This window comes from Carcharhinus amblyrhynchos, chromosome 4, assembly GCF_965287045.1.
Source record: "Carcharhinus amblyrhynchos chromosome 4, sCarAmb.v2.hapA, whole genome shotgun sequence".
Taxonomy (NCBI): domain Eukaryota; kingdom Metazoa; phylum Chordata; class Chondrichthyes; order Carcharhiniformes; family Carcharhinidae; genus Carcharhinus; species Carcharhinus amblyrhynchos.
Window position 1 is genome coordinate 56,903,275 of NC_137327.1, and position 144,179 is coordinate 57,047,453.

Sequence of the window (144,179 nt, forward strand, 5' to 3'; positions counted from 1 at the left end):
TGTCATGGGTACATATGTCATTTTGTTATTCCATTATTCATCTGCCTGTATCTGGGATCTATTGACTGTCAGTGGCAAGTCGTCAAGAGGAATTTCAGTTGTGCTTAGCATTTGCTGATCACCATCTCTTTAAACCCTGCACTCTTGCATTTAGATACGAATTTTAGGATCGTAATTGTAGTGCTCACTACAGTTAGAATGTACTTCTGACTTACCTGCTGCTTTGGACCTCGTTGTCACAACAGTATCCTCTTTCCCTCTGCTTTTGGGAAAGTAATCTGCAAGCTACTCTAGAGTCACTTGACCATAAATATATACGGTGTGTGATTATTTATTCAGTCTGCCTTCTTTCTTAGGTTGCAGATAGCAAATTGTGCTTCAAAGAAGAAAATAAGAAAAATGTCTCTCTCTGTAGAAGCAATGTTGCGAGGCCCTTTGAAACGCTTGAGACAGCAGCTCTCTGTGAACAATGATGAAAACAGCTGCGGTGAGTTGGAAGGTTAAATTGCAAGCAGTTCTTTCCTGAAAATGCTACTGAGCTGTAAAAAGTGGATGGAGAGAATCTTGCATTGAAGTTTGCTTGGAATGTGAACTGGTAGCCTGGTGTTTTTTTAATCCCCTCTTCTGAGATAGCTGCAACAGTTGTTTGAAAAGCATCAAAATGTTTGTGGAATTCCTCTGGGTCGCTTTGAAGTGATTGAGTTGAATGCAGTAGTTTGTATTCTGTTCTAAATTCCATTACTATCACTATTATTCTAAATTCTTGCTTCATACACTAGGAATTACCAGCCTGTGGAAATGCCCATTCCTTCAGAACCATTGTCAAATACCCTTGAAATCCTAAACTTGCATCCTTTTGTTATTTGTCAAGTCCCATTTTGTGCATGAACATATGAAAAGATAGATTCAAACTGACAAGTGTTTTCATTAACACTGAGTCACATTGCAACTAAATGACCTAGTTAATTTCAAAGGAAGTAGAACTTGGGAATTTTTTTCCCAACTGTCAAATGTGGTGAAAAAGATGTTTCAGGGATGTGTAGTAGTAAAGTATATTTTGTACACAAGGACATCAACTTCTTTCAGAAACCTCTTCATGCTCCCTTTTGAATGCTAGCATTGCATGAGCTGACACCTTATTCCAAAAGTCTGCAATCTTTGACAGTCAAGTAGGAAAACCTCTCAACATTTATCCTAGTTTTGAGTATCTATGTTCCCTGTTCTACGTTTGTCAAATAATAAGACATGGTCTAGTTTTTTCATTAACATTTCTAATCAAATAGTGCAGAAGTCCCTGATTTCCTAGTGTAAACTTGGCAAGACATCCAATCCCTTCAACAATCTAATCCCAACTTTTCAGTTTTTGCTGATGGTTATCAACGGTCAAGAGGCAATCACGCACCAATGATCTGCTGACAAACGTGGGTACATTGTAGCTGGAGACAGGAGAATTTATTGTGTGTATGCATGTGCGCTGAGAGGCAAGAAAAAAGGTATCTGTTTTGAACGGGGTGCTGCCTATGAAGTGAATATCTGTTGTTGTTTGTGAATAGTTAATGGAATTCCCTGATTTGCAGAACTGCCAGTAGATTCGCTAAAGAAACAGAAGTGTTCTTTCTTGGATGAAGAAAGGGAAAATGTTAATCCTGTAGAATCTGTTTTAACATCCTCCAAGAAGTTTCGAGCCCTTGAGCATGAGATCAAACCAGATACTCCTGTGGTTCCATCAGTGAAATCAAGGCTTCATAGACTGGCTGAACAACGGAAAGCTTGGGATTCAGATGGTATGACTTCTGCCATGCTTTTTTTTTAAACTTTCTTTCTTTCCAAGTTTATAATATTTTACAGTATATTGTAATATTTTAAATCATTGGCCTCCTTCTGCAATGCAAGGAGTCTTTCAGCCCATCAAGCCTGCACTGACGACGATCCCACCCAGGCTCTATCCCCATGCATTTACCCTGCTAATCCCCTGACACCAAGGGGAAATTTAGTATGGCCAATCAAATTGACCCGCACATCTTTGGACTGTGGGCAGAAACCAGAACTTCCAGAGGAAACCCATGCTGACATGGGGAGGGTCACTGAGGCCAGAATTGAACCCAGGTGTCTGACACAGAGACAGCAGTGCTAACCACTGTGCCATCCTGCCGTCCTAGAATGACATTCATTTACAATTTTTTCCTCAGTGCAGCCAGTTATATGTACAGCTGTGTAGGCATTGGTAGCCCTCTGTTACTTCACTTACCTAATCGTGGTGGTAGGAAATCTAGTTGTCTGTCGTGCCCTGCAGAAGCCAAAATTCAGATGGACTGATTGTTTTGAAATTAAGAATGTGGTGCCATACTGAATCTGCTGCAGGAGCCACCTGACCTGGGCAGCACAGTGGTTCACACTGCTGCTTCACAGCTCCAGGGACCTGGGTTCGATTTCTAGCTTAGGTCACTGTCTGTGCGGAGTTTGCACATTCTACTCGTGTGCGGGTTAGGTTGTTTGGCCATGCTTAAATTGACCCTTAGTGTTCTGAGATGTGTAGGTTAGAGGGATTAGTGGGTGAAATATGTAGGGATATGAGGGTAGGATTGTGGTCGGTGCAGTCTCGATGGGCCAAATGGTCTCTTTCTGTACTGTAGGGTTTCTATGATCATTGTTTAATTGACACGAACTTGCCTCTGACTGTTGCTTCTTAGCAATTGCCATGCTGTTCCATTGTACGTTGTTGTGAAGTTGAGTAGAGTAATTGTAGATAGGGAAAAAGCATTGCATGGTCCCTTTTTAAAAAGATGGTGCTTTTTCTGTGCTTAGAAAGTTTAAAAAACTGCAAGTACATAGTGCCCAAAATGAAACATCCAAATTGAAAATTTGTATCGTAAGGCTGAGCGGCAGGCTTTCAGATATTTGAATTCAGCCTATCAATTTGAATTAGGCATCTAGATGCCAAGACTCTATTAAATTTTTAAACCTGATGGTTTTGGAAACCTAGACCAATTCTGTTATGGGGGATGTTCGTGTGTCATCACAGATATAAAGGGAAAGAGGCAGTGTGACAGAGGAGGCGAGCACCTGCCACAGTTCATAGCTTTTAGCTCAAAGCCTCATCCAGATAGCAGAGAAGGCCTAGAATATTCCAGAAGAGAGACAACCTTGTTGAAATTGAGTGATTTAAGATTTTTTTGTTAATAAGTGGGATTTGTATTTATTTGAACAGTATTCCATTAAAATCGTTTTATTTGGTTTGCTAAGTTTAGTTGACTTGTTCACTGTTAATTAGACAAATTGTTGTTTGTTGACTTTAGAGAGTGAGGGAGTTATTTTGATTTAACCACAAAGTTGCTGAAGAGCAGATTGTACCACTTCACACTCGCTCTTACAGATTGTGAGGCAAGGTACTCCCCTTTGAGTGGTTAGGTGTTAGTTCTGAGGGGCATCCCACCTCTGCTTCATAACAACATGATAGTTTTGTTCACACATACTTAATTGAGACTATGTAAACATAAATTCAAATGCTTAGCAGCAATCTGTTTAGTGAGGCATTCAGTATCTATCTACAATTTAAAATAGCCTGGCAGTTATAGGCAAAAGCTAAAATTCTGAGGTTATCATACACAACCTTGCAAAGAAACTTATTTTGATGCTTTGGAGATGGCTTGTTTACATGATGTAAGTGGTGAGCTGATAGCCAATAACTAATGAGAGAGCTTCCAATAACTATTGTTTTAACTCTCAGGATTTTCTTGTGATGAACCAGTATCTTTGGGAGTAAAACATGAACAAGTCTTTCCAGAAGAAGCAACCAACTCCTGGAAAGATGATCTAACTAGACCTGCAATTAAGAAGGTACCTAAATCTGCTCACGATTTGAGTCCTGAAAAGAATGTGGTCATCTTATTATCTGAACTGTGGGGAGGGAATATATGAACTCATTTAAAGTGCCTTTTGATATTATCTGGGATGTATTCACCTTCTCTTCCACTCCTCCTCTAAACGGAACCTTAAGGATATAGTCATAATGCATTATCTTTTCTTAATGGCATGGTCTTGTGATGTGTAAGCTATTGAATGCTAGTACACCATAAGCAATGGACTAAGTGATAAAGTCTGGTCTTGTTTTAATAGGTCAGTAAAAAAAAAAGTTGTCACCATTGGCCCAGTTGATCATAGGCTGCTTCTCTCATGAGGGAGTGGGCTGACTGGTGATTTAATCTAAAGCAAGTTTGAGAAGTCAGGCCTTCATGAATAACTTCAGTTGGTATGGAAAATTGAACCCATGCTATTGGTGTCACTCTGCAACACGAACCAGAGCTAAACCAACTCTCCAAATTATGCTGGGTGTGAACTATTTGAATTTTAATGATTCCTAGTTTAGTAATTTTTCTTCTATTAAAGACAAAACTAGATTTGCAAAAATCAATTGTTACTCCTCCTGCACATTTAACTTCAACTAATGCTCAATTTGCTCCTTTATTTTTGCTCACTCATGTCAGTCAACAAATGAATGGGAGCAGGAAGATGTGCTGCAGTGATAAATGTGAAGATCATCCAATCATGAAGCTACAGCTAGATTTTTACATACATCTGTATGGGAATGTTATTGCTACTTCCAGAATGTAAAGTATCTGTACATCTTTACAGTCTGCCCCTTCCAGCCAAATGTCACACTGCTGAAAACCGAAAACTTTGTTCTGTCAAAATTGTTATCATGCTCCAGATTCGTACAGTTGGGTACTTATTGAGATCAGCACATCTTTTCACCACCTGTGTTCAGAGCAGACTGCTGAATTTGCTATAAAGATGGGACCGTAACTGGGCATATTGATCATGTAACTGTATACAATAAATTGAATCTTGATAGAAAATGAATATTTTTATTAACAATTTTTTAATCTTAATCCCTACAGACCAACCCCCGCCCTCTCCACATTACAATGTTTAAATTAAATCACCTGAATTTTTATTTAAAAAAAAAATTGGTAAGATTGACATGTATTGCCCACCTTGGCCTTTTTTTTTGCATTGCTTCTATTTGCTGCTGAAAGTAACTTCCTAGGCCATTTTCAGAGTGATTAACTGTTCAACATTAGTGATGTGAATGGAACCATGTAAAGACCACATCAGGCAGAGGTGGTGCATTTCATACTCAAAGATTGGTGAACAAGGGTTTTCTCTTTGGCTATATTGAGGGTTTTTAATTTGTGATCTCTGGATTATTAATCCAGGCATCTAGATTTTTCCTCTACCATCAGAATGGGATACGAGGCCAGGTAGCTAGGTGGATTGAGAACTGGCTGGGAAATAGGAGACAGAGGGTAGTTGTGGAGGGTACCTTGTTGGGCTGGAGGCCAGTGACCAGTGGTGTGCCGCAGGGCTCGGTACTGGGACCTCTCCTCTTTGTAGTCTACATAAATGACTTGGAAGAGGGCGTAGGTGGTGTGATCAGCAAGTTTGCTGATGACACCAAGATGGCAGGGTTGGCGGGTACGGAACTGGATTGTCAGGTGATACAACAGGATATAGATAGGTTGGTGCAGTGGGCAGATAGGTGGCAGATGGCATTTAATCCTGACAAATGCGAGGTGATGCATTTTGGACGGAATAATGCAGAGAGGAGCTATGTGATAAAAGGTAGGCCGATTAGGAGTATAGACGTACAGAGGGACCTGGGAGTGCAGGTTCACAAATCCATGAAGGTTGCGTCACAAGTGGAGAACGTTGTTAGGAAGGCTTATGGGATGTTAGCCTTTATAGGAAGGGGCTTAGAGTATAAAAGCTGCCGTCTAATGCTTCAGTTATACAGAACGTTGGTTAGACCGCATTTGGAGTACTGCGTCCAGTTCTGGTCACCTTACTACCGGAAGGACGTGGAGTCTCTGGAAAGGGTGCAGAGGAGGTTTACCAGGATGTTGCCTGGCATGGGGGGACTGGGTTACGAGGAGAGATTGAAGAGACTGGGGCTATTCTCCTTGGAAAGACGGAGATTGAGAGGGGACATGATAGAGGTATATAAGATACTGAAGGGAATAGATAGAGTTAATAGTGAGAGACTGCTCCCTAGACTGGGTACGAACACGAGAGGTCATCACTTAAGGGTGAGGGGGGGAGGTATAATTTGGAGGTAAGAAGAAGGTTCTTTACGCAGAGAGTTGTGGGGGTCTGGAATGCGCTACCGAGTAGGGTGGTGGAGGCAGGAACGTTGGACTCGTTTTAAGATGCAGTTAGATAGGCACGTGAGTGAAACGAGAATGGAGGGATATGGTAGGGGCTATTAAATTAGGGTTAAACCTCGGGAGACACCGGAAGGGCAGGCTGTATGATTAATATTTTTTGTCTTTATTCCACAGGTGGAGGTCCACCTCGTGTCAAGCGAGGGGCATGCACACGGCGGGTCGTGCGTGGGCTGCTCTTGGAAGTCCAGGAGTGGCCTAGTACTTCATGTCGGTGTGTGTGCTTGATCCTGGACCGATAGACGGGCGCCGCAACAGCTCAGTGACTAGCACTGCTAGCTGTGCAGATACATGGATTTGGGCCTGTGTCTGTGGGAGTTTGCGCATTCTCCCTGTGGTTGCGTGGGTTTCCTCCGGGCGCTCCGGTTTCCTCCCACACCCCAAAGATGTGCTCTTAGGCTAATCGGTTTCTACCAAATTGACACTATTTCTTCCCTGAATCTGACTGAGTAGGGTCCCATTCGTAGACATGCAGGGTAGAATAGGTGTAGGGTGATGCGGCGGCGCGGGCTCGTTGGGCCGAAGGGCCTGTTTCCCGTGCTGGGTTGTTCTTTGTTTGTTAATAGCTACACTGCTCTATCCATATGGTACAGTTGTATCTCTAGGCACCAGTTGGAAAGCTGAGTGTCTATTAAGCTCAGTTGGAGTTGCAAACCACTGCTGTTGAATTTTTTTATGCCCTAATCTGTTTGCTATTACTCACCAGCAAGTCATCAGTGAATTGATCTTCATTCATTCCCAAATCCACATCCCACATTCTCCCACTGCAGTAAAGTCAAATCAGAGGAACTTATTTTAGCCCATAATACCAAATTCCCGCAGCAACACTTCAATGTGGTAGTGTGAGCTGCAGCTATGTACACCACCAAGATTGCAAATCAATCATTGATCTGTAAATGGTGGGGGTACTAATGTCTTTTTTTTGGGAGGTTGAATAAAGAGAATAATAACTTAAAGTTCTAACTCCCAATTGGCTAGTATCTACTAAAAAATCTTATGGGATTAAGATCAGGTTAAAATCAGTATCTATTTAACTAGTTTGCCCTTTGAGATACCATTATGACTGTCAACAACTTGTAAGATGTGGGGTGCTCTATCTAAAGAAAATTAATCATTCTATAGCCCAAGAAGAAAGGGCTGATCTCATTAGGATCTGTTACTAAGTTAAATTCTTTCCTAGTGATGATTTTGTGTAAAACATTCTTTTGGCAAAAATGTGATGAGGTTAACTGGAGGAAAATTGTAGTTCTATTTTGTTTTTATAACTTGAGCTAATCTGTCCTCAGCAGCTGATTTCCCTGCCACTTGAATTTCTTATTGACATTATCTAAGTTAGATCTCCTAATGAACAATTTAACTGTTGAAACAGGCCAGAAAGGAGACTGAAGAGAAAGCCATCTTCACTTACACAAAAGAGAAAACTACAAAGATCTCATGTGAGTGTAATTTGTCTTTGAATCCTATGTACCTATAATTGCTAACTATAACAAAAGTTCTCTGACTAGGTTACTTCCTAAAATTATTGCACTTCAGTTTTGGCATGTGAATGTGAAGATGCATCTTGAAGGCCAGCAGTTGCACCAGTGTTTTGGTGGTGGTGGTGGAATCCCTACAGGGAGCCATTCGACCCTGCACCCAACAACAATCCCACCCAGTCCCTACCTCTGCAACCCCATTTATTACCCCCTGCCAGTCCCTGACAAGGGTCACTTTACCATGGTCAATCAACCTAACCTGCACATCTTGAGTGTAGGAGAAAACCAGAGCACCTGGCAGAAATGCTCATTGACACGGGGAGAATGTGCAAACTCCAATGACCCAAGGCTGGAATTGAACCCAGGTCCCTAGCACTGAGGTACTGGTAACCACTGTGCCACCATGCTGCTCATGAGATATGTCCAACTTTTATAATTAACTTGACTTCTTGTTGTACTGTTGAGTATCTTCTTGCCTTGCACACATAGAACATAGAAAAACTACAGCGCAAACAGACCCTCCAGCCCACAAGTTGCACCGAACATGTCTCTACCTACTAGGCTTACCTATAACCCTCAACCTTACTAAGTCCCATGTACTCATCCAGAAGTCTCTTTAAAGACCCTATCAAATCTGCCTCCACCACTGCCAGCAGCCGATTCCATGCACCCACCACCCTGTGAGTGAAAAACGTACCCCTGTCATCTCCTCTGTACCTACTCCCCAGCACCCCTAAAACTGCGTCCTCTTGTGGCAGCCATTTCAGCCCTGAGAAAAAGCCTCTGAGAATCCACCTGATCAATACCCCTCAGCATCTTATACACCTCTATCAGGTCACCTCTCATCCTTTGTCTCCCCAAGGAGAAAAGACTGAGATCTCTCAACTTAGCCTTATAAGGCATGCCACCCAATACAAGCAACATCCTCGAAAATCTTCTCTGCACCCTTTCAATGGCTTCCACATCCTTCCTGTAATGAGGTGACCAGAACTGAGCCCAGTACTCCAAGTGGGGTCTGAACAGGATCTTAATACAGCTGCAGCATTATCTCCCAATTCCTAAACTCAATTCCTTGATTGAAAGCCAGTACGCCGCACGCCGCCTTAACCACATCCTCTACCTGCGAAGCCGACTTGAGTCCTATGAACCAGGACCCCAAGATCCTTCTGATCTTCCACACTGCTAAGAGTCTTATCCTTTATTATATTCCTTCATCCCATTTGACCTGCCAAAATGAACCAGCACACACTTATCTGGGCTGAAGTCCATCTGCCACTTCTCCACCCAGTCTTGCATCCTATCTAATGTTTTGCTGCAATTTCTGACATCCCTCCAAACTATCCACAACACTGCCAACCTTTGTACCATTGGCAGACTTACCAACCCATCCCTCCACTTCCTCATCCAGGTCATTTTATAAAAATCACAAAGAGCAAGGGTCCCAGAACAGATCCCTGAGGCACTCCACTGGTGACCGATCTCCATGCAGAAAAAGACCCATCTACAATCACTCTTTGCCTTTTTGGGCGAGCCAGTTCTGGATCCACAAAGCAATGTCCCCTTGGATCCCATGCCCCCTCACTTTCTCAATAAGCCTTGCATGGGGTACCTTATTGAACGCCTTGCTGAAGTCCATATAAACCACATCTACCACTCTTCGTCAATGTGTTTAGTCACGTCTTCAAAAAACTCAACCAGGCTCATAAGGCATGTTCTGCCTTTGTCTAAGGCATGTTCTGCCTTTGACAAAGCCATGCTGACTATTTTTGATCATACTACACTTCTCCAAATGTTCATAAATCCTGTCTCTCAGGATCTTCATCAACTTGCCAACCACTGAGGTTAGACTCACTGGTCGATTATAATTTCCTGGACTTTCCCTACTCCTTCTTGAATAGAGGAACTATATCCGCAATCCTCCAGAACCTCTCCTGTCTCCATCGATGACCCAAAGATCATCGCCAGAAGCTCTGCAATCTTTTCTCTCGCCTCCCACAGTAACCTGAGGTACATCCCATCCTCTTGATGCTTTTTCAAAAGCTCCAAAACATCCTATTTCTTAATGTCCACATACTCGAGCTTTTCAGTCAGCTGCAAGCCTGCACTACAACCACCAAGATCCTTTTCCACCATGAATACTGAAGTAAAGTATCCATTGAGCACCTCTGCTATTTCTACTGGTTCTATACAATCTTTCCCACCGTCACATTTGATAGGTCCTATTCGTTCACATCTCATCCTTTTGCCCTTCACATATTTGTAGAACGCCTTGGGGTTTTCCTTAATCTTACCTGTCAAGGCCTTCTTATGACCCCTTCTGGCTCTCCTAATTTCCTCCTTAAGTTCCTTCCTACAAGTCATACACTTCTCTGGATCCCTAACATTACCTAGCTCCCTGAACCTTTTGTACCCTTTTTCTTTTTGATGAGATTCATTACAACTTTCGTGCACCATGGTTCCTGTAACCTATCAAAACTTCCCTGTCTCATCAGAATGTTGTCGTGCAGAACTCCAGACAAACGTTCCTTAAATCTGCCACATTACTTCTGTACATTTCCCCAAGGAAAACCTCCTTCCAATTTATGCCTCTAATTTTCTGCCTGATGGCTTCATAATTCCCCTTACTCTAGATGAACACTTTCCTAGCTTGTCTGATCCTATCTCTCGCCAATCCTAGTGTAAAGGAGATAAAGTTATGATCACTATCCCCAAAATGCTCCCCCACTGAGATCTGACTCCTGTCCAGGTTTGTTACCCAATACTAAATCAAGTACAGCCTCTCCTCTTGTAGGCATATCCACATACTGTGTCAGGAAACCCTCCTGAACACACCTAACAAACTCCTCCCCATCTAGACCCCTTACCCTAGGGAGATTCCAATCAATATTTGGGAAATTAAAGTCTCCCATCACAACTCATTATTACATTTCTTCAGGATCTGTTTCACTATCTGCTCCTCAACATCCCTGTTAGTATTCGACGGCTTATAGAAAACGCCAAGTAAAGTTATCAAGCCCTTCCTGATCCAAACTTTTCTACCCACAGAGACTCCGTAGACAATCCCTCCATGGCATCCACCTTCTCTACAGCCATGACACTATCTCTAATCAACAGTGCCAACTCCCCACCTCTCTTGCCTCCCTCCCTGTCCCTTCTGAAACCCGGCACTTGAAGTATCCAGTCCTGTCTGTGAGTCATCCAAGTCTTTAATGGCCACCACGTAACATTTCCAAGCAGCGATCCACACTCTAAGCTCATACACTTTGTTCACGACACACCTAGTGTTAAAATAGACACATCTCAAACCATCGGCCTGAGCACTCCCCTTCTCCATCACCTGCCTATCCTCCCTCTTACACTGTCAACACTCTCCCTATTTGCGAGCTAACCTCCTCTCTCCCAGTCACTTCATTTCGATTCCCTCTCCCCAACCATTCTAGTTTAAAGTCTCCCCAGTAGCCTTAGCAAACCTTCCCGCTAGGATACTGATCCCCCTGGAATTCAAGTGACGCCTGTCCTTTTTGTACAGGTCACACCTGCCCCTAAAGAGGTCCCAATGATCCAGGAACCTGAATCCCTGCCCCTGCTCCAAACCCTCAGCCACGCATTTATTCTCCACCTCATTCCATTCCTGCCCTCACTTTCTTGTGGCACAGGCAGCAATCCTGAGATTACTACCTTTGTGTTCCTCCTTCTCAACTTTCTACCTAACTCCGTATATATTTTCTTTTCATGACCCCTTCCCTTTTCCTACCAATATGTACCACGACCTCGGGCTCCTCTCCCTCCCACTTTAGGATTTCTTGGACATGACCTGACCACAAACATCCCGGATCCCAGCACCAGGGAGGCAAACTATCATCCGAGTTTCCCATCTGCCTCCACAAAATCGCCTGAGCTACAGGGCCGGACTGTGTGCTGAAGACACAGCCACTGCTGCTTCCACTTGGTGGGCTGTCCACCATCTCCTCCACACACACACACACACACACACACACACACACACACACACACACACACACACACACACACACACACACACACCCCAAACAAGAGTACTTATTGTGAAGGCGCACATCCACCTGGGTGCTCTGTAGCACCTGAGCTTTCCCCTTCCTCACTTGCCTTCCTCCTGTGGCCCTGGTGTGACCACCTGCCTGTAACTCCTATCTATCACCTCCTTGTTCTCCCTGACCAGGTGAAGGTCCTCAAGCTGAAGCTCCAGTTCCCTAACACAGTCCCTTAGGAGCTGCAGCTTGACGCACCCGGCATGGATATGGATGTCTGGGAGGCTAGGAGATTCCAGGACCTCCCACATCCGACACTGAGAACAACAAACTGGCCTCGCCCTCATAATTCCCTTTTCTTCAAAGAAACTAAGAATTAAACCTACCTTGCCTTGCCCATTGAGCCAAAGCCCTTTAGCTCTCACTCTGCTACCTGCTCACTCCGCTGCCTGCTGGTTAGTGCTGCCTGCTGGTTAGTGCAGCCTGCCTTTTAAACCTCATGCACTTAAAAACCCTTCCCAGGTCACCCTGCGGCCCACTTCTGCTTTTCAGTTAAAGTAACTTGTAAAAGGAAAAAACTTTTAAAAAATAGTCAATCGCTTACCTTTGCACTCCAGCCACAAATTGATCCTCCTCTCTCAGCTTGCTCCAACAAACAATCACACATTGTGATTGACAAACGTGATAGAATCTTTGTCATGACTCTTTCCCTTCGTCTCCTCTCTCCTATTTTCTCCATTGTGTACCTTTTTCCTTTTGTCTTATTATTTTCAAATTTGTTTCTTAATTTTTGTACATCAAATTTGAAGGTACTTTGCAATGAAGACTTGCATCATTTTTGTATGCATGATTAGCTCCTGCATCTTTAGTTGAGTAAATAATAAGTGTTGAGCTTTAAAATTTAGCAAATTTTAAACTTTGAAAAGCTGAGCATAGAAATTAATAGATGAAAAGGACTCACCTGAATTGGGTGCAATTATTCCTAATTTGTAATTTTCATTGTATCAATTTCCAAATAATTTTGAAAGTAATTTCACTAGAAGTCATTCTGGCACAATGCTTTTATGGTTATTAATATAGTCACAAACAGTGGAAGCAATTCTAAGCGCAGGTTGTTCTGAATGCCACAAATTGCGAACTATGTAATGTTACTAAAATAATTTGAAATGTTGTAGTTGACATTAGGATACATTTTTTTTTATTTTGAAAGCAATTGCAGAAACATTGCCTACCTGTCTGTTGCTTACTCTTTATTTCTCAGAAAACCTCATGCTGTAGAAGCAGCAATAAGGTAGGTTGAAAATGGTGAAACTGCAATCTGGTTCTTCAGGCAAGTGGTTCATGTTTTAAGCACAAAAATTGGTCTTGAGTTTACCAAAGCAATAATAAATGTGGTATGAGGAGTAATGTTTTCATGCAATGTGTGATTATGGTCCAGGGTGTGATGGAGTCAGGATCAATCTAAACATTCAAAAGCAAATTAGATTGTAATGTGCAAGGTTACGGAGTAAAAGCAGGGAATGGCGCTGGTTCAGACACAATGGGCTTAACAATTATGATCGTTACAGCAGTGGAAATGGTGATCAGTCAGTTCACTGAGACATGCATCGTTATAATGTAGGCAGAATAAACAACTGGGTGAATTCTGGGAAGATATGTCAATTAAACCACTTTGTATATCTTGATGTTATTGCTTATCTGGGAATGAACTCTTGAAAATGTCAACATGCACCAGTTCAGATATGTCCTTGCCATCTATTAATTTCCATTCCAGTATTTTCGGGTTTAAAAATCTAAATTTTCAACTTTTAACATTTATTACAATTTACCCAACTGTGATGCTAGACATGATCGTATGCAGAAATAATCATATAAACATTTAAAGATAGAGGCAGAGCATATTTTTAGAAACATTGAGGGAAACGCAAAGCACAAGGGGGAACGTGAGAAGACAGAGGAAAGGAGATAGCGAGGAAGAAGAGAAGTCTGAGACACAGGTTGATGGTTGCATGAGATAAGCAGCGACTGTTATGAGAAATGTATCATCCACTCGCGCACTGCTTTTGTCTGAAGTTTAGCATCTCAATTAGGGTTTAAGATTCCCATCTGATTTTATATAGACTTGTTACTGTGCCAAGCCAATAGATCATTGGAATCAGCCAATGTGGACTGTTAACTGGCTTGGCTTGACATGATGACCAAGTTAACTTTTTGCTGAAAATTGGCTGGACTTATCAATGATCCCAGAACAGCTGGAAATCCCATAACTTTATTTATAAAAATATAATGCCATGAATTGGTGCAAACCAGTAGCCTCGGTATTATTGCAGAAAGAGGTCTGGGTCAACGTGTTGCTAAATGTGCCTTGAGCGCAACTTGATTTATTTTGGAAGATGAACACTGACAGCAAGTCTTTGAATTGTATGTGCCTTGACAAAGTTGGTCTAATTTACCTCCTGTCTGTGCTCCCCCACTCCCAGAGCAAATAAACACATCATTCCTCCTCTCACTGAAGTGACTTGGGATGAGGGTAAAGAAGGGGGGGTGGGGGGGTGGTGGCGTTGGTGTGGAAAAGATATGTTTCTGGTTCTGAAGTGGTTGCCTGATTAGTCGACCAACAGCCTAGCATAGCTGTACTTGCCAATTCATAATTTGTGGCCAGTGTCCCAGATGCCTCCGGCACTATCCCTAGATTATATAATGTCCCACAAGCAGGACAGTAGTATACAGTTACAAGGGAGTGGCTCTGTCATAAAGCATAAAGTCAAATTAAGAAAAGAAACCTGCCTCTGATTTAACACCAGCTGTCATCCCTTGCATGATGAATCAATGCTTCCCCCATGCCGAACATTACTTGGAACCACTGAAGGTAGTAAAAATGTACAGTTGGTTGGGTTTTTGTCCGTGTCTCAGCAGGATTACTGACCAAGTTGGCCATGGCCTGAAGGACATAACTGCCAAAATGTGTCTGTGACAAGTGGTGAGAGAAGCAATGTGATGGAAAAACCTATTTGATCTTGTCCTGACCTATCAATCTACATGAGAAGCATTTATCTCTGACTGGCAGAGATGGGACAGTTCATTGTGTGGCACTACTGCCATCTTAAATTAAGACAAATCCAGCAGTACAGAACTGAGCACCTATGACATGAAGCAACGTGGGCTATCTGCAGCAAGAGAATTGTATTCAACCACAATTTGTAATCTAATGACAGATCCCTTGCTCTACGATTAAGGCATAGGATCCAGCTCTGATTCAATAAAAAAAGTAACTGAGCATACTTGGCGTTGACCTCACATGTCAAAAAGTGCCAACCTGGCACTTGCTGTGCAGATACACAGATTTGGGCCAGCGTCTGCGGGAGTTTGCACATTCTCCCTGTGATTGTGTGGGTTTTCTCAGGTTTCCTCCCACATCCCAAAAAACATGCTCTTAGGCTGATTGGTGTATCAAATTGTCCCTAAATTAGTCTTCCCTCAATCTTCCCCAATAGATATAGACAAAGGTCATGGGTAGAGGAAGGCACTCATAATGTTAAAATGGTGGCGTGGGCTCGTTGAGCCGAAGGGCCTGTTTCCTGTGCTGTGTTGTTCTTTGGTGAAGCTATGACAGGACAGCATGCACATATAAATACGTTATTCAATTTCCTGTGCTAAGAATTAGATCAAAGCTCTACAGTCCTGCCACATCCAATCTGGAATAATGATGGGCAATTGAACAAAATGGGAATGGGGGCTCCATCCTTGGTGATAGATCCCAGGCTGTGAGTGAAACGGCAAACCTGAATGATTTGCAGACTTATTGAGCTAAATGCGCAATATGGATTATCATTCTTCTGCATCATGTAGTGACCACATCTCAACAGTGTGCTCCATCTACAAGATACACTACTGGAATATACTCTGGGGCTTTAAACAGCACCTTCTAAACCCAGAAGATCAAGAACTGCAGGTGCATGGGAATACCACCATCTGGCCACACAGTCCTTACTTGGAAATATATTGCCATTCCTTTACTGTTGCTGGATCAAAAATCCTGGACTCCACACTGTATCTACGCTACATAGACTGCAGCTGTTTAAAAAGGCAGCTCGCCAGACATTTGAGGGCTTGAGAATTGCAGCTACATGATGAGGTTGATAAGGCTAAGGTTGTTTTCCTTGCTCTGAAGAGGCTGAGTGACCTAATTGAGGAGCTGAGACAGGAAAGATGAGTTTCTCCTAGCTGATGGGTCAATTACCAGGGCGGATAGATTTAAGATGATTGGTAGAAGGGACATAAGGAAAACCTTTTTCATCCAGCGGTTGGTGGGTGTATGGAATTCACTGCCTAAGTGGTGGTTGAGGTGAAAGCACTCAACTCATTGAAAAGGTATCTGCATCTGAAATACTGTAACCTGGAAGACTACAGACCAGGTGCTGGACAGTGAAATTAGTGAGTGACTAGTTTCTTTTCCTTTTGGCTGGTATGAACACGGGCTGAATATCCTTAGTGCACTAACATTTCTATATTTCTGATTGGAGCTAGGCAATAAATGCTGGTCTCACTAGCAACACCTACATCCCACGAATGAATAAAGGTGCAAGTCTTGATTCACTCCTCCATATATACCAAGAAACAGCTGACCACACTGATCCCAGCAAAGACTATGGGCCTCAATTCTGGTGCTGAAGACTTGAGTACCAGGAAGAGCTCCACACCTGACCAAGTTGATCCAATAAGCTTCAACATTGGAAAACTAATCTGGGTTATGTCCTGTCCACAAAGCATGACAAATGCCATCCAGCCAATTATCATCACATCTGCCTACTCTCACATTATCAGAGTAATGAACGGAGCTGTGAGTTGCTAGCCACTACCAATTACTTCCATTTGGGATTAGCCGGGACCTGCTCTGCTTCAAACCCCATTTACAGGCTTTCCCAAACATGGACAAGAAAGTTGAATTTCAGAGGTAAGGTAAGATGACTGCGCTTGACATCAGCTGATATTTTAATTGAGTTTATCATCAGGGTGCCCTCGTGAAATTGGAGGTGGAGAAACCCATCATTGGTTGAAGTCATACCCAGCATCTCTGTCTCAGGACATGGCTGCAGGAATTTCTCAGGGCAGAACCTTTTTTTACTCACCAGCTTTCAGCTGTTTCCTCAGGTAGCCAATGATGTTCAGTTTTGTTCATGACCTTGTAATGTCCAAATGAACATGACCATTCAAACTTGAGCTTGAAAAGTGACATGATGATATTCGCAACCCAAATACTGGGAATGATCATTTTCAATAGATAATAACCATATCCCCATAATATTAAATGGCATGACCATCACTGAAATCCATACCACAAAAGTGCTAGCAATTATCATTTAAGAATCAAGCAGCCTGTTTGATTTAATGCCCCACACACCATCTTAAATTTTCTTGTCACTGCTATGGGCATACATTCAACAGCACCTATGACCTCTGCCAGTAGGCTCTTGAGAATGTATTTGAGATATCTCATTGCCACCATCTGCAGAGGACAGTTCCTATTCTGGGAATTATGGAGGCCTTGAATCATTTGCTCTTGTACAACAGCTCTACTGCAATTGGTGTCATTGTTCATGTGCATTTGCCCACATGAGATTTGACTTATTAAAAAATTAATTAAAAACGTGTGCTACCTCTGTCCTGGTTGGCAGGTATTCTCCACTGTGAAACATTTTAACAAATGACAAAATGAAAACTTCCCAGATCAAGGCACTCGTGGCCAACAAGAAATGGAAACTTAGCCCAGTTGGTAGTATTCTGACTCGTCAGTCATGATTTGTGGACTGAAAACAACCTAGGCAGATTCTTGACTGGATTACAGAATCTCTTGTCACGGTAGTGGTCAGATGAGAATCTGCTGCTTTGGATGGACCCTAAAGTATCTATCTGCACGAGGGCAAGGAATTTGAAGCCCTGGCCAGTTTCTTTCTATCAATAGTAGAAATTTAAACTGCTATGTGTACAGACATATTAGTGACTCGCTTTCTTCAGGTACTATTCCCTAAGAGGGCATTGAGAACCGCAGACTTCTGCGGTTGGTCCATGGCGATACATTACAAGCCACTGTCGTGGCTTGCAGTTGCCTTCTGTGGATTCTAGCCAACCAGACAACTCTTCTCCTACTTACCACATGCCATCAGTATTTTGGAAGGGTTTACAGGTTCATAATTGACCTGTTATGAATGCACCCTCCATGGCCACCTGAGTTTTATGGCATGGGATTTGAACCTGGGGTTTGTGGCTCAGGGATACTACCTCCTGAGCATCAAAGCAACCTTGTTAGGAATTACAACTGGGGGAAAAAAGACTCTTGTGTGAAGTGCTTTTGAGCTTGTGTGCTAAGGCATCCAAAGTTACTTTTGCAGTACTGATTTTTGGATGTTCACTTAACAGAAGTTGCTGTTATGGACTGGGATGTGGCTAGGCCTTTTCATCGCAGAGAAATTTTTCTGCGGTTGCTGATTTTTGACAAGCTTGTCTTGAGGATGGTTATTAATATCACAATTGACTTTTTTTTTTTAAAAACTAGGTGTTGCTGTGAAGTCAGTTCGAGAGAGATTTGAAGAGATGAATCATGAGAAACAGAACCAGGAAGGAATAACATGCTGCTCTAAGATTACTGCAATAACTCCAAGTACAAAAGCCATTCAGGAAATGTTGCTTCAGGAATCTACTCCCAGTACATCTAATGTCATCCGGATGAAAAAGGTAAACTGCAGTCCACATTCATTTGATTTAGGATGTAGAGGCAAACAGATCACCATTTTAAATATAACATTAGTTCCAGCGCACTTTTTTTCACACTTTGGGGTCTGATTCATGCAGGAATGTAGCTGGAGTTGGGGGAAAGAAGTGTTTGAAGGCACGGTCAAATATATTTATTTTAGCAAGGATGTTGAAGGTTATGAGAAATAAAGCAAAGCAGATTGTGATGACGTGAAGTATGGCTGAGTAACTGAAGGATGTACTATCAATGGTTAAGTTTAGGAAGGAAGAAAGAAAGCATGTTACAGAATTTAAGATGGGGAGTTTTTTTGTGAAGAATTTTGATCTAATGCAGGTCAGCAAGAGTAGGGATGATAGCTGGATGATACTTTGCATTGGGATCTTTTTGGTGAGGTAAGAAATGGTTCAGGATAAGCATTTTGAAGTTAAAAGAACAAGGCATTGGTAAAAGCTTGATCTGGATGTGAGAAAAGATCAAAAGGTTTCAGTTTAGCAAGCGACAAGAGTTTTAGAAATTTTATGTACATAGGTGCCCTTGGTGATAATCTAAATGACATTAAAGATAAGCTTGGGGTCAAACAAAGGAATTTGGAGCTTGGATGAAATGAGGAGTTGACCTGAGTTGTTGGCAAGAGTCACATGAATAACAGTGATGGATTTAAGTGTCGTCTCAAAGGCAAAGTTGGGTAATTTTGCCAAGAGGAATATTGGTGACTTTGACCAGAGTGGTCCAAATGCTGTGGGTGAAATGGATTCTTAACTGCAGGGATCAGCGAGCATGGAGTGGGTGATGCATTCTAGAATTTGAGGTTGGGGTTGGTTGGAAAAGAAGGTTACCAAAGGTATACTTTTTTAAGAAATGGCTTTTTGATGTGGTCCCAAGTAGCAGACTGATCACAAAAGTAAAAACCCATAGAATCCAAAATAAAGTGGCAAGTTCGATCCAAAATTGGCTTGGAGGCAAGAAACAATGGATAATGGTTGGTGGATATTCTTATGACTAGAAAGCTGTTTCCAGTGGAATATAACAGCTCAGAACAAGGTATCTCTGGTCAGTTGGGCAGAACAGTGGCAATTAGAGTTCAATCTGGTGATGCATTTGAAGGATGGCAAAGAAATGCACAATAAATGATAGGATACTGTAGAGAACCAGAGGAACCTTGCCTGTCCACAGACCCATGAAGGTAGATGAAATAAGATCAAGGTGGCATACAGGATACTTGTCTTTACTGGCTGAGACAATTGAAAGTGCGTAAGAGTTTTCCCGCAGCTGGAATACTTTTATGCAGTTCTGATCACTGAACTATTGGAAATTTTATGTTTGAATTAGAAAGGGTATAAAGAAAATTTAAAGTTTATTTATTAGTGTCACAAGCTTATGTTAACAGTGCATTGAAGTTACTGTGAAATCTCCTAGTTCCCACACTCCGGCACCTATTCCAGTACACAGAAGGAGAATCTAGCATGACCAATTGGCCAATGCAGCTAACCAGCTCATTTTTTTTTTTGGACTGTGGGAGGAAAGCATGCAGACGCCCCACAGTGACTAAAGCTGGGAATCGAATCTGGGTCCCTGTCGCTGTGAGGCAGCAGTGCAAACCACTGCCACCGTGGTGCACCATTTGTGAGGCTGCTGTGAGCTGGAGAATGTTTTTAGTTATGAGGAAAGATTGGATTGGCTAGGATTCATTTCTATGCAATAGAAGAAGCTGATATCTTTTAAGTGCATAAAATGATATGGTCTGAATACTGAATTGGAAGGAAGACCCTATTGCTATTTGTTCTGGGGCCCATAACCAGAGGCATAGATTTGGTATGAGGTTGGAGGTTTAGAACAGATTCGGGGAGAAATCTTATCAACAAAATGGTATTGGAGACTTGCTGCCTGAAAGAGTAGTACAGTTAGAAATCCACATAACCTTTGTAGATTAGTGCTTTTCTGGTGCTTCTCAAACATTCTTCAATGGTAAGGACTTGCATGGATGTGATGGATCGAATGGCCTTTCCCTCACTGGAGATTTCAAGGATTTGTTTGAATGGTTAAGCCATGTCACAAGAAGGAGCATTGTTAATGGCCTTTGCAGAGTTAAATAACTGAAAGAATGACGCATCAAAATTTTACACTTTAGCATTTTACTGTATCAAATGATTAAAAATATTGACTGAATACATTATGTAGGAATCATAGAAACCCTACAGCACAAACAGGCCATTCGGCCCATAGAGTCTGCACTGACTACAATCCCACCCAGGCCCTACCCTCATCCCTGCATATTTACCCACTAATCTATGTAGTCAGATTAAATTATAGAAATATAATTTTTTGTTACATCCCCAAAATTGCAAGTCTGATAGTAAACAGTTCAGTTGCTTCTGATGGATTACTTCCTTTCTACTTTCCTAACAGGGTAGCTTCTAATCCCAGAACTGCCATTTTTGATAAAAGGTTATACTGTAGCTTTCTAGCTTTAACTTTAAGCTAGGCAAACTTTCTAGTCTCAATTCCTTATGGGTTCTGTTTTCAAACCAAGCATAAGTTCTCACCTGCGTTCTGTGTGGTGAAAAATGGACTGAACAATTTGGGAGGTGCAGGCTCGGGTAATTGTATCATTGGGAAGAGGTTAAGGAAGCCATTGGATGACACCGTGGCTAGCACTGCTGCCACACAGCACCAGGGACCTGGGTCAATATTTGTACAAACTCCACACATTCTCCCCATGTCTGTGTGGGTTTCCTCCCACAGCCCAAAAGACATGCTGATTAGGTGCATTGATTCAAATAGGTGCTGGAGTGTGGCGACTAGGGGAATTTCACAGTAACTTCATTGCAGTGTTAATGCAAGCCTTTTGGGATTAATAAGTAAACTTTTACATTACTTGGAGATCTAGTTACAGGGTTCCCTGGAAAAAAAACAGACTGAAAAAAGTTTCTGCAGTTTAGCCTAGGTAGTCTGCAGCCAACTGAGAGGTAGTGAACATAGAAAATGATGCAATTACCGAAGCCTGCACCTCAAATTGTTCAGTCCATTTTTCACTGCAGAAACTTTTTTCAGTCTGTTTTTTTTTCCCCCTGGGAACCCTGTAACTAGACCTCCAAATAATGTAAAAGTTTACTTATTAATCACAAAAGGCTTGCATTAACACTGCAATGAAGTTACTGTGAAATTCCCCTAGTCGCCACACTCCAGCACCTATTTGAATCAATGCACCTAATCAGCATGTCTTTTGGGCTGTGGGAGGAAACCCACACAGACATGGGGAGAATGTGTGGAGTTTGTACAAATATTGACCCGGGTCCCTGGTGCTGTGTGGCAGCAGTGCTAGCCACAGTGTCATCCAATGGCTTCCTTACCCTCTTCCCAATGATACAATTACCCAAGCCTGCACCTCCCAAATTGTTCAGTCCATTTTTCACCATACAGAATGCAGGTGGGAACTCATGCTTGGTTTGAAAAAAGAACCCATAAGGAATTTAGAGACTGAAAGTTCGCCTAGCATAAAGTTAAAGACATTTAATGTATCCAAGTAGAAATATTAGTTATTTCTGAGCCCAAATCCTTGTGCTGGAAGCAATTGCTTTACTTCAACTCTTTGCAACGTGATATCAATATCACCTTTTTTGAGAAGGAGACAGAGTGTAAATACCTTGCAAAACAATCTTTGTCTTCTGATCTCTAACAATTAAACCACCCTGGACTTACCATTGAGCAGAATATCACATGACTGCTTTCATTTTACCCTAATTAAGTTACAGTCCCAAATTATATCATTCTTAAACCAAAAGACAGTCATAAAACCTATGGCAAACGTCACTGTCAAATAGCTTTCATCAAAAAAATTAAATAATCGTGTTGCAAATTAATATTATCTCATGTAAAATTAGATGCTAATTTATTATACAAACTGTCAAGTACATCAATTGGACTATCACATACAAACTTAAATGAGAAATGACACTCTTGAAGCTTCCACGTTTGAGTAACATTATACTTGTGTTAGTGAGTATATGTGGTGGATTTAAAGAGTCCACATTGAGCATACTCCTTCCCTAATAGCACTGCAAATGTACCTGTGCAACATGGACTGCAGCGGTTCAAGACAGTTCACCATCGCCTTCTCTGGGGCAATTAGGGATGAGCAATAAGTGCTCGCCTAGGCAGCCAAGCTCACATTTTAAATTTGCTCAAAAGATAATGAGGGTAGGATGCACTCTTTGCACTTCCTGGCAGCTTAATTTCCATTCACCTCTCATTGTGAACAGCCTGGCAAACTAGAAACTTTTGAAATAACAAGTTTTATGTTTTGAAGCGTTTGTTATTTTTCCCTGTTGTGTTGTCATGGATGTTGGGTGAAGGATTTATTATCATCCTGTCCTCCTGAAGACAAATGTTGCAAGTGGAAATTGTGTGTATATATGGTGATCTCTGCATAAACAGATCCAATTTGAGAAAAACGCCACAGTTCTGAAAAGGTTAAATGAATTGGCACTTGCCAGCAATCATGTGACCTGTAACTTGTTTTCTTTAAACTTGCTGAGCTGTCCGATGGTAGGAAACTGTAGAAAATGCAGCTGCTGACGTGTGGAAGGGTTGGAGGCTGAAACTTTGCCTCCCAGCTTCCTGACATCTGTTGGGAGCTGAGCAAAAGAAACGTCAGTGTTGAAATAATCAGGTACTGTTTGCAACAAAATGCAGAGCGCAGTTGAAATCTTTGCTAAATTTTAAAAAACAATACTGTGTGTTAGACATGCTGTGGCCATCAGGGTAAAATTATAGGGAATGTTGTTGTTTTGGATCATGTAAATAGTGAGTCAATTGTTTTGGACTTTTAATGAAATTGATTGTGTTCTTGGTTTGAGGTAACATAAACAGTAACAACTGATGAAGAGTGGTCTGAATGTTTATGTACTGCAAGAAACTGCTTGGACCAAGAAACCAAAAGCTCAGTCTCATAACTGCAAAAAATTGACAGTTTAGTCCTGATATTATGTAGGATGTAGTGAACCATAGCCATCCCATTGCACTGGTTGTCAATTATGACAACTGCTATGCAAAGTCCAATCCCCTTTATTATGCAGTGTCACAAATGCAGCTGTGGCCAGAGTCATGATCTTCAACTTGACATGTTGGATTGCATAGCAGGATGTGTTGCTGTGGGAACGTTTTGTTCAGAGGATTTCCAATACTTCCTAAGGCCGTATGGCAACTGTAAATTTCCTAGAAAGTAAGATAGTTTCAGCCAATCTTGTTCTCTGGTGGTGTTGGCTGCTTTTGGCTTCTAATATGAATTTCTAGTCATGTGGCAGCGCCCTCTTTTAATTCAAATTTACATATTGCCTTAGTGCATAATGATGAAAAAAGTCCTGTAGGAGCTGGCAATAGCCTTCATTGTTGATCATCTTGCCCTACTATAATGAGATAATTTGAATAATATTTCAGTGTGAAATATGTCTTCACGCCAGCTAACTTGTTTGGTTTCAGGACCAAGTAAATTCCTGTAATACCAAAGGTTTTTTGGCTTCGTTTGGGAGTAGAAATGAAGAAACACAATTTCTCTGCCTAGTTGATATCTACTTTTTAACATGCCTTGATTTTTAACTTGCAGAAGTATTGATTTACTAGCTGTCAGTAGTGAAGGAAAAGATTCTGATCAAATCCTGTATGATAGGTGGATGACTGGCTGTTGTGCTTTTATGCCTTTAGGAGCGGGAAAAGGAACTTGCAATGCTTCGGGGTAAGACTGACGGGAACAATCCCTGGTTGAAAAAGAAGGCATCCAGATCCTGCGCAGGACTTGAGCATTCTGGGGTAAAAAGGGATACTTTCCACTTCTACAAATGTCATCAAATGATTTTCAAGAAAAATTTAATTTAGTTTTCCACTTAAACATTATTGGTGTCTGTTCACTTTTGATATCAGTTTTTGGCATAACCTCATGAACATCTTAACAAGCGGCAACCTTATCTCTTTAAATATTGGATAGATGTTTTGGAAAGGTGCTAGAGAAATTCATCAACTTATTTCTATTCTTGTCCTTCCTTTTTAAATGGGTAGCTCAGCATTTTGTGTTGGGTTGTCAGAGTATTTGCATACATTTTCTCAGCCTTGTTGCTAACTTGAATGGATGAGCAAAGAAGGGTACTGACTTTGCGTAAATATTTGCACGATTTGCTTTGAATATCTTCAATAAGGGTATGTCTTGAATTTTCAGTTGATTCACCTGGCTTTGGATTTTTAAACACCAAAGCTTAAACTCACTTGCTATAAGCAGCTCCACAAAAAAGGATTTTAAATAAGCAGTAAACCTTTTCTATTATGAATGCAGCAGATCTGAATTAGAGGGCCACTTGCATGTTGCTTGGTGAGGGTTCACCATAGAAAGTAGTTCAACATTTGCACGCTATAATGGGTATGATATTAAGCATGTTTACTATGGCCTGTTACCTTAGATGCTTCCTGTAATGTGCATAGGAAGAAGGATCAGGAAGGGTTGGGGCCATGTAAGCATGCCAGTGGGAGAAATGAATTCTGAGCGACCTCCAGGTGCCCATGGAATGACCACAGTAAGTTGATCCCCAGGGCCTGTAATTGAAAACCATACCCTCTATTTGGAGGACCAATCTTATGATTACGCTTCTTGGGTGACTTCTTAAACTGTGATTTTTAATAATTTGCTGAGTACATCAACATGTTCATGAATAAAGAATTTTAAAATATCAATCAATTCACTTGAATCACAAGACAATTATCTATTCAAATCAATAACTTCAATTCTAAATTGAGCCAAATTAGTCTTAGGAGTTGGAGATGATCTGTTTCCATGGTTCAAGTCAAGTAATTGTACTGACATTTTAAATCTTTCTTGGTGGAGTTTTATGGAGATTTTTCTTATTCCTTCATGGGAAGTGGGCACCCCTAGCTAGGCTAGTATTTATTGTCCATTCCTAATTGCCCTTTTTAGGTGGTGATACGCTGCCACCTTTACTGCTATCTGTGTAGTGTAGATACATGCATAGTGCTGATGGGAAGAATTCCAGGATTTTAAAAAGTACTGTTGAAGGAGCCCTGGTGGGTTGTTGCAGCAAATCTTGCAGATTATATGCTTTGCCACTATGCTGATGATGGGATGGAGTGGATGTTGAAAGGGATTGATGGGGTGCCAATTGCACTTGCTATTTTGCCCTGTACGGTGAATAGATTGTCCAGGTTGAACTCATTCAGGCAAATGGAGAATATTCCATCAGATTTGTGCTTTGAATGGTGGACAGGCTTAAAGGAATCAGGAGGTGTGTTACTCTTGCCAGAATTTTCAGCCTACTCTCGTATCCACAGTTCAGTTTCTGATCAGTGGTAGCACCCAGGATGGTGGTGATGTCATTGAATGCCAAAGAGAGATAGAGAATGTCAAAGAAAGATTGTATTTGCCTGGCACTTGTATAAATGAGAATTGTACAACTGTTTCAAGCCTTACAGAAGATGCTGCCCTTCAGCTTGCAAGTGCAAACTTCATGTCAATTTTTCTCTCTGGTCTCCTGTGCAGCTCCAATGTGTTCTTTCACACTTTTTCTGGCTGTCTGGCCGTGATTTCAATACTTCAGGTGCAAGCTCGTTTTTGTTCTTCCTTCTGCTAAGTTCTTCTGATTTTCATACTGTTATGCTCTTAAGGAATGTTTAAATCATTTTTATCTTTCCAGTGACTTCCTACATAATAGGTGACTGAACCTCAAAAGTAATTGACTACAAGTGCTTTTGAACCACCCTGGGGATATGAAAGTTGTCTTATGGACATGGGTTTGTTTTGCAGTTGAAATTTTTATTTTGGTGGGTGTGTGCCATGCTTTGTAATAAATTGTTAAATGTGCCATTTTCCCTCTTTTTATATAGATCTTGTTGTAAGTTTCATTTTAGCACTGGTTGCAGCATTCCCTGTGGCCACCTATTTCAGAGAAACTTAATATTGAAAGCATCAATTTAAGGAATGAAGGAAGTAGGCAATGAGCAAAATATAAACATGCAAAACAAAAACACACGGGGAGGCGATGGTAGTATGAATCCATTTTTGTAAATTGCTCTTTGTCTTGTTTAATTAAAGTCAAGTCTAGATTACACATAAGCAATACTTCATCTAGGTTACCTGCTAGTTGTGAATTTATTTAACATCCTGACACTAAATATAACACTACTTGTCACTATGTATTTATCCTTTTTACACATTCACCCCTTTATTTTGAAGAAAAAATGCCAGCTGCAGCTTATTTATGAGACATTTAAATTGGGGGGCCCCTCTTCCTTCGGATGGATGTAGGAGCAGAGAAGTTCTCCCTGGTTTCCTATACAATATCTATATCTCAACCATCGTCACTAAAGTAGACAAACTGGTTACTTGTATTTTTGTGACTCCTTGTTATGTAAAAATTGACTTCAGCATTTCCTTACATTACAACTTGCTACATTTTTTAGCATTTCATTGGTTGTAAAGCTCTGTCCTGAGGATACAGAATGTAAAACTTTTCTTCATATATCTTTCTCCAAACCAGGAAGGGCTAAAGGAAAGTACAGAATCCCAAGAGAACACTATACGTGACAATAATGTGACCTCACATGATGAGCACAGTGAAAAGTATGAAGACATCCTCTGGATTAGCGAAGGTATGAATGATGCACGTTATTACTTGATTGTCAACTAATAGTTCCATTGCCAAGTATTCAGTCTATTCTTGCTGATGGTTAATCCTTCTGCTTCTGCTGCCTTGCATGACATTTGGCTTCTACCATCTTGAGGCCTCGTTTGTTGTGCTGCCATGTCAAGCAGCAAGCTGAAATTTAACTTGATTAAGCCTCTCCATTCACTTTTTTTTTTGAACCTCAACTCAACATTTTTGTCCTGAAAATTTTCATTGGTGTTGGGAAGATGATATAAGATGAAGGACCTGAGTTTTCAGGTTGCACAAGCAAAATTCCAGTTCTCATTTTGAATTAGATGTAGGAACAAGGCTGGGTATTCGTATCTTTATTATTCCTTCCCACTCCACTTCAAGTTCCAGTATAGAAATGTTTGCAGCCTTGGTCTATCACCTATATACATCCGTCAAAGTAGAGATATGTGATGTGACTTGTTAGTTTCAATAATTTAGTATATTAATATAGTTTGCATTTCCTGCACTGTACTATGATGGAAGATGCTGATGGTTATACACTGAACAATGTTCATCTCAAATTTAGGTGATTGCAAGGGAGAAGCGCCAATGGATTGGTCTACTCCTCTCAGGAAGGTTACTTTTGCATTAGAACCACAAACCATTCCATCATCAGAGTATGTAGAAACTGAAAGTGATGAGAATGAGAAGTGCATCTCTGAGATTGGTATGAAAATTTTGCCATGGCCCCTTAATTATCAAGATACAAACTTATTTCTGAATTTTTAAATGTTGATTTATATTCAGAGGAATGGGAAAAGAAAACAACACTTTGTGTGTTATTTACAACTGGGAGCTGTAATGAGTTCTCATGGGCTGCCCCTTGGGTGCCACCTAGCAGTGGGAAGGGAAAACAAAATGATCCCTCCTTTCTGGCTCATGGTGGAACGGTATTGACGAGTGTTTGGTGCAAGGGGGGAGGAGGGTGAAAGTGGATAAACTTTGATTTTGAAGCAAACCTTTTAAGTGTATAGTGCAGCATGTGCAATTTGTCTGTTTTTATGATTATATTCCTATTCCAGAAACACATTGAAACCACTTATTCTGCAATGTGATAAAAGGTGTTAAATGGGAGATGAGTAACCCAAAACTTATGGCAAACTCTCTCAATTGATCCTTCTACATCTTTCCTGACCACCTAATGAATGTCCATACTCTTTTTTTCTCTTTTTAAAACAAAAGTTTTTAATTGGGAGAAATATTTAAACGCTGGTTTGTAACTTTAGTATTTTCAGTATTTCATAGGGGTGAGTTCTTTCAACAAAACCATTGGTTAGGGTAATGTACCATTGAACAAAGAGCCTAGATTGATCCTGTGCTGACTGGCACAGTAGTTGGGCTTTTTACCTTTTTTGGTTAGAAGGCAAATTTCCAGCTTCTGAGTTCTATCCAGAAACCTCACGAATGTATGTAGTCTGCGCATAAATGTGACTTGATTAGTCTCCGATAGTCAAATAGACTGCTGCTAGTTTGAGGATGTAAAAAATGGCTATAATTTTACGTCTTCCTTTCGACTCCCTTTTCTGCAGTAAAAGTGATTTTAAGTCTCTTTTTAAAATAAAGTGGGAAGAAACTTAGTCTCATCTATAACCATTTTTGAGGTTTACTCCTGTAGCACATACTTGCATAAATGCGGGTCTTGTTTAATTGTTGCTTTCTATCTCGATTTAGAGTCAAGCTCCCAGGAAGAATTGAACAACTCTGAAGTAACTGATAAGCTTTCTGAAGGTGTGCTTGACTCAGATGGTATGGATGAAAAAATAGAACCTCTGGCTAAAGAACAAATAATAGCAGAATTGAATGCTGAAGAGCAGTGTAATGATGTGAAGTCTGAAACTGAGGGAGAGTCGAAGTCCAAAGCTGAAGATCAGAGTGGTGATGTGAAGTCTGAAGCTGAGGTGGAAGATCAAAAAGAGAACAATGAGCTGACTTTACCCAGTATCACCATTTTGTCTCCACTTGCTAAGTCTATCAAGTTGGATGCTGCAGCTCCTCTAGTAAGTGTACACTCTTCCAATGGTAGTTATTCTGTTCAAACAATTGCAGTTTGCCTGTATTGGGAATCAGATTGTGTAAATATTGGGTGTGGGAAAACTCTAATAACCTAATGACTTGGATTTTCTGCTGCTTCTGTCCTCGTTTTATGATTTTTTTTTCAACCATCAAAGTCCCAGACGGGTTAATAATCCTGCTCCATACGTCTTTTATCCAACACGTGCATCGTGCTGGATGAAATTAACTGAAAGATGAGGACTAAAGTAGTTTTTTTAAACTGCCCATTCAACTAGTGACTTAATTGGAAATCCCCACTGGCTTATGGCCTCCTGTGCTCCATAAGTCGTCATATTTGGATTTTACTCTTGAAAACATTGCAGGGTTTCCATAACTCTTACATCTGTTGGCACAATCTTCTAGCCTTAACCATGTTATTGTGTATGTGACCTAAAATTATTAAACTTGATAAGCAATGTGTCAAAAATCTTAAATTTATCACATTTGGATTGAGCCTCAAACTTTGCAATTGCTTAATTTCTGACTTTTTCTTCAAAAAAAAAGCTTCAAATGAATCAATCAACACTAAATAAAATAGAAATAGTCTATTTACACTTTTAAAAACAAGGGCAAAGAAGGTGAAGACATGCAACTTCTAGTGATAGAACAGAGGTTTGATTTTATTATTTCATTGTATGTTAATACTAGTGACAAAGTATTGTTTCTTGCACACTATACTGACATACTGTTCACAGAGAAGGAAACAAGAGTGCAGAATGTAGTGTTATAGAAATGGCTAGGGTGTAGAGAAGATCAACTTAATGCAAAGTAACTCCATTCAAAAGTCTGACAGCAGCAGGGAAGAAACTGTTCTTGAGTCTGTTGGTACATGACCTCAGACTTTTGTACCTTTTTTTTTTCTCCTGTGGAGGAAAAAAGGTGGAAGAGAGAATGTCCGGGGTGCAAGGGATCCTTAATTATGCTGGCTGCTTTGCCGAAGCAATGGGAAGTGTAAACAGAATCAATAGATAGGAGGCTGGTTTGCATGATGGACTGGGCTACATTCATGTTCTCCTTTATGCTTCCTGAAATCAATGACAATCTCCTTCGTTTTGTTTTTATCGAGGGAGAGATTATTGCTGCCGCATCAGTTAACAAGATTCTCTACCTTTTTATTCTTGTACTTTTGTCTCGTCATTGTTTGAGATCCGATCCAGTACGGTGGTGATGTCAGCAAATTTGAGAATCGAATTGGAGGGGAATTTGGCCATAACGAACCTTTTTTCGAAGCATTTCATAGTGATGGATGTCAGCCACTGGCCGATTAATCAAGGCACACTGCTTGGCTTTTCTTAGGTACTGGGATGATGGTCATTGTCTTGAAGCAGACAGGGACCTCAGATTGTTGTAAAAAGAGGTTGAAGATGTCTGTGAATTCCCCTGCCAGCTTGTCTGTGCAGGATCTGAGTGCTCGTCTGGGTATCCCATCTGGGCAGTCGCTTTCTGTGGGTTGACCTTCAAGAAAGGTTGAGGGAAGTAAGGAACAGTTGCTTGCTGGAACAGTTTGTTCATTTGTTTAAAGTAGGCACTAGGGCAGAAGTATCTAATTTGGCTTGTCAACTTTTAGGCTTGCTAATGAACTATCGGGCTGTTTTATAGTAAACATATTCACTGACCATTGGCCATATTAATGGAGTCCCTCAATTCCACAGTCATGAATTAAAATTGCTATTTGATAAGCATTTTACAGGCTATGGGGCTAGTATTTGAAAGTAACTTGGTATCCTTGATATAACATGTCTCAAAATATTTTTCCCTCTATTTGATAGACTGCCGTACTCTCATCACTAAACAATAGCCTAACCGAATCTTGCTGCTCACCCTACTCTTCGCTTGAACTGGGTGCTCCTGGACAAAACCAAGATCCAGCTGTAAATCTTTCACCTGTTGTTGAAAGTACAGCATTCTACAGGTATTTTCCCCTGCAAGCGTGATATAAAGATGCATCTTAATGCACAGCAATTTCAAAAATTTTAATCATTACCAGTTGCTTCCTGTTTGTAAAGAGGCTTTCTGAAACTACCTTGAATTTGGATAATATTTCTTTGACAGTTTTATTGGACTGATCAATAGATCCTTTTTTTAAAACCAAGTTTTGACATTGGCTACAACAAAAGTAGGCCCTTATTCTTTCCTGCCATTCAATGCATGGCTGGCCTGTATTTTCATCCACCTGCCTTTTGCTCCGTAATCCCGGAGTATCCTTGACCATTTAAACATACTATAATCTCAAGAGTTAAAATTATTAACTGAGTTCGCATATGCCTTTTGTTGGAGTATTTCATACTCCTACCCTTTTGAAAAGAATGATTGCTAGCTATTGGATGACTTGGCTTTGGTTTTTAAGGCAATATCATCCCAACTGGGGCTCCCCCAGTAGCAGAAAAAATTCTCTATGCTATTAATTTTCAATCAAACCACCTATAAAGCAGTGAATAAAAGTCAAATTTGTAATCTCATTCCTAATAGGAGTTGGAGGCTGGTGATTGAGATTAAAGGGGAGCCACACATTTTTGTCAGAAGCTCCTTTTGTTTGAAGTTTAACAAATCTTTTTTAAAAATAAGGTAGAGCTGGCTATGATCCAAAAGGTCAAATCCCCCTTCTGTTGCTAGTGCTGTTGTTTTTAATGCTTGAAGTACTGGCAACATTTATGGTGTATCTGCACTGCATTCCTTTCAAGGCCAGTATATCTTTTCCTGAGGTGCGAGGCCCAGTCATGTACACAGTACACCTAATGCAGTCTAATCAGTATGGCTGCAGCAAACCTTGCTCCTCTTTAAAATGTATTCTAGCCCTTTAGTTATGAAGGTTAACATTTCTACTTTTTGTACCTGACTACATCATTACATAGACTCCCAAACTTCTTTAGACTTGCATTGTTAATTAAATAATAAAAAACTAGAAACAATCATATCTTTTTGGGTTAAAAATGGATGACTTTGTGTTGAAATGCAGTTACCGCTTTTTTTTTATCCATTTACTTCATCACTGTTTCCTCTAATCTAATATTTGTCATTGGCAAACTTGGATAAATAGTTCTTTCTTTGTGCTACAGTTGAGACCATGGCATAGATCATTGTGGGGCACACTATTATCGCCATTCAGTATGAGCATACTACTATCTTTTACATAACCAAATCAATATTGGTCATAAGTACATAATTCTAACTTTTTTAGTTAAGATTTCATATACGACTTATCAAATGTCTTCTCTTAATCCTTTCTAATTTAATCTGAAGACATTCCTTTGTCTACTACTTCTGTTATTACCATATCAAAAGATTATATTTGTTGGGCTTGACCTACCTGTTACAAGTCCATGTGGGTACTCTGAAATAAGCACATATCTTAACATGCTTTGTCACTGATCTTAATTAGAAGTCCCAATAACTTTTCCACAACAGATTTGCAAGGTTATAATTTCTAGCATTTTGTCTCTCGCCTTAATATAGTTACATGTTGCAAATTTCCAATCTAATGTAGCAATTCCTGAATTGAGCGCTTCGAAGTTTATGGCATTTGCAACATGGTCACCAACTTTTAAAACATTGGAATGGAAGTCATTGTGCCCTGGCATTTGTCCATCTTTAACACCATTACTTTTATTCTAATACAATTTTCTTGTTGTTTTACTTTCATGAGTTGCAATCTTATGAATTTCACCTGGAATATTGGAGTGTTATCATCTTCTTCTACTGTTAAGGCTGCCACAAGTCATGTCTCTTTCATTTCTCATATTATGCATATGTTTTCAAAGGGTCCACATTACATTTCTTTTCTGCTTCTAATTTAATTTGTAAAACTCATTAATCTTGATCTTTTGTCATTTTTGCTATTGATAACTCTCCCAGTTGCCTAAATTTATATTTTGTACTGCAATTTTGTTTTTCCTTATTTCTCATTTTCAAAACATAAGCCTTTTTTTGAACATTCAAACTTTTGGTAGAAAAGGAGAGAAGAAAATAGTTTGCCTGCTGCATGTCATAACCAGTTGTTTCCTGAAGTTGCCTTCACAGTTAGCCACCATCCTATTTTAATGTAGCCCTTTTAATAAATTTAATTTCGTCGAGTCTCTTTGACAGTACTTTATCACACGCTTTTGGAAATCCAAAGATGCAACATCCTCTGCAGTTACTCTATCAACACAGTTTTACTTGAATACTTGTCCAGCTTTTATGCTAGCTGTCCTTGACTGTTTCTTTAGGGTAATTGTTTGGTTTACTTACCTGAGAGATCAGCTTATCTATAAATGCCTCATTGATTTCTTTTTGAATGGATGCACTGTATTAGTAGTCAAAAGATGTGTAAATTAAGTGGATCAGACATGGTAAATGTGAGATTGTGGAGCTGGGCCTGAGTAAGATGCTCTTTTGGTGCAGACTTGCACTTGCAAATGACAACCTCCTGTACTATAGGAGTCCTATAAACGCTGCAATAGAACTTCCATGCACAAGTCTGCTTGAAAGATTCTTGTCGGAGCCACAGCTGTTTACTTTGAGTTCTCACGTTCTAGGAACATGCTTTCAAGGTCCAGTGCCTCTCCCACTTTGAACCAAAGCTATTGATATATTCATTCTTTCAATATTCGTTATACACAAATATATTTGTGCTTTGTGCATATATTAAAGAATTAAACTTTCCAAACCTCAGTACATTTCCCCTTTTCAGTATTGATTTATATAGAACTCAACGTCGCAGTGCTCGGCTGCAAAAAAAGAAAAATGAAGAAACCAAAAAAGCCACTGCCCCAAGCACTGTTGAAAATTCTTCGTTGGCAACACAGCAAGTGACAATAAAAGAAAAAGTAAAGGTATGGGATAATCTGGCATGTAAAATGTTATTTTCCTGAAATTGTGAAGGATGTAGGGGAAAAATTACAATGGTGCTTTTAAAATAATCGTAGCCATTTGGTCCATCAAGCCTGTACTGATGACAATCCCACCCAAGCTGTTTTTTTTTATTGCTGACTTGATCTTTACATCTGTTTTTCATTTGGGTAACAGAGACTATCATTGATCTCCTTCACAAGAGATTTAAGGATTGAGAGAGAAACAAAAATGGAGTATGAAAGAGGGACAAAGTTGGAGTGAGGGAAAGAGAGCCCTGCCCCCACCCCCCAAAAGAAAAAGACAACAAAAATCCGATATTTTAAATATCTAAGAACAGTTCACTACCTGAAGAAATGGTGCTGTATTGTTTATTTTCTCCTTTTCTAGGTCAGGAGAATGATTAATATTGCATTAACAATTATCCTTAAAATGGTATTTGCATCACTAATTACAGGACTTGGCTTTGAGTTTAATGGACAATTAATTGCAAGTCTAATAAGATGCTAAGAATAAGAAGCGATTTTTTTTTTGTGTGAAGCAACAGATCAAAAATGTATTTTTCCCTCCCTCCTCCTAGATGCTAAATGATGAGGTTATCAGGCTGAACAGCATTATGTATCAGGCCAGTCAGGCACTAAACTGCTGTACAGACGAAGAGCATGGTAAAGGCTCAAGAGAAGAAGCAGAAGCAGAACGTCACCTACTTATTGCTTGTGAGTAACAGAGGGATAACAGGAAACCAAAACCTGGCAGAGGTATGATGATGTCAGAGGGTGGAACTGTTCCACACTGTGGAACTAACCAAAACTGGAAGCACTTGTGCAGCAGTAATTTTCTGCCTGATCGTGGCTGAAATCAAATCAGCCACTCCATTATGGTGCACAATTTAATATGTTGACCATGAGTGTTAAAGTACCCACTGCCAATGTGATGGGTGGTAATACAGAATATCAATTTTTATTCTTTCATGGGATGTGGGTTTAACTAGCATGAGCAGCATTTTGAAAGTAGTAGTGTTCCCATTTATATGGTGCCCTTGTCCTCCTAGGTGGTTAAGGTCACTGGTTTGGACGCTGCTGTCATAGGAGCCTTTTGAGTTACTGCGGTGCATCTGTTTTGTACGCTGCTTTTATTGTGTGTTGGTGATGGAGAGAGTAAATGTTTCATGTAATTTTTTGATTCAAGTGGACTACATTTTCCTTGATGGTGTGAAGCTGCTTGGGTCTTGTTGGAGCTTCATTTATCAAGGATGTTATTCCATTACACTGCTGATATGTGCTTTGTAGATGGTGGACAGGTTTTGGGAAGTCAACAAGCAAATTTCAGTGATGACACGACCATTGAAAGGAGACATTTTAGATCCTTGTTGGAGATGGTCATTGGCTGGCATTTGTGTAGCATAAATGTTCCTTGCCACTTCAGTGGAATAATCATCCATTCTGCCCTTTTTAAGCTGAAAATGTTACAGCTTTGCCTTTTGCAATGATGTGCTGGAGTCTGCCATCACTGGGGGTATTGGGGGAGGTGGCTCCTCCAATGTGACAGAACTGCAGAGTTTAGATCCTATTTGTTGGTTGTGGGATTGCTTAGTCTGTCTACTGAATGCTGCTTGACATAAGAACATAAGAAATAGGAGCAGGAATAGGCCGTCTAGCCCCTCGAGCCTGCTCCGCCATTCAGTAAGATCATGGCTGATCTGATAGTGGGTTCAGTTCCACTTAACCGCCCACTCCCCATAACCCTTAATTCCCTTGGTTAAAAATCTATCTGTGACCTTAAACACATTTTAACAAGGTAGCCTCTACTGATTCATTGGGCAGAGAATTCTAAAGATTCACTACCCTCTGGGAGAAGAAGTTCCTCCTCAACTCTGTTCTAAATTGACTCTCCATATTTTTTTTGAAGCTATGCCCCCTAGCTCTTGTTTCTATTGTAAGTGGAAATAACTTTGCTTCTTCTACCCTGTCTAACCCCTTCATTATCTTTTGTCTTCCCTCACCTTCTAAACTCCAATGAGTACAGGCCCAGTCTACTCAAACTCTCCTCAAAAGCTAACCCCCTCATCTCCAGAATCAACCTGGTGAACCTTCTCTGTACCCCCTCCAATGCTAATATTATCCCTCCTTAAGGTAACCAAAATTGTACACAGTACTCTAGGTGCAGCCTCACCAGTACCCTTGTACAGTTGCAACACGACCTCCCTGCTTTTATACGCAATCCCTTTCACAATAAAGGCCAACATTCCATTTGCCACCTTGATTACCTGCTACACCTGCAAACTGAGTTTTTGTGAATCCTGCACAAGGACTCTAGGTCCCTCTGCGTAGTAGCATGTAGTAATTTTTCACCGTTTAAATAATAGTCCATTTTACTAATATTTCTCCCAAAGTGGATAACCTCACGCTTACCAATGTTATACTCCATCAGATCCTTGCCCACTCACTTAGCCTATCCAGATCTCTCTGCAGATTGTGTCCTCCACACAATTTGCTTTCCTATGCATCTTTGTGTCATCCGCAAATTTTGTTACCCTACACTCGGTCCCCTCCTCCTGCTCGTCTATGTACATGGTAAATAGTTGAGGCCCCAGCACCAATTCCTGTGGTATGCCACTAGTCACTGCCAAACAGAAAAGCACCCATTTATTCCGACTCTCTGCTTTCTGTTAGCCAATCCTCAATCCACGTTAACACTTTACCCCCAACTCTACCTTTTTTATTTTATGCAGCAACCTTTTTGTGAGAGACCTTATCAAGTGCCTTCTGGAAATCTAAATACACCACATCCACTGGTTTCCCTCTGTAAACCGCACTCATTATATCCTCAAAATTCTAGCAAATTAGTCAGGATATGCCACTGGTCTTGTGTTGTGGCTTCACCAGGTTGAAAACTGATTCTTAAGTATGTGATGCTGTTCCTGGCATGCCTTCCTGACCTCTTCAAACATATGACTAATCTCTGATTAGAAAATGCATTTGGAAATTGATGCATTAAGTAAGCATGTTTCATTTAAATCCACATCTTAATTTTCAAATCTGTCCATGACTTTATAGAACAAAGAACAACAGAGCACGGGAAACAGGCCCTTCGGCCCAACGAGCCCGCGCCGCCGTCCCATTGTCTGTGACCTATTCATGATTTTAGTCTACGCCTAATGTGCGAGGATCAGGGAGGTCCAATATAGGGACAATTTGTTACCCAATCAATCAGCCTAAAAGCGCATCTTTGGGATGTGGGAGGAAACCGGAGCACCCGGAGGAAACCCATGCAACCACAGGGAGAACGCGCAAACTCCCACAGACACAGGCCCAAATCCATGTGTCCGCACAGCAACAGAGATAGTCTCTGAGCTGTCATGTTGCCCTCGAGATGGTCCAGTTTAAGCACACTAACGACATGAAGCAATAGGCAACTCCCGAAGCAACATCCAAGAGCAGCCCACTACAACCTGCCGCATGCATGCCCCTTGCTGGTCAACAAGGTGGACTTAAATGCCTGTGGAGACAAAAAATTCATTATTAAACAGGCAAAGACTGTAACATCCCTGAGGCAAAAACGGAATCCCAAGCCTACAATGTTTAGTAAGGCCTGCTATATCCCCCTATATGTAGACCGCTCATGTGGCTGTCTAAGTGACTCTTAAACAACCCTAGCGTGCCTGCTTCCACCACCTTACTCGGCAGAGCATTCCACACCCCCACTACCCTTTGCATGAAAAACTGCCCTCTAATATTTGTCTTATACCTAGCCCCCCTCACCCTAAGCCCGTGACCCCTCGTTCTATCCATTTCCAATAGCGGAAAAAGCTTACCACCATTTACTCTATCTATCCCCTTCATAATCTTATAAACCTCTATTAGATCCCCCCTCAGCCGACGTCTCTCAAGGGAAAACAGCCCAAGTTCGTTCAATCTTTCCTCGTAAGACAGCCCTTCCATACCAGGCAGCATCCTGGTAAATCTCCTCTGCACTCTCTCCAGGATCTCTACATCCTTCCGGTAGTACGGCGACCAGAACTGGACGCAGTACTCCAAGTGAGGCCTAACCAACGTTCTATACAACTGCAACATCAGACTCCTACTCTTATATTCTATACCCCTTCCTATGAAGGCTAACATACCATACGCTTTCCTCATCACATTCTGCACCTGCACCGACACCTTCAGGGACTTGTGTACTTGCACCCCCAGGTCTCTCTGCGTATCTATACTCCGGATAGTTCTACCTTTTATCGTATAACTCCCCTCCACATTATTCCGGCCAAAGTACATCACCTCGCATTTCTCCGGATTAAATTCCATTTGCCATCTATCTGCCCAATCTACCAGCCTGTCTATGTCCTGTTGCATTGCCAGGCACTGCTCCTCAGTACCCGCCAATCCAACCATCTTGGTGTCATCAGCAAATTTGCTGATCACACCACCTACCTTCCAAGTCATTAATATATACTACAAATAGAAGAGGTCCTAGTACCGAGCCCTGCGGCACACCACTGGTGACAGACCTCCAATTGGAAAAGGAGCCTTCCACTACTACCCGCTGTCTCCTCCTCCCAAGCCAGTTCTCCACCCATCTACATACCTGGCCTTGTATCCCATGAGCCTTCACCTTTTCTATCAGCCTACCATGAGGGACCTTGTCAAACGCCTTACTGAAATCCATATAGACGACGTCAACGGCTTGTCCTTCGTCAACCGTTTTTGTCACCTCTTCAAAAAATTCCACTAGATTCGTAAGGCACGACCTCCCTGTAACGAAGCCATGCTGCGTATCCCTGATCAGATTGCAGCGCTCCAGATGTTCATACATCCTATCCTTGAGGATCCTCTCCATTAGCTTGCCTATAACTGAAGTCAAGCTCACCGGCCTATAATTCCCTGGGTTATCCCTCTGACCCTTTTTAAACAACGGTACTACATTTGCAATCCGCCAATCCTCTGGGACCTCACCTGTGTCCAAAGATTTGCGTCAGAGGCCCAGCAATTTCATCCCTCACCTCCCTTAGCAGCCTGGGATAGATGCCATCAGGCCCTGGAGATTTATCCGTCTTTATACTGTCTAAAAGTCCCAACACCTCTTCCCTCATGATGACTATTTCCCTCAACGGATCCTCAAACTCCTCAAGCACAGCACCAGACATCAGGCCCCTCTCCTGCGTGAGTACCGACGCAAAGTATTCATTCAAGATCTCCCCCATTCCCCCAGGCTCCAAGCATAGTTCCCCTCCTCTGTCCCTGAGAGGACCAATCTTCCCTCTAACCATCCTTTTGTTTCTAACATGGGAGTAAAATGCCTTAGGATTTTCCTTAATCCTACCCACCAAAGCCATTTCGTGGCCCCTTTTTGCCTTTCTGATGCCCCTTTTAAGTTCTCTCCTACATTCTCTGTATTCTTCTAACGCTATCTCTGTCCTCAAATGCCTAGATCTAATGTACGCCTCCCTCTTCCTCCTGACCAGGTCCTCAATATCCCTAGTTACCCACGGCTCTCTAATCCTATCCTACCCTACCCTTCCCACCCTTCCTCTTGACCGGCACATGTCTTTCCTGCAAAGATTTTAGTTTTCCCTTGAGAGACTCCCACATACCCAGCGTCGACCTGCCATCAAACAGCTTACCCCAGTCCGTATCTTTAAGATCCTGCCTAATCCGGTTGTATCTAGCCCTCCCCCAGTTTAACACCCTCCCCTTAGGACAGGCTTCATCTTTATCCATTAATATCTTAAACCAGACAGAGTTGTGGTCACTGTTAGCCACATGCTCTCCTACTTCAATGTCAACCACCTGCCCAGGCTCATTCCCCAGAACCAAGTCCAGTATAGCCCCCTCTCTGGTCGGGCTATCCACATACTGCTCCAGGGATCCTTCCATTACACACTGTACAAATTCCTCCCCGTCAGCACCCTCTGATCTCGGCACCTTCCAATCTACCCCGGGGAGATTAAAATCTCCCACTACCACCACCCTATTCTTCCTGCACTTATCTAGAATGTCCCTGCTTATCCCTTCTTCCACAGCCCTCGGGCTGTTGGGCGGTCTGTAGTACACACCCAACGTAGTAACATCTCCCTTCCTATTCCTCAACTCCACCCATAGCGACTCGATTCCTATATCCTCTATACCTCCCTCCCTCTGCACTGCTATGATGCAATCCTTAACTAACAACGCCACTCCCCCACCTCTCAGCGATCCACCCCTATCACGCCTGAAGCACTTATACCCAGGAACATTCAACTGCCAGTCCTGCCCTTCCTTTAACCAAGTCTCTGTCACCGCCACCACTTCCAACTTCCTTTCGAACATTAATGCCTTCAGTTCATCTGTTTTGCCAGTCACACTCCTAGCATTGAAACACATGCACCGAAGACCCTCAGAAACAATCCGATCCTTCTTCCTACCCTCCGGGCTTACCCTATCCCCAATCCCAGTTCCGTCCACACCACCCCCCCCCCCCCCCCCCCTCCATATTAGTTTAAACCCTGCCGAAACACTCCAGCTAACCTTCCAGCTAAGATATGCATGCCCTTCCCGGTTAACTGTAGCCCATCCCTCTTGTATATTTGCCCCTCTTTCATAAAGACTTCCCAGTGGTCTACGAATCTAAAACCCTCTGCCCTACACCAATCCTTCAACCACGCATTTAGTTGGAGTATCTCATTATTTCTAGCCCTGCTAGCCCCAGGCACCGGCAGCAGCCCAGAGAACGCCACCCTGGAGGCCCTACATTTCAGCCTAGCCCCCAACTCCCTGAACTGCCTACGTATGTCCCCCCTGCATTTTGTTCCTACATCCTTCTCTCCTACGTGCACTATCACATCAGACTCAGTCCCTCCACCCTTCAAAATTCCCTCTACTCTTTCTGAAACATCCTGTACCCCTGCTCCAGGGAGGCAGACTACCATCCTGGAGTCCCGCTTTTGCCCACAGAACCACCTGTCAATCCCTTTGACTTTCCCATCCCCCACCACTATCTCACACCCTGCACTCTTCCCTTCCTCCGAGGTATTCTGATCTCCCTCCCTTGCCTTCTCTACCCCACCCTTGATATTCCGGGGTAATTCCTCCGGGGCAGTCCTAGTGCCATGACTCCTTTTCTTTTCGCTCTTCCTAACTGTAACCCGTCCATCTCTCCTCCTAGGTCCTGGTATCTGCTCAGTGTTACTGTCCCTATCCATTATTTCCTCATTTTCCCTAACTAAAAACATATCCTCCAGCCTCAGTTCCAGCTGCCTCACCCGGGCTCTTATTCGCTGCACCTCTAGACATTTCCTGCATATGTGGGCTTTCGGGAGATGTGCTGTCTCCAGAAATGTCCACATATGACAACGAACACAGTGAACACGTGTAACCCTAGACCCTGCCATTATGTTTGCCCCCTTTTAAGGTGTCCTATTAATTCCTGTTACTGAGCCTGCGCTAGCTTAAGCCCTTTTACCTCTCACTCTGCTTACCGCCTCACTCCACTGCCCGCTATCTACCTTGGCCGCCTTTTTATACTCCCGTGCTCCCTTCCCAGCAGCCCCCGCACCTATCTCCCACTACGGAGCGCCAAAATAAACAAAAACCCTCCCAAACTAGAAGTAAGTCAAAATGCAGTAATTACAATGCAGCACACTCTCACCAAAAGGCAGCCACTCGTCGAAATCACAGCTCCAGAGAACAGTGAGTCGCCTCTGCTATTTGTGCTTCTCCACCTTTTCTTTAAAAAAGATATGTATTACTCCAAAAGTGGAAGAGAACAGATAACAAAGGACCGTGCTCTCAATGGGCTGTCTAAGACACAATTGCCAGGTCCCAAATTCTGAAATTCCCACCCTAAATCCATCTCTGCCTCTGTTCCTCCAAGGTGCTACTTCAAATCAACCTCTTTGATCATGCTTCTATTCTAATATGTGATTCAGTGATAAACTTTGTTCCTATGAAGTACCTGGGTAATTTTATTTTAAACACACTGAAGATGCTATATAAATGAAAGTTGCTGTTTGCGAATTACTGAAAAAAGACATGGAGGCAATTCTCCCATCCTGCTGCACTGCTTTTGCAAATAAAGCAGGCCAGGAGGCTTAATCTGAGGTAGGTTTGCAGGCTCCCTGCTGGGCGCTAAGGCCTCTGCGCATCTCCAACAGACAGATTTCTAGCGCTGTTATCTCTGCACCAGAAATTGGTGCAGAGCTGAATAAATTGTTAATCTTCTAGGCCTGCTAGTCCCCCAGTGGGGCTTAATATAGCTCCCTACTTGCTGGGAGCACCACCCCATTGGAATGGAGGGGGGCAATTGTCCCATCCCCTCTTCCTCAGAGGGTTGAGCATTGGGGGTGCCCCAGGCATTGACATCTTAGTGGTGCCAGCCTGGGCCCCCTGGCATAGCCCAAGGGGCAAAGTGCCAATGCCAGGGGACACCTTGGAACTGGTCACCCAGGCATAGGGTAGAACCTGACTGGGGGCCATGGGCTCTGGTTTGGAGGAGGTGGGAGATGCCTGCTGTCACTTGGCTGTTGGGACCTGTGATAGAGGGAGGAAGATCAGCAATTGGAATGGGGGGAGGAGGCAGTCTCTCTCGTGCATAAGTGAGCCACACTGTGAGCCAGACTAGCTTAAATTGGTTTTGATGCCATTTTTGGCAGTCAAGAATTACACAAGTTCAATATCATCAGTTGGGTTTGCAGTTTGGCTCACGTGTGCCAAAGCCTCATGCACTCTGCTTTACAGACAAATGAAGTATGTCTGATTGCACCCTTTTCAACTCGGCAAAAGCTTGAGACAGCCAGTTTGGCATGGGGTTCATTCTCCATGGCAATGCCTTGGCCAGTGAATCAACTTTCCTGGTTTAAATTTGAACAATAGCTTGGTAATTAACTGTTCTGTGCTGTACTAGAACATAGAAGATTACAGTACAGGCCCTTCAGCCTCAATGTTGTGCTGAGCTATGTCCAATCCCAAGATTGAGTATCCCCTCCCTATAATTCTGATGTGCTCCATGTGCCTATCCAATAACTGCTTGAAAGTCCCTAAAGTGTCCGACTCCACTATCACAGCAGGTAGTCTATTCCACACCCCAACCGCTCTGAGTAAAGAACCTACCTCAGACATCCCTTTTATATCTCCCACCACAAACCTTCTAGTTATGCCCCCTAGTAACACTACATCACCTGAGAAATTAGTCTCTGTACATCCACTCTATAAGATGACGAGAGGGATTGATAAACCTCTAAGTCGCCTCTCATCCTCCTCTGCTCCAAAGAGAAAAGCCCCAGTTCCCTCAACCTTTGCTCATAAGACCTACCCTCCAAACCAGGCAGCCTCCTGATAAATCCAATGCTTCCACATCCTCTTTGAGGTGACCAGAACTGAACACACTATTCCTAATGTGGTCTCACCAACGTCTGGTATCATTGCGGCATAACCCCATGGCTCTTAAACTCTAACCCCCGTTAATAACACTATAAGCCACCTTTACAGCTTATCCACTTGAGTGGCAGCCTCTAGAGAACTGTGGATATGAACCCCAAGATCTCTGTTTCTCCACATTTCTTAAAACGCTGCCGTTGACCCTGTAATCTGCATTCAAGTTTGTCCTACCAAAATGAATCACCTTGCACTTATCAGGGTTAAACTCCCATCTGCCACTTTTTGGCCCAGCTCTGCATTCTATCAATGTCTGTTTGCAGCCGGCAAGAGCCCTCCACCTCATTCACTACTCCACCAATCTTAGTGTCATCAGCAAATTTACTAACCCACCCTTCAGCCCCCTCTTCCAAGTCATTGATTAAAAATCACAGATAGCAGAGGACCCAGCCCTGACTCCTGTGGTACACTGCTGGTAACCAGGCTCCAGTCTGAAAATTTTCCTTCCACCATCCTCTGTCTTCTATGAGACAGCCAGTTACTTACCCAATCGGCCAGATTTTCTTCTATCCCACATATCCTTATCTTAATGAGCCTACCATGGGGAACCCTATCAAACGCTTTACTAAAATCCATGTATACGACATCAACTGCTCTACCTTCATCCACACACTTAGTTACCTCCTCAAAGAATTCAATCAAATTTGTGAAGCAGGACTTAACCCTCACAAAACCGTGCTGACTATCCCAGATTAAACTGCATCTTTCCAAATGGTCATAAATCTTATCTCTCAGGACCCTCTTCATTAACTTACCGACCACCGATGTAAGACTAACTGGCTTATAATTATCAGGGTCATTCCTATTTCCTTTCTTGAAAAGAGGAACAACATCTGCCACTCCAGTCCTCTAGCACTATCCCTATCGACAGTGAGGACCCAAAGATCAAAGCTATAGGCTCCGCAATCTCATTGTTTGCCTCCCAAAGTACCCTAGGATGTATCCCATCTGGCCCAAGGGACTTTGACCCTCCAGGTTTTTCAAAATTGCTAATACATCTTCCCTCAGAACATTGTTCTCCGGAGCAGTGTACCTGGTGGCTGTGGTGAGTGCCTGATTTACCTGAAAATCGCTTTGTGGTTGTACTTCCGGTTCGCAGGGTTTGTCAGAGTGTAGTTTGCTTCTGTACCGGAAGTTAGGCGAGGGGGGGAGCGGGGGGTATAAAAAAAAAAAGGAGGTAGCGGCATACAGCGGGCAGCGGAGTGATTGGGAGCTGAGTGAGAAGGGCTTTGGCTCGCTGGGCTTAGGCGAGAGCAGGCTTAGAGAAGGTGAGTTGAAGTTTTCTACCTTTCGCCACATACAGGAGGTTGGGACATGGCATGGTGGCGTCACGTCTCCCCAAGGTCCACATCTGTGCTAAATGTTTAGAACTGCAGCGCTTGAGGGCCCGGGTCAGGTAACTCGAGGGGCGTCTGGAGGATGCGTTTCTGGTCAGGGAAAACGAGGAGATAATGGCTAGGAACCATGAGCAGGAAGAGGTCCCAAGGGCTGAAGAGCAGGAAGGGTGGACGACTGTTGGGCGGAAAAAGAGGAAGAAGAAGAGTAGTCATGGTCCCCCGGCCTCCCCAGTGGCCCCCCAAGATTCATCGACAGGGGCACAAAATGATAGGCAGGAGGGCCAGAATGACTTAGAGGGACAGAAGGGCAAGGGGATGGGAGGGTCCAAGGCATTGATAGGAGGTTCTGTGGGCAGAGGCGTGACTCCAGGATGGTGGTCTGCCTCCCTGGAGCAGGGGTAAAGGACGTAACAAAGGGTAGAGGGAATTTTGAAAGGGGAGGGGACCCAGGCAGAGGTCATAGTACACATAGGGGAGGGGGACATAGGAAGGAGCAGTAGGGTAGAGGTCCATAGGCAATTTAGGGAGTTGGGGTCCAAACTAAAGAGCAGGACCTCCAGGGTGGCACTCTCTGGGTTGCTGCCTAGTACCAGCAGGGCAAAGAATGACGAGATCATGCAGCTGAATGCATGGTTGAGGGATTGGTGTAGGGTAGAGGGCTTTACTTTTGTGGACCACTGGGAGGTATTCATGAGAAGGGCAACTGTACAGGAGGGGTGGGGAAAATTTGAATGGGAGGGGAACTAGTGTCTTAGCGGGGAGGTTAGCTGGTGTGTTTAGGAATGGTTTAAACTAATAGGGAGGGGAGGTGGGGGTGTGCCTGGGAAAGAGTTGGGCAAAAGGAAAATTATCAGGGAGAAGGAGGTTCCAAGGGACACTCGTGGGTTGAACTGTCTGTTTCAATGCAAGGAGTGTGACAGGAAAAACGGATGAGCTTAGGGCCTTGATGTTTGTGAGGAAGTTAGATGTGGTGGCTGTAACGGAGACGTGGTTGCGAGAAGGGCAAGACTGGCAGCTGAATGTTCCTGGGTATAAGTGTTTTAGGTGTGACAGAGGAGGGTTGTGGAGGGGTGGCACTGTTAGTAAAGGAGAACATCACAGTAGTGCAGAGGGAGGACAATATGGAAGAGATAGGGATTGAGTCACTGTGGGTGGAGTTGAGGAATAAAAAGGGAGAGATTACGATGCTAGGGGTATACTATAGGCCACCCAACAGCCCGAGGTCAGTGGAGGAAGGCATTTGCAGGGGCATTTTGGATAGGTGCGGGAAGAATAGAGTGGTTGTAGTGGGTGACTTTAATCTTCCTGGAGTGGATTGGAGGGGGCCTAGAGCTGGGGGTACGGAAGGAGAGGAGTTTGTAAAATGTGTTTTGGAAGGGTCTCTAGAGCAGTATGTAACTAGCCTGACTAGGGAAGGGGCTATACTGGATTTAGTGTTGGGTAATGAGCCAGGGCAGGTGGTTGAGGTAGGCGAACATGTGGCTAACAGTGACCACAAGTCCGTCTACTTTAGGATAAAAATGGAAAGGGATGAGTGCCGGCCGAACGGGAGTGTGCTGAACTGGGGAAAAGTGAGCTATAGCCAGATTAGGAGGGAGCTGCAGGACACTGATTGGGAGGGACTGTTAGCTGGCAAGTCCACGGTTGGCAAGTGGGAGGCTTTTAAGGGCAAAATGAAAATGTTGCAGGAGAGGTATGTTCCAGTTAAGCGGAAGGATGGGAAAGGTAGGATTAGAGAGCCGTGGATTACAAGGGGTATCAAAGACTTCTTCAGGAAGAAGAGGGAGGTGTATGTTAGGTCGAAACAACTGGGTACGGAGAGTGCGCTGGAGGAATATAGAGAGTAGGAGGGAGCTAAAATGGGGGATTAGAAGGGCGAAGAGAGGGCATGAAATGGCTTTGGCTGGTAGGATTAAGGAAAATCCAAAGGCAATTTATTCCTATATTAGGAGCAAGAGAGTAGTTAGAGGGAAAATTGGTCCTCTTAGGGACAAAAGTGGGGAGTTATGTATTGAGTCGGAGGGAATGGGGGAGCTCCTGAATGAATACTTTGCGTCGGTGTTCACGAAGGAGAGGGGTTTGGTGCCGTGCGGTGTCTTGGAGGGAGCTGTGGATCAGTTACAGGAAATATCTATTACGAGGGATGAAGTGCTAGGGCTTTTAGGTAGCGTAAGGATGGATAAAGCTCCAGGGCCTGATGGTATTTATCCCAGGCTGCTTAGGGAGGTGAAAGATGAAATTGCTGGGCCTCTGGCGCAAATCTTTGTCTCCTCTTTGGACACAGGTGAGGTCCCAGAAGACTGGAGGGTAGCAAATGTGGTACCGCTGTTTAAAAAAGGTAGTAGGGATAACCCTGGAAATTATAGACCGGTGAGTTTGACATCAGTGGTACGGAAATTAATGGAAAAAATACTTAGGGCTAGGATGTATGAGCATTTGGAGTGTTGTGATCTGATTAGGGATACGCAACATGGCTTCGTTAGGGGGAGGTCTTGCCTTACGAATCTGGTAGAATTCTTTGAGGAGGTGACAAAAACGGTTGACGATGGGAGAGCCGTTGATGTCATCTATATGGATTTCAGTAAGGTGTTTGACAAAGTCCCTCATGGTAGGCTGGTAGAAAAGGTTAAGGCGCATGTGATACGAGGTCAGGTAGCTAGGTGGATTGAGAACTGGCTGGGCAATAGGAGACAGAGGGTAGTTGTTGAGGGGACCTTTTCGGGCTGGAGGCCAGTGACCAGTGGTGTGCCGCAGGGCTCAGTACTGGGACCTCTCCTCCTTGTAGTATACATAAACGACTTGGAAGAGAGCGTAAGTGGTGTGATCAGCAAGTTTGCTGATGACACCAAGATGGCAGGGTTGGCGGATACTGAAGTGGAATGTCAGGTGATACAACAGGATATAGATAGGTTGGCACATTGGGCAGATAGGTGGCAGATGGAATTTAATCCTGACAAATGCGAGGTGATGCATTTTGGAAGGAATAATGCAGAGAGGAGCTACGTGATAAAAGGTAGACAGATTAGGAGTATAGAAATACAGAGGGACCTGGGAGTGCAGGTTCACAAGTCTATGAAGGTTGTGACACAAGTGGAGAAGGTTGTGAGGAAAGCTTATGGAATGCTAGCCTTTATAGGAAGAGGTATAGAGTATAAGAGCTGCAGTCTAATGCTTCAGTTGTACAGAACGTTGGTTAGACCGCATTTGGAGTACTGCATCCAGTTCTGGTCACCTTACTACCGGAAGGACGTGGAGACTCTGGAGAGGGTGCAGAGGAGGTTTACCAGGATGTTGCCTGGCATGGAGGGACTGGGTTACAAGGAAAGGTTGGAGAAACTGGCACTTTTCTCCTTTTGAAAGACGGAGATTGAGGGGGGACATGATAGAGGTATGTAAGATACTGAAGGGAATAGATAGTGAATAGTGAGAGACTGCTCCCTAGACTGAGTACAATTACAAGAGATCATGATCTAAGGGTGAGGGGGGGGGGGGAGGTATAATTTGGATGTGAGAGGAAGGTTCTTCACGCAGAGGGTCGTGGGGGTATGGAACGCACTACCGAGTAGGGTGGTGGAGGCAGGAACGTTGGACTCGTTTAAGGTTCACTTAGACAGACACATGAGCGAAACGAGGATGGAGGGTTATAGTAGGGGGTATTAAATAAGGTCAGAGCCTCGGGAGACACCGGAAGTGCAGACTTGTATGTTAACGTTTTTGTCTTTTTATTCCGCAGGTGGAGGTCCACCTTGTTGTCAAACGAGGGGCATGCACACGGTGGGTCGTGCGTGGGCTGCTCTTGGAGGTTCCGGGAGTGGCCTAGTACTTCATGTCGGTGTGTGTGCTTGATCCTGGACCGGTAGACGGGTGCCGCAACAGCTCAGTGACTAGCACTGCTGACTGTGCAGATACATGGATTTGGGCCTGTGTCTGTGGGAGTTTGCGCATTCTCCCTGTGGTTGCGTGGGTTTCCTCCGGGCGCTCCGGTTTCCTCCCACACCCCAAAGATGTGCTCTTAGGCTGATCGGTTTACCAAATTGACACTATTCTCCCCTGAATCTGGCTAAGTTAGGGGTTCCATTCGTAGACACGCAGGGTAGAATAGGTGTAGGATGATGCGGCGGCGCGGGCTCATTGGGCCGAAGGGCCTGTTTCCCGTGTTGGGTTGTTCTTTGTTTATTTACCTCCTCCATCCTATCAGCCTGTGTCATGCACTCATCCTCAAAAACATGGCCCCTCTCCTTAGCGAACACTGAAGAAAAGTATTCGTTCAACGCCTCACCTATCTCTTCTGACTCTATGCACAAGTTTCCACGACTATCCTTGACTGGCCCTAACCTCACCCTAGTTGTTCTTTTATTTCTAACATAAGAGTAAAAAGCCTTGGTTTTCTTTTTATCTGATCTGCCAAGGACTTCTCATGCCCCCTCCTAGCTCTCCTAAGCCCTTTCTTTAACTCATTCCTAGCTACCTTGTAACACTCAAGTGACCCAACCGATCCTTGTTTTTTTTCATCCTTACATACACTTTTTTCCTCTTGACAAGACATTCAACCTCCTTTGTGAACTATGGTTCCCTCACTTGGCCATTTCTTCCCTGCCTGCCAGGGACATACCTATCAAGGAAAGCTCCCCTTTTTGTTTTGTGCCCAGACCTGACAATTTCTGCTCCCATCTTATGCTGCCTAATTCTTGCCTAATTGCATCATAATTACCCCTGTCCCAATTATAAACCTTGCCCTGTCATGTGACCCTATCCCCCTCCATTGCAACAATGAAGGACACTGAATTGTGGTCACTATCTCCAAAGTGCTCTCTCTCAAACAAATCTAACACTTGACCTGGTTCGTTACAGTATGGTAGCACAGTGGTTGGCACTGCTGCTTCACAGCTCCAGGCTCCTGGGTTTGATTCCTGGCTCAGGTCACTGTCTGTGTGGAGTTTGCACATTCTCCTTGTCTGTGTGGGTTTCCTCCGGGTGCTCCGGTTTCCTCCCACAGTCCAAAGATGTGTGGGTTAGGTTGATTGGCCATGCTAAATTGCCCCTTAGTGTCCAGGGATGTGTAGGTTAGAGGGATTAGTGGGTAACATATGTAGGGATATGGGGGTAGGGCCTGGGTGGGATTGTGTTCGGTGCAGACTCAATGGGCCGAAGGGCCTCTTTCTACACTGTAGGGTTCTATGATTCTATGGTTCTATGTTACCCAGTACCAAATCCAATATGGCCCCACCTCTTGTTGGCTTATCCACATATTATGTCAGGAAACTCTCCTGCACACACTGTACAAAAAGTGTCCCATCCAAACTATCGACCCGTAAAAGTTCCAATCAATATTTGGAAAGTTAAAGACACCCATGATAACTACCCTGTGACCTCCACACCTATCCATAATCTGCTTTGCTATTTCCTCCTCCACATCTCTCTTACTATTTGGGGTTCTATAGAAAACTCCTAACAATGTGACCAATCCTTGCCTATTTCTAACTTCAGCCCATATTACCTCAGTAGGCAGATCACCCTCAATGTCTTTCGGCAGCCGTTAAACTATCCTTGATTAACAGTGCCACTCCTCTACCTCTTTTACTGCCTTCCTTACTCTTACTGAAACATCTATACCCCGGAACTGCCAACAACCATTCTTGTCCCTGTTCTAACCATGTCTCTGTAATGGTCACAACATCGTAGTCCCAAGTACCAATCCACGCTCCAAGTTCATCTACCTCCTGACGCTCCTTGCATTGAAGTAGATACACTTCAACCTACCACCCTGTCTGCCTGTACACTCCTGCAACCTTAGCACCATCCTCAGTCCCTCGCAACCCTCAACACTGGCTTTTGGATTACATCTCATTTTCCTATCCCCCTGACAAATTAGTTTAAACCCCACTGCCCCACCCCCCCAAAGAGCAGATGCAAATTTCCCTCCCAAGATATTAGTGCCCCTCTGGTTCAGGTGCAAACTATCCTGTTTCTACAGGTCCCACCTTCCCCAGAATGTGCTCCAATTATCCAAGTAAGTGAAACCCCCTCTCCTACACCATCCCTGCAGCCATATGTTAATCTGCAGTCTCTCACTGTTCCCCAGCTCACTAGCATGTGGCATCAGCAACAAGCCAGAGATGACAACATGCTTTGTCCTAGCTTTCAGCTTCCAACCTAGTTCCCTAAATTCGTGTTTTAAATCCCCATCCCTCTTCTTTTTCCATGGTAATACCTCTATCAGAGCTCACATGTCACCCAATCAGCTTGCTTCGCGTTCAGTTGTTTCCTTTACTGTTGGTAACCTTGCACTTTGTCCAGATGAGACCAAAAGTTTAAACTGCATATCTCTTTCAGCAATGCATTGCTCTTAAGTTCTGTAATATTAAATTTATACATTATGGCTAATCTTGTAATGGCAAGTGAAAGAAGTGCAAATTCAGTTGCACTAGCAATTATCATGGTGGTCTTTTTTTTTAAAGCTGAGAAGCGTAATGCTTTGCGCACCGAGTTGAGGAGGCTGAAAGGAGAAGGCGATGCTGTGCCCATGGGAGAAACAACTCAACTGAAAAATGAACTTGAGCCATGTCGAGGCACTATCTCCATCGCTGATCTTCGCCTTCCTTTGAAAGCTGAATTTGTATGCTCAGCTCTACATAAACAAGGTAGGGAGCAAAGTAGACAGGCAATTGGTGTGAAGAGTGCTGAGGTCTTTGCTTCTTGTGCTGGTTTTTGGATCTGTACGAAGCAACAGAATTTTATAGCTTAAATAGCCAGAATGAGTGTGACGCACATCACCTGCCCTTCAAATGTATTATAGTTGTATAATGAAATCCTTAAGCAGGTAGAGGAAGTAGGTTTATTAGTCGTGTTGGATAGTATTCACTCTGCAGTCAAATGCTGTAATATTAAACTTCCATTTCTATCCAGCTTTTGTCTCCAGGGACAAAGTATTTGTATAAGTATATAATAGCTGAGCAAAATATGTGTTGAGAAGCACTCCATCTGCATCAATATCTACCATTTGAATAATCAACAACTATTGTCCCTTTATCACTGCAATGACCCCTTTTGTCTTAATGTTCAAAACCAAAAAATGGGGTGTATTTTGCATGTGCATTTGTGACAGTTTAAGATATACTTTCTGCATAATTTTTGTATCTTCAATATTTTTATTCAGTCTTAAACTCTTGACCAATAAATGAGTTGTCCAAACAATCTATCCAAATTTATGATGAAATTTGATATTAAATATCTTTAAGCTGAAACTCAACTACTGAACCCTCCCTTAACGGAAACTAATAGTTTGACTTTCCCTGTTGGAAGCAACATCCTACTTGCTAATTCTCAATCTCATTAGTGCACAAGTTTTAAAAATCTTTTTCCAATTCTTCCCTAAACTTCTCTGAATTTTTTTGACCTGGAAGAGTACAATTTTAAATCGGACACACTGGGAAAATATATCTAAACTGTGCAGTAAGTATAGTGACACTATATCTTAAGTTATGCTTGAACTAAGAAATACACAATCTACATCCAAAGCTGTTAAATTTACTTCAATAAGCAGAGCTTTATTTGCTCTTAACAGCATAATATCAAAATTGTAACAGATGAGCCATTTGCTATAACTATTATTTATCTTCCATGTGAGCAAATATTTGTAATCACGTTTACCAACTCTTGTCCTTTTTATCCAATCTATCTTGAATGTTAATCAGTTTTTGCTTCAACCACAAACTGGAAGTGGATTCCACAGCCTCCCAAACCCCTGAAGTTTTCTGGTCTAAATCCTCCTTGATCCCATCATATTGGACCTGTCAACCACTGGAAATTCTTTGCTTCTATCCACTTTGTCTCATTCGTTTATAATTTCTAAACATCCCTAACGCCCAGTAATCTCTAATTTTAATGGTGGGGGCTGTGAGAGGGGGCCCAGTTTTTTTTTGAAGTGTCTGTATTTGTATTGCTGCATACTAGATAGCACCCTTGTTCGTCCATAGTCATCGATGAGGACCTCGACACCATTAGACATTTTGAGACTGGTTGCAGTGTGTGCAAAGATGACTGATCCGGCCAATTTGGGCACAGAATGTCCTGACACACATTGAACAGACTTGTGTAGACACTGTAGTTATTGCGCTGGTGGCTCTGGACTTGCGCAGCTCGTGCTTAAGTTGTGCTTCAGCAATACACTTTGCTTCATGAGTTTGACAGCCTTTTGTGGATGAGGCAGCGCCAGGTACAAAGAACAACCCAGCACGGGAAACAGGCCCTTCGGCCCAATGAGCCTGTGCCCGCGTCGCCATCTTAACAAAGCATTTTCCTACACCTACCTTGCCCCATGTGTATGCTAATGGTACCCCTATTGTAACCAGATTCAGGGGAGAATAGTGTAGGGTCAATTTGGTACACCAATCAGCCTAAAAGAACATCTTTTGGGGTGTGGGAGGAAACCCACGCAACCACAGGGAGAATGCACAAACTCCCACAGACACCAGCCCAAATCCATGCATCTGCACAGCTAGCAGTGATAGTCACTGAGCTATTGTGGTGTCCATCTGCTGGTCCAGGTTTAAGCACACACCATGACGCGAAGTACTAGGCCACTCTCGAAACACCCAAGAGCAGCCCACGCACGACCCACTGTGTGCATGCCCCTCGTTTGACAACAAGGTGGACTGACACACCTGCAGTAGGGTGGTTTTGTGCCAGCATTTCCCAGGTGGTCGTGTCAATGTCAAGCGACTTCAGGGATGCTTTGTGTGTCTTTTGAAATGTTTCTTCTGCCCTCCATGCGAGCATCTTCCAGCACAGAGTTCCCCAAAAAGGAGCTGCTTGGGTATGCACATGGATGACATGACCTGCCCACTGGGTCTGCGTGCTCATCAGTGTGTGGACTGTTGGTATTCTTGCTCTAGAGAGAACTTCAGTGTCTGGTACTTTGTCTCGCCATCAGATGCGTAATATTCTGCAAAGATGAGTCATGTGGAAATGATTGAGCTGTTTTGCACGCCTTTGATACACAGTCCACGTTTCACAGGCATGCAGGAGGGTAGTGAGTACCACAGTGCTGTAGACCTTCGGTTTTGTTGCTGGGCCGATTCCTTGATGTTCCCATACAGTGGAGCGCAGTCTACAAAAAACAGAACTTGCCTTTTGCTATTCTGCAGTTAACTTCTGCATCAATAGTCACTGCTAGGGAGAGGGTGCTGCCAAGATAAGTGAACTGGTCCACTGACTGTGTAGTTTCTGCCCTTTGTGATTATGGGTTCTGTGTACGGTGCATGAGGAGCAGGCTGGTGCATGACTTCAGTCTTTTTAATGTTGATGGTGAGTCAAAGTTGTCACGAGCAGTGGAAAATTTGTCCATACTGACTTGCATCTCTGGCTCTGAGCCAGCATACAGGGCGCAGTCATTGGCAAAGAGGAAATCTCAGAACAGTCTCCTTCACTTTGGTAATAGCTTGAAGTCTCTTTAGGTTGAAGCTTCCCATCCACTCTACTTGAGGCTGATTCCAGCAACACTGTCCTGGAAGGCATCATTCAGCACGACAATAAACATCATGCTGAACAGTGTGGGTGCGAGCACACAGCCCTATTTGATGCCATTGGTGACTGGGAATGCCTCAGAGGATTCTCTGCCATCCAGTACGCCAGCCATCATGGAACTGGCATACCATCTGAATGAATATGGGGGGGGCAGCCGAACTTTGACATTATCCTCCACAGGTCTTGTCGGCTTACAGGATCGAAGCATTTCGTGAAGTCAACAAAGGTTGTGTAGCGCTCACAATTCTGCTCTGGCACTTCTCCTGAAGTTGGTGCGCAGCAAAAATCATGTCAGCAGTCTCATGACCTTTGCAGAAGCCGCACTATGACTCTGGAAGCAGGCCCAGCTCCAGATGAGTGACCAAACGATTTAGCAGGACTCATGCGAGGGTTTTTCCTGTGATGGAAAGCAGCAAGATTCCTCGGTGGTTGTCGTATACTTGCCAATTTTTGCCCTTCCTCTCGTAGAGGTGTACGATGGATGCATCTTTAAATTTACCGTGGCTGGCGGTAAACCTTCCATTGGTTTCTTCCGCTCAATCTGCTGGACTCTGTCTTCACGTGCTGGGATAGACATCTTCTTCCTATCTCCAGAGGGTTGAGACCTGTCAGCTACCTCACCTGGTTTAGCTGGTTTGTCAAGGCCGTTGCCTGGGGTGTGGCTGCTGTCGCATGCAAACAGTTACAGGGAGCCACAGGTGAGAGCTGAGTGTCAGGTGGGGACAAAGTATGGTCAAACTGCCCTGAAAGGACGTGACTTGTTCCTCCACCAAAAGTATTACCCGTCCCTCACACCCCATACATGCTCAGATAGCACCCTAGTGAATATCTGGATCATCTCAAAGTCTCAGTATCCTAAAGTCATGTACACTAGGTTTGCTGCATTTCCATTCCTCCATTTTATAAAGAAATCTGAGATTGGTCAATCTCAGATTATCCCTTTTGAAATTGTAACTATATTTCTAATTTTTATCTCGAGATGCCATAATTTTGCCCCTGATCTTGTACCATAAAGATTAAATTAACCTAAATTAACTTCTGTCTTCTAAAAATAGTTGTTCCAGTTGTGGTGACCAGTCCCCAATCCTCTGACTTGAATCTCCCTGTGATAGAATAAGTGCGTTTCAGTGATTTATTAATGCAGGTTATTGATGCTTCCATTGGACAAGTAAGTTCTGATGAGCTTTTTTCTGTTGTGGTAATTTTCCATTAGTGTTATACCTGCATCTAAACTAAACTTCCAGGGATGGAAGTAAATCCTTGCGAGCAAGTGTGCTTTTCCCAGTAATTGTGGGTGAACAAGTAAAATGTGGAGATTTCAGATGAAAAGACAGTTTGCCTTCTCAGGAAGAGATGGGGACTGTATTCTCGGAGCATTGAGCTGATTGTGTTGCCTCACCCCGTCTGAAAATGGAATTCTTAATATCAACTCCACCTTCTTGCTTTTTCATTGATTTCATTGAGGTTGTAAAATGTGTTTGAACTTTAAAATCTCTGGCAATGAATTTTAATCATAACTTCATTTAGCTGATATTGTGCTGCAACCATGCATGTATGGTGCCTTTTCATGTAATAAAATTTTGTGGTATTTATTGCAATTGTGTGACATATTTTAGTGTTTTGAATGCTTATTAAATACCATGAGTGCTCCTTCCAAACTTTTTTTTTGTTTTCTTTTCTACAAGGTATACAGAATACGTTTTTATTAAATTTTGAATGCAGCATTTGAAACTAGGTGGGATTGAAAGACCATAATTTGATTTCGGAAGCTAAAATATTTTAAACTGGAGAGCCAAAATTGTTAATTAGGTTTGCATCTGCACTAATTTACAAACCCAATCAAAGCCAGAAAGGGGAGTTGAGAGCAGAGGGATATTGGTGCTGGATAATTGAACTGAAAAATTCCCTTGCTGATGTTGACATCCCTTTGTTCAGCACTTCATGTCAGAAAGGTTGTCTTTGTACAAATGATAGCTGGAATACTTCATTAAACCAATTTGAGAGATGCACACACTGGAACATTGCCTCAGTTTTACTTCCAACTGTGCTAAATGTTAAGAAATTTGGGTCAAATGGACTTTTTCTTGTTTTTCAGGAAACCCCAGTCACTATTTCTTACTGATGATTCGCTATGGTCCACATAATATTGTGGCAACTCCACTGGCAACAGCAGAGGATGCTCAGCATGGTGATACCATTACTTTCCCAACCATCATCACACTGTGAGTCTTCATCTCTTCGTGTCTGTTTCTGGAAGTAATATTAAACGTCAAAATTAGTGACAGTTGTTAAATTATTGAAGAAATGATGCAGTCATTTGAGTGAAGTTCTTTCAGGACCAAGATATCAGAAGTGATTTTTGTACAATCCTCAGGAGGAAGTTGTTCAGCCCACCATGTATTTGTCTGTTTTAACTGGAGCTATTCCCCCCTCAAATTATCCAGTTTCAATTGAACTGATTGTCCTTGCCTAAATTGCTGCTTCTAGAATTGTCCTAATAAACCCTCTTTAAAACAACCTTCTTTTGATATACTCAATAGTGCGATACCTCAACTCATTGCAGGGTGCCATGGTGGCACAATGGTTAGCACTGCAGCCTCATCACACCAGAGACCTAGTTTCAATTCTCACCTTGGGTGTCTGTGAAATTTGCACATTCTCCCCATGTCTGTGTGGGTTCTGTCCCAGAGTTCAAAGCTGTGTAGATTAGGTGGATTAGCCATGCTAAATGTGCAGGGTTATGGGAATAGCCTTGGGAGTTAGAGTTGCTTTCATATTTTCAGTGCTTTGTGACTATAGCTAGTTTGGTTCAGTTTTTGTAATACGCTCTTTATTTGCTGTATCCTTTTCTGTGGCATTAATACTGTCCCTATAATGGGGTCATAGAACAATGCATGAGACATCGTTTATGACTTGTCTCAAACTCTACAAATTGTAATTGCTTCCACGTCTTTTATAATCTCTGGTGTAAAACCCAGAATCCCATTTGCTTTAATCATTTTTGACTTGCATGTCTACAAGAGTGGAAGAAATAAATACCTTCTCAGCTTTTGAAAATTCTTTGACAGCAGTGTTGAAGGGATTTTGTGATACATGATGCCTGGTGCATCGATCAGTTTGTCTCTGAACCACAGGCAGTAGTATGCTAGGCAAAGTAAGGCAATTTCCGTTATAGGTAACTAATCCAAATGTTGCAATTTCTGTAGGCGTGATATTCATTACAAATTTGAAATTGATGTGGAGGTATACAGCTTGGTAAGCAAACTTCATCTTTCTCTTTCATTATTTTTGTAAGTATTCCTTTCCACGTTTGCAGCAAATTAAATTTCTTTCCTTTCTGTAGGCTCAGGCTGGCAATGTAACCACCTCTGAGAAGCGGAGAGTATCTAGATCTAAGGTGATTTTTAACATGTAATTTGATCTAACCTGGAAACTATGTACTTTTTTTTTTCTTTTGATATATATTTGATTTTCTCTTGAACTGCCACTAAAATTGCAAGCTCAAATTTGAGACAAAGCTGCACACTATCATCACAGTATTCTAATGTAGTTTTGGAAGATTAAATTGTACAACCATTTTGTATAGTTGTGCTTGATATGTGACTTTATTCTTGCCCCCTCCAAAGCTAAAATGTTTTAATGTAAGTGTAATTTATAATCTTTTGGAGTATTGTACAACCTGTTGGCCAATTTTAATAGTGGTTGCAAAATTCTGTACAATAGTTTGTTTATAGACTGTTGCATGTCCATGCATGCAAATTACAGCATTGAAACATTTATGACTCCATGCAAAATGCTGTACTGCCAGCTGACACAGTCAATAGAGGGAACAGATAATCAAGTTCCAGAATAACAATAGTTGCCTTTTAAGCACAGACAAAGTGCCCATATTTTGTATAACATTAAAAATTTGTTTTAATGCCATCTTCCTAGGAACATCATTGTATCTCTAAAAATATTATTTTTTCTTATTGGAGAGCCTATCAGACTATTTTAGAGGAGAGAACCTGCTATTGACACATTGCAGCAGTTACATAATCAATGTGCAATTTCAGTCCTGTGGTGGCTGATGGAGTCTTGCAAACTTGCTGAAGCTGTTTATATAGCCTGAGTCAGGAGCATTCTAAAAACTCTGAAACTTGCAGCAAACAGGCTACTGCTTTTATTATGTTTATCAGCAATGATTGTTTTCCTTTTTTTGTATTCGGTATACCATCTCTCAAATTTGTTTTACCATCTCCTGTCCAGTTTGCTTTAATTTGTGTAATTCTCCATTAATATTTCTTTAATGGAAAACGTAAAATACCATAACGTCTAACGGTTGTGTTCTTCAACACTATCCTATTGGATAGTATTTGTTGTGAAGAACAAACTACTGCCTCTCAGCACTCGGAACTCGGATTCAATTCCAGCCTCGGTGATTGTGTGGCTTAATATTTTCAACTTGATGCCAAATTAATTTTCGAAAGAAAATATAACCAGCTTGCAACTGGAGCTCAATTTTAAAAAAAACCCAACTACAAAAAAATTCTGGCAAAATCAAAAATGCAATAATTGGTGCATCTGAATGCATCCTTGTATGGGTATCTAATATTGCCAGTCCCTCCCCTCTCTAAATCCTGGGTTCCAAATGTAAATAGTGTAGAATTAATCTTTAAAACTTCAGGTTGCACTGCAGTCTTGATTCAGAAAATACTGGAGTATTCCAGGAGTGACAACTTGAAGCATCCAAGTCTCAACTGTTCATTTGTTACATAAGGTGTCACTCCTCATGTCACTTGCCTGAAAATATAAAATTTACTAGATGCACCATAGCAAACATAATTGTAAGAAACTTTTAGCTGGATTAATACTTGTAATTTCCCTTCCAAAATAGTACACTCAATATTCAAGCAGAAGCTCTGTTTTTTTTGAAAAAATGTTGTGCTTTGAGGAAGTCCAATCAGTCGAATGGTGCACCATGGTCAAAATAGAATGCACCAAAAAGTGTTCATAAAACATACAGCTATGGTATTTCAGGCTTTCTCCTATTCTGTAATGTATGTGCTACTTTCTTATATCCTTGCAAATAAAGATTAATCTTTCTTGTATTGTTACATAGGTCATAACGCCCAAGAAGCTGCTGACCTCCATTACTGTAAGTAATAGTCTGAAATACTATTAACATAGAACATAGAACATTACAGCGCAGAACAGGCCCTTCGGCCCACGATGTTGTGCCGACCAGTTTAAAAAAAAACAACAACAATGACCCACTAACCTAAACCAATCCCTTTTTGTCCATAAACCTGTCCACAGACCTCTTAAACGCCCCCAAACTAGGCGCATTTACAACTGCAGCAGGCAGGGCATTCCAATCCCTCACCACCCTCTGGGTAAAGAACCTACCCCTGACATCTGTCCTATAACTACCCCCCCTTAGTTTAAAGCCATGCCCCCTCGTGCTAGATTTTTCCATCAGAGGAAAAAGGCTATCACTATCCACCCTATCTAAACCTCCAATCATCTTATATGTTTCAATAAGATCCCCTCTTAGCCGCCTTCTTTCCAGCGAAAACAACCCCAAATCCCTCAGCCTCTCCTCATAGGATCTCCCCTCCATACCAGGCAACATCCTGGTAAACCTCCTCTGCACCCTCTCCAAAGCCTCCACATCCTTCCTGTAATGTGGGGACCAGAACTGCACACAATACTCCAAGTGCGGCCGCACCAGAGTTGTGTACAGTTGCAACATAACGCTACGACTCCTAAATTCAATTCCCCTACCAATAAACGCCAAGACACTGTATGCCTTCTTAACAACCTTATCTACTTGATTCCCAACTTTCAGGGATCTATGTACACATACACCTAGATCCCTCTGCTCCTCCACACTATTCAAAGTCTTCCCGTTAGCCCTATACTCAACACATCTGTTATTCCTACCAAAATGAATTACCTCACATTTCTCTGCATTAAACTCCATCCGCCACCCCTCGGCCCAGCTCTGCAACCTGTCTAAGTCTTCCTGCAAACTATGACACCCTTCCTCACTATCTACCACACCTCCGACTTTGGTGTCATCAGCAAATTTACTGATCCACCCAACTATACCCTCATCCAGATCATTAATAAAAATCACAAACAGCAGTGGCCCCAACACAGATCCCTGAGGCACACCACTTGTAACCGAACTCCATGATGAATATTTACCGTCAACCACTACCCTGTGTCTCCTATCCGCTAGCCAATTCCTAATCCAGTTCCCTAGATCACCCCCAATCCCATACATCTGCATTTTGTGCAGAAGCCTACCATGGTGAACCTTATCAAACGCCTTACTAAAATCCATATACACCACGTCCACTGCCTTACCCCCATCCACCTCTTTGGTCACTTTCTCAAAAAACTCAATAAGGTTAGTAAGGCACGACCTACCCGCCACAAAACCATGCTGACTATCTCCAATCAACTCATTACTCTCCAAATAACTATAAATCCTATCCCTAATAATTTTTTCCAAAACCTTGCCCACAACAGAAGTGAGACTCACCAGTCTATAATTCCCGGGGAAGTCTCTGTTCCCCTTCTTAAACAATGGGACAACATTCGCTAACCTCCAATCATCTGGTACTATACCAGAGGCCAACGACGACCTGAAGATCAGAGCCATAGGCTCTGCAATCACTTCTCTTGCCTCCCAGAGAATCCTGGGGTAAATCCCATCTGGACCAGGGGACTTATCTATTTTCAGACCCTCCAGAATATCCAGCACATCCTCCTTATCAACTGTAACACTGTCAATTCTACTCCCCTGCAACCCAGTGTCCTCCTCAGCTATATCCATGTCCCCCTGCGTGAACACCGAAGAGAAATATTGGTTCAATGCTTCACCAATCTCCTCCGGTTCCACACATAAGTTCCCTCTGCTGTCTATAACTGGCCCTAACCTTGCCCTAACCAACCTTCTGTTCTTGACATACCTATAGAACGCCTTAGGATTCTCCTTAACCCTATCAGCCAAGGTCTTCTCATGTCCTCTTTTAGCCCTTCTTAGCTCGCTCTTCAACTCCCTCCTAGCCAATCTAAAGCTCTCTAGTGCACTATCCGAGTGCTCACGTCTCATCCGAACATAAGCCTCCTTTTTCTTTTTAACCAACGAATCAACTTTTTTGGTGCACCACGGTTCCCTAGCCTTACCAATTCCACCTTGCCTGACAGGGACATACCTATCACAGACTCGCAGTAGCTGCCCCTTGAAAAAACTCCACATTTCGGACGTTCCCAATCCCTGTAATCTCCTAGTCCAACCTATGTTTCCTAATTCTCTCCTAATAGCCTCATAATTACCCTTCCCCCAGCTAAAACCACTGGCCCGAGGTTCATGCCTATCCCTTTCCATCACTAAGGTGAACGTAACCGAATTGTGGTCACTATCACCAAAATGCACACCAACTTCCAAATCCAACACCTGATCTGGCTCATTTCCCAGCACCAAATCCAACATAGCCTCACCTCTAGTTGGCCTATCTACATACTGAGTCAAAAAACCTTCCTGCACACTTTGCACAAAAACTGACCCCTCTAACGAGCTAGAGCTATAACAATTCCAATCAATTAGTAAAGTTAAAATCCCCCATAACAATTACCCTATTACTTTCACTCCTAACCAGGATCGTCTCCGCAATCCTTTCCTCAACCTCTCTAGAACTTTTAGGAGGTCTATAAAAGACTCCCAACAGGGTGACCTCTCCTCTCCTATTTCTAATCTCCGCCCATACTACCTCAACAGACAAGTCCTCATCAAACCTCCTCTCTGACACTGTAATACAATCCCTGACCAATAATGCTACCCCTCCCCCCCTTCTACCTCCTTCTCTACTTCGACTAAAACATTTAAACCCCGGGACCTGCAGCATCCATTCCTGCCCCTGCTCTATCCATGTCTCTGAAATGGCCACAACATCGAAGTCCCAGGTACTGATCCACGCTGCAAGTTCACCCACTTTATTGCGAATACTCCTCGCATTGAAGTATACACATTTCAAACCCTGCTCCACCCCACCCCTGCGATGCCATGCATTGCAGTCCTCATCCATGCACCCCTCACTTTCAACCCCTCTACTCAGGATCCCTCCCCCCCTCCGAATCAGTTTAAACTTCCCTGCATAGCCCTAGCAAACTTACCCCCCAGGATATTGGTCCCCTTCTGATTCAGGTGTAGACCATCCCTCTTATAGAGGTCCCACCTTCCCCAGAACGAGCCCCAATTGCTTAAGTACCTGAACCCCTCCCTCCTGCACCATCCTCTCAGCCACAAGTTCAAACTTTCCCTTTCTCTATTCCTCTCTAAACTATCTCGTGGCACAGGCAAGAGTCCGGAGATAACCACTCTATCAGTCTTGGCCTTTAGTTTCCACCCCAACTCCATAAATCTCTGCTTAATATCCCCTTCCCTTAACCTCCCTATGTCATGTGTCCCCACATGAACAATAACTTGGGGTTGATCTCCCTCTCCTCTAAGAGTCCTGAATACCTTTTCAGATACATCCCAGACCCCAGCCCCTGGTAGGCAACACACCAGCCCTGAGTCCCTACCTTTACTTCCGACCCTCCTATCTGTCCCCTTAACCGTGGAGTCCCCAATCACGAGGCCCAATCGTTTACAGCCCCTAACCACCTGAGCTTTCACACTAGGCTCACCCCCAGTGACCTGGTCCCTTTGACTATCCCCAGTTGTTTCCTCCTCAACTGTAGCCTCCAGGACCGAAAACCTATTTTGGAGGGGGATTGTCCCCCCGATTGCTTCTTTCCCCTCTTCCTGGCAGTGACCCAAGACTGATTTTTAGGAGTGACTATTTCCTTATAACTCCTATCGATTTCCACCTCTGCCTCCCGAATTATGCGGAGTTCCTCTAACTCCACCTCCAGCTCCTTTACACGCTCCTCCAGAAGCTGCAATCTAACACACTTCCTACAAGTAAACTCCCCTGAAGCACTACTAGATTCCCTCACCACATACATCCCACAGGAGATGCAGCTTACTGCCTGAACTGCCATCCCTGAAGCAATTACCAGCAGAAAAATAAATTAAAAAAACAAACAACAAACTTCCCCCACTCTTATAATTAGGTTAGAGGAGGTGGGAGGGTGGGATTCTCTACCAGTGTAGAGGATCGGGTATCCTCTCTACACTAATTTATAGGGTTAGGGGCCCAAGAAAAAAAAAACTACAAATACCAGCAAGCGTCCTAGTGACGACTTCCGGTTTCTAACTAATTTAAAAAAAACCGCCGAAACTCGCGACTTTAAAACTATAAATAAAATGTTAAACAATAAAAACAGAAAAATGTACCTGTTTGCTGCCTCCTCTCACGCCCAAAAATTGCTGCCTCTCGATACTGCTCCTCAGGAACAATGACTGGTCACTGCCTGTTAATACTGTTCATTTTACTAAACCTTAAGAATACAGTTCACATTGGTTTTTCTTATCCTTTTCAGAAATCAAGCATGCAGTCACCTGGTAGGTTTACAAATATTCTTTTTGATTTTTAACACAAACTCCTTTTAAGAAAAACATGAAATAAATAACTTTTAGTGTATCACCAGCTCTTGAATATGATTTTTGTGCTATTTGTCATGTCCTCCTTACAGCCCTCTAATTGCCTGGTAAGATTAGCACACAAGGATACATGTCCACTCGTATCCTTCCCCCAAATACCCTGAAAACCTTTTTTGATGGTTTTGAGCAGAGTCTCTACATTTGGAATGATGAAACTAAGAGGTTGCCCATATCAGTGTTGTCATTTCAAATTTGTGTATTGAAATAGTATTAGGAAAAAGTAACATTTTATCCAGATTAGTGTTCCCTTTTGTAACCGCAGTAGCACTTTTTTTTTGAGGGGAGCAGTGGTCTTCTGGTACAGCAGTGCTGGTAGTCAATTCCCTTGGATTTTATGACTGACAATTTGCTTGTGTTTATACACATCTATAAGGGGAGCCTATCAAAACGAAACCAACCTTGCCTTTTCAGTCCTTGACAAATGTGAACTAGCCGAGGTCTCTGTATAGTCCTTAGGAACTTTTGGTGCTTTATTTTTAACTTCCTGATAATTTGCCAATTTTGCATGGGCTGACTATCTGGATCTCTTGCTCTGTACCACAGAATGAATTCATCTACTGCAACATAGGAACATGAGTGGGTCACTTCAGTCCCATGAATCTTTTTTCAGTTGGAACAAAGCTGATCTGTATTCATGTACTCAGTTTGGTTCCATATTACTTGTTGAACAGATCCATCAATCTCTCTTCCAATTTTAAATCCATTGAACCTTAACAGTTTCTTGGAGGGGGAGCTCCAGATTTCCAGTGCCCTTTGGGAAGAAGTGCTTCCTGTTGTTACACACGAGTAGTCTAGTCCTAATTTTCAGGCTGTGCCCTGTCGCACCAAACTCTCCCAACTGCCATTTGATCAGTTGAATGTCCATTGCATTTGTTTTATACTGTTATACATTTGTCTTGCAGCTGCTAGTCCTGCTGTTAATAGTTCTGTACGCACCAGCAAGTTTGTGCTGGTTGGGTCACACAAAATCACACTAGCTTCTCTGGGCAAGGACAAGTTTCCACTGGACAAAGTAAGTCTCAGTTTTTAATAAATTGATCATTGGCTGGCTGTCTTTTTTTCATTTTAAGGTGGTGGCACCACTTGGTGGTGTTATCTTGTGAACTTCAGCTTCCACTCGGACTTGATTCTAATCCTTTGATAGAATGGTTTCAGCGCAGAAATGAGCTATTTGTATCTGTGCTGGCTCTCTGAAGGAGCATTTCATATAAAGCCATTTCCCCACCTTCCCTTAGCCATGCACGTTCTCCCTTTTTCGGATAATCTAATTCCACCTTGACTGTGTCTCCATTGCACACTCAAGTGGTTCATTCCAAATCCAAACCACCTGGTACGTGAAAAGATTTTTCCTGATGTTCTTGCTGCTTTTGCCAATTACTTAAATCTATGATTCTTGATCCTTCCACTAATGGGAAAATGTTCTTCCTAGTTACTCTGGCTCAGCCTCTGAATTTTAATGCCCTTTTTCAAATCTCTTCAACATTCTTGTCTCCAAGGAGATTTCACGAACATATAGGCAGCAATTCTACCAGCCTGCTGCGCTGTTAGAAACATAAATGGAGACTGTAACAAACTTCGTGCTGGTCACCACAGCCTCCGCATTTCGTAAATCTGATTTTAGCGGTCATGTAGCTGGGTCCACTAGCCTCTCCAGCAGGATTTACAACAGCCCCCAACTAACAGGGGAGCTGGCGGTCCAACCCAGCTGGCGTGAAGTGGGGCATCTCAATACTGACAGATTGGCGCTTGCACAGTGGCGCACTATGTGCTATGCTGCTGACCTCTTGGTGGAAATAGGCCCCGCCCCCAGGTTTTTATCATGACTCATGCTAGGGCACTCCATGATGCACAGATTGTGGGAGATTCATTTTGAAAGTCCTGTTTGAAAAAAAGCAGTGGGATTTACTCAATTTTTATGCGAATTCTGAACTTGGAATTTTTTGGGGAGAATGCCTACTCTTCAGAACCTATGGGTAGCACAGTTGTTGATTTGCCTGGCTGTGGAATCTAGAACATAGCATATCTCAAGATAAAGGGATGAACATTTCAGACTGAGGTGAGATGTTTGTTCAATAAGGGTTGTGAATCTTTTGAATTCTTTCCCTGAGAGGACTTGCTCTGTTGAATATGTTTAAGGCTGGGATAGATGTTTTTGGTCTCTTGGGATACGGAGAGTGGGTGGGAAAATAAAGATCAACGGTAATCGTACTGAATGGCAGAACAGCCTGATTTATGCTGTTTAGTCTACGTCTGCACCAAACCTTTTCTTCATTTTTTTTTTAAGGCAATTATTTGGTTACCCCTTGGCTTCCCCCTTTTTTTTTCAAGGGGAAAGAGATCCAACCTGCACAGCTGACACGCAGCTGAACTGGTCAGCACAGTGGTTAGTACTGCTGCCTCAACACTAAGGACTGAGATTCAAGTGTGTGTGTGTGGTTTGCACATTCTCCCTGAGTCAGCATGGGTTTCCTCCAGGTGTTCTGGTTTCCTCCCACAGTCCGAAGATGGATTGGCCATGCTAAATTGTCCCTTTTATTGTCAGGGGATTACCAGGATAAATGTGAGGTTACAAGTACAGGGCTAGAGCCTGGGTGGGATTGTTGTTGTTAGTGCAGGCACAATGGGCTGAATGGTCTCCTTCAGCAGTGTAGGGAACTTGTGAACTTGCAATCCAGGAAACTGGTACACAACCTAGCTGTTGAGTTTGCACTACAAATGTGACAACTCAACTTTACTTGACCCAAAGAAAAATTGTGAATCCACTTTAAGCTGTACTCAAAGTCACTGGCCATACCTCTGATCTCTCTGGATTTTTCTAATTGGTGCTGACTTAGCTCATCTTGTCCCTGGATACAATAGAAGCATTGTAATTGGGTGAATACATTTTTTCACATGGGAAAAGGGGATATCCACTCTGGTTACAGATCAGTATCCAGAAACTGTAATGCTCCAGATAAATTCAGGGTTGTCTATGCTTTTTTTCACCAAGCTCTCCTCCCCTCCCTTTTCTTTGTTCTCATTCTCTCTCTGTAGTTAAACCAAGTTGCCAGGCTTTTTGTGAGTAGTTTCCCCATGGGAAATGCTTTGGAGGAAAGATAACTAGCTTCTGTAAAACTCGCTTTAAGGAGTATAAGCCTTCATAAAGAGAACTTATCTGAGCACTGCCATCTGTAATTTTAAATGCATGGGTAATCTATTCACAAGCCAGGCACAGTCATATCTTGTCAGATTTATATATTTGTAGAGACTAGAATTGTTTAATTTGCAAATAGTAGTTTCAGTTGAAGGGGGGTGATTTGGTCCACACACATGGCTATTGAAACTTGTACTGCAGACTATTCTGGTTTTCTGAACAGAATTCTCCACTCACCTGATGAAGGGGCAAACCCTGAAAGCTTGTGGGTTTACTATCAAATAAACCTGTTGGACTTTAACCTGGTGTTGTGAGACTTCTTACTTTCTGAATAGACAGGACTCTGTATGAAATAGGAAAAGTATTGATCCTTTATCAACTTTGACACTCTACCTGCCATTTAAATTGATTGGCAAAGTCCATTGCAAAAAGACAATTTTTTTAACCAGGGTTTTTATAGTGCAATGCTACTGGTCTGTAATTTAGCGACTTCAATAGTCAAAAGTCCACCATAGGAAATGGGAATCTTGAAGATGCACAGTGCTTCTCATTCTGTGAAGGAGAGTGATCTGCTTTAAGTACTGATGTAAAGTATTGATTCAATAAATGGCACTAAGCTTTGTGAACGTGAATAGATTGGATGTCATACTTGGAACCAGTGCCACCCTGTGCATAAGAGTATCAACTGCAACTTGACTCGAGTGGGGAAAAAATGTAGCAGCATTTTCTCAAATGCATTGATAGATAAGTACCCAACAGGTTTTGATAGGATTTGTGCTTCTGTGGTCTAACATATTTTACTGAAGTTTTTTACAAAATGGATGTAACGACTAAATACTTCTGCTCATAACCAATTAAATAAGATTTTAAAACTTATGCAAAGATTTTAAAACTGATCTTTTGCTTCTTAATTGAGTTCCTTTTTTTAATGTCTTTTGGACTGTAGTAATTAAATAATGGATTATTAGCATAGCCTTGAGTCCTTGAATTGCATGCAGGTTGTTTTAAAACATCTTTTGACTCTTGAGTGGCTTCAGTTTAGACTTTCCTTTTTTGTACAGGATATTAATCTGATCAATGAAAGTGAAAACTGCAGCTGATTTTACTGGATAGAGTTTATTGACATAGTTTACAGTCAACACCAATCCCCCACCCCCACCCCCACCCCAAAAAGTGACAAATTAACGAATCAAATAAACCAGTAAGTGTGCAAATACTGTTTAAAAATGTAATTGGCATTAAATCTTAGAATAATTAATAAGACATTGACACAGAACATCTGAAACAAAATTGGATTTAGCTAATATATTCTGTAGAGTTCCTGCTGAAGTAGGGTAAGTAGTTACATAGTGTGAAATTGGATTGGAAGACACTAAACAGAATACAAGTTTTTTTTAATGTTCAGGATGCCTATGCAAAAAAAACTATATAGAGGACATGACTCTTTAATGCAACGTAACTGACAAATTTACAGTTTGAAGCTGTACTAGAGTAAAATTCTGTACTTTTAAAGAGGTTCAGTCCTACAGGTGATTTTGTCCATGTTGGAAGTGGCTATTTTGAGCTGTCCCTTGCCACTGCTCTTTTAATGAGGTATGTGCGCTGCTGGCTAGGACAGCATTTATTGACCATCCCTAATGGACCTTGAAAAGGTGGTGATGAATTGTCATCTCGAAGTGCTGCAGCTTATGTTGTGCAGGAACACCCACAGCACTCTGAGCATGGGAAAGTAACTTCATAGGAAATATGCGCTGCTCAACCTGATGATCCACAAGCTATCTGAATTGCAAGCTGACCAGACTCTGTCTCGTCGCATTCCAGCAATGACAACTTGATAACTAAAGTTGTAAAAATCAATTAACTTTTTACTTGTTGTTTTTACTGTAGATGAAGTTTGATGGAAAAGTCAGGCAACTACTTGGAGATGAGTTTCAGGACAAGGTTTCTATAGTTACCTAATGTCTTTATATACCTAATTATTAAATTCACGTATGTATCATAGCTTTAGTTTGGAACTGGAAAATCATCTGCTTCTGCATTAGCCAGAAACACACATCTGATATAACAGTCACTTTTTTTAACCACTCCCTCAGTGCACTTCCAAATAATGATCTATACTATTTATTGAAGAGCTAGGGAATGATTTTAAAAGCAAATTACTGCAGACACTAGAATCTGAAACAAAAACCTAAAATGCTGCAAAATCTCAGGTCTGACAGCATCTGTGGAGAGAGAACAGAATGAACATTTCAAACCTGGATGACTACTTGTCACAGCTAAAGGAAACTGTTTCATCCAGACTTGAAATGTTAGCTGTTCTTTCTCCACAGATGTTCTCAGACCTGCTGAGATTTTCCAGCATTCTGTTTTTCTTTAGGAAATGTTTTTGTTGTTCCAGGATGGGATTCAGTCATGTACTACAGTGGGTGTTAAGCCAGTTAAATATTTGCCAAACTGTTACATATTACACAATTGATGTGATTGCACATGGGAGTTTGGTGTTCTGCGGAAGTGTATAATGTGTTCCACAAAACTGTATTCTCTAGTCCAAACTACAGCTTGCATCCTAGTAGTAATTGATGGCTAGGTTTTCCTTTTCATTTTTGGCTTTTTTTTTTTTGCATGGTTCTGTTTAAGTGCTTGATGTAATGAATCTGTATATAGAAATGCTTAACAAGCTGAGCAATAAATTGCTTCCCTTTTATGCACATCTGAAATTGTCTATTGGCATTCTGATTCTTGGCCCTTGTGATGAAGATAAGCTTTACAAATTTTGTTAAGCATTATTCACACAAGTCCCTGCTCTGTACTCGGATCTGTTGCTCCTGTTGTGCAAAAATCATTGAACTAGGCCTAGTATCTGGCCTATATACCATATGATTTCCAATCTGAACAGTTATTTCTCTGGTGTTGATGCATTTTTCTTTTTGTCAAATTGCAGGTTCCTTTCCTATCACCTCTTGAGGGTACTGTCTATTTGAAACTCCAATGCCGTTTTCACTCCTCTGTGGAGCATTCAGGATTCCTGGTAATTCCACTGTTTGTTTTGTAATGCATACTGCAAACGCAATGGTTGTGGTAGTTATCCTGTCCCAGTACCATAGAGTATCATTGATCGTTATTCAGTTATATTGTGACTAAGCAGCGCTTGCTCTAATGCATAGAAGTAGGAAGTGTTTCAGAACATCTGACTAATATTCTGGGCAAGATAAGAATTTCGTTTTTTGTTCTTGTAGACTATGTTTGAGGATGTGAGTGGGTTTGGTGCCTGGCACCGTCGCTGGTTTGTGCTCTCTGGCAACACTCTGTCCTATTGGACCTATCCCAATGAAGAGAAACACAAGGTAAAGTAACAATCAACTTGTACATGACTGATTTATTTAGATAAACACACCAACTCACGGATTTTACAGCCTGGTATTGGCATTTGGCTAACTAAATGGACACTTAGCCAAATGCCAATACCAGTTTGTAAAATTTTGGAACCAATTGCAAGTTTATAGATTTTAAATTTCTGTTTTGCAGAAAGCAAACATTTCAGTATGCAGGTTCCTGATTTTATTTGCAAGTGCTTTCATCAAACTAGTTTAATCAGAATCTACGTTGTTGTTTAACAACAGACATTTGGATATATTTTGGAATAACCACATATGGTGGGTCTAACTAAAAAAAGTTAAAGATCATATCAAACCTATAGAAAAAGCATACAATAATGCAAGAGTGGACTGAACATAAAAAAAAACCAAAAGATTGATAAGGAAAAGTATGAGAGAAGGTTAGCTAGGAATATAAAGACAAATAGTAAGCATTTCTATTGGTAATTTAATGTGAAAAGTTAGTGAGCATTGGTCCTCATTGATTCTGGGGAATTAATAATGGGAAATGATGAGATGGCAGAGAATTGAACAGGCATTTTACATTGGTCTTCATGGTAGAGAATGCAAGTAACATCTCAAACAGCTGTAAATCAGGAAATGGACGAACTCTGGAAAATTAGCACTCGGATGTGAGACTGGACAAATTGTTGGAGATGCAGACCGTAAGGGTCAGGATCCTGATGGATTTCTCCCTAGGGTTTTAAAAGAAGTGGCTAGTGAGATAGTTGATGCGTTAATTAATTTTTCTAGACTTCCCAAGATTCATGGATGGCTCCATTAGATTGAAAAATTGCAACTGTAACTCATTTATTCAAAGAGAGAGACAGGAATCTGCAGGCCAGTTAGCTTAATATCTGCTGTTGGGAGAATGAAAGAAGCCATTATAAAAAAAATCTTGCAGGGCACTTAGAAAGAAAAAACAAGGCAATCGGGTAGAGTCAGCATGGTTTTATGAAGGGGAAATCATGTTTAACCAATATGTTGGGAGTTTTTTTTTTGAAGAAGTAACATGCTGTAGATAAAGGGGAACTAGTGGATGTAGTGTACTTAGATTTCCAGAAGTCATTTAATGAGGTGCAACACCAAAGGACATTGGGGAAAATAAGAGCTCATGATATAGGGGATAACATTATTGGCAAGGATAGAAAATTGACTTACTGGAAATTGGTATGATGCAACGAGAGCTGTGCTGCAGGGATCAGTGCTGGGACTGCATCTTTTATTTATATAAAATGTCTTGGATGAAGAGACCAAAAATATGTTCACTAAATTTGTGGAGGATACAAAGGTAGACAACAAAGTAAGTTGTGAAGAGGACGTGAAGCTACAATGGGATATAGATAGGTTAAATGAGTGTGCAAAGATTTGGCAAATATAGTAAATGTGAGCAAATGTAAACTTGCCCATTTTTGGCAGCAAGAATAAAAACAAATTGAGAGACTAGGGTGTCCTAATGCATGAATCACAAAAGACTAAGGTCCAGCAAGTAATTAGGAAAGCTAATAGAATTGTATTCAATTTTTGCCCTCAACGAAGTTATGCTTCAGTTATGCAGGACACTTGGAGTACTGTGTACAGTATTGGCCTTGAGTAAGGAAGGATATAAATGCATTCGAAGCAGTCCAGAGAAGGTACCTGAAATGGGTGGGTTGTCTTGGGAGGGAAGGTTGGAAAGGCAAAGCTTGAGATAAGTGAAGAGATGAGTGGATTGAAACATGTTCCTGATGATGGATGTGGAAAGAAACTAGAGGTGGGGGGACACTGTTTAAAAATGAGTTGCTCATTTAAGACAACTGGGAGAATTTTCTTAAAACATAAGTTGAGATGTATGTGACATGATTCAGTTTTTGTTTTTGAAATATCAGTGGTGCTCCTAGGTTCTGAGCATTTTTTTAAAAAAATAGAATTAAGGCACTAACACTTTTTTCTTGTGTTGTCCAGAAACCAATTGGGTGTATTGACTTAACCAGCTGCACCAAAGACAAGATTGAACCTGCCAGCCGTGAGTTCTGTTCCCGTCCCAAAACATTTGAATTGATCACAGTACGGCCACAGTGCGAAGATGACCATGACACACTCATTGTTAAGTGTAGAAACGAAATGTGCTTTACCAAGTAAGTCTCGTTAACTGCTGGTACTTGTTAATTGGTGTGAAAGTGTCAGTTATGCTTAATTATTATCAAGTGAGTCTGTGTTTCTTGTATCTTCATCAAGAAGAAGCTTTTCCAAGTTCTGACCTGTTATCAAGTCCTTGTCCTTAAACTGAACTTTCCTTTCAGTTTTCTAAACCCTTCATGCACTGATTCTCTGGGGGCTGTGTAAATAGTGCAGTGATTCATTGGCCTTTTCTATTGGTTTCTGTGTTCATTTAATGGAAGAAAAAGACTTGTGTTTTTGGTACCTTATACTTCAACATCTCTGAATTTCTTTGTGGAGATGGTCTGCTGGCTTGGGTGATAGCTTGCTGGCACCTAAGTTGAAGGATGTGTATTCAGATTGAAGTATAATAATGTAGGTTGGCAGTCAAAAAGTTTGACTTTTTTTAGTAGAGATGTTTTTAAACCTAGGGTCTATTTTGCCTGTTTTAAAAAAAAAGCTTTGGTAGTATTTGGTGGAGTAGAGTTCCCTGATTATCCAGGAAAATGTTTATCCTTCAACCTACATCATCAAAGAAGAATTTGTGGGATCTTGTGTGGATAAATAGCTACATTTACCAGAAAACCCATTTTAGTTTCTTGAAATGTTCTTTATTATAGGACCAGGAGACATCGGTGCAGAATTAGACCAATCGGCCCATTGCATCTGCTCCACCATTCGATCATGGCTGATTTTTTTTTTCCACATTCCCACTTTCCTGCCTTTCCCCATAACCCCGGTCCCCTTATTAATTAAGAACCTATCTATCTCTGTCTTCAACATACTCAATGACCCGGCCTCCACAGCCTTCTGCAGGAAAGAGTTCCACAGATTCACCAGTCTCTGGCTGAAGAAATTCCCCCTCATCTGCTTTTCTTTTTAAAGGATCGTCCCTTCTTTTTTAGCCTGAGTTGTGCCCTCTGGTTCCAGTTTTTCCTACTAGTGGAAACATTCTCTCCACATCCACTGTACCCAGACCCCGCAGTATCCTGTAAGCTTCAGTAAGATTACCCCACCTCCACCTCTTTCCACACACACACCCACCACCCACCCCAAAATCCTTCTAAACTCCAAGTCCAGACAACCATTCCTCATACAACAAGCCCTTCATTCCAGGGATCATTCTTGTGACCCTCTGGATCCTTTCCAAGGCAGCACATCCTTCCTTGGATATGAGGCCCAAAACTGCTCACAAAATGGGGTCTGACCAGAGCCTTATACAACCTCAGAAGTACATCCCTGCTCTTGTATTCTAGCCATCTTTATAAGAATGCTAACATTGTATTTGCCTTCCTAACTGCCGATTTTGAACCTGCATGTTAACCCTAAGAGAACCTTGAACAAGGACTCCCAAGTCCATTTGTGTTTGATTTTCTAAGCATTTCCTGTTTGGAAAATAGTCTATGCCTCCATTCCTCCGTCCAAAGTGCATAACTGCACACTTTTTTTTTCCATGTTGTATTCCATCTGCCACTTCTTTGCCCACTCTCATAACCTGTCCAAATCCTCCTGCGGCCCCCCCCCCCCTTCAATATTACCCGTCCCACTACATATCTTTGTATAATCTTCAAACTTGGCAACAGTGCCTTCAGTTCCTTCCTCCAAATTGTTAATGTATATTGTGAAAAGTGGTGGTCCCAGCACTGAACCCTGAGGCACACCGCTAGCCACCGGCTGCCATCCTGAGAAAGGCCTATCTCTGCCATCTGCCAGTTAGCCAATCCTCTATTCATGTTAGGATCTTGCCCTTAACACAATGGGCTTGTAACTTATTTAACAGTCTCTTATTTGGCACCTTGTCAAAAGCCTTCTGGAAATCTAAATAAATCAGCAAGGCCTTTGACAAGGTCCCGCATGGGAGGTTAGTTAGGAAGGTTCAGTCGCTAAGTATACATGGAGAGGTGGTAAATTGGGTTAGACATTGGCTCAGTGGAAAAAGCCAGAGAGTAGTAGTGGAGGATTGCTTCTGAATGGAGGCCTGTGACTAGTGGTGTGCCACAGGGATCAGTGCTGGGTCCATTGTTGTTTGTCGTCTATATCAATGATCTGGATGATGATATGGTAAATTGGACCAGCAAAATTGCTGATGATACAAGGATTGGAGGTGTAGTGGACAGTGAAGAAGGTTTTCAAAGCTTGCAGAGGGATTTGGACCAGCTAGGAAAATGGGCTGAAAAATGGCAGATGGAGTTTAATGTAGACAAATGTGAGGTATTGCCTTTTAGAAGGACAAACAAGAACATACAAGGTAAATGGTAGGACACTGAAGAGTGCAGTAGAACAGAGGGATCTGGGAATACAGATACATAATTCCCTAAAAGTGGTGTCACAGATAAGGTCATAAAGAGTGCTTTTGGTACTTTGGCCTTTATAAATCAAAGTACTGAGTATAGGAGTTGGAATGTTATGATGAGGTTGTATAAGACATTGAGGCCGAATTTAGAGTATTGTGTGCAGTTTTGGTCGCCTAATTACAGAAAGGATATTAAGTTTGAAGAGTGCAGAGGTTTACAAGGATGTTGCCGCGACTTGAGAAACTGAATTACAGAGAGGTTGAATAGGTTAGGACTTTATTCCCTGGAGCATAGAAGAATGAGGGGAGATTTGATAAAGGTATATAAAATTATGATGGTTATAGATCGTGAATGCAAGCAGACTCTGTCCACTGAGGCTAGGAGAGGAAAAAAAACTAGAGGACATGGGTTAAGGGTGAAGAGGGAAAAGGTTTTAAAGGGAATATTGGGGAGGCTTATTCACACAGAATGGTGGGAGTGTGGAATGAGCTGCCAGGTGAAGTGGTAAATGCAGGCTCACTAAGAAAAACTTGGACCGGTACATGGATGAGAGGGGTGTGGAGGGATATGGTCCAGGTGCTGGTCAGTGGGACTAAGCAGAAAAATGGTTCGGCGCAGCCAAAAAGGGCCAAAAGGCCTGTTTTCTGTGCTTAATGTTCTATGGTTCTAAATCATGTCCACTGGTTTTCTTTTAACTTCCTTGTTACCTCCTTAAAGAACTCTAACAGATTGTCAGACATGACCTCCCCTTGACAAAGCTGTGCTGACTCAGTCCTAATTTATCATGCACTTCCAAGCATTCTGCAATCTTATCTTGAATAATAGACTCTAAAATGTGGCCAATGACTGAAGTCAGGCTAACCGACCTATAATTTCCTGTCTGCCTCCCTCCCTCCTGAAATAGCAGTGTTACATTAGCTACTTGCCAGCCCTCTGGGACCCTCCCTGCCCCCAGTGATTCCTGAAAGATCACCACCAATGCCTCCACAATTTCCTCATCTCCTCTTCTAGAACCTGGAGTGTAGTCCATCTGGTCCAGGTGGCTTATCCACTGTCTGACCATTTACTTTCCCCAGAACCACTACCTTAGTGATGGCCACTACACTCACCTGTGCAATGATACTCTCAGCTCTGGCATCCCACTAGTGTCTCCCACCATGAAGACTGATGCAAAGTAATTATTCAGTTCCTCACCATTGCTTTGTTTCCTATTATTACTTCTCCAGCCTCATTTTCCACTGGTCCAATGGCTGTTTTTGCCTCATCTTTTTATATATTGGAAAAAAACTCTTCCTGTCTCTGTATTACTAGCTAGCTTTCATTCATAGTTCATCTTCTCCCTCTTCATTACTTTTTAAAATTGTCCTCTGCTCACTTTTAAAGGCTTCCCAATCCTCTGACTTCCCACTAGTCCTGGCCATTTTGTATGCTTTTTCTTTTGCTTTCATGCTGTCCTTGGCTCTCCTCATCAGTCATGGATGCCTTGTCCTCGCCTTAGTATTTTCTTCCTCCTCAAGATGAATTTCTGTTGTGCCTCCTGAATAACTCTCTCTTGCCATTGCTATTCCACTATCTTCCCTATTTCCTTTCAAATCAACTCTGGCCAGCTCCTCCCTCATGTCTTTGTAGTTACGTTTTTATTTAATTGTAATACCGTTGCATCTGATTCCAGCTTCTCTCCCTCAAACTATCATACGGTGGCCACTACTGTCTAAGGGTTCCTTCACCTTAAGCTCCCTAATCAAGTCTGCCTCATTACACATGACTAAATCCAGATTCAGTTGCCTTTTCCCAAGTAGGCTCTGTCACAAGCTGCTCCAAAAAACACTTAAACATTCCACAAATCCCTTTTTCTTGGGATCCACTAACCTGATTTCCCTATTCCATCTGCATATTGAAGTCCCCCATGATTATTGTTTGTATGCCTTTTCTTCTCCTGATTTTTATTTTCTGCCCCACATCCTGACTACTCTAGGAGTACTGTACATAGACCCCATCAGGGTCTTTTTTACCTTTTGTGATTCCTCAGCTCTAACCACAAAGATTCTGTGCCTTCTGATTTCTATATCTCTTGCTATTGATTTTTAACTTCATTCCTCAGTAACAATGTAACCCCGCCCCCTTTGCCCCTCTGCCTGTCCTTCTGATAGGATACATATTCTTGGATATTTGGATCCCTTTGCAGCCACATCTGTGATGCCCACAACATTGTGCACATCGAAATTGATCAGTACAACAAGCTCTTTTCTGTATACTGCACTCATTTTAGGTATGACACCCTCAGTCCTGCATTGCCCACCTCCCTTCTCATACTTGTCACTTTTTTTTGCTCTGCCTGAGGTTAGATTCCTGCCACCTTCTATACTTGTTCTATCACATGGTCTGGAAACTTTACTAACCTCTCCTAAGCCCTCAGCTACATTTTCTACCATCTCCTTAACTTTTTTTTGATTTCTCCTAATTCTCCATACCTTGCCACCCCCTGCATTTCTCCCCCCCCCACCACAAACTATTGCATTTAAAACCCTATCTACAGCCCTAGTTATGATTCACCAGGACTTTGGTCCCAGCATTATTCAGATAAAGACTGTCCCATCAGAATGGAAAGCATAGAAAATTACAGCAGCACAGTATAGTCCCCTCTTCCCCCAATACAGGTGCCAATGCCCCATGAATTCAAACCCAGTCCTCCCATACCAATCTTTGAGCCATGCATTTACATCTTCAATCTTATTGACCCTGTGCCAATTAGCTCATGGCTCAGGTAGTAATCCAGAGATTATCTTTTTTTGGTTCTGCTTTTCAATTTAGCTCTTAGCTGTTCATACTCCCTTAGGTAGAAGAGGAACAAAGGTTCTGCTATTTCATTGGTACCTACATGAACCACGACAACTGGATCTTTACCCTCCCACTACATTGACAGTGAGTTCAGACTACAACTACCCGTAGTCATAGGTGCCGTGGTCAGTTTGCTCATCCTCCCTACAGTACCTGTTCTCGTCCACATAGAGCAAGAATCTTGAACCCGTTGGATAAGTTCAGGGTCTGAGGTTCCTGGATCCTTCTACCTGCCTCACTCGTAGCCACAGCCTCCTGTCCCTGTCCACTGGATGAATTCAAGGTGTTTAATTGAAGGGCTGTGACTGCCTCCTGGACCAGTGTCCAGGTATGTCTCCCCCTTCCTGATGTGTCGCAGCATCCAAATCTCAAAATCCAGCTCATCCACTCTGAGCCGGAGTTCCTCAAGCAACCAACACTTACTACAGACGTGCTCACTGGGAACCACGGGGATCCACCGGTTCCCACACCATGTATAAACAACACATCACTGACCCTCCATCTCTATTTTATTTGATTTGTTTTTAATTTTTTATTAAAACTTTATTTTTAAATTATATCTCCTTATTACCACAGTCTCAACGCAATGTCTAAACCAGTAATTTAAATAGATTTTCAAATTTGGTACAATCAAGTCAAAGCCCTCTTGTGATGTCACACATTTTTTAAATCCAAACTCAGTGTCAGTTTCAGAGAATCATGAGGGGCACTCACTTCCCAATCAGCACTCTCCCTTGTGGCCTCTGCTGCCTGTTTCACCTAACTCCAAAAACACTCCTCACAGTCATGTAGCCCTCTCTCAATGCAGATTGAATAGCACTGTGAAGCCTTTCTTTTTATAGGCACAGTTTGCAAAGCCCTGGAACTGGTTTTAATTAGTTGTACAAACAACCAGCCAAGTTCCGTTGAGAGCGGACTCAGCTGATTGCTGGTACAGGAATGCACTAAGTGCAGCTTTTAACTTCCCAAATATTTCCTTTATTAATTTTAATAACTTAGTCAAATACCAAAAACCTAGTTTAATCTCCAATTGTCCTAACTGAAATCTGCTTATACAAATTGCAAGTTTAATGACTACCTATCTCCTTATAACTTACCACTTGAACTTCCTTATTGATTTGGCTGTGAAATGATTTTGGGGCATTCTGACTGACAGATGCAATATAAATACAAGTTTGTTTTTCATTAATTGAAATGTTGTACAATCAAATGCTTTAATCATTCTGTATGATCACCATTCAACATTTTGGACCTATGTTTTCTTGTGGTGCTCGAGGGATTGTTACCCAAGATCTTAGAATTCCCTGCTCCTTAAAAAGAATGCCTTCAGGTCATGAGAATTCATTTAAATGAATGAAACAAAGGAAGCTTTTGTGCTCAAGTCCTGGAATGGAGTTTCAATACATAACCTTCTGACCCTTTTTAGTAAAGCAAAATGCCATGGATGTTGGAACTATGAAATAAAAACAGGTGATTTTTGACCTGTTGAGTATTTCCAGTATCATCAGTGGAAAGAAATGGTTAATATTTCATCAGAACTGGGAAGAATTGGAAATAAACTTTCCACTATTGCTGCTGCTTCAAGAACATTATCTGCATTTATTTAGAATGGTTTAAAAAAACGCATCAGTGATGGAGAAGATAAAGAAACTGGAATTGTTCTTGGCAAAAAAAATTATTCAAATGTATGTGTCAAAAATTAAGGGTTTGATAGTTAATGAGAAAATTATTCTCATGGGTTGGCCCATGGTCATGATGTGGAGATGCTGGTGTTAGACTAGGGTAAACACAGTAAGAAGTCTCTCAACACCAGGTTAATGTCCAACAGGTTTATTTGGTATAAACGCCACTAGCTTTTGGAGTGCTGCTCCTTTTTGTCAGTGGTGTTTACTACCAAATAAACCTGTTGGACATTAAGAAGTCTCTCAACACCAGGTTACTGTGTTGGCCAATGGTAACCAGAGGACCCAAATCTGACCAAAAAAAAAGCCAGGAGAGGTGAGATGTTTTTGTACAGTGAGTTGTGATCCTGCATGTACTCTCTCGTGTAAATGTGGAAGAAGTAGCAGAAGCAGATTCAGTAATTTTCAGATAAATACTTCCAAAGTATTTGCAGAGGGAAATTGCAATTGTATGGGAGTGATTTGGATTGCTCTTTAAGAACCAGCAAAGGCACTGAGCTGAATAATCTTTTACTGTATGATTCTAAGATATTAATGTTCATGAGTATTATGCTTCCTTAAGTTTTGTCGTTCCTGTTGGCATGTTCAAGTATGCTGTTCTCTAGGAGCACATAGTTCAGACATTGGCCACACCTTTCCCTTCCATAAACATTTTTGCCCTTGACCACCAATGCATCATACACAAGCTCGCATTTCAGTAATTTACTGAATCTCTTGCTACAACCATACAGGACTTGATGAGACCACACCTAGAGTACTGAGTTGTTTTGGTCGCTTTGCCTAAGGTTGGATATACTTGCATCAGAGAAGATTCACTCGGCTGTTTGAGATGAAGGTGTTGTCTCATGAGGGAAGATTGGACCTAAACTCATTTGAGTTAAGAATGAAAGGTGATCTTATTGAAATGTAACCAATTCTGAAGAGGCTTGATAGGGTCAATACTGAGAGGATGTTTCCTCTTAGAACAGTTTCAAAATCAGGAGTCTCCCATTTTAAAATGGAGATGAGAATTTTGAGGGCTATTAATCTTTGGAATTCTCTCCCAAATTGAGCAGTGAAGTTAGATGCTCATGTTGCAAGAAATAAATTTGGCCTTATTTTTGAAATAACATTCCGTTGCTGATCACAAGTTGTGGATGTTTTTGATGCAGAGTAAAATCCAAAATTCATGGACAATTAAATATTTGTTGTAATTTAGTATAAAGAATCTTAAGATTTCAGGATAGATAAAACATGGAACAATAATAAAATTGTTGATCCGATATTTGTGATTTTGTAGGAACTGGCTGTCGGCTGACACAAAAGAAGAGAGAAGCCTGTGGATGGAGAAACTTAACCAGGTTCTGATGAACCTTGGAACATGGCAACCAACACTACACTCCTCACTATCCAAGGATGGAATCTAAAGCTGGCTGCAGCTTGCCAGAGCAGTTTCTCACTTGATGGGGAAGCATTTAACATTGAAGTGCCTTTCAAGCAGTTGCCTAAATACACAACCACTAAATTGCTGCTAAGGAAACCCTTGTCTAACCAAAATTAATCCAAAGAATAAAGTAGAGGGATTGATTGTTCTTGAACTTGAGTCTTTCCCTTCTCCCCCATGGTTTTCTTTCAAGTGTTGACCTGTAACCTGAACTAGAATTTCAGGTTAGCAGACCTGTGATATTTCCTTTGTTAATTTAGTTGAAAGCAGGAAACCTAGTTTAATCTCATTTGTCCTAGCTGAAATCTGCTTATACAAATTGGACCTTCCTGGTATCCACAAGAAGAAACTTTCCTTTTGTTCTTGTGGTAGCAAGCTCAAGTTTTTTTCCTTGGGATTGATCTAGTCACTATTTAACTCAAACTTCCTGGAAGATGCAGCTTTCAAATTGTGCTGGTACTCAGATTGTCTTATTCCGTAACAATTAGTAAACTTAAAGGACAAATGCTGCCCTTGTTTTGAATGACTGGGAGAAGGGAAAGGAGTAAATGGTTCAGAATGGCTATATAACTGTGTCCTTTTACATTTTCTGCACTTTTTCATCAATGCAAGATTTCAAGGGCATACTATATATTTATAGTACATTGTGTAACTTGTCTATTTCTACTGTCACTAACTTGTGTCATTTTAACTGTTCTATTCTACTCTTGAAGAATAAATATTTGGATAATTCTGCTTTTGTTTGTTCCTATTTTTAAAGCTTGGTTTAGACTTCCACTTTGCATTTATCAGAACCTAATTGCCCTTCCCTATTTAATTTCCTTCCTGGCTGAGTAGAGGCTCTGAGCATGTGCTCATTAAAATTTTGGGAACATGCACTACCTCACAAATTGGCTGTTTTGTTTTCCAAACTAGAATTTTTTTAAAGCTGGCTGAAATTTAATTGTTTATGCACTATGGGCCAGTTTGATCCATCTCTGCCTCTTTGGGCCTAATCCATCCACTCTGATTTTAAAAGTTGAAGGCACTGGTTCTATCCCAGTAATGGTCATGAAGACTGCTCCAGATTTGGCAGGTCCTATTGCCAAGCTACTCAAGTACAACCCAACAAAGTGAAAATTGCTTCGGTCCTCTTTGCCAAAAACAGCATACCTAGCCAATTCTGCCCCATCAGTGAAGTAATTGAAAATTATGGTCATCAGTTCTGACAGATCACATATTTAATAGCACCATTTGCATTCTGTCATGGTGATTCACCCCCTGACATCAAGCCTTGAATTTACATGGACAAAAGCACTGAACTGTGACTGACCTTAACATCAAGGCAGCATATGCTTAAGTGTGGTACTAAGGAGCCCTAGCAAAATAATGAATGGGAATTGGAGGGAGTGGAGATTGGTCTCCAACAATTGTCTCATGGCTGCAGGAGATACTTAAGATGAAGATACTCAGCTATTTATGACTTCTGGTGCATCAAAGTGTGGTTTATTTGTACATAATCAGGCAGCATGGTGAGTGGTTAGTGCTGAGACCTGGATTTGATTCCCACCTTGGGTTATGATGTGGAGTTTGTACATTCTCCCATTGTCTGCATAGGTTTCTTCCTCCCACTGTCTAATGACCATTCTAAATTGTCCTTTTAGGTATCCCAAGATGTGTAGGTTGGGGAAATTAGTGGGGTAAATGTGAGGGCCTGGATGTGATGCTCTTGGAGAGTCAGTGCAAACTGGATACAAATTCTGACTAGTTCCATTCATAACTTGAAGCAGGTATTTCTACATAGAACATTACAGTGCAGTACAGGCCCTTTGGTAGTAGGACTTGGACATATTGGGCTTCAGCTGGTTAGTAAAGTAACATGTGCCATACAATGGGTAAGACCAACAGTCTAACCACTTCCTTATTAATGAATCTCTGCCAGCAGCAGCCTGGGGGTGTGACCATTAACCAGAGCACCCAATGCTGCAGCTACAGCAGGGAGTCTGAACTCTGCAACATTCAACTCCAGGTTCTTCCCCAAAGCCTGTCTGCCATCTAGAAGGCACAAATCAGAAGCATAATGAAATAGTCCACTTGCCTCTGATGTATAGCCCTAACAGGATGGGCACATTTCAAGGAACCATTATCTCAGCATGTCAAACAGCAGTTTTATATTTTGATTAATCATACTTTTTCTAACATCCAGGGAATAAAGGCCAAATCTATCCAATACCATATTGGGAAATTAGTGCTGAAGTGCCTTGGGTGTCAAGGTTATAAGTGACTCAGTTAAATGGAGAAAACTGCACCAGAAGTACAGGGGAGGAGCTTGTGCATAAATCAAAGTTCAGTATTCTAGATCCAGTCTAACCTTGTATAATTTTAGCAAGACTTCCCTATTTTTAATACCTGCTGAGCTTGCATATTAATTTTGATTTACAATGAAGTACTTCTGAAATGCAGTAACTTGTAATGTAAATTATCACTTAGACCTTGTGAAAATTAATCTGATTTAAGGATAAACAGTAGCTACAGTAGAGAAATCCCCATCTTTTAAATAGTGCTCAGACCTTTTATATCCACTTGAGAGCAGACTTGACAACTCTCTCACTGAGGTCAATGTGTCACTACTGAACTAATGCCAATTATACTGGACTGTTCTCATACTGAAACAGTAGAATTTAAGCCAGTTATCAAATTCCAACAGTGAAGACATTTTTTTGACACAGTAACCACTCAGTGCAGGGTTATGTTTCAGACTTAAAACTAACTTTCCATTTAGCTACTTCAAAACTTGCACAATTTATGTTCCAGAGTTGTAAGTGCTCCCTTGCATTGGTACAAAGAAAATGCTGGTCTTCCCAGCAATTTACTCCAGATCACAAGTCACATGTGTTAAAAAGATATTTCGTGCTGTTGCAACAATGTGCATTATTCCTTTCAGTAAGACAAATGGAAGGGAAAACAGTCACAGTAAGTCAAGTGTGGGTGGCGCAGTAGCAAGTGGTTAGCACTGCTGCTTCCCAGCTCCAGGGACTTGAGTTCAATTCCTGGCTCTATCTGGAGTTTGCACATTCTCCCTGTGTCTGTGTGGGTTTCCTTTGGATTGTGGGAGGAAACCAGAGCACCTGAAGATGTGCAGGTTAGGTTGATTGGCTATGCTAAATTGCCCCTTAGTGGCCTGGGATGCATAGCTTAGACAGATTAGCAGGTAAGGCCTGAGTAGGATTGTGGTTGGTGCAGACTCGATTGGCCTCTTTCTGCATTATAAATCTTCAACTCAAAGTGGATTTAAAATTTGAATTTATTTTATTTTAAAATACAATATATTAGCAATTAATATCAAGTGGGATACTGAAAGAATTGCCATGGTCAGAAAATGATGGATGTTTGATAATTGAGAAAACCAGGGTGTGTGCAAAGGCACGTTTTGCTTCAAGGATTTGAGCCAAGTCAATTGCTTCCTTTTTAGAATATTCCTCTTGACAGTTGAGTAAACTTAAATCAAATGAACCATCTTCGACATGACAAATCAGCATTTGGATGGATCCATGCTCTGTAGAAGAGAACACAGTATCTGAAGTCAGAGTGTGTCTTGGCTGTGAATGCTTGACTCGAGAACCTGAAACAAATTACACAATGGTTACACTATCTAGTCCACGTATTCTAAACATAGTGCTTCAAATCATCCTCTCTCCTCCCAGATAATAAGACAATAATATTCCAGTGTCAAATTGCAAAATCACTTCACCATGCTACCATGATAATTTATCTATTCAACTGGATTCTTGATAGTGCAGGACTTGATCATGAGATCTTCTGGGACTCTATGGCTTTGTACCAAAGCACACAGTAGTTACCCAATGAACCAACAGCAGACTTGCCTCAAGTCTATAAACAAAGTCAAAACCACTTGGAATTTGCAGGGGGCACCTATTGCAGCTACATAAAATCCACCATTAACACATCCAACTTCTCAAAGCCCAAGGCTTCAAAAACAAACCCCGACCTCCTGCGCCAGCTGGATCTGTTGAATGGATTGTTAACTTTCACATTAATTGCTTCCTCAGCCATACAAAATTGAGATCCTAAATTTTAGTCCTAAACACTAACCCACCACACTGCAGGGATATGAACTGAGGCTTCCTCCTACATGCTAGTTTACATTGCACTAATGTTACTTTTGGAATATAAACGCAATCAGCACAGGCTCCACTACTGGAAACTGCAGCAGTTCAAGAAGGAACTTCACCTGATATTCTTTAGGCAATTAGGTATGGACAATAAATTCTGGCCAAGTCAGTGACACCCACATCTCATGATTGAATATAAAAAAATTAAGGTTCAGAGATACATGAACCACTGTGCCAATCAATCAATCTCGAGCAAAACTGCCAACCACAGGTGGTTTCATACATTCACCAGGCTGAGGGATGAAAACCGAGATATACATTGCATTAGGTGTCCAGGTCAGCTGAGAAAATGGTGGGCAACAGCTATGCAAGAACCATTACAAAGAACATTACAAACACCATCACTACCACTACAACATAGAATTAGCAAAGTGTAAAGGAAGGTCCCAAGCTCTCAGAGTAAATTTAATCTGCGTCACTGGCTGTTCAGATAATACATGCAAACATTACACATCACTGAACTTGGGCGCAGGAGAGGAGGAAATATCCCAGGGTAGATCTAGAAACTTGCTTTTCCACAAAAAGCAATTATTACTTTCATAATCACTTTCTAAAAGTAGAGATTAAAATATTTGTACAGTATTTTAAATAGTCATTAATCTTTTAACAGGTATTTCACCCATTAACTCAATAACTTTGAGAATGCATTAAGCAGCGCAGTAACAGAAGAAACAAATCCCTAAAATAATAGATAAAATCCTGATCCCTCATCTTTCTCTAGCTTCTACCCCATCTCCTGCCTTGCTCATCCTTTTCATGGTCCAAGTCCTCAATTCTAAAATTATCCTTATTTTCAAATCTCTCTATGGCACTGTTCCTTCCTCCAGACAACTCTCCAAGATATGTGCAATCCTCTAATTCCCTTGAGCATCAATTTTAACCACTCTTCCAATAGAGGCCGTGCCTTTAGCTACTGAAGCTGTAAGCACTAGAATTTCTTCCATTGACTATCAATCCCTTCTCTTTTTTAGAACAGAACCTTATAACCCACCACTCTGTCCAAGTTTTTAGTCATTTGTCCCGATATCTTTCTCATGCTTGGAGACAAAAAACGTTTTTGTTGCTAATGTTCCTGTTAGGCTTCTCATGGCATTTCACTACATTAAGGTTGTTCTTTAAATGAAAGTTGTTCCCTTTGTGAAAGAACTTCTGCCTTTTATTCAGATATGGTTATTGCTGTGACAAGGCTGCAAACTCTTGTTCAAACTTTCAAGAATACAGACAGTACTATACCTCAAGTCAAAGTGTGTATCACACATTCACTCCAATTCCAATGAAGTCCATCAGCATCCATTAATTTTTCATTTCAACAAGCATCTTCAGTCAGTGGGTCTAAATAATTCTTCTCACCATTCTCTTAGTCAGCTGGGTCCACTGTTCAGAGACAAATAAAAACTGTGAAGATTTGTGAGATATCCGTGCATCAGATGTTTATACAGAAGGGCACTCAAACAAAGATCAACACTCCATGGAAGTTAGTAAGAAAGCTTTTGATCCATCTGTGTACCAATACAGTCAGAAATTGGTACAGCACAGAAAGCCATTCAGCCCACTACATATGTATCAGCTCTTTTTTTAAAGTGCTAGCCATAACTTCTGCTCTCCTGATCGCTCACCATAGTCCTGCAGATTTCACTCTTTCCCATTTGGAAGTTTTTATTCAACCTGCTTGCAGTACCATTTCAGGCAGTGCTTTCCAGACAATATACTAGCTACTTCTGACTCATTTGCTAATTACGGAACAATGATGGCACTCGCACCTGTACTAAATAAGAGCTGATCTTGCATCATACGTCCAATTCAATAAGCCACAGAATGGGAACTGCTCAAACTCATCCTTACCGCCACTTTCTACCCACCCATCTGGGCTGGATTAATGCTGACCTTGGACCAGAAAGGTCAATGTTTAAATGTGCTGTGCATTTGGCCATCATAAACAATGTAATCTCTAACAATTGATGCTTTGTTTCAATCGTTGCAACCAATGACTTAAGAGGCTACTGTTCAAACTAATGGAAAATTAATTTATAAGTGGGAATTTGCTGTTACGTTTTGACGCAGGGGACATGGCTGCGCAAACCCTTTCTTTGGAGTGCCATTCACAACACAAATATCACTGAATTAGAAAACTGTTCACACCTGCACAGTTCAGCAAAGGGAACACTGGTTCTTTTAAAGATTCTTTCCTGCTACAAGTTAGTGGCAATGTTCATTAATAATCGTTATGGTCCACACGTGAGGCTATGTATTCAGCAGGGTAAAAAAAACCTTGAAACTTTGTACAGCTGCTAATTGTGGGGCCGTGCTGACATGAGTACAGGTGTCAGAAGCAAGTACTTGCATCATTAACAGAAGTTCCCATGCCTGAATGTGGTGATTGAACAGATTAATCCAATATACAGGAATATTCCAAAACGTCCTTCAGACAAGACCATTTTAATGGAAATCTGTTTCTGCATTTACAGGTAAGTGAATCCCTGTCCCGTGTTGACAATGGAAGCTGGTGATTAAATTGAGACTCATGCTTTGGTCTTAAAGATCTAGCAGTACCTTCACTACAGGAATTCAAACTATAAAATATTGTATTTAATCCATCAAGAAAAGACAAACTTACACACAAGTCATTAAAAATTGAAATGGCTCACTATGGCCAAGGATGGGCGAATAGCAAAAAAGGCTTTAATTGTTGATTTACACACGATTTAAAATTTCCAAAACTCATGTCATGAGAATTTTTCTGTATTGGTCGCTCTGGTTACAGAAACAGTAGAACTGTAATAACAGTTTAATTTATTCTAAAATAATTTGTGGTATTAATTCTGAATTCAGGAGCAAATCTTATCTCACCAAACAAAAATGGTTCCATTCTACAGTCTTCAGGGGCAAACTACACATGAGCACTGCAATGCATTGCACTGATGTCATTATCGGAATACACATGCAGTTAAAACTGTCATTGATATGGAGGATTAGCTATGGAAGTATTAGCCTGCTCATCCACTATGCAAATCAGCTTGACAAATGAACCAGAACAATGTTGCTCAATCCTAGAACTTTATACATATCCATCAGGCTGTGGGATGAAGATCTGCAGGACATCATTCAGTGGCCAAATCAACTGAGAAAATGGTGTGGAGCAGACATGCAAGAACTGTTACAAAGAACATTATAAACTTCATCACTGTCTCTATAAGACGACACAAACATAGAATCAGCAAAATGGAAAGGAATAGCCCAAGCTCTCAGAGTAATTTTAATGTGCGTCACTGGCTATTCAGATAATACATGCAAACATTACTCATCACTGAATTTGGGCACAGGGAGAAGAAACACCTCAAGGTAGATTTCGAAATCTACTTTTCCACAAAGAGCAATTGCACCTGAGTAATTACAATCATTTTAAAAGGAATACTGTTAATGACTATAAAACACTGTAGAAATGGTTTAATGCATTAATGGGTGGTTAATGTCTTTACCCTATTAATTGGGTTACTTCTTGAATGCATGAACCAATGTACAAAAAGAAACAAATCTCAATGTGAAAGACTTCTACCCCATCGCTCATCTTTCTCTCCCAAACTCTCATTTTCCATGAGACCCACCTTCTCATCCTTCAATCTAATGATGAACAAATTACCCCCACAATTGTGTGTTCATCTATAATTCTGTTGCTCATAAATTAACCTACCTCAAGTCCCATTCACACATCATCTATGTACATGCTGATGCACAATGTCTTCTGGTCCAACAAGGCCGCAATTTTAAAGTGACCCTTATTTTTAAATTCCTCAATGAACCAGATCCATCCTTCAGGTAGAACCTCCTCCAGACCCACAATTCTCCATGATATCGGCAGTCCTCCAATTCTGGTTTCTTCTGCATTACCAATTTTAATCACTGCTTCACTGCAGGCCATGCCTTTAGCTAACAAAGCCACTGGCTTAGGAATTCATTCCCTAAATCTCCAGGCTCTTCTTGTATATCCATTTGATTTCTAAGCACATTGCCTAGACTTCTATACTTGTACAGTCCTTTTGGTTGTTTTAAGTTGTTTCCCACTATCAGATCATTCCTTGTCTCGGCTCTTCTATTTCTCAGGCCAAGACCATGTTGACTGACATCTTACTGATATACCTTCATCAATTTTTGCTTTTAAGTCGCTCATTACAACTACCATTGGGCTTAATAAATTTTAATCGCTCCTTCGTGGAATCCTTAAGTGCTGTAATTTCTTCCCTGAACCTCACCATCGATCCCTTCTATTACACAGAACCTTAAAACCTAATCTGTTCAAACTTTAGTCATTTGTTCCAATATCTCTCTGTTGCTTTTACTGACAACGTCGTTAGGCATCTCATGGCATTTTGCTATATGAAGTTGCTTTATAAATTCAAGATTTCTCTTTATGAAGGAACTCATGTCCTTTATTCTGGCATGTTATCACTGTGACAAGACTGCAAACTGTTGTTCTAACTTCAAGAATACATACAGTATGGTACCTCATATACAGCGTATGTTAATTTCCATTATCCAATTTTTTCAAATGAGCATCTTCAGACAGTGGGTCATTCCTTTCACCAGTGTCTCAATAATCAGCAGCATCCACTATTCAGAGACAAATAAAAACAGCGAAGGTTACCGAGACATCCATGAATCAGATGTTTGTACCAAAAGGCACTCAATAAACATCAACATCCCATGGAAATTAGTAAGAAAACTTCTGATTGATTGTGCATCAGCCAGAGATTAGTTGAGCATTGCAGTACACTACACAAGTATCAGCTTTTTTTTTATATAAAGTGGTCATCATTACTTCTGCTCTCCTAATCTCACTAATTCTGCAGATTTCTCTTTCCCATTTGAAAGTTATTCAATCTGCTTCCACCACCATTTCAGGCAGTGCATTCCAGATAATTTGCTGCATACATATTTTCTCCTTGTGTTTCTCTTTCATCATTTGCTAATTGTTGAACAATAATAGCGCACTCACCTTCTACTAAATGACAACTGATCTCGTGTCATGTGTCCAATTCCAGAATGAGGATTGTTAAAACTCATTATCCTTACTGCCAATTTCTACCCATCCATCTGGGCTGGATTGAATGCAGGTCCCAAAATGGCATGGTCAATGTTTAAATGCAATGCGTACTTGCCCAAATTAAACAGTGTTCTGACATGCTACATGAAGCACAGACAAACAACACCTCATGTTGCAGACATTGCCATGCAGTTGATATGCTACTAATTACTTTGGGAAAGAAAAGTGACTTGTAGGCAAACAGTTTGTTATTTTCAATAAAAAATTCTTGATTTTATGGAATTCATTGGGAGCCAGTGTTCCAGCCTTGGTGTAGAACTCAAATTTAGATGATGGATACAGACAAGAGGAGAAACCAAAAAGTGCCAATGCTGCCAGTCCAGATCCAAATTGCTGACTTTTCCCCTCAAGAGTAAAAAGGACAATAAAAACTGAAACTTGAACTTAATTCCAGAAATGTCAAGTTAACAAAAAGACCGTAGAAATCCTTAAGCCCTCCCTGTTACAGCATTATTAGACATTCACATTTCTGGCATTTTAAATATTTTTACTATTCAGGATATGACATATGGGGAGATACCACTGGAAGGAAGTATTCAAAATTCTCATCTTCTCATTGTCCAGTTATCAGTGCAATCATTAACTGTTGATGCATCATTTCAACTGGATAGGTTCAGTGAACTTGTGAACTTCCTCACAACCAAACACCAATGGATTTACCAGATAGCATTGTTCAAATTAAAGGAAGATGAATTCATAAGTGGGAATTTGTTCAGCTGGATTTCGACACAGGGGAGAAGGTTGTGCAAAACTTGTCTTTGGAGTGCCGTTCGCAACTCATATCCCAGCATTAGGTAGTTGTTCCCACTTGCTAATACCCGTTGTCAGTCAATCTTGTGAGGCTACGTGTTCAGCAGTGTGAAAGGACATGTGGAATATTTCTTCCTTTGTCCAGTTGTCAGTTGTGTGGCTGTGCTGACAATGTGAACGAGCATAGATATCAGAAATAGGTACTTGCATTATTATCCCAAGTCGCACTAACCAAAAAATGAAATGATCATATTCACAAAATGTACAGGAATATTTCATAAACATCTTCAACAAAACCATCTGACTGGTAATGTGTCCTGCATTTACACATCTGATTAAAGAACTATTAACAGCTGTATTAAGCCCTGCCCCCAACAGGTGAACAATAGAGATGTCAAACTTTGGCCTTCAGTACAGGAATTTAAACAATTATAAATAATGTAATTCATCAAGACAAACCAATGCAAACAAAATTTATATCGTACACCATGTCATGTTAGATCAAAACAGATCAACTTCATCTAGGGAAGGGAAGCAACAAAAAGTGGATTCTGTTGTGGGTTTACACAACATGTACAATAAGGCTTTAAAGCCTTTAAGACACAGCCAGTGACTTTCGGCTACTTCCCCCACTCTCTCAAGTTTGGGGCCCTAATGGCCTTATATTTCTTGCCTGCAGCCTTTTCCTCTGCTGCCAAACACCCTGTCACAGGATAAAGACAGAAAATGCTGGAGAATCTCAACAAGTCTAACAGCATCTGTGGAGAGGAAATTGAGCCAACGTTTTGAGTCTGGACGACCCTTTATCATCATGCTGGCTTTGTTCCCTCTCCACAGATGCTATAAGATTTGCTGAGATTTTCCAGCATTTTCTGTTTTCTTCCTCAAATTCCAGCATCTGCAGTAGACACGCGTGCACGCGCACACACACAGATTGACCGATGAACTGAGCTGGGTGACTTCTCGGGGCTTTCTGATGTCCCACCCCTGTTGCCAGGTAGAAGTAATGTAACAAAGTAATTGAACATCCTATACTTTAAAATGTTACAACTTCCACAGGTGCTAGGCCACAAACTACAAAAGGAAGAAGAAAAAATTCATGCCACATCACGAAATGAATGTATAGCCTTATAACCACTGTGCAAACCAACTTCACAAATGAATCAGTGACAAGAACTCAACCTCAGGTACGTTTCATATATTCAACAGACTGCAGGGTGAAAATCAAGCAAGACTGCCTGCATATTACAGTTGTCTGATGAAGCAAGCTGAAAAAAGGTTTATAAAGAGCACTATAAACACGTTTGCTGGCCCAATTAAATGCCAGGTATGTACAATCAGCAAAATTTAAGGAAGGTCCCAAGCTCTCAGAACTTTAATGCTCATCACCAGATGTTCAGATAATACATGCAATCAGCCATCACTGAACCTGGGACAGGGAGACAGAGGGGAAAGGAAAACAGGGTACATGCCAGGACAAATTTTGAAAACTAGTTTTAGACAAAGACACAGTCATACTGTTATATTCATTCTCTTAAAACAAATCCAGTAATCTTTGTGACATATTTTAATAGTAACCAGTTAATGCAGCTAATCATTTGGTTGAATAACTTAACAAATTGCAAAAATTAATGTACTAATTGAGGACTAAAATCCTATGATGTAGTTTACATGAAATAATATCTGCTGTTTATCCTGGGAGTTTACTGCTGTGACAACATTGCAAACTTTTTTCAAAGTTTCAATACAGACAGAATTGTACCTTTGGTTGCTCCTTTGACATTAATGGGTTCCATTATCATCCTTTTATTCTTCATTCAAACATCTGTGCACAACAGGCACAAAAAACTCATCCCAAGCCATCTGGTAATTATATTGACACGATGCACTGTTCAAACACAAAAGAAATTAAGAGTTACTGAAACACTCATTGAATTAATCTGACTGTTGGGCTATAAAGATTGCAGTCAGTGAAGCCACTCCTTTCATCAAACACTCATAGAACATTACTGAGGAAGGTATTGATCCAACTGTGCATGAACCCAATGGCAATCGGACATAACAAAAATTACAGAATCATACAGGATACATTAAAGCCATTCAGCCCTTTACATCCAGAGTCTATTTCAAAGAACTATCCAATTAGCCTTCTTCTGCTGATCTTCCAGTACAGCTATGTAAATTTTCCCCAATTGATAATTATTGAACCAACTTGCACCATTACTTCAGGCAGTGCATTCCTGATCCTAACAAGCTCCTGCATATAATTTGTTCCCCTCGGGTTTTTCTGCCAATTGCCCTCAGTAAAACCAATCATCCTCAGTCGCTGTGCTATGGTTAGCTCGAGTGGTGCTTCCAAATGGCACCCAAAGGGAGCAGATCTTGTGCCGTTTGCCCAAGTCCATTCACCACTCATGGAGACTACCTATTGCTCTCAGTGTGGTCTGGATTGAAAGCAGGCCTCAAAATGGCGAGATCAGCACTTAGACTCATTATGCAACCCAGTTCCCCATCTTAAATACTACACTGATACGGTTCATGAAGCACCTCCGTTCACCTGATGTTGCAGACGTCTCCATGCACTCGGCATACAATTACATTGAGCAACTATTACATATAGGCAAATAGGGATGTTACTTTATCACAGGAAGATACCATCCAACACCTTTTCAACACACAGGCAGTGACCTTCAGCACCCTTCCTCACTGTCCCAGTTGTGGAGCCCTAAATGCCTTATGTTTCTTGCCTGCAGTCTTTTCCTCTGCTGCCAAATACCCAGTAACAGGACAAAAACAGAAAATGCTGGAGAATCTCAACAGGTCTAATAGCATCTGTGGAGAGACAATAGAGCCAACATTTGAAGTGTGGATGACAACAAAGGGTCATCCCGAGTTGAAACTTTGGCTCCATTCTCTATCAAACCTGCTGAGATTTTCCAGTATTTACTGTTTTTAATTTCAGATCCCAGCAGTCACAGTATTTTGCTTGTAACCCAGTCACATGGGTTTTCTTGAGCCCCAACTGCACCAAAGTATCAATGACTCCCAAGGCTTCTTCTGAGTTCAAATGCTGTCAGCAGCATGGGACCAGCAAACAGCTCCCAGGGCATCTTCTCAGCCTCAGCTGCAGACAGCTACTAAATAGCTCTCGGGGTTTCACTGTCACTGGACCACCCCTCCCCTCCCCCACAACCCAGCTCAGTTCCTCAGAGCTAACAGCAGTTCTTCGGTTTCAAAGTTTCCTGAGTCACTCAGAGATAAAAACGGATTGACCACTGAACTGATCTGGGTGACTTTTCAGAGCATTAATGTCCCACCCTTGTTGCTAGATAGAAATAATGTAAAAAAGGTATTGGAACATCCTGTACCCCAAGTGTTGCAATCTCCACAAGTTAGAGCCTACAAAGTACAAAGGAAGAATAACAAAAAAATGACAGGTTGAGATGAATGAGTAGCCTGTATACCCACTGTGCAAATCAACTTCACAAATGAGCCAGTGACAGAACTCAACCCCAGGTACGTTTCACACATTCAACGGGCTGCAGGATGAAAACTAATATGCAGCAAGACCTCCTGCATATTACAGTTGTCTGGTGAAGCAAGCTAGAAAACAGTGAATTATGAGAGCATTATAAACATGTTGTTGGCCCAGTTAAACACCAGGTACAGACATTCAGCAAAATTTACGGTCCCAAGTTCTCAGAACTTTAATGCTCATCACCAGTTGTTCAGATAATACATGCAAACATCCATCACTGAACCTGAGACAGGGAGAGGGAGGAGAAAGGAAAAACAGGGTATATCCCAGGACAAATTTTGAAATCTAGTTTTACACAGACACAGTTATGCTGTTCATTCTCTTAAAAAAAACTCAGTTTTGTGCCACATTTTAAGTCAGTAACCAGTTAATACAGATGATCTATTAATTAAATAACTTTACAAATGCAATATCTAGTGTAATAACTAAAGAACTAAAACCCTATGAAATGGTTTACAGCAAATATCTGCCATTTATTCTGGGAGGCTATTGCTTTGACAAAATTGCAAACTATGTACAGAGTTTCAATACAGACAGAATTGTACCTCAAGCTGCGCCTTTGATATTCGTGGGTTGTATTATCATCCCTCAATTCTTCATTTAAACATCCGCACACCACGGGGGCAAAAAACTCATCCCAACTAGTCTGGTAATTATACTGACACGAAGCACTATTCAGACACAAAAGAAATTAAGAGTTACTGAAACATCACTGGTTTAGTCTGATTGTTGGGCTATAAAGGTTGCTGTCAGTGAAGCCATTCCTTTCATCAAACACCCACAGAACATTATTGAGGAAGGTTTTGATCCAATTGTGCACCAACCCAATGTCAACCTGACATGATAAAATTAGAATCATACAGGATACATTAAAGCCATTCAGGGCTTTACATCCAGAGTCTATTCCAAAAAGACTATTCAATTAGCCTTATTCTCCTGATCTTCCAGTACAGCTATGTAGATGTTCCCCTTTCAAGTACTAATCCAATCCCCAACTGATAATTGTTGAACCAGCTTCCACCATTACTTCAGGCAGTGCATTCCTGATCCTAACAAGCTCCTGCATATGATCTGTTACCCTCAGGTCACCTCAGGTTCTTCTGCCAATTGCCTTCAATAGTGCATCCTCTGTTGCTGTGCTGTGCATCGAGTGATGTCTCCAAATGAGAGGGAGCAGATCTTATGTCACTTGCCTAAGTCCATTCACCACTGAATGGAGATTACCCATTGCTCTGTGTGGTCTGAATTGAAAGCAGGCCTCAAAACAGCAAGATCAGCACTTAGACTCATTCATTGAGCAATCCAGTTCCCCACCATAAATAATATGCTGACGTGGTTCATGAAGCACCTCCATACACCTTATTTTGCAGACATCTCCATGCACTTGGCATACAATTACATGTAGGCAAATATGGATGTTACTTTGACACAGGAAAATACCATCCATCAATCTTTAAGGTTAATCAGAGATCAGCTAGTCAAATCTAGTTGAGGGCAGGGAAAAGGGAGCCACAGAATTTGGGTCCCATTGTGGGTTCGACAAGTACAATAAAACGCAATATAAAATTTGAAAAATTAATTTCAATTGGACCTCTAAAACCAACTAGGAGGAAAGCTTTCTCTATTGGTGGCTGTTTACAGGAAGTATAAACACAAGTATCAATTCACTTTTCTTCACACCAGCTGAAAGAATGAATCTGTGGTGCAAATTCTGGATTCAGAACCCAATAAAATCTCATTTGAGTTTACATTAACCGTCTCTGATACTGTGGTCTAAATGCGGACATATAGTCGATTCACCCACTGTGCAAATCAACTTCACAAATGAGCCAGTGACACAGCTCAGATATTCAGCTGACTGTAGAACGACCAAGAGCCACAGGGCATTCTAGTTACCTGCTCAAGTAAGCGGTATGGACAGATAATCAAGAGTGATGAGAATTTCATAAACATCATTACTATTATAATGATGGGTACATACAATCAGCAAATCATAGGGAAAGATCCCAAGCTCTCAATAACCTTTTAATGTTCGTCACTGGCTGTTCAGATAATACATGCAAACATTATTCAGCACTGAACTTGAGCATAGAGAGAGAGAAGCAGGAAAGCATAGATATACATTCTTTTTCTAAACGAAGCATTTAACACGGTCATGAAACAGGTATTTAATGCATTTAACCTGTTTATTGGAAAACTTGAGTTTAACCAGTGCACTAATGGAGGAACTAAAGGGCAATGTGTCAGCTACGTGAAATAACTTCTGCTATTTATTCTGACAAGTTACCGCTTCAACAAAATTTCAAACTGTTGTTCAAAGATTAAACGCGCAGGATTGCACCTCAAGTCACTGTGCCTTGAAACTTTTTCCCACCAATCCCTAATAACACCACCATGGAGCAATATGCAAACCCATTTAGAAAGGCCATTCACAATTTAAACATCCCTACTTTAAAAAAATACTGTGCCCATAACATAATTAACCAACAAGGAAACTGGTCCATTTAGGAGTCCTTCTGGCTCTGATTTGATGGTACATCTAATACCTCCAATAATCAACTCTTTATAATTCCTTTACTTATAAGCTGTTGGTTGTGTGGCTGTGCTGACAACGTGGGTGAGCACAGTTAGAAGTCTCACAACACCATGTTAAAGTCCAACAAAGTTTATTTGGTAGCAAAAACCATTAGCTTTCAGAGCGCTGCTCCTTCATCAGGTAAATGGGAGTTCTGTTCAGAAGCAGGGCATGTAAAGACACAAACTCAATTTACAAAATAATGGATGAAATGAGAGTCTTTACAGGTAATCAAGAACAAAGAAAATTACAGCACAGGAACAGGTCCTTGGGCCCTCCAAGCCTGCACCGACCATGCTGTCCCACTTGTCGCTTCTCAGCCTTTGGCTAAGATCAAGTGTAGTATTGACATGGTGCGCTTGGCTGAAGTCATTAGGTTACATTTCAGCTTCACTTAAAGCAATTTTTTAAAGCAGCATCTTGGCCTTTTGGCTAAGATGCAAATGAGACCAAGCCTTGGAGGAGGAATTATGCCTACTCCAATCGGCTTGGATCATGTAGATCAAGCCCAAGACAGAAGGTGAGAGCCCTCTCTTGTCAGCTTGGATTGGGAATGTCGCAACTTGCTGAGACTCTGAATTGGACTTGATTGGATTGAATTGGAATAAAAACAAAAAAAAAACCCTACCCTTCCAGAAACCATATCCTTCTATTCCCATCTCATTCTTACTTATCAAGATGCCCCTTAAAAGTCACTACCATATCCGCTTCCACTACCTCCCCCGGCAACGAGTTTCAGGCACTCACCACTCTAAAAAACCTGCCTTGTACAGCTCTTTTAAAACTTGCCTCTGGCACCTTAAACTTATGCCCCCTAGTAACTGACTCTTCCACTCTGGAAAAAAGCTTCTGACTATCCACTCTTCCATGCCTCTCAATCTTGTAGACTTCTATCCAGTCTCCCCTCAACTTCCATCACTCCAGGGAGAACAAACCAAGTTTCTCCAACCTCTTCTCAAACCTAATGCCCTCCATACCAGGCAACATCCTGGTAAATCTTTTCTGTATCCTCTCAAAAGCCTCCACATCCTTCTAATAGTGTGGCAACCAGAATTGAACAGTATATTCCAAGTACGGCCTAACTACGGTTCTATAAAGCAGCAGCACGACTTGCCAATTTTTAAACTCAATACCCTGACCGATAAGGTGAGCGTGACATGTGCCTACTTGCCTACCTTCTCCACCTGCATTGCCACTTTCAGTGATCTATGTACCTGTACACCCAGATCCCTTTGTCTATCAATACTCTTAAGGGTTCTGCCATTTACTGTATATTTTCTCTCTGTATTAGACCTTCCAAGATGCATTACTCACATTTGTCTGGATTAAATTCCATTTGCCATCTCTCCGCCCAAGTCTCCAACTGATCAATATCCTGCTGTATTCTGATGGTCCTCATTACTACCCACAAATCCACCAACCTTTGTGTCCTCTGCAAGCTTATTAATCAATCCAATTACATTTTCCTCCAAATCATTTATATACATTAGAAACAGCAAAGGGCCCAACACCGACCCAAGGAACGCCACTAGTCACAACCCTCCATTCAGAAACGCACCCTTCCACAACTACCCACTGTCTTCTTTGACCAAGTCAGTTTTGTATCCACCGTGCCAGCTCACCTCTGATCCCATGCGATTTCACCTTCTGCACCAGTCTGCCATGAGGGCCTTACTGAAGTCCATGTAGACAATCATCTTTGTCATTTCCCTCGAAAAACTCAATCAAGTTCATGAGACACGACCTCCCCTTCACAAAACCATATTGCCTCTCACTAATACATCCACTTATTTCCAAGTGGGAATAAATTCTGTCTCGAAGAATCCTCTCCAATAATTTCCCCACCACTGACGTAATTACCTGGATTATTCTTGCTACCCTTCTTAAGCAAAGCAACAACATTGTGGCCACTCACATTGACTGTACCTTCAAGACTTGATTACCTGTAAAGACTCACATTCCAACAATTATTTTGTAAATTAAATTTGTGTCTTTGTATGCTCTGTTTGTGAGCAGAACTTCCACTCACCAGACAAAGGAACAGTGCTCCAAAGGCTAGCAGCTTTTGCTACCAAATAAATCTGTTGGACCGTAACATGGTGTTGAGATACTTCTTACTTGTTTACCCCAGTCCAACGCCAGCATCACCACATCATAATGTAAGCACAGGTAAGAAACATAGTACTTGCATCATTACCAGAACATCCACTGTTTAAATGTGGTGATCAGTGAACAGATTTAACAAACGTATAAGAATAAATTCTCAAAACAAAGACTTTACTGTCCTTCATAGGCCATTCCAATTCATTGTGTTACACATTACTCATCACAGAAACTGAAGGATGAGGGCATTTAAATTATGCTACTAGAAACAGCCACAGGATGGATTCTCTCATTAGATAAAAATTGACCATTACTTGAAAAAAATTCACTAATTTAGTTATGTTGTGATTGCATCTGCTGCTTAGTATGAAATTCTAAACTCAGACACAATGTACGCCTCAAATGAATCTCTCCATGGACTCTACACACCTCAAACGCCACATTAAGCAGAAACTGAAGGCATTTTTAGTCTTGGGCATTTCAATAAAGGTTAGCACCTCAGTATTGCCCATTCTTGGAAGTTGTCCTCAGCATACACTCCCTATTAACAGGAACAAAAGGACATGAAAGTTAAATTAGCCTATTATCTTTCATTAGAAAGGAACACCACTTGGTACATCTTTTGCATACCAAAAAAAACTAACTCAAATTAACTTAGGGACTAACTAAAAAGGGGCAGTTCTCCAAAAGGAGGGGGAACAGCCTGAACAAAACAAAGTCAAAAGGAAACTTAAAACATTAAATAAAAAGATGATTATGGGGTCTATAATGCACCCCAGCCCCTGTGGTGCTCAACGGGCAGAGAAGGCATCAACTGTGCCCATGAACACTGTATGATCTCTCTCCAAGGACACCTGGCCGCAAATATAGCTGTGGTAGAGGGGCAGTCAGGATGGACGACCCCAATCGCCCGCTGCCTGGACCTATTGATGGCGCACCTCGTCAGACCCATGAACAGGTTCACAAGGAGGTTGCCATCCTGATCTGCCCCTCTCCGCACGAGGTGTCCGTAGATCAGCAGTGTGGAACTGAAGTGCAAACAAAACATCAGTAAAAGGTTTTTCAGATTAACAAAAAAGGGTGTGCAATCTAAAACACAAAACAGACACGGCCCACGGACTCCACAAGGCCACAGAAGGGGCAAGCTTGGGAGCCCGTGAACCTAAAGAATCCACAGTTGTACGGCACTGCTGCGTGCAGCACCCTCTACCTCAGGTCCCCAAGATAATTAGGGGAGATCCCTTCATAGAGGGACCTCCACTGGGGACTTTCGCCACCTGGCAGCAACAACGCCTGCCAAGGTGTACCCGGGCACAAGCAAGGATGCAGTAGTGAAAGGTGTGCAGCAGCAGCCCATTCAGGAAACACCTCCATGTGGTGAAAAAGGGCATGGAGGACATTTGTGAGGCAGCACATGTTGCAGGGCACCTGACCAGGGGTCTGTTCTTTGGGCCAATATGAAATTCTGTCTGAGCAGGGGAACACTCAGGCCTGCACCGTCTCAAGACCACATGTGCAACCTGGAGCTTAAGAATCAACCACACTGGTGTGGAATGGGAGTCACATTGCAACTAGAAAAGGTTAATGACAACAGGTAAGGGCACTAGTAAATGGACACAATTATGTTCATTCTTGTTGACAAACTTATTTTCAAATTAAAGTTAAATATTAAATTCCCAACCCACTGCAACATTATTAGTCCAGGCTGCCAAACGACCAGTCCAGAAACATAAAATCCTGGGTCCGGTGGAGGTTATCAAAAATTAACCGGTGCTCTTTACGGTTCATTGCTGCTCCAGAGGGACAGCTGATGAATGACTACACCCTAAAAACACCTGCCAACACAGCTGTTTAAAGCTGACACTTACGGTAACGTTGTTAATGGAAGGATACCAAAGGTATTAAACACTTCTACTTACAATTAACAGAAGTCCTCAGACTGTAAAACAAAATCTCAAGCTGAGTTAATGCTCATCACTAGCTGTTAAGATAACACATGTTAAATAGCACTCACCACAAGTAGGGGAATAGAAAGTCATCATTCCAGGGATGAGATTTAAAACCCAGCAAAAAAAATTAAAATTAAGATTCAAAAAATCCTTTGTGCAATAGCCCTAACCGGAGTTGAGGGGATTGAGCTATGAGGAGAGGCTGAATAAACTAGGCTTGTACTCGTTAGAGTTTAGAAGAATGAGGGGAGATCTCATTGAGACGTATAAGATGATGAATGGGATGGATAGGATAGAGGTGGAGAGACTCTTCCCGCTCAAAAAAGACAGTAGGACTAGGGGGCACTGCCTCAAGATAAGGGGGAGGCGGTTTAGAACGGAGTTGAGGAGGAACTTCTTCACTCAAAGGGTGGTGAATCTCTGGAATTCTCTGCCCGTTGAAGTGGTGGAGGCTGCCTCGCTAAATATTTTTAAGAAGCGGGTTGATGGGTTCTTGATAAGAGAGGGGATTAAGGGTTATGGGGAGAGGGCGGGAAAGTGGAACTGAGCCACGACAGATCAGCCATGATCTTATTGAATGGCGGGGTAGGCTCGAAGGGCTAGATGGCCTACTCCTGCTCCTATTTCTTATGTTCTTATGTAATTTATCTGTCAAGAGCAATTTAACAGGTATTCTGAAACATTTCACCAATATCAGACATTCAGTCCTACAATGTTATGCAATTCAAAAAACTATAGTTATTTTGACAGTGCTCTCTTTAAAATTTGAAAACTTCACCTTAAAACAAGTTCCAAGGATACAGATAGCATTATATCTTAATTCAACGTGTCTCTCTCCTCACTGCTGAAACAACAGTAATTGTGACGGTCCATTAATTCATGTCATTCAAGCATCTTCATCACATTCACAAGATGGGATTAAGTAACTCTCCTTGACCAGTCTTTCAATGAGGCCAACGTGGTTGCACTGTTCAGAGACAAAGACATTAAATGTTAACGAGACCTCAAAGTTTAGGCTAGGAGGCTCACTACAACATCAAACATTCCTGGAAAGTTACTGAGGACAGGTCTGATCCATCTCTACATCAACAAAATTGTCATTATTTACACATCATAAATAGTATGGTAACATGGAGCACGGCTTGCACTCCGAAACCACACATCTCAAAACACCTCAAACTCTTTTGAAAAGCAGTGACTTTTTTGAAGATGAACAGGGCTGCCAATTTGACACAAGATGTCACAAACACCCATGAGGTGAGTGGCTAGTGAAGTGTTCAAATTCTACCTGTCGATAGCGATTGTTGTTAACCAGTAGGTTAACACTCAGTTCTTTGAATAACGTCATAAGATTTTTAACGTCCACTTGAGTGGCTAGAATAATTGCTCTAAAGTAAATGACAATCTCCCTTTAAATATATTTGATGCACTCAATCCTAAAGCTGTATATTCAACATGACAACAGTTAAAAGAAACCCAACTATGTTTTTGCCAATTTGTACTTCCTTCAGTGAAGTAACAAAATAGCATTAAATTATGAGCTTTGATAATGTTTCCACTGGCAAGTCATCATCAAGAGGGAGATGTGGGGAATTTCTATAGGCAGAACATTAAAAACGTGATATACTCTTATTAGAAATGGCAGTAGTATACAAAATCCATAATCATTTTCAAATAACAAATGCATCCCATTCAATTAATGTTTTGTGTGAAGGCAGGTCCTTGGCTTAATATTGGCTGATGCTTCACCCTGAGTCATTTTTCCTCGCAGTTATCAGTGGCGGTTTGTTACTGCCTTCCACTTTCAAAGCAGCAAAACAGTTAGGTCCCAATTCTATCTGAATCAAAACCAGAATTGTAGACAGAATCATGGAAACCCAACAGCGCAGAAAAAGGTCATTTGGCCCGTCCAGTCCACACTGACCACAATCCCACCCTACTCCCTTATCCTTACATATTTACCCACTAATCCCTCTAATCCACACCACCTCAGGACACTAAGGGACAGTTTTAGCTTGGCCAATCAACCTAACCCACACATCTTTGGACTATGGCAGGAAACAAGAGCACCCGGAGGAAACTCACACAGACACGAGGAGAATGTGCAAACTCCACACAGACAGTGACCTGAGCCATGAATCGAACTCAGGGGCTGTGAAGCAGCCGCCCGGAATGCAATGTTGGTGCCATTCTGAACCACACCCCGCCTAACCGAGTGATTGCCCGCTTCCGAAAAGGTGCGTAAAATTCTTTACTAACCACGTGTAACCTACTTACAACAGTTACTGCTCATTTGGAAAAGAAAGGGTCCCTTGTCTTCAGAATAATGACTGTAATGCTCTTCACTGGCTGTTCTGATAATAAGTGCCGACAATTAATCTCAGAAGCAGAAAATTTAAAAGTTGTTTCAAGATGTCAAACGGTCTTCAATAAAGTTCCAGCGAGTTTTACCCAAATCAAACTTTAAAATTAGAAAAGTATTTTTCCCAATACATTCATCCATTCTTGCAAATTCATACTTTTTCTGTGATCCCTAAACATTAATTTCCAGCCATTCCTCTAAACTTCACTCACTCCACGTGGCCGGCCACCATCCCCCCTCAAAGAGAAGTTTCAACACTCTTTGATCAGGATTACTTCCTGAAATCTTCATTCCCCTGATTATTTCCCACCTCCAGTAAAACATGGCCTCATTACAGACTCGAGTCCAGGAACCTGCACACGGCCGCAGGCCAGCGAGCAGGAAGGAGAGCGGCCTGCCTCACCTCAGTCTGTAGGCCCGACACATCTCCCGCCCTGCTCGCCAGGAAAGGATCCAGCAGCCTCAGCCGCTGCCAACCCCCACAACCATAACCATAACCATCTGCCGAGCCGAGCCGAGCCGAGCCGAGCTCCAGATGACTCCGGACACACCGGCGGCCGCCATTCCCTGCCTCTCCAGCCTCACCCGCTCTCTCCCTCCACCGCCATGCTGCCATCTCCCTGACGATCCGTGTCCGCGCGTGCGCCAAGGAACGCAATGTCCTCTGGGAGGAGCTGCTGATGCTCCACCTCAATGGGTTTAAGAATTAGAATTTATCTATCAACAAGGGAGCAGAACTGAGAACAGATCTTTCCAAGTTTGCCTGTCCTGTCAAATTGAAGCAGCAGAAGACAACATTTCTAGAAACTGAGTGACATTGGTGCTGCAGAATGTCACTGGTGCTTAGTAAAGGCTTGTGAATCAAAAATGTCCCATGGATTGCAGCCTGGAAACCTGTTTTGTATTCATACAGGTTTATTCTCTTTCTGTTCTTTTCTCTCTCTGCTGTTGCTCAGCTGGTGGCACCCTCACGTCTGAAAAGATTGGAGATTCATGGTTCATACTACAGGACGTGGGCAAAAAAAAGCACTAACACTACAGTGAGGGAGTGCTGCACTGTCAGAGGTGCCATTATTCAGATGAGTGATTAAACCAAGGACCTATCTGCCAACTTAGTAGATGTAAAAAATCTCATGGCACTAGTTTGCAGAAGAACCAGGTCATCTGGCCAATATTTACTTCCCAAATCAGTATCACACAAAACAGATTGCCTGGTCTTTATCTCATTGCTGTTTGTGGGAGCTTTCAGTGTGCAAATTAGCTACAAAGTTCCTTCACTGCAATAAGGACTACACAGCATTGACTGCAAATTGCTTTGTAATAGTCTCTGGTCATGAAATGTGTTATTTAAATATAAGACATTGTTTTCTTTCCCTCTGTTCCTGCCCCTCAATGCCTTACAGCTTCTTCCCCTTCACTCAGTCTTCCTGGTGTCAGTTAATATTGCAATGTTTACACAGATAGCAGCAGCGCCCTGAGATATAGAGTGGAGAATTCCACTTAAGATCTAGACTTATTTCTGTTCTTTAATGGATGAGGGCTTTGTTGGCAGGGCCAGTATTTGTTGCTCAGGGTGGCACTGCAAGTCTGGCATTGCCCAAGCATCAGACCCCTTGCCCTCATACTCCTCAGGGGACCTCAATGGCCTCCAGTTACACCAGCAAGGCCAAGTGGACTGCTCCCCATTCATGGGAAGCATGTCTATTCATCACTGCCGAGAACCTTTCCCAGCGATGTTATAAAGCGAGGGGGATTGAATATAAAAGTAGGGAGGTCTTGCTGCAGCTGTATAGGGCACTGGTGAGGCCGCAGCAGGAGTACTGTGTGCAGTTTTGGTCGCCGTACTTACGCAAGGATATTTTGGCCTTGGAGGGAGTGCAGAGGAGGTTTACTAGGCTGATACCGGAATTGAGGGGGTTGAGCTATGAGGAGAGGCTGAATAAACTAGGCTTGTACTCGTTAGAGTTTAGAAGAATGAGGGGAGATCTCATTGAGACATATAAGATGATGAATGGGATGGATAGGATAGAGGTGGAGAGACTCTTCCTGCTCAGAAAGGACAGTAGGACTAGGGGGCACAGCCTCAAGATAAAGGGGGGGCGGTTTAGAACGGAGTTGAGGAGGAACTTCTTCACTCAAAGGGTGGTGAATCTCTGCCCGTTGAGGTGGTGGAGGCTGCCTCGCTAAATATTTTTAAGACGCGGGTTGATGGGTTTTTGATAAGCGAGGGGATTAAGGGTTATGGGGAGAGGGCGGGAATGTGGAACTGAGCCACGACAGATCAGCCATGATCTTATTGAATGGCAGGGCAGGCTCGAAGGGCTGGATGGCCTACTCCTGCTCCTATTTCTTATGTTCTTATGTTCTTATATAAAGGCTAGTGGGCCTGGTCAGTTGAGCGTCAGGCCTGCCAATGACATTGAAATGCTTCTTTAAATAAATTTCAATAAATTAACCTGCCTCTCACTCATTTCTAGTGAGATACTGACGGCCCTGGAAAACCTATTGTCGTAAAATGGCACCGGTTGGGAAACCGGCACCAATCATACTAATCATGTTTAGCCGCACTTTATGACTGTGTTGTGCCGGAAAACGGGCACAACACAATAGTAAAATCCTGGTCTTGGTTTCTGCTGTCAGTTACTTAAATCAGTAATTGCCTGAAAACATAAAATTAATCTGGATTTTCAATTTCCTTTGCCGTACCAAGTAATACAAATATATGATCCTGAAGACACAAAACCTTCCAATTTCTCTGCCAATGTTCAGGAACACTGTAGCAAGAGAACACCCCACTTACATTTAAATTACAATTACCTGTAAGAATCATCAAATTAATTTTTGTGATTGCAGACAGACCATTTTCTCTTTTTGAAATCACCTCCCTCCAAACCCCCAAACTCGCTTACTTTGTCTCCAATGATCATAAATGAGTTATTCGTTTCTAATTAAATTTTAATTCTCGAGCAGAACTAGGCATGACAAGTGATTAATTCAAAACAGTTTGTGTCGAAATGTCTTTAAGGAGTTGATAAATATGCAAGTGTTGGATATACAGAGCACCAAACTGCATGTTTAAGGCACAAACAACAAAAGTAGAAAATGCTGGAAAATCTCAACAGGTCAGACAGCATCTTTGGTTAGAGAATAAAGCTAACGTTTCGAGTCTGAATGTGAGTCGAGTTTGCTCTGTTCTGTCTCTACAGAAGCTAGCCGACATGTTGAGATTTTCCAGCATTTTCTGTTTTTGTTTCAGATTCCAGTATCCGCAGTATTTTATTAGAGGTACTGTCATTTGGATGAGACTTTAACCCGAGACACCATCTTCCCTCTTGGGTGGAAACAAAAGATGCTAAAGCACAATTCAAAGAAGAGCAAGAATTTTTTAAAACCATGTAAATGTTTTAATTATTTTTGAAATATAGCCAAATTTAAACATAGTTCTTTGTTTAAAAGATGTCAGTGAAGTTTAAACATGCTCTCCCATTAGGAAAAGGCACCTTTTTTCTTTGTGTGTTAACCATTAGATTTTCAGTTAAAACAGTCATTTATTAAACCAGATTATAAACCTACAGCAAATTAAAAATGTCAGTAAATCAGTAGCTACTTTTCAGTAGCAGGGAGGAAATGGTCGAGTGAGGGAACCATGGTTCACAAATGAGGTTGAATGTCTTGTCAAGAGGCAAAAGGAAGCGTGTGTAAGGATGAAAAAACAAGGTTCAGTTGGGTTGCTTGAGTGTTACAAGGTAGCTAGGAACGAGTTAAAGAAAGGGCTTAGGAGAGCGAGGAGGGGTCATGAGAAGCCCTTGGTGGGTCAGATAAAAGAAAACCCCAAGGCTTTTTACTCTTATGTGAGAAATAAAAGAATGATGAGGGTGAGGTTAGGGCCAGTCAAGGATAGTAGTGGGAACTTGTGCATGGAGTCAGAAGAGATAGGTGAGGCATTGAATGATTACTTTTCTTCAGTGTTCACTAAGGAGAGTAGCCATGTTTTTAAGGATGAGTACATGAATCAGGCTGATAGGATGGAGGAGGTAGATGTTCTAAGGGAAGATGTAGTAGCAATTTTGAAAAACCTGAGAGTGGATAAGTCCCCTGGGCCAGATTGGATATATCCTAGGATTCTATGGGAGGCGAAGGATGAGATTGTTGAGCCTTTAGCTTTGATCTTTGGGTCCTCACTGTCCACAGGGATAGTGCCAGAGGACTGGAGAGGGGAAAATGTTGTTCCTCTTTTCAAGAGAGGAAGTAGGAATGACCCTGGTAATTATAGGCCAATTAGTCTTACTTCGATGGTCGGTAAGTTAACGGAAAGGGTCCTGAGAGATAGGATTTATGACCATTTGGAAAGAATCAGTTTAATCCGGGATAGTCAGCACGGTTTCGTGAGGGGTAAGTCCTGCGTCACAAATTTGATTGAATTCTTTGAGGAGGTAACTAAGTGTGTGGATGAAGGTAGAGCTGTTGATGTCATATACATGGATTTTAGTAAGGCGTTTGATAAGGTTCCCCATGGTAGGCTCATGAGGAAGTTAAGGAGGTGTGGGATAGAAGGAAATTTGGCCAATTGGATAAGTAACTGGCTGTATCATAGAAGACAGAGGGTGGTGGTGGAGGGAAAATTTTCAGATGGAGGCCAGTTACCAGCGGTGTACCATAGGGGTCAATGCTGGGTCCTCTGCTTTTTGTGATTTTTATCAATGACTTGGAAGAAGGGGCTGAAGGGTGAGTTAGTAAATTTGCTGATGACACCAAGATTGGTGGAGTAGTGGATGAGGTGAAGGGCTCTTGTAGGCTGCAGAGAGACATTGATAGGATGCAGAGCTGGGCCAAAAAGTGGCAGATGGAGTTTAACCCTGATAAGTGTGAGGTGATTCATTTTGTTTACACAAACTTGAATGCTGATTACAGGGTCAACGGCAGGGTTCTGAGGAATGTGGAGGAACAGAGAGATCTTCTGGTTCATGTCCACAGATCTCTGAAGGCTGCCACTCAAGTGGATAGAGCCGTGAAGAGGGCTTATAGTGTGTTAGCATGTATTAACAGGGGATTTGGGTTTAAGAGCCTTGGGGTTAAGCTGCAATTACACCGGACGTTAGTGAGCCCATATTTGGAATATTGTGTTCAGTTCTGGCCACCTCACTGTAAGAAGGATGTGGAAGCATTAGAGAGAGTGCAGAAGAGATTTACCAGGATGCTGCCTGGTTTGGAGGGTACGTCTTATGAGGAAAGGTTGAGGGAGCTGGGGCTTTTCTCTTTGGAGCGGCAGAGGATGACAGGCGACTTAATAGAGGTTTATGAGATGTTGAGAGGGATTGAAAGAGTGGACGTGCAAAGACTATTTCCTCGGGTGGATGTAGCTGTTACTAGGGGGCATAACTATAAGGTTCATAGTGGGAGATATAGGAGGGATATCCGAGGTAGATTCTTCACTCAGAGAGTGGATGGGATGTGGAATCGACTGCCGAATAGTCGGACACTTTAGGAACTTTCAAGCGGTTATTGGATAGGCACATGGAGCACTCCAGAATTATAGGGAGGGGATAGCTTGATCTTGGGATTGGACGTAGCTCAGCACAACATTGAGGGCCGAAGGGCCTGTACTGTGCTGTAATATTCTATGTTCTATGTACTTTTGCAGAAAATCCCAGCATAATCCATCATGTTATACAGCAGAGAAGAGGCAAGACAGAATATTCAGACTGTGAAGAATGTGCTATACTTCTCAGTCACCACACCGAGATGTGATGTGAGTAAATCTGAGACAATGAAATAACAAAGTCCTCATAGATAATAAGCACTTGCCCCCTCACTAATTAGTTATGCTGGGTTTTTTTATTTTAATTCTTTTACTCCATTCTTAAATTTACAAAGCCAATGCTCAGAATGGATTGGGCAAACACAAATCCTTGTTTGCTTGCTCCAAAAACTTAATTCAGATTTCAGTGTTGTATATTGGAGAGGGAGCAAGAAAAAGAATTGAAAAGAAAGACAACTGTTTGTTATATAAAAACACTGGGCAACAGATGATGCCAATGCTGTAATATCTACAAACCTGTTTGATTGTCCTTGCTCTCTCTCCAATATACAACACTGAAATCTGAATTGTGACAGACTGAAAATGCCTGCTTGCCTAACTTATTATGATGTTATGAATGACTATCCTGTAGCATTGCTTCTGGCTAAGTCAAAAGATGCATGTCTTCATAAAAAGCATAAAAAGCTCATAGGATCATAGAATAATACAGCATTGAAGGGAGTCACTCAACACATGCATTCCTGTGCAGATTCTTTGAAAACGTTGTTCAATAAGCCCCAAATCTCCATATTGATTAACATCAGTTAGATATTTTAAGCCTTTACATATGTGCAACTACTTCAAAATAATCCTTGTGTTCAATACATGTTTGGGGAACTCTCTGCTGGAAGACGCTTGCATGGAGGGCAGAAGAAACTTTGCAAAGACACACTCAAAGCCTCCCTGAAGTCGCTTGACATTGACACGACCACCTGGGAAATGCTGGCACAAAACCACCCTACCTGGCACTGCCTCATCCACAAAGGTTGTCAAGCTCACGAAGCAAGATGTATTGCTGAAGCACAACTTAAGTGTGAGCTACGCAAGTCCAGAGCCACCAGCGCAACAACTACAGTGTCTACACAAGTCTGTCCAATATGTGCCAGGACATTCCGTGCCCAAATTGGCCTGATCAGTCATCTTCAGACACACTGCAACCAGACTCAAAATGACGAATGGTGTTGAGGTCCTCATCGATGACGATGGACAAACAACAAACGTGTTAATGTTTCTATCCATGTAAAAGTGAACATCCTTTGACAGCACCACATGAAATTTGCTAATAAGTTGATCGGCCTCCCTGGACAAGTGACTTGGTGTCCCATTGGAACTGATGGGGCTCAATGTGGCATTTTATATTAGAGCTTACTGTCTGAGAAATGCTAAGTAGCGAATTACTATACAGTGGTGTTCTGTTACACCCACCACCCCCCCACCGCCATGTTCTAGTGAGAGATTTGATCATCTAAAATGCAATAAGTCACACACACGCAAAGCATTAGGGCACCAAGGTCAATCTAGATCTGTGGTCAACTGATTTTAGCAGATGTACTACTCAGCTGATCTCAGTAGTATTCTATTACAGAAGGCCAGAGGATACAGGGTCCCCGCTCCTCGTTAGTCTTTATTATACCCCTGCTGGCAGCTGCATACACATGACAGATAAATGAGGACAACTTGCTCTCCTCCCTTTTTGCAGTTGAGTAGTCAGCTGTCCAAACTATACATATTACACTGGCCAGTTGGGTGCAGCCTTAGGGCATGTATCTTGGCACAATAGGGAAGCATTATGAGAGAGAAAGCAATAGAATTTTGCCTTTGCTAATATTCTGTGAGTTTCCTATTTGTAATTAATTCTCTCTATGTTTGTGTAGTGAGTGATTCTAACTGGACTAACATTCTTCTTTCTCCCTTTCAGTTCTGACTGCAGTCATCTGTATTGGAATAATGTTAACTTTGGGTCTGAACACAATAAGGAACAGGAGGAGACTCGTGCACAAAATGTAACAATAGTGATGTTGTTAATGGGGACTATTGTAGACTCATTGAGATCCAACATCCCGCCTCTTGGCTAAGATCAAGTGTAGTATCGACATGCTGAAGTCATTAGGTTACATTTCAGCTTCATTTGAAGCAATTTTCTAAAGCGGCATCTTGGCCTTTTGGCTAAGATGCAAATTAGATCAAGCTTTGGAGGAGGAGCTATGCCTACTCCAAACAGCTTGGATCATGTAGGTCAAGCCCAAGACATGAGGTGAGAGCCCTGTCTTGTCAGCTTGGATCGGGAATGTCCCAACTTGTTGGGACTCTGAATTGGCTTTAATTTGATTTGATTGGATTGGAATAAAGTAAAAAAAAATCTGCAGACCACATTTCTACATTGTTATAGTCAGCCAGAAATATGAACTTCTTATAGTTTCAGGAAATGCTCCTAACCTTAGCTTGCCCTCTTGTGGAAATCAAAATGTATGAATATGCACCAACGGAAAAAATACATTTCTTGTTGCATGAAGTAAAATTAAGTCCAATGACTATTTTAAAGTCATGATGACTGTAGTTAACATGGAGAAACATGAGGAAACGCAGGCCAGGATTAAAAATAAGGAAAGAACATAAGGGAGACACACAAGAGGGATTTGTAACAACAGAGACATCGGACAGGAATTTCTGGCCACGTTCGTCTGAAGCTGGAAAATCCCACCCGAGGTCAATAGATGGTCGGCTCCTCATCACTACGAAACTTTGGATAATTATTTGTAAGAGAGAGAAATAGAGGGATGAGAACGGGAGAATGGGATGAGTCATGCCGGACTATTCCAGCATGTTCACAGTGGGTTGAATTGCCTCATTTAGTATTGTAAACATCTGTGTTCTTTTGTTCATTACTTCCTGAGTGGATCGTAAGTCCTGAATGTACAACATATGATGTGCTACTGAACAATTCAGCCATAGAAAGTTTTTAAGGACCTTTCAAGATGGAAGTGAATCATTGTTGGTCCAAGTTGTGGAGAGTCTAGATGTGTGCTTTTTCAGAAACTAAAAGGCCAGCATATTCCAGAGCTTCATATAGAACATGGGCATTCCCATCTCTGGGTGAGACATGTCTTACTGTTGTTTTATACTTATTTGTTATTGGGTGGGTTGCACTTCATTATGGATCTTGACAAGGAATGCATTTAGCCTTGTATCTTGCAGAAGTTTTTGTTTTGTTGGACCTTCAGGCATTAGCAGTCCCATTGTGCCATTTGTGGGTTCCTACACTGTTAGCAAAAGGTCGAATGTGGGGAAAGAGGAGTGGTGTTCTTTCTAGTCACAAACTGTCATCCCCATGCAGAAGTGGAATTTACGAAGCACCTGTAGAGGCAGTTACTCATGATGCATTATTTCAAGCTAGACCTTGCTGCTTCCATTCCTCCAATCCCTCCTCTATCTAGCAGTCCAGGTCTTGGCTTCCAGACCCTTTCAAGTATTGTATTGTCCTCTGATCTGGATGCAAACATGAAAGAAGGAATAGAGGTGAATTGTGTGTGACAGCAGTGATGGAGATACAGATCTTGGGGTTGGCTCATGCTGAAGCTTTTTGTAGCACAGTTCATCCTAAGGGAAGTGTTTAATTTTTTAAGCTGTAATATTGAATGAAGGTAAATTGTCAAAAGTGAGATAATTGAGGCACTTGGCTGGTTCTCCAGTTCAAGCTTAACTATTCTGCAGATATGTGATTTAATTTGTCATTTGTAAGATTTAAAAATCAGTCAATCAGTTACTGTATCAAAACAGTACCTTTTGTGCATTGTCCTCAAGGCCCAACTCTGAATCAGTGTTAACATTCTTCAGTCTACAACCTTTTAACTCAGAAACAAGTCCCACTCCAGAATATGAAATCCAGACTGATACTCTGGTGCAATATTAAGGGAGTGCTGCACTGTTAAAGGTGCCAGCTTCCAGATGAAATGTTAAACCTAGATTGTAAAAGTGACATCTTCTTAAGCTTTCTGCCTGTAGGCAGGTCTGGCCCACAGTGCCATGACCTCCACCATTGATAGGAAGGCCGGCCCCAGGCCCTAAATCCCCCCCAGCGGAATAGGGATTGAATCGCATGCTGTTGGTACTAATCTGTTCCATACTGGCTGTCCACCACCAAGGTGCTTAGGTTGCAATATTTTTGCAAGTATGTTGCAGTCTGGAGCTATAGATAGTGATTGCAGAAGCTCCAAGTTCTTTCCATTACATGGCTGACCAGGAATTTCCTCTGAGTTTATAGCCTGCCGTTTGTATGTGTTGTAAGGACTTGCAGTTGATAATCAACCTGTTTGGTCATATTATGAATCCACCTTGCGTGACCATCAAGTCCTGGAGCAGACTTAAATCTGGAGTTTCAGGCTGCGATACTCTATCCACTGCACCACAATACCTCCACTCCAACAATGACTACACTTCAAAAATACTTAACTGGCTTCCAAATGTTTTGGGATGTCATGAAGGCACAACCTAAAATACAGGGCATTCTTTCATTCCAGTAAACCAGCGAACCTGGAAGGAATGAAGTCCAATCCATCGAAAAGATGCAGGGTGTGATTTAACACTGAGTTCAAACGGCTGGCTGGAATGCTATCGTTTCCTGAGGGTGTGATTGACAAACTGGACAAGCTGTCTGTGCTATAGCTGACTGTTGCCTACCTGTGAGCCAGAAGGTCCTTCGAAGGTGAGATCATTGCATTTGCTGTCTGTTCATGTTAACAGAATCGCATTCTGATGGGTGGCTTAATGTGCCTTTGGGGACAATTTTACCACTTTGATTCTCAGTGCTAAATCTAGGCGTGATTCAGATCCAACTTGTAATCCCTGTTCTCCAGTGCCTGAAAAAGAAGCTGCGAATCTGAATTGCGCTGTGGGCGACTCTTATTGTGCCCGAAATGCTGCTGCTCCAATCAGAGCCTTCAACTGCGCGTGTGCAGTAAAAAAAATTTGAAAAGCACTCCCCTGTCACATCACGCCCGGGCCGGTTAATGCCTCCCCCAACCTCCATAGACATTGCCCCATCCCCACCAAATTACAGACCCACTTAGCCACCCCCCCCCCCCACCTCTCCATGCCACCCAGAGCAATCATGGCCCCTTCCCCCTCAGTCATCTCGCAGAGTGGCAGCGAAACTCCCCTTCCCCTCTACCGATCTCAGGCAGAGTGATCCCCCCCTCCTCCCTCCACCCTACAGATATCAGACAGGATGATTCCCCCCCTCCCACCTCCCCCCCCCCCCATTCCTCCCACACAAGGCCCCCATCTCTTCTGGAACCCAATGGCTGTGTGATATCACCTTTTCTCTCTCTCCTCCCTGTTCCCAATCATTGAGATCACTCATCCACCACCATCCCCCCTCCCCCCAGCTCCCCGATTTTCTGAGGATGACCGAGGGAGACTGTTGGATGCAGCAGAGGCGAGGCGGAACACCCTCTTTGCATCAGGAGGATGCAGACCAAGGGGGGCTGATGGGAATGTGGCCTGGGAGGAAGTCGCCACCTCGGTCAGTGCCAGGGCAGTGGCTCCCCCAAACCACGAAGCAGTGCTGGAAAAAACTCAATGAAACTCATCTGTGCAGCAAGGGTGAGTGCTGAACCCAAGTGACCTCATCCATGCAGCAATGCTGAACCCCATTTTGCATGTTCCCTCATATCCCCCCCAGATCCTCCCATCCCCGGCATCCTGCATGCTTCCAGCTCCTGACCCTCAAGCACCTCTTTCCTTTCCCCCACAATGAGCCCCACTGTGCTTGCCTCTAAGGGCCACCATCTGAAACTCTGCAGGAATTATGCCACCGTTTATTTCATGGCTCTTTCAGAAGAAGACCGAGCACAACACCCTTGAGAGAGCGAAAACAGGAGAAGCGGGCGCTGGAGCTCTTCAGAGGAGAGATGCGGACTGTTAGCAGCATCATGGTTGGGTTGCCATCCAGACCTATCATTCCTTCATTCACTTTGAGGCAACTTCTCAGGGGCACAAGTTTTGGGTGTGTAGGGCAAGGTTTAAAAGAGATATATGAGGCATGCTTATTTGCACAGAGAGGGTAGTGAGTGCTTGGAACTCATTGCCGGGGAAGTCATGGATGTAGATATGATAGTGATCTTTAAGGGGCATCTCTACAACCATGTGAATGGGATGGGAACAGAGGCATATGATCCCCAGAAGGGTAAGAGCTAACAAATCAGATGGGAAGCCTGGTCACTACTGGCTTAGAGGGCCGAAGGGCCAGTTCATGTGATATAATTTTGTGGTGCTTTGCTCTATGTTCAGTGGAGACATGTGAATCATATATTTGGCATCCCGGATTCCTCTCCCCCTCTTGCACTTAACCTTCTGTCCGGTGCTGCAGGGACAGATCTGAACACAGATCTGGACCATAGGCCCCTGCTGCAACTCCCATCCATCCTGATCAAGACAGATCAGACAAGTTCTCAGAGGATATGGATGAAGGGATCTCTGAAGGTGGCATCATTTATTCATCAGCTTCCACTTCACAACTCACCATCCCAGATACTAACATGTCAGTGGGTCCAGTTAGTGTTGAGGCTTCTGGGTCACTCTAGTGAGCATGACACATCTGCTGATATACATCGGGTAGAGGAGGAAACTTCCGAGGCCTCTGGCATGCGGGGGACTGCTGGAGATGAGGACTCAGCTGGCCCCAGACTACATGCTGGACCACTGAGATCACTTCTTCCTCAGCTGTTGGAGATGCAGCAATAGAACCAGGAAATGCAGGAGGGCTTGATGGCCACACTGGACCAACTGCGAGGCTGTTGAGAGGAGCTCCAAAGCTTTCAGGTAGACCAACTATTCCCTGTCTTGCGTGCTTCCCAGGCCATCACTGCAAGGGTGGCATCTGCAGTGGAAAGCCTGGGGCAGGGGATTCTCACCCTGTAATGGTTCCAAGTGATGGCCAAGTCACAGCAGGCCACAGCTAAGGGACTGAATAGGCTTCTCAAGATTCTGCGGCCCATGGCGGAGAGGCTCAAGAGCTTGCAGGAGACCCAGCGGGAAAGCACTGACATACAATGGACTATGGCAGTAACCCTTGAGAACATGGCCCAGTCTCAGAGGGCCACAGCTGAGGGCTTGCAGAATGTGGCCCAATCTCAGATGGAACTTGCTGCAGCCATTGAGAGATGGCCCCCGACTCAAGTAGCCATCACAGAGGGATCGACCACCATGGATAGGAGACAGGAGATCCTCCAGGACTGGCAATGCCAGGTGACGCCAGAGCTTCTAGAACTCACTGCAAAGGCACCACTTTCCATTGCGTGACCCAGGGGTCAACAGGAACCCCAAGGGAGGAGGACGGGTTTGAGCCTATGCCGGGGCCTTCCAGCCAGGAGACTGTAGCTGTGGCATCAACCCCCCTTCCTGACACTGGGGTATCTCAGGAGCAGTGAGATGAAGAAAGTGTCATGGAAACATCCCAGACACCTGGAAGCCGATCAGAGCCCTCAAGGTCCAGGGCCTCCAGAGGACACCCACAATGCGTATGACAAGACATGGGGTGAGGTAGGTAACTGGCCCCCCTGCCCCTCCGATGTACAGTCTGGGAAGTCACTGAGACATAGCGGTAGGTCACATAGGAAGTTGTAGTTGCACTGAGATGGCTCGGGTGAAGGGCTGCACTAGTTACATATGTAAGCATCTTAACATTTTCTATTCACAAGTTTTTGTTACAACAACTTATTTAAACATCTTTATTGTAAATAAATGTTTTTTCAACACTCACCTGCGACTAATTTGTCTTGATTATAATTCCTGTTCCATTGATGATCACCTGACGGATGCCTCATGCTGATATCAGTTGGGGAGGCCCCTCAGTACTGTGACCCTGAGAAAAGGAAGCCATTGGTTCCACGATCGATTCCCTCCCATCCCCCACTGCACCTGCCCCAGGACCATGTAATGGGCTTTCAGATCCCTTACCCACTATACAGACGTGGGCCCAAGAGCCAGTTTGCATGCGGAGCTCAGATAGGAATCATAATGATGCTTGGTGAGTTGTCATCACCCTCCTGCCTGCCAAAAAACTCACTAACGCAGAGTACCCAGGCCCACCACTCTGGTGTGACAATGTGCAGGATATATAGAAAGCATTATTTACCAGGACGCTGCCTGGAATGGAGGGTGGGTCTTATGAGGAAAGGTTGAGGGAGCTGGGGCTTTTCTCTTTAGAGCGGAGGAGGATGAGAGGTGACTTAATAGAGGTTTATAAGATGATGAGGGGGATAGATAGACTGGACGTGCAGAAACTATTTCGTCGGGTGGATGTAGCAGTTACTAGGGGGCATAACTTTAAGGTTCATGGTAAGAGATATAGGAGGGATATCCGAGGTAGATTCTTCACTCAGAGAGTGGTTGGGGTATGGAATGCACTGCCTGCTGTGATAGTGGAGTCGGACATTTTAGGAACTTTCAAGCTGTTATCGGATAGTCACATGGAGCACACCAGAATGATAGAGAGTGGATAGCTTGATCTTGGGTTCGGACATAGCTCGGCACAACATTGAGGGCCGAAGGGCCTGTAGAGTGCTGTACTGTTCATTGGATTGTGGGGGGGGAGGGGGGGAGGGGGTGATGGAACCCACAGATACCATCCCCTAGCGACTGAACCACCTGGTTATCAGGACCTCCCTTTGCCACCCTCGCGTGCCTTACTTGAGCTGTCAGCCCTTCAGCGTCTGGGTGGTGTTCCAAGGACCGCTCTTTCTCCTCATCCTGCTGGTCATCCTCCCCAGTGACAGCCGGCTGGTCAGCCTCCATGTTCTCCTCCTCCTCCTCAAGAAGTCACCTCGTTGCACAGCCAGATTGTGCAGGGCACAGCACACTACCACAATGCAGGAGGAGACCAGTGGGCTGTACTGGAGGGCCTCGCCAGACCAGTCCAGGCACCGGAATCGCATCTTGAGGACATCAGTGCACCTCTCCACCATCGCACGGGTGGCTACATGGGCCTCATTATAGCGAGTCTTCACCTCAGAAACAGGCCTCTGCACGGGCATCATTATCCATGTCCAAAGTGGGTAACTCATATTACCCAGGAGCCTCCCCCACAGCCTCGAATGCCTCCAGGATGTCTGAGCTCCTGACAATGTTGCAGCACCTGTGCAACCTGTTTCAGGATCTGGCACCTGGAGGCAGGGAGGGGCACCCACTCTTGGTGGCTGTCAAATTGACGGCCGCTTTAAACTTCTATGTGACTGGTTCCAGACTCTGAGCGGAGATGTCGCTGTGCACACCTGTGTGACACAGGTCACTGAAGCCCTGTACACCCGGGCTGACCAGTTCATCAATTTCAACCTGGACCAAGTGTAACAGGAAGCCTGGGCTGCAGGGTTCACAGCCACTGAGGGGATGCCGAATGTGCAGGGAGTACACGGATGTCGGCGGCACATGGTGTCCGACATCTGCTCGAAGGTTACTTGTGCACAGAACTGCCAGGGTCTCTGCTCCTTCTTCTACTTCCCTCCTCTGGGTGAATAGCGGCCACCTCCTGCCTCTGGTGTTTGTCCCCCTCTTGTCCTGCAAGTGGTAAGGCCCGGACTTCCTGTGCCCGCAATTCTTCCCCCTGCTCCTCCTCCTCAGCTCCAGCAGCAACCAAAAGAACAGCAAGATCGATTGGTTGCATTGCAAAAACCATCTCGTCACTCTGAAGGGGGTGGGGGGCGGAGGTGGGATAAAGATGGAGAGAAACAAATGTGGAGGTTACGCAACGTTGCTTTCCCTTAGCATCTCCACGATCAAAGCCCCAACTCCGCAATTTCCCCAGTCACGTGCTCCCCACAATCACAGCCCCTGTCCCCCAATTCCCCCAGCCACGTGCTCCCCACAATCACAGCCCCCTGTCCCCCAATTCCCCCAGCCGCGTGCTCCCCACAATCACAGCCCCCGTCCCCCAATGCCCCCAGCCGCGTGCTCCCCACAATCACAGCCCCCTGTCCCCCAATTCCCCCAGCCGCGTGCTCCCCACAATCACAGCCCCCGTCCCCCAATGCCCCCAGCCGCGTGTTCCCCACAATCACAGCCCTTTGCAAAGTTGAGAGGCCGCAGCAGTGCAATTTGCAAGGGCTTTGTGCACATCCTTTAGCCGAAAGTGAGCTGAGTGCACTGGGATCCAGCAACACTGCAAGACCTGAGGTCAGTGCTGAGACTTGGGTCTATGCTGGAAGTCAAACATTGGAGATCTTGCAGAGCAACAGCCCCCCACCTCCCCACACACTTGAAGAGCTGCCACTGACCCGACACAGAAAATGGCCACACCAACAGGACACCTGTGAGTAGCAGACAGCTGTCAGATGCCATGCGCTTACCTCCTCACAAACCCTTATTGATGAAGCGTGCGAATCGGACTTTTATCGAGCATGTCTGTTTTGTGTCAATTCGGGATTGGCAAACGCAGTGGTAAAGTACTGGTAAAGTTGGGCATGCAGCCCATTAATTCAATTTAAGTGCATTGGATGCGGGTGCAGATCACGCTATTCGCCTCAAGCCCAACTTTCCCAAGTTTTCGCGCCTGAAAATGGGTGTAATGCAATGGTAAATTCGGGCCCTTTGTTTTGATCATGACCATGCTGTAGGCCAGGACTGGGTTAATTCCTACCAGGCCAGGTTGCTTTCTTCCCTCAGATCTCACAAAATGCAGTGACTTGCCGTGAGGTAGACACATGTTGGTTTTATTCCTCTTTCCTTGCTGGATCTTGGCATTAGCTGCACAGCTGATGCAAACATGTTATCCACACTCAGTTATGCTGTAATTCAAGTTTGCTTTTGTTGACAAGCTATTCACGCTAGTACCATTCATCTGTCTCTTCATATTAGTCATAATTTATATTCATAATTGTGCATAATCTTTCTGGTGGGAATTTACATGCTGTGAAATCTGGGGAGAGTGTTCTTGTAGCAGTCAGTGAAAAGAATGTTGTTTTGTAACTCAAAGAATGCTCTAACTAGATAATGGCAACTTTTTTGAACAAGCCACAGACAACATGTAGTGAAGAAGCTGGTTCCTTGTTGTAAATACCGAGTGCTTGGTCACTCACTTGGAACCTACAAGTTGGATTAAAGAAACTTGATGTTTTAACAGGAAATCTCTGAAGGTAACAGAAGGAAGCTAGTTTAAAAGTAAATTGAATTGCTTTGCGATAATCTATCCAGAAAAGCTGAGTTTGAAATATTTTCCCAAATGAGGAGGTCTCCACACTGAAATAGCTCAGAGCAGCTTGCCACCCAGTCGGAAGATATGCACTCAACTGCAGCCATATTAGACTTGTCTTCAGCAGATTGCTATTGTGAGAAATTGTGATTAAGACGCGTCTTGCTATTTAATCTCAATCCTGCTGTTGAAATGTAAATTCTCAGACCCACTGATACCAAGACGTTAATGTACATGTCCATGCTGCAGTTACCAGATAGAGTGGGTGCTCGCTTCAGCAGCACATATACTAAAAAAATTGGAACGATACAGAGAAAATTAGCATGGCCACTGTGCAAGAATGACACGCAAATTTGTGAAGCGTTCCATAAAAAAAGTAGGTAATCATATTGATTGTGATTGTTATCCTGTTATCCTTTACAGTATGATTTCGGAGCTATATGTTCATGCACATGTATAAATAAGTACAACATCTAGAGTGCTACATCTCTCAGTACTGCACTAGAATAGGACCAGTCTGCACAGTCCATCGTGTGATCTGAGATACATTCAATTAAGTATTTTTGAAGTGTAGTTGCTGTTGGAGTGAGGTCTTGTGGTACAGTGGGTAGTGTCATACAGCCTGAAATTCCAGCATTTGAGTTTATAGTGTGATTATTTCAAACTTCTGGAACCATAAGACATAACATGCTGGCAGCAGGTGTCTGGAAGTAAAATCCAACCATTACTAATAAATGCTGAATTAGATTGAGAAAAATCAACCCTAAATAGGTAGTGCCAGAGAGAGGGAGGGAGGGAAAAAGTGGAGCAAATCGTACAAAAACTAACATGGCAGCTGTCACAGTAATGAATGTACAGCTGCAGCCCAGAATGAATTGGGAGGCAGATGATGTCCTAGAACATTTGAAAAATTTGAACAAAAGTGCAACTTGATATTTAGTAGCTTTCTAAAAAAACATCAGCGAAGACGAAAGGGTCAACTCCATCCTTTTGTGGGCAGGAGAGAAAGGCTTGGATATTTGCAAGAGCTGGAAAATTAATGAGGATGAAAATAAAAACAGATTTTTTTTGAGAAATGCAGCACACATCTCCCATCAAACTAAAGCATCAGATCCACTGATCAGGAATTTCAAACCATGTGGAAGGAACCAGGTGAGCTTATTGATAATTTGTTTTATTCATGGGATGTGAGCATGGCTGACCATGCTAGCATTTGTTATCCTTCCCTAGTTGTCCTTGGTGAGCCGCTCACCCACAGTGCTGTTAGGAAGGATGTTCCAGGATTTTGACCCAGCAAAAATGAAGGAAGGGCAATATAGTTCCAAGTCAGGAATCTGTGGACAATCTTCCTGCCTCAGCCCCAACTGAACCCCTCAAGGGGAAATTTGTGCGCAATTAATGTCCTGTTCATACTAGAGCTAGCATTAACCCAGTGGTAGGCTGGCCTGCCACCATGCGAGGAGCATGACATGCAAAAATATTTGGGCTGCCTGTGTGCTCTTAGAAAGGGCTCATTCAAAGGCACAAATACTTGATCAAGGGACCTAGAATCAGAAATGGTGGGGAATGGGACATTGTGAGTGTCCCCTGCCCTTGCTGCCACCACCTCCCCCCAACACTCCTCTTTCCCCATGATCCCCATCCAAGAAAACCCTTTATACCTTCACTTACATCTGATCTGGGTCACAGTGCATTGTGGGCTTATGGTGTATGTTATTCCAGCAGCAGGCATTGCTTCCTCAGTAACACTGTTGGTCAGTAGAGCTGCCAGTGTCTGATTGATCGGTAGCTCTCAGCAGGCAGGACCTTCCGCCCCCAGAATTCTGATCCCATGACACAGCGGTGAACTCTTAACTGCCTGACTGGTATGTAAAATTAGCAGGCCTTCCCAAAACAAGCAACACTGTACACTCAATGGCACTCCAGGCAGTGATCAAGACTTCATTTCCACCATAAAATTTCCCCCCAGTACATTTTTTAAGATAAAGAGGCTTGGTGTATTTCAATATGATTTAGGAACCATACATGTTCATGCATATGTAAAAATAAGTATCCAAAGTGCTATATCATTCATTATTGTCCTACAGTGAGGTACCAAGCAGCAACTTATCAGTCTGCATCACATGGTTTAACTTGTGAAGTGCATTCAGTGAAGCTCCAGCTGTTGAGTTCAAAGAAGTGTGATTATTTCAATCTTCTGGAAACCAGAAGACGTAAAAGTGGTTATGCCAGACAGTAGCCAGCAAGGAAAAAACCTGCTGGATACGTGCAAACATACGACCGTATAAAGTAGGAGTAGGCCATTACCCCCTCAAGACATTTGATAAAATTATGGTAGCTCTGACTATAGCCTCAACTCCACATTCCTTTCTACCCTCTCTGCCCTTAGATTCTTGATTGTCAAGGGAGTCAATCTAACTCAGCATTAAAAATATTCAGTGACCCTGCCTCCATCACTCTCCAGGCATCACCAATATTGGTCCTTCTGATGGTGAACCTGGATCTCCAAACTGTTGCACAACAGAGGGTAGTAAAGCCCTGGGTGTGGGTAATCCTCTTCCTCCTGCCAATATAAGTGGGACTTTGTAAAAGGGAAAAGGGATGTCTCTCAAAAGCAAAAGAGCAAAACAAATTTTGGTGTGGGCAGCAAAGTTGATACATTTGAACTTGTATTCCTAGCCATTTTGCTGAACTTTGTTTCAGTTACCACAAATTAAAACAGGGTAAAGGCATATAACAATAAGAATTGTTATATCCCTTGTGCGAGCTCCTGAATACAGCTGCCATCATTTTCTGAAGTGTTTTTCAGCTGGGGCATGGCTTGTTGGAAGTGAATCTCAACTGCTAGAAAAGGCGGTGTCTGCTGAAGAGCCCTGATCGAATGTCTGATTAGCTCCTTTAAAGAAACCCCACCATTTCTGATGTTTTCCATTGCATGCCTCGTGTCAGGAAAATGAAACCTGTCCTGATACTATTCCAAAACCTTTCAATAATTGCTTGTCATAGGGCCTGTTCAGTTTACACTGAATCTTTTTCAGTTGAGGAGGGCAAAGAGCAACAAACATATATTGTTTAGGCAGCATTTAGATTATTGGCACCTTTAGAGTAGGCAGGATATTGGAGTTATGCAAAGGCTACAGCAGAAATAAGTGATTATTGTTAGGAAGAAGAAGATGATGATTTTTTTCCCTTGAAGCAAAAAGTATAAAGAAGGAAATTTTACCAATTTCAACATCATAAAGGATTTTTAGAAGGTACATAATTAATGAACGAGTGATTCTGCTGATTGTCAATTACCATGGTTTATCATTGGATGAGCAAAGAGGAAAGCTACCTGATTTTTTTGGATGAAATAACTGGCTATGGAGACCAAAGTCTGTAGCACCATGGGAATGGGGTAATTATTTAAAAAGGTGGAATGTTAAAGGACATGGGAAAGAGAAAGGAAATGCAATTAGGTTAGATATTTTTTCAGCTGTAGGGCAGAGGCTGGGTGAGCTGAATAACTTCCTCCTATAATTTCTATACAGAGAAAAAGTGATTAGAAACTATGAATATTGAAAACACACAGCAGACCCAACAGCATCCGAACAGGGAAGAAGCTGTTTCTCCAACATGACGGCAGTAGGAAATCTTTTAATCTTATCCAGAATACTCCAGGGAACCAAGGGGGAATTAATTTCTAAGGGAGCATCCTTATTTATAGATTCTTGCAGTGCATCACGGCTCATGCAAGGAAATGAGGAGGAATGTTATTAAAGTAGCAGTGGCTTTTCTCATAGTGAGATGAGAAGATGCCTGACTGGAATTTTCCCAAAAAATTCTAAGTGAAAACTGCACTAAGTCATGCTGTTTTTATTTAGTGGGTGTTCAGAGAAGAATCTCCCAAGTTCTGTGCACTGCAGAGGTCATGAACATGTATATCATTATAAAGCTGTGGGCGGTGCCTATTCCTGCTGGACATTCTGGCAGCATAGCGCCAAGCGGGCAAATGCGCATGCACCAATCTGCCAGCGCCAAGATTGGCGCATGGGGGGTTACTCCGCACTGCTGGCTTCGCACAATCCCTGCATTGCCGATTCTCTGAGCACCCCACCCTCCACAGCCCAATTGCTGCCCCCCCTGACAATTCCAAGGCCAGCCCCAAACCTCCCCCTCCCAACCCACTCCAGTCTACAGTTACCCCCTGCCCCTCCAGCCCACCCTGATAGTTGGCCTTGCTCCTTCCCCTACGGATCCTGAATGCAGAGTGGCAGCAGGACACACCCCCCACCCCCACTGACTGCCCCACCCCACACAGTCCTCTCCCTCCCAGCACTGCACCCTGTCCAATGGGCAGTGCCAAGGTGCCCCATGGACATTGGCACTTTGCCCCTTGGGCAGTGCAAGAGGCACAGACTGGCACTGCCAGACTGACAATGCCCAGGCCTCCTCCCCTTCCCCCACCACCCAATCCTCTCAGGGGCCATGATTGCCTCCCTTCATTCAAGCTACTGTAATCCCCGCTGGATTGAACCTCTGTGGTGGGAGGGGGCAGGAGATGCTAGCAGGCCCGGAGAGTTAGATCTGCATTGAAACCACAGCTGGCTGCACAAACCTTGTTCAAACTGCCCAATGTCATGCTGTGAATGAACCCAATTTCTAGTATAAGTCTGAAATTTGTTTGTGATAAATGCAGATGGTTGTTATCAGTGTGGGCCCAATGGGCTGAATTGTCTCTTTCTGCATTGTAGGGATTCTATGATTAGGCACTCAACTGCTCCATCATATAATGAAAGCACCAAAATCTCAAACAACAACTGAAAAGCCCCAGCTAAAGTTTCTGCAATAAACAAAGTCAGCAGATGAGGAGATGGGAAACATATAGGGCAAATATATTTAATATGCAGTAATGGGAGACAGGAATGACACACACATTTCTTGGTATGCTTGACCCAAAGAAGAATCTGCATAAAAGTAAAATATCAGCTTCCGTGTCAAAGGTGCCATAGATATACCTTTTATACCATAAGGTATACCACAGATTTAACTTGCATCTTTAGGTTATGCTCATAAACGATGAAGTTATTAAAAAATTGAAGTGCATTCTTTCCATTTGGAGCAAAGTGATGGGGTATTGGAAACTGCAACATTATAAAGGGAATGTTATTTGAATCAGTACTGTGGCATGTCAATCAATGGCTAAATGTAACATAATCCAGTCCATTAAGTATGGTTGACACTTTAAACCTTCATTCATAATGAAAGTATTAGTAGATTTTCTGTTGCATTCTTTTAGTTGCAGTGCAGGCTTCTTGTTGGAATGTGAAGCTATGTGTAGTTATTTGTACATTGTTAGTGAGTGCCATATGTTGCCTGCAAACAGAGCTGCAGTTTGGCTCACTGGGGAATGACAAACACACAATTCTTTTGAATAGTGTCATCAATTTTGATGTATGGCTTTTCCAATAAAAAGCTCATTTTAATGGATGGTCATGTTTTTCGCTGTCATGCATCATAAATCCTCTCCTTTGATTTCAGTGTTGTTAGGCTATAAATAGGGTATCATGTATAATTTGGGTTTCATTCATTTCACACTAGGGTAAATTATTCAGTTCAAAAGGGTAAAGGATGAAGATCCTTTTAGGATGGCGCCCCCAGAGAAATGGCTCCCCTGGAGCTCAGCAGCCAGCTTCTCAGGTGACCAGAGACTCCACCCACCCGCCCCCATCCCTGCACTCCCACTGGCAAGAATCACATTATGGCTTCTGTATTGTACGGAGTGCCGTACATTACCATTATTTGTGTCACTGAAAAAACTGGCAAGCAAACCCACTTTTCAGCACCTAAAATTTTTTTGAGAATATTCCGCCACAGTCTGGTCATAGAATTAGTATATAAGTTCAAATTATATTCTTTTTCTCTCCACTTAATCACCTCATCTATAGTTAGAACATAGAATATAGAAAAACTACAGCACAACCAGGCCCTTCGGCCCACAAGTTGCACCGATGATATCCATACCTACTAGGCTTACCTATAACCCTCAATTCTATTAAGTCCCATGTACTCATCCAGAAGTCTCTTGAAAAATTTGCCTCCACCACCACCGACAGTAGCCGATTCCACTCACCCACCACCGTCTGAGTGAAAGACTTACCTCTTTACCCACTCCCCAGCACCTTAAACCTGTGTCCTCTTGTAGCAACCATTCTGGCCCTTGGAAAAAGTCTCTGAGAATCCACCCGATCAATACCTCTCAACATCTTATACACTTCTATCAGGTCACCTCTCATCCTTCGTCTCTTTCTTAGGAGAAAAGACCGAGCTCTCTCAACCTATCCTCATAAGGCATGCCACCCAATCCAGGCAATGTCCTTGTAAATCTCCTTTGCACCCTTTCAATAGCTTCCACATCCTTCCTGTAATGAGGTGACCAGAACTGAGCATAGTATTCCAAGAGAGGTCTGACAAGGGTCTTATAAAGCTGCAGCATTATCTCCCAACTCCTAAACTCAATCCCTCGATTGATGAAGGCCAGTACACCATACGCTTTCTTAACCACATCCGCTACCTGAGAGGCCCATTTAAGAGTCCTATGGACCCGGACCCCAAGGTCCTTCTGATCCTCTAGTGCCTATTTCTATATATACCATTGTTTTCCCTATGTCACTTAGGTGACGCTTGTTTTCCTACTGCTACTCTAATTCTACAGCTGGTCTCATCAGTTCTCCTTTAATCCAATTTCTTGTCTTGGGGCCTTCATGATGGTTTCCATCTTCTTGGATGTCTTGTGTAACCCATCACCATCACTTACATGACCAGATATTCAATGGAGTCAGTCTACTCAAGATTTGGTGCAGGGCACTCTGCCAGCGCTAACATCATGCCAAAGGGAAGCTGCTTAGCAAGCCAGATTTAATACACAACACATAAAGAGATATTCATACAGATGGCCAAGAGCTAGCTTTTAAGAATCATCTTAAAGAAAGAGAGAAAGCTGGACAGGTAGAGATGTTTAGGGAAGGAATTCCTGAGCTTGAGACCTTGGCAACTGCAAGCATGGATGCCATTGGTGAAACAATGAAAATCGGGAATGTGCAAGAGGCTCAAATATCTAAGACAGAAAGGGTTCTGCAAACTGTCAATGAATCTCGCTGACTCCCCATGAATTACTAAAAATAAATTTATTTATGCACCAGATTATTGTGTCATGTGCTATTGCACCAATAGATGGCAACGTCACACCATGTACACTTTATTTTCACTGGAGCATAAATGTAATTTGATTTCATAGAAAATAAAACAATCTTACATGCTCATAAACATCATGGGTGGAGTTTTCCGTTCTGTTTTCAAAGTGTTGTCGCAGGCAGGAAAAGTGATGTATAGACTGCCATCTGCATTGCTGGCCTCTCCCACAACATTTTCAAACACTTGGGAAAAAGAAATGTTGGAGCCTGATCCGCTGGCAACATTGGCCTTCCAGATATCAGAGTGCCCTTTTCTCCGTAACCGACTTAAAAATCAAAACTCAGATCCCCCCGTGGACACTGAGACCATCCCCCATGTACAATGGAGAAGCCCGCTAATGATACTCAAATGTATTTAAATAAGGTTCCTGACCTTCCAGGGTGTGAACTGTGTTCACCAGTGGAGGGGGGGGAGACAATCACGCCGCAAGATCTCACCAGCGAGGATCTAGTTTTCCCTCTCTCTCAGGAGTTTGCATCTCTATCACAATTTCTCAGCAGAAAACAGGAGTGCAAAATCCCGGCCTATATCCTATCAAAATGATTACTGCCGAAGTATGGACAAAATATAAAAATGTTGGCTCCAAATTAACTATAATATTTTTGCAAAGTCTGTACTTAAATTGTGTTAATCTGACAGCATCTGCTTACTTACATTGCCCCTAGAGAATCCTAATTGCCTAAACTAAACCATATGTTCAAATCACGGAATCAAAGAAGCACTACAGTACAGAAGGAGGCCATTCAGCCCATTGGATCTGCACCCACTCTCAGACAGAGTATGTTACCCAGGCCCACACCCCACCCTAGCCCCACAAACCCACACATTCACCCCACTAATCCACTTAACCTACACATCTTTGGACTTTAAGGGGCAATTTAGCATGGCCATTCCACCCAACTTGCACATCTTTGGACTGTGGGAGGAAACCGGAGCAGCCAGTGGAAACCTACGCAGACTCAGAGAGAACATGCAAACTCCACATTGGCAGTCACCCAAGACTGAAATCGAACCCGGGTCCCTGGTGCTATCAGGCAGCAGTGCTAACAACTGTGCCACCATGCCACACTTATCATAGAATACATTCTCACAATGCAATGTATTAAGGTGACTTGCATAGGAACAGGGATAAGTCATTCAGCCACTTCAGTCTGTTTCATCATTCAATTAGATCATGGATGATCAATATCTGAAATCTACCAATCCACCCTGGTGCCATATTCCTTTAGTGCCCTGCCTAAAAAAATCCAGCAATCTGTTTTGCCATTTTAGCTGACCCCTAGCCTCAACAGCTTCTTGCAAGAGAGTTTCAAATTTCCATGACCCTTTGTGTCGAAAAAATATTATTAGCTATTTTACCCATTACATTAACCAACAAGTACAAGTACCAACCAGAGCACGTCTGTATGAATGCTTAGCCAGGAGTCTAGTGCTCATCTTGATTATAAATGAATTTCCACCATTTCCTCAATATTGATATACTTGACCCAGGAATACCAGTTAGAGTGTCGAATAGCGTGAAGAAAGCTTACTTGGCATTGTTCCAATCTCATGTACATCTGCTATGTAAGCACTTCCATTTACCCCACAGCAGCCCTTATTGGGAGATCAGTGTGACACTGTTGTCTGGATATGATTGTTGAGGAGCCCTGCATTACAAACTGATATCAATTGGAAACTTAACTACCCAAATGGTGGTCCTAAATGCCATACAAGAGAAGAGCTTTTCTTACCAGTTGCAGCCCATAAACCCAATTAAAGTTAATCTAATCTATGACTGGTCAGATCTACCCTTCTTCGTGTATCTAACTAATGCCCTCTTAAATATCTGTAGAAGAAGGTGATAATTGGGCACTTCTAGAAACATTTTTTTTTTTGGGGGAATTTTCCCATCACGCCCACCATGGGAATACGAGTGGCTCGGAGGGCAGACCATGCAAAGGTCTATTAACCTTGGGTAGGATTTTCCGGTTTTGAAGCGAGCACAGCCGGAAAATTGTGGCACCTTTTAGTGACAGAGTGGGATGGGAACTTTATTTCAGTTTGTCAAAAATTAAATGAAAGCAGTTTAAAGATAATCCGATATAATGGTTATAACTATGCCATTTTTAGCAATGGCTAACTAAGTGCACCAGAGCACTGAAATAGTCCGAATCAATTGCAAATTACATTCTTGTGATCATGATGCATTGTCCCCATCCTTTTTTAAAAAGATCACTACAGCCTTTAGCACAGCTGATCGCACCATTCACTTCCAATGCCTCTCTTCATTGTCCATCTGAATGGGACTACAGTTGGCTGGTTCCAGTCTTGCATATCTAGTCTTATCCATGTAATTTCTTGCAGTGACTTTCCTTCCTGGTCTTGCCAGTCCCTTGGTGTTCTCCAAGATCAATCCTTGCCTACCTCCTGTTTCTCATCCAAAGATATGATGCCAGTTCCCCATAAACATCATGATTCAAAAGCTCTCCTTGTTGTCCTCCGGCCGCTATGAACAAGAGTTAATCCAAAACTCTGCAGTATGTAACTTAACTGGCACCAAGTCCTGCTCACTGAATATTCCTGTGCTCACTGGTCTACCTTGACTGCCGGCCCAATAGGGCCTCAATTTAAAAATGATCATCCTTGCATTCAAATCCCTCCACTCCTCTTAAATCTCCTTTAACTCTATCGTTGAAGATTTTCCCTCCACCATTAATGGTCATATTTGAGGTGTAAGCTGTACAATTTGCCCCCAAACCTCTCTGATTTCCTGTCCTCCTTTACAACACTGCTTAAAGCCTATGTATTTTTATAAAATCTTTACTTAGTTGTCCTGATATTATGGCATGAAGTCAATTGTTGTCTGACTGCGAAGAGACATGGATTGCTTGCTTGCATTAAAGGCATATGTAAATGCAAGTTGTTATATTTGACCTTAAACTTGGGATACAATGAGCACATTAGTATGGCAGGAAATAGTATACTCTGAACAAGTTGACTCTCTGCCCCTCAGTGCAGGCACAACACTGTCTATTTGTTTTTAAACTTGAAGTGTTGCTAAACATGAAATATTGTGAGGACATTGATTCAGATCTGTAATTCCATCTGCATTGTATAAAACTAGCATAGCCAATTTGCTAGGCGGACTTATATGGCAACTTCACACAGCAGATCAGTAAAGAATTGAATTCCATCACAATCTTCACGCCCTAACAAACAAAATAAGGATTTCAAATTGGGGTTACATTTTCTGCTGTCTTTATGGTTTGGTGATTATCTCTCAAAAGGTAACAACAATAATGTGTGTTGTGACCCAAACTGAAGTGACTGTTAAATACTGCCTTTATAATGGAAGCTGTCCATATATTAAATGGAGCATGGCAGACAATAATTTATGGGAAACAGCCTTTGTTCAGAAACCAACTAGGCCAAAGTAGCTGTGATGGAATGGAACAGTTAATTTGAAAGGCAATGTGTGGAGAGACAGTGTTCCTTCTCTCCCCCCAACTTCCATGCCTGCCCCCATTTCTTCTAATAATATAATCTTCCCTTTATATTAGAGATTAAACCTGTCTACGGAAAATTATTAAATTTATAAAATGTGCGTTTTGTTTTAATGTTGTTGAAGAAAAGACAATGCAATGGTCACTAAGCATGGACAAGTGATAGTCATCGACTTCAGGAAGCATAGTGAAGGACATGTCTACATCAACGGGGATGAAATAGAAATGGTCAAAAACTTCAGGTTTCTAGGTGTTCCAACCACCAACAACCTGTGCAGGTCCCTCCATGTCAATGCTACAGTTAAGAAAGCCCACCAACACTTCCACTTTCTCAGGAAGCTTAGGAAAGTTGGTATTTCCACTATGACTCTCACCAATGTTTACAGATGCACCATAGAAAGTATCCATTTCAGATGTATCACAGTTTGGTATGGCTCCTACTCTGACCAAGACCACAAAAAACACCAAAGTGTTGTGAACATAGCCCAATCCATCATGCAAAGCAGCCTCCCATCCATTGACTCTGCTGCCTCAGAAAAGCAGCCAGCATAATTAAGGACCCCATGCACCCCGGACATGTTCTCTTCCATCTTCTTCCACTGGGGAAAAGATACAACAGTCTGAGATCTCATAATAAGAACAGCTTTTTCCCTGCTACCATCACATTTTTGAATTGATCTACCTTGTACTAAGTTGATCTTTCTCTATCCCCTAGCCATGACTGTAATACTACATTCTCCTTTCCTTCTCCCCTATGTACTCTATGAATGGTATGCTTTGTCTGTGTAGCATGCAAAAAACAATACTTTTCACTATGTACCAATACATGTGACGATAAATCAAATCAAAAAGAATGTGGGCCCATTGGTGAATGAAGAGAAATGTATGGGTAGGTAGATTGGCCATGCTAAATTGCCCCTTAGTGTCAGGGGGACATGCTAGGGTAAATGTTTCAGTGCAGACTCAATGGACTGAATGGCTTCCTTCTGCATTGTAGGATTCTATGATTCTATAAGAGGTGTCTTTGAAGTTAATACTAAGATTCATTGATTATTTGATCATGTGGAGTAAGGGCAGAAAGGGACTTGGCTATGTTGTAATCTCTTTCCCTCATCCTCCACTTCCTTCTCCTTCTCCTGAGCTTCTCGCCTGGCAGTTGGTTACAAGTGCTTATTGGTTTCCTTATTGGTGAGATTGTGCAGCATTCAATCACAAAGCTTGATGCAGATGAGTAATCCTTCAGAGTGGTGTAGGCAGCAGAACTATTGTTTGAGGATATCGATGGTGTGCTTTGTGTAAAGCTCCTTGTGGTTCTTACTAGCTTTATTTTGGTCAACCCGTGCTACTGTATACTGAGGGTAACAGGTGTTTCTCATGATCATTCTTAACATTTAAAGAAACCAATTTCCCTCTCGGGCTCCACAGTCAGCCTCCTGTATGTCAATGTTTTATTCATTATGTTAAGATTTAATGGCAATTATATTGTTAAAGTTCAATAGCAATTGCATTGTTAAACAGGTGATGGGTACTTGTACACCTATAACTGGGGATAGAAGCCTTCCAAACTCAGCAGGCTCTGTGAGGCATTACAGACCCCCACAATCACATTTTAATTTGATATTTGTAAGCTTCCTTTCTGATCCTGTCTTCTGTTGCAGTTTCCCTTTAAGGGGCTGCTCCTTTAATTTGTTCATTTGATCTTTTTTGTTTATTTATTAATTTGTCTCTTTTTTATGAATTGATTTATTTAAGATACAATAAGTGGGGATAGAGGCCTTCCCTGGCCAGTAAGCATTGTTGGGGATGGGGGCAACCATCGTCACTGGAAACGGCATTTTGAAATCAAAGTTTGTTAAGTTTTCTTTGTAATTTTAATTACAATGTCTCTTTAAGAGACTATTCCTTAATTTGATTTGTTTAATTTGTGTTAATTGTTATATCAAAAGAACATAAATGGCGATAGCTGGAACACTGTTGACTATGAACTAAATCAATAAACTCTACCAAGCAAAGAAAGCTGCTGTGACTCAACTTTACCAACCAGCATTAATCCAGTTAACATCTGTGCACATAGGCACAAGCTCTATCAGTCACAAGCTCTGTCAGCATTGGATTAACTTTAGGGCTAGCATCTGACCAGCTGTGGTGGGTCAAATACAGGTGGCATAGAGGACTGCCTCAGCCTGAAGGAATCTTCTAAATAATATGTTGCCCATGACTGCACACCAGTTGTACATCGAGGAAATGAAATCCCTTTCAGGATATGAAAGTGGTTGAATTCACATGAGATGTTTGCATGGTAGTCAACAACTTCCTTCATGATGAGGGACCCTGCAATCCTAGAAAAACAATAATGATCAGCTTATTAGACCCTGGTAATGCTGTCCTTGCCTTGCTTTAATGTTAAATTTGTAGCTTTAGCAACTGACAGTTTTCAGTTATAACCTCTTTAATGATGTGAAGATGTCTCAGGTGTTGGTCATTCCTGAAATTGAGATAAGGTTGTTCTCTTAAGTACCTTTTGGAGATATTGCCTCCTGCTAAGAGGTCTTTTCCCTTTCTCCTCCTCCCCCTAAATTTAGCAGCATGGCCCTACTCTTTGTGGCCTCCCTTCAATTCTCCAGTTATGTTTAATTCCCAGAGGAAAGCCTAAGAGGCCACTCATGTCCATCAGCAACTTATTTCAGCACAAGCTTCTAAATTAACAGAAAAGTAGTCCAGCAGCAGTCAGACCAATGCCTTGAGTTATTCAAATCTTAGCCAAATAAAGAAAAACTTCAAGAACACATACCGTTACACCAGCTGCCAAAATAAATAATCCAGCAACCAGCATGTCTCTGTTGAATGTAGAACAGAGCACCAAGAAAATTACATCACAGGAACAGGCCCTTCAGCCCTCCAAGCCTGCAGTGACCAGCCTATAATGCCCTAATCTTCCGGGGACCATATGCCTTTATTCCCATTCCATTCGCGTAGTTGTAAAAATGCCCCTTGAAGCTCTTATCTCTCTTATTTGCCTGGGAGAGTTCTAGGTACCCACAACCTTCTCTGTACAAATAAACATGCCTTGTACATCTCCTTTAAACCTTGTCCCTTGCACTCAAAATTCATGACCTGAGAAGTTGCCGCAAAGTGAGTGAAGGATTGCCAGGTGCTTGTGTCTTGATGATAGCCAGACCATGCTCTTGCTGACAGCCCGCATCTCCCCTTCTTTTGACAGTTCCAGCACCCACTCCTCAAAGGGGGTGAGGACCCAGAAGTCTGGCTCACACCATCTGTCTTTGCCCTCTCTCTGGTGTTATGCCCAGTCTTCTCCTGTGGAGACAGAGGGAGCCATGAAAGAAATGATGGCGTGATTCCTGCAGAATATCAGGTGGTGGCCCTTAAAGGGCAAGCGCAGTGGGGCTCTTAATGGGGATAGGAAGTAGGTGCTTGGGGGTCAGGAGCTGAAAACATGCAGGATACTGGAGATGGGAAGATCTGGGGGAGATTTGGGGGAAGTTGCTAAATGGGGTTAAGTACTCACCCTTGCTGCCCGGATAAGGTCATTGACCTTTTTGTGGCACTGCTTCCCAGTTCGGGGGGCCAGTGCCCTGGCACTGACTGAGATGGAGACTTCCTCCCAGGCCACAGTGCCATCAGCCCCCTTGGGTCTGCATCCTCCTGGGGGAAAAAGGGTCTCCCGCCTCACCTCTATTGCATCCAGTAACCTCCATAGGTTGCCCTCAGAAAATTGGGAGGTTGGTTCATCCTTTTTTTTCATAGAGCTGTCCCTCATTAGAGCAGATCAGCAGCAGGCAGTTTGGCAGAGCATTCCAACAAGTAAAATACAGTTTGCTTGTTAGCATTGAGGAGAAGGCAAGTGAGCACTTGCATGTGCTGATGGGGGTAGTGGGATGGGGGGATGAGGGGGTGTGGTGGGGAGGGGTGGTGGATCAGTGCCTCAATGATTGGGGACAGGGCAGAGAGAGAGAAGTGTCAAACGGCCATTGGAGTCCGGATCAGATGGGGGCCTTGTGTGGGAGGGTCCGGGGTGGGGGGAGGAGGGATCACTCTGCCTGAGATCAGTGGGGGGGAATGGGCGGTCCAGTGCTACTCTGCCTGAGATCAATGGGGGGGAATGGGAGATCTGCTGCCACTCTGCTTGAGATTGGTGGGGGAAAGGAAAGGGGGCCCGCTGCTACTTTGCCTGAGATCAGTGGGGGGGGAATGGGGGGGGGGCTTGCGATTGGTCTAGGTGGTGGGGGTGGGGGTCACAAGGGGGTCAGGAATGTTGTGGGGATGGAGCAACATCTGTGGGGGAAGGAGGAGGCATTATCCAGCCCGTGAGGGATGTGGCAGCAGATTGGTATTCTTTTTTACGTGCATGCACAATTGGAGCTTGGTATGGTTCCTGCTCTGCCCAAGACCGCAAGTGAACTACAAAAGGTTGTGAATGTAGCCCAATCCATCACGCAAACCAGCCTCCCATCACTTGACTCTGTTTAAACTTCCCGCTGGCTCGGCAAAACAGCCAGCATAATTAAGAACACACATACCTCGGACATTTTCTCTTCCACCTTTTTCCTTCGGGAAAAAGATACAAAAGTTTGAGGTCACATACCAGCCAACTCACGAACAGCTTCTTCCCTGCTACTGTCAAACTTTTGAATGGATTTACCTTGCATTAAGTTGATCTTTCTCTACACCCTAGCTATGACTGTAACGCTACATTCTGCACTCTCTCATTTCCTTCTCTATGAACAGTATGTTTTGTTTGTATACTTTTCACTTTATGTTAATACATGTGACAATAATAAATCGAATCAAATCAAATCAAAAAAATTAGTTCATTGAGGTGGGATTTTCCAATTCGTAATGCCAATCCCAAGGCTGTGCTAAAGTAATTCAACAAGGTGTGGGAGATACCAATAATGCACAATATCTCCATAACAAATAAAATAATGTGATGATTCATTAGAACTCATTTCACCTTGGATTCTGTTCCCTTTCATCCTTTCTCAGAACTTTATATCATGTCCCTTCCCCCAACTCCATGTCATTAAACAAATGTTGAAGAAATATAGAAATCAGTTAAAATTAGTTAGGTGGTGTCTTTTAGTGCTGTGTTTGTTTTTCCTGTTTGCATTTTCTCTCCAGCACAAGAAGACCAAGAGTGTGCAGCAGTCACCTTCAATCCACAGAGACTCCATCAGTGCCCCCAAAACCTGGTTCTGGTCACTGATGTACAGGAGTCAGATTTCAAGCTTTAGGTTAGTAGAGGGCTTGATTGCTCTTACCTTGAGCTCAAATTGTAAAAATTCAAAATGAGAGGAACTGCATCATAAGTATAAGCTGGAGGAGGGGATGCAGGTATTTTTCCTTGTTAACTTTTTCCATCATCTCCTGTAGATGCCAACTCTTACCAAGGTGACAAGGGGCAATCCCATTACCCTTGTTGCCATGATCATTCCTCACATGATCCCAGCTGATTGGCATATCTGGGTCATTTAAACATTGAAATTATTGCCACTGAACCTAACAGGATCCTCAGCCAGCTTTTATCCTCTGCCTCGTCAGGAGCTTGAATCCTGCCTGATATAATTTTAAAAAATCTTTCCTTATTGGAGGAATTTTGAAGTCAATTGAAGCAGCCCACTGCCACCCAGACCCAGACTTCAGCACAGATGGAAAATTAAGCCAACGCAGTTCCAAGGCTTGGATAGACATTGTGCAGTGGAGCTCCTGATCACACTTTATTCTCATTATCTTCTTTATCTAATCTTTTCTGGAAGGCACTGATTTATTGCAGAGATATGGGCCACAATTCTCCCATCCCGACCCACAAATTTTCTGGTGGGTCGGGGTGGGAGATGCGTGTCGCCGGCCTTGTTCCAGGATTTGCACATACACCAGGAATGGATGCACGCCTCTCAGAGCCGGAGAACAGTTGCAGGCCAGACCACGCTGGAAACTAGTAGAAAGGCAGATAAGTAATTTGAATCTATTTTTAATATGTCTTAAATGTCTTTTACACTTCATTATCAGGAACTTACCGATTCTGATTGAATCTCCCACCCCACCAGGAATACTTCATTCTGGCAAGGTTTAGAATATCTCCCCATGTTCAGGGAACCAGCGAGAGATTCGGCCGAAATGAAGAAGGGGCAATCGGGGCCCCGCCAAGAGGTCGGGCAGCGGGGGGTGCCCCGTGGGCATGGGCACCCTGACAGTGCCAGTCTGTGCTCCTTGGCACTGCCCAAGAGGCAAAGTGCCCACCAGTCATTGGGCAGTGCCAAGGGGGTGGGGCCTATTGTGCGTGGGAGCTAGGGGTGATCGGTGGGGAGTGGGGGGGATCCTGTTGCCACTCTGCTTGGCGATCGGTCTGAGATGGAGGGTGAGCAGCAATTGGGGTGGGCTGCTGAGGAGGGGCCTGCCTTCCGGGGTGGGGGTGGGGGGGAGGGAGGGGGGTAATCTAACCCCAGGGGGGGAGGGTGGGGGGGCTCAGCAGGAGGGGAATGGTCTGCCGGGGTGAGGTGGTGGGGGATTTGCCACTGCTGGGGAGGATGGTGGAGGCTGGACATTGGGGCACTTGGTGGGGGTCAGGGCTGGCCCAGGAGATGTCGTGAGGATTGTGATTGGGCCATGGCGGGGGAGGCAGTGGAGGGGCAACACTGTGGGGGTCCAGGCTGGTCAGCAATCGAGCTGGCCAGCAAACAGAAAGTCTGAATATCGGAGTCACTGTGCATGCAGAGTTCCAGAACTGTCAGACTCTGGCACGAATAAGCCCTGCCCTCCTGGGTTTTTCATGAAATTCATGATTGGGATCTCTGCAGTGCACAGAGTGGAGAGATTAGAGTGAGAAGTTGAGCTGATAAAACTGATCTAGAACAATTTTCCCACCAATTCAGTGCTTTTGGAAGAATAACGGCCCCAGTTCCTAGTTAACCTCTTGCGCCTCACTTCAATGGCCATAATTCACTTCCCAAAAGGAAAATGCAGTTCAAGATTTTAAAGCCTTGGTTACAAACCATTATACAGGCACCAGTTGTACGGAATTTCATTTTAAGGTTTATAGACAACTTATGACATGTTTAACCGGTACCTTTCATTTCCAGATTTTATGAAATTTTCCCTTTGGGTTGTGAGTTTGGACATAGTTTGAAGAATAGATGGGGACCAGCCAGGCTTCTACTGCATTGCCTAGGGATCCTCTCTCTCTCTCTCTCTCTCTCTCCTATGTTCACAGATCGTGTGAATCTATGGAACTGGGGTGAGTACAGTGACACTGCTCCCCATGGTTAATTAGTCTGGCAGCACTAACTATATAGGTTTTACGTTTGAAAGAAAACTTGGTGGGTTGTGTCCCAAAGAATATCAGCAATATCGCGGATAATAACTAAGTCACTGGTAAGTGGTAAAGACGAGGGGCGAAAGGGTTTCAGATGTGGCAGAGATAGATTATAATCAGTGGTTAGAATGCTTCATGTCATGCAGTGTTTCTCTTGTTTTCAGATTATTTGAGTGAGTTGAAGTTTTAAATCAATTTAAAACTTCCTTCAGATTAGGCTCTTTTCCCACTAACATTTGTACACTATGACCTTGGCTTTTCCTTTTATTGTCAACCTTTCATCAGATGGAAGTGGTTTCCAGACTGACAACATATTTCAAAACCTCACCCATTTCTTTTGCCAATTCTCTTCAGGGTTGTTCAAGGTTCACTGCAATGGAAAGCTCAAAGAAAAAGACGAGGGCTAGGAATATGCAGCAGGTTTGTCCACAACAGAAAAAAGAAAAGATTCTTGTTTCATTTGATTTTGCCTTCCTGTTATACACTTAAATTAGTGATTCTCTAAATGCTCCTCTTTGTACAAGTAGAGTTGTACAATCACACAGACAGAAGGAAGCCATTTGTCCCATTGTATTAGTGCTAGCTCTTTGAATGCGCTAATTAATTAATCACACCTCTTTGTCCTAAACCCATAGCTTTGCAAAAGTTTCCTTTTTATGTTTTTTTTCAATTCCTTTTTGTAGAATCTGCTTCCACCACCCTCTCAGTCAATGCAATCTCTCAACCTCACCCCCACCCCAATTCATCATCACCGGAAATTTGCCCCCTGCCATCGTTACCCCATTCCTTGGCATTGCCATGAGACACTGCCCTGCCATGTCCCTGATTACCCGGCAGCTACTCTGGTCTCCACCCCCCAACCTCCCCCTGCATGGTTACCTTGATTGCTGGAGAGCAATAGTGATTCCTTCTGACGTCACAACATCTGACGCAGATGATATGGCGTTACGATGTTAAGGCATATTTAATTCAAATTGACGGTAATCAAATTCACACCCTTGCTGGGCATGACTTCACTGGCATTGCGGGTGGGAAAGATCTTAATTTGCAGTATCCCTGGCTCAAGTCCTGCTATGGCCCTCTCACGAGAGTCAGCAACCATAACGAAATTTGCACCCGCCTGCATATGGGCCCAGAAGATGATGGCCAATGTTTTTGTTTGGTGTTGTATATGGACACGGGCCTAATGTTTCTGTGTTACTTGAATATGCAGGCTATTCAGGAGAAGGGGAGAATTTGTGCTGGCCTGAACAACTACCTCCAGGAAACTCTACATTTCTGAATCTTACCTTTCAGTGTTGCTTCTGCTCCCTGCTTGATAGCAAGCTGGGATTCGTGGTACAGCTTGAAGATACCTTTTTTCAATGAATTTTACATATTGCTACCTCTCTGTTCTGCGAATCAAATCAAAATATTCGGCTGTAATCGAATCAAAAAATTTAAATGATTTATTTATGAAATAATGAATGCCTGAGAATCATTTATATGCTGGAATCTAATTTAGGGAATCAGATATTTTATGTATAAAATAATTGAAGAGGGCATTTAATAGAATGCATATCCCTGCCAGTGTTTCGTTAACTCAATGTTATTACAATTATACAGCTCTTGTTTCCCCTATCTGATTGATTTTTTGGAACTACGAAGCCGAAAAAGGAAATATTTTTATGAAGAGCTTCCATCTCACTCTGAAGGGTTCAGTCCAATCCAAATCCAACAACCTGCTCTGAAACCTCCACTCACATCTTGACAGCAGTGACAGATTTCACGGCACCAGCTAATACAGTCCCCAACATTCGAAAGCAATCAACAACATTCTAAATAAAACAACCCACAGCTTTCTAAAAAGAAGTCAGTTATCACACACCTCTGCCTCCCAGGGTGAACAAATCCTTTTAAAAGTTCCAGGATCTGGATCCACATCTTCACTAAAAACTCTTCAGTTTTTCCTTGGTCCATATACTGAGGGTGGGATTTTCTGGCAGCGCTCGCCTCAAGACCAGAAAATCCCACCCAAAGTCAATGGACCTTTGCATTGTCCATGTCCCACACTCTACAATGGGAAAATTCTATCCTAAATACTTACCAGGTTTTGTTGAAATCCGTCCATTATTGTTCACAGACAAACAGAATAAAAAATAGAGACAAAAACATTACCACTGCCCACCTTCAGTGGTTGAAGTAATAATGAAAAGTCCAGGGCATGAGTAATTGGCTGAATTCCAGTTGAGGGGTTTGGATACTTTCTATTGAATAACAGGTGTCTGGAGTGAGGTACTGACTACAACCTACACATGGTCTTCAATTCCTAATGGAGCCTGTATTGGGATAGGCTCATTGATTTGATTTCATTTATTATTGTCACATATATTAGTATACAGTGAAAAGTATTGTTTCTTGCGTGCTACACAGAGAAAGCATACCGTCCACAGAAAAGGAAAGGACAGAGTGCAAAATGTAGTGTTACAGTCATAGCGAGAGTGCAGGGTGGATGACCTATTTCTATACTTTAAGTCCACCTTAATCCTACTTATGTGTTGTGGCCTGAGAAATGATTTGAATAAGAATACTTCATGGGTGTGATTACTTGTAAAGTAGATACAAAGCAGAGTTTTAGAAAATAAATAGGGATTCCGGAACTTGATTATAAAAACGCTAGAGTGCAAGAACATGTCAATAGTCACTTGCCTCACGTATAAAGAAGAGGCACTTGTGAAAATGTACCCCAACTTGAGTCAGTGTCTTCAGGGATAGAGGAAAGAAAATCAGGGAATGAACTTGTACAAAGGCAGTTTATAATGTTTTCAAATCTAGATTTTTTTTAACTAATGTATTCATAGTTGGTAGAATTTATAATTTACAATCTCTGTATAGGGACTAGACTTGTGCCTTAAGTTGACAAAAAAGATATACAGCAAAGAAGATGATTGTATCTAGTGTTCTTCCTGACCTTTTATGTGTCCAAAGGCAACCAACCCTCTGCTACTCATCTGTCATTTACTTAATTTATTTTTAAAAACAAATTTGCTACACGCACATTCTGTAAAAATTACACAAAAGTGCACATCGCTCCACTGTCCAGCTGGTCTGTTTGTTTTCCTAACTTTCTCTTTACACCTTTATTTTCTGTGTGAAGTACTCAACGGTCTTCAATTCTCTGAATTTGATTTCCAGTGCTGCCTATGACTTACTTTACAGTGAGGTTCTAGGGCACCCAATAATTCTTGCTTTCTCTCCCAAGCTCAATGTAATTTCTCTTACTTGATGCTTTTAAACTGTCCCTGCCAGCAGCTGTGTTTTCAAATTTGCCATTAGGATTATTTTCTATTTGCTTTTCTCCTGGAGGCTGTTACGCCATGCTAGAATGCAGTACCATCACTGAAAAAGCAATTTAACATGGAGCGTTGACGCTGGCTGATTCTCAAGGTCAATGGGAAAGACTCAGGAATATGACACATGTGCAATGTTTTTAACAACTAAGCCCAGAGGGGAGCATGTGGTGTAATATATCTTTTAACGCAAGAATTAATTGGAAGCTGGGGAAAGAGTAGGCGCTGTGTGTCATTATAGTGCCCAAACCTCAGTTTCAGAATATTGAGAACAGCCAAATATCAGATATAGGACCTTCTGACCTCTGGGTGGCCAATTAAAATAAGCAATGCCTTGACCGATTAAACCACTGAGAAAGTCCAGTATTGGAGTTATTGATTTAAGTTAGATCATTCAGAAGCATCAGGTTTACACCTTTTGTGCTTGAGAACAGGTCAGACCTCAATTCTAGGCACTTACAATCAAACTATCACTTAAAAACTGCAATGATATTTTAACTTTAAAAGAGACATGTAATGCACTTTATTGGTTTTAGATCTACAACATCATGATTCACCTAATTCTCATTTCAAAGTGTTGGTAAAACCCTATAAAATTAATTATTTTCTTACAGCATATTTTCCTGTAGAGGCTTACAGTGGATAATCCATACCATTTCATTCCACCGGACTTTACATTTTCATGGGAAGCTGAAGTGCCTTCATAGATTGAAAAAATTGGAAACTGGAATGGCCCTATATGCTGTCGCTATTCCAGTACAGTCAGCTATGGTGAGGGAGATTTGAACAAGAAGCGACCTCTTCAGGACAAAGCATAAGCTTGACTTCACACCCCTGTCACACGATACAAAGTGAGTTTCACTGTATTTACCCCATTACAGAGTGCAAAATAAGGACATGTTAAACTTGCTACTTTGTGTGTAAAGGCAAACAACTGTCCATGACTGATAATTACAGGTGTTGGAAATCTGAATTAAAAACAGAAAATATTGGATAAATTCAACAGATTTGGCAGCATTTGTGGAGAGAGAAACACATTTCAAGTCCATATGACCCTTCTACAAAACTGAAGTAGGGTCATGCAGACTCAAAATGTTAACTGTGTTTCTCTCTCCACGGATGGTGCCAAACTTGCTGACTTTATCCTGCATTTTCTGTTTTTATTTCAAACCTTCACAACTATTTTAAACTATTAAATGTCTAAGTTCTTATTCTCTTCTCTTATCCAATTGGTTTATTTATGTTAAAAACTGAATGATAAAGAACAATGGGAGGCTCACTTCTGAATATATGTGCTGTTACGTGATATGAGCTGGGCAGAGGTACAATTTTTGCAGTAGCCAAAGCTAAGGAGGAGAGAAATCAGTGTAGGTTGATTACCTCAGAGGAAATAGGAGCATATTATCCATTGAGCCTACACTACCATTCAATACAATCATGGCTGATCTTTGGTTTCAATTCCACTTTTCTGCCCACTCATTATACTTCTTGATTCCCTGAGAGACCAAATGGTGGTCTAACCCAGCCTTAAATAAAACACAATGGAGCATTCACAACTCTCTGGAATAGAGAATTCCAAAGATTCACAACGCTTTGAGGAAAGAAATTTCTTCTCATCTCAGTCCAACAAGATGGTAGATGGAGTATATAGTGGGGAGGTGTGAAGTTATTTGCTTTGGTCATAAGAATAGAAAAGCTGAATATCTTTGAAAAGTTATGAAACTTGTGTTGATATTCCAAAAGACTTGGGTGCACTTGTACAAGGAGCACACAAACTAACCATCCAGTTGCAGCAAGCAACTGTTCACTCACTTATCCTGAGACCATGCCCTCTTTGCCTTTTTATTGCACCAAGTGGCATAAAATCATGACTGAGATCTTGCTGAAAAAATGTGGTGGTTCTCTCCCATTTTCACGCTTACTTGGGCATTTAGAATTTTTTTGGTATGATCGCTCCCTGTATCTCTTTGCACCCTCTTTGTACCTTGTTCACACTTTACATTCCCACCAAGCTTTGTATTGTCATTAAACTTAGATTTATTACTCTCTAAGTCACTGACATATATTGCAACTAACTGTGACCCCAGTACTGGTTGCAAATTTTCAATTTCAAAACGTCCTGTTTATCCCTACCCTTTACTTCCTGTTTGTTAACCAGCCCTCTATGTGTGTTAATATATTGCCCTCAAATCCGTGAGCTGTATTTTGTGTATTAACCTTTTGTGTCGCACCTGACTGAGTACCTTGTGGAAATCCAAGTATACTAGGTCCACTGATCTGTTTCAACAACCCTATTTGTTCAATCCTTGAAAGACTCTGATAAATTTGTTAAAAACAATTTCCCATTTGTAAAATCAAGTTGACTTTGACTGATTGTACTACGATTTTCGAAGTGCATTGTTAACATTTCCTTAATAATAGATTTCAACACTTTCCTATGATTGATATCAGGCTAACCAGATTGTAGTCCCCCATTTTCTCTCTCAGTATCACCTGACATGCCTTTTGCTAACTTCCAATCCATTGGGACCATCTTCGAATTGGAATTTTGGAAAATCATAATGAGCTCATAACCACATTTTTAGAACCATAGGATGTAGGCCATTAGGTCCTGTGAACTTGTCAGATATTAGTCTCTTAAACTTCTCCAGTATTTTTCCTCCCCTGATACTAATTACATTCATTTCCTCACACTTCTATAAGCCCCTAGGTTACC

The 144,179-nt window shown here is 42.4% G+C and overlaps 1 protein-coding gene, 1 long non-coding RNA gene and 2 other non-coding genes across 9 annotated transcripts; 3 read left to right on the top strand and 1 right to left on the bottom strand.

Annotated features, from left to right (window-relative positions):
- The first annotated feature begins 361 nt into the window (after window positions 1-361).
- Window positions 362-81,500, top strand: LOC145342045 (anillin-like). 2 transcript variants are annotated; one of them, XM_080187209.1, is made up of 24 exons: window positions 362-487; window positions 1,578-1,784; window positions 3,728-3,837; window positions 7,591-7,657; window positions 18,257-18,435; window positions 24,155-24,259; window positions 26,989-27,100; window positions 27,674-27,814; window positions 28,819-29,144; window positions 30,969-31,111; window positions 33,869-34,010; window positions 34,607-34,742; window positions 51,229-51,411; window positions 56,391-56,517; window positions 57,502-57,550; window positions 57,639-57,692; window positions 59,397-59,432; window positions 63,776-63,797; window positions 64,799-64,908; window positions 68,917-68,970; window positions 69,971-70,057; window positions 70,266-70,373; window positions 72,348-72,520; window positions 80,636-81,500. In XM_080187209.1, the coding sequence occupies exons 1-24, from the start codon at window positions 400-402 to the stop codon at window positions 80,760-80,762; spliced, it is 2,886 nt and encodes a 961-aa protein (XP_080043335.1). In that variant the 5' UTR covers window positions 362-399; the 3' UTR covers window positions 80,763-81,500. The 2 variants fall into 2 exon arrangements, with proteins under 2 accessions (XP_080043335.1, XP_080043336.1); XM_080187210.1 differs by lacking the exon at window positions 27,674-27,814.
- Window positions 81,501-84,044: 2,544 nt separating this feature from the next.
- On the bottom strand, window positions 84,045-103,959 carry LOC145342046 (uncharacterized). 5 transcript variants are annotated; one of them, XR_013886494.1, is made up of 8 exons: window positions 103,912-103,959; window positions 101,743-101,931; window positions 99,445-99,556; window positions 94,883-95,008; window positions 92,562-92,687; window positions 89,451-89,556; window positions 86,185-86,325; window positions 84,045-84,314 (listed from the first exon to the last, which is right to left on the bottom strand). It is a non-coding gene; the product is annotated as an uncharacterized LOC145342046 (long non-coding RNA). The 5 variants fall into 5 exon arrangements; XR_013886498.1 differs by having other exon boundaries at window positions 84,045-84,380; XR_013886497.1 differs by having other exon boundaries at window positions 86,185-86,346.
- On the top strand, window positions 97,221-97,418 carry LOC145342791 (U2 spliceosomal RNA). Its single transcript, XR_013886638.1, has one exon. It is a non-coding gene; the product is annotated as a U2 spliceosomal RNA (small nuclear RNA).
- Window positions 103,960-120,351: 16,392 nt separating the features above from the next.
- On the top strand, window positions 120,352-120,461 carry LOC145342757 (U6 spliceosomal RNA). Its single transcript, XR_013886613.1, has one exon. It is a non-coding gene; the product is annotated as a U6 spliceosomal RNA (small nuclear RNA).
- Window positions 120,462-144,179: the final 23,718 nt, after the last annotated feature.

Coding starts and splice junctions, on each gene's coding strand:
- LOC145342045 (XM_080187209.1), top strand. CDS start 400: ATGTCTCTCTCTGTAGAAGCAATGTTGCGAGGCCCTTTGAAACGCTTG. Junction 24,260..26,988: donor CAGGACTTGAGCATTCTGGG/GTAAAAAGGGAT, acceptor TCTCCAAACCAG/GAAGGGCTAAAGGAAAGTAC. Junction 29,145..30,968: donor TGGATGCTGCAGCTCCTCTA/GTAAGTGTACAC, acceptor TCTATTTGATAG/ACTGCCGTACTCTCATCACT.